This window comes from Peromyscus eremicus, chromosome 10 (assembly GCF_949786415.1).
Source record: "Peromyscus eremicus chromosome 10, PerEre_H2_v1, whole genome shotgun sequence".
Classification (NCBI taxonomy): Eukaryota; Metazoa; Chordata; class Mammalia; order Rodentia; family Cricetidae; genus Peromyscus; species Peromyscus eremicus.
In genome coordinates this window covers 94670578-94814756 of record NC_081426.1, presented here as the reverse complement: position 1 = coordinate 94814756, position 144179 = coordinate 94670578, and the positions used below count along the sequence as shown (strand labels likewise).

Here is a 144179-nt window from a genome sequence, read left to right as displayed (position 1 = left end):
AATCAGCAACACATGTGACATACAGAACATCCCACAGCCCTCCCCGTTCTGGATTGGACTGGAAGCTCCATGAAAAGCTGGACTATTGAAAGTTTTGTTCCATCTGGGAACATGACTCAGTGAGTGAGAGGGTTTGCTGTGCAAGCACGGAGACCTGAATTTAGATGCCCAATGACCAGGTAGAAAGCTGATTGTAGTGATACAGGCCTGTGACTTCTGTGGGTGGGGGAGCGTGGGGCTGTGGAGGTGATGGTGCAGGAAGTGGATCACTGTGGCTCACCAATGGCCAGCCCGGTCAAAACATGGCAAGCTCTAGGTTCAGTGAGAAACTCTGTGTCAAGGGAATTAGATGGACACCTGATGTCCTCTTCTGGCCTCCACACTGACAAGTACATTTGCACACACATATACAGTCAAACACATATACTATACACTAAAATACATAACATCATGGCACCCAAAATGACATCTGACACTTAGTAGGTGCTTAATAAAGAGCTATGTTTTTACTTGAACAAAAGGAAATCTGCCTGAAGCTAATGAAGCAGAGGGGATAGCTTTGGGGCCTGGATGTGAAGACTGAGTTCAGTCTGCTGCTGGGTTCTTACAGGTGGTTCTTCATCTTAGAACCAAGAGGGTGCATGAGCCACACTTCCTTCCCTCTAACTTCATGCATTTCCTTCCATTTTTGTGTTTCTGGAGAAAATTCTCTATTTTCTGTAGCCATAAGTTTCTCTGTTCCCATCCGGGCCCCACACAACACCGAGGTTCCACAGCCTCTTATCAAATAATCACTCAGAGGCTTAATATTAATTGCAAATTCTATGGCCTGTTGGCTCAGGCTTCTCATAGCTAGCTCCTACAATTTAACTCAGCCCATCTCTATTAATCTATGCCGTGTGGCTTCATCAGTACTTTCACATCTCGCTTCTTGTGGTGGTGGCTCGCAGTGTCTGTCCCACTCTCCTTTCTTCTCCTCTCTCCAGTTGGAATGTCCCACCTAACCTTCTTCTACCTCACCATTGGCCAAACAGCTTTATTTATCAACCAATCAGAGCAACACATATTCACAGCATACAGAAAGACATCCCACAACAATTTTCTTCTAGTTTTTTTTGTTTATCCTGTGTATACGTGTATGTGATGGGGTGGGGTGGGTGTGCCAGAGTGCACATTTGAAGGTCAGAGGGCAGCTTTGTGGAGTTAGTTCACTCCTACCTTTATGTGTGATACAGGAACTGAACTCAAGTCCCCAGACGTGTTTGCCAAACACTTTACATGCTGAGTCGTCTCACTGGCCCAACATTTTTATTTTTAAAAAAGGATTTATTTTCATTTATGGTTTTGTGTGAATGTATGCTACATACAAGGATATCTGCAGAGACCAGAAGAGGATGTCATTTCCCTTCAATCTGGAGTTACAGGCAGTTTTGAGCCACCCAATTACGGGTTTTGGGAACAGAACTCAGGTCCTCTGGAAGAGCAGCATTCACTCTTAACCACTGAGCCATCTCTCCAGCCCCCCCCCCTCTATTTTTAAAAACATTTGATTAAAATGTGTCCTCCGAAATAATTCAGGTAATATAAACCATTCAGAGGTTCCAGGAGTTAGTGTATTTGGGGTGTTGAAGCTGTTGTGCCTCCAAGATATTCTATGATCACATTTTCACTTTATTTAATGTATGTATCAAAGGAATGTGGTGTGTGTGTGTGTGTGTGTGTGTGTGTGTGTGTGTGTGTGTGTAGGCCAGAGGTTGATGTCAGATATTTTCCCCAATCACTCTTCACCTTGTAGACTCTCAGGGGCACTGGGGGTCCTCCTCTCCTTCCCTCTCCTCAGGGCGGGCTTACAGGCATGTGCTTTTTATGTGAGTGTTGGGATCAAAGTCAAGTCCTCATGCTTAGACAATAAGTACCTTACAATTGGACCACCCCCACCCAAGCCCTTTCCTTTCTTTTCTTCTTCAGTACTAGAATCAAATCTAGGACCATGCACATGCTAAGCATGTGGTAATATTTTGTTTGTGCTCTAACAAATAAGCTTGCCTGAAGATCAGAGTGCAGAGCTAAGCCATAGAGGCCAGGCAGTGGTGGCTCACACCTTTAATCCCAGCCCTCCCTCGGGAGGCAGAGGCAGACGGATCTCTGTGAGTTCAAGGCCACCCTGGGCTCCACAAGATTAATCCAGTCTAAAAGAGAAACAGAGCCAGGCAGTGGTGGCACTCACTTTTGATCCCAGTACTTGGGATCTCATTCCTTTAATCCCAGCACTAGGGAGGTAGAGACAGGAAGTGATACGAAGGTGAAAGGAATATAAGGCAGAGGAGACAGGAGTTCAGTTTCCTTTCGGCTGAGGAGTTGGTGAGGTGAGAGGTGGCTGTGGCTTGTTCTTTATCTCTCTGATCGTTCAGTATTGTAGCAGGAATCTTAAAAGCTCTTACTAATAAGAACAAACCTGAAGCTAGGTATGGGGTTGAAAGCTGGAAGATCAGAGTAGCAGAGCAAGCCACAGCTTCCTCACCTTGCCACTTCCTCATCCCAATGGATCTCAGCTGAATGGCTGCTCAAAGCCTAAAAGCTTAACCAGGCCTAGTTCCTGGTCTTCGTGCCTTATATACCTTTCTGCTTTCTACCCTCACTTCCTGGGATTAAAGGCTCACTTCTTGGGATTAAAGGTGCCTGGCTGGCTCTTTCCAGTGTGGCTTTAAACTCACAGAGATCCAGATGGATCTCTGCCTCCAAAGTGTTAGAATTAAAGGTGTGTGTGCCACCATTTTCTGGTCTCTATATCTAGTGGCTGTTCTGTTCTCTGACTCCAGATAAATTTATTAGGGTACACAATATTTTGGGGAACACAATACCACCACACAGTATTTACCTTGATATCTGGCTCTGGGTTTTTATTAAGACCAATTAGGATTCATGCTACATAAGCAAGCACTCTATCACTGAACTACATCCCCAGGCCTTGGTTTTTTTGTCTTGGGTCTCATCATCTATCTCAGACTGGCTTGAACTCACTGTGTAGCTCAAGCCGTCCTCAAACTCTGGGTCTTCCTGCCTCTATCTTCTGAGGGCTGTATGCCACCATGCCCAGTCTGTGATCACAGATTTCTCAGCAAACTCTTCGAGATCATCTATGTAGAATCAAAATGGATCAAGATATTAGGTGGCTGTTCCAAGTTTATTATGGTAAGGGACTGGGACTGAGAAACACCGGTGTTCTGGTCAGCAGGACTCAGGGAAGACCTAGGCAGTGTCGTTTGGTGGGAACACTATGATGACAGACCTTCTATTTACTTGAAGATGCTGAGACATTCACAATCTAAAAAATACTGAAGTAGTTACATTAATCATTTTTAATAATATATCCTTTTGAGGGACTTTACTGTATTAAGAATATAGTCCTTAAAAACTAAATTGCCCTATTCACATACTCCTTTCCAGGCTATAAAAAGCGTTCTGCTCTTTCCTTACACACAGCTGATGAGCCCTATGACGTCCTTCTGTCTCCATGCTTGTAAATGATCTTTACAGATGTTTATTTCTGTCGATGAGGACAAACAACTAAAGCCTGGGAAGTGACTAAAGGGCTCTCTAGATGCCTCAGGGAGAAAGACATGGCCCTTCGTGAACTTTATGTGGTATCAGTCTTTTAGGGGTGTTCCAGTACGGATATAAAATGTGCCCCTACCTAGGTTCATGTGTTTAAGGCTTGATCCTGAGGATGTTTAGATGTGGGATCCTTGGGAGGTGATTGGGTTACAAAGGTTCCCTCCTCATCTGCAGGTGGGCTAATAAAATGGATTAGTGGGATGTTGAATGGTGGGATCTGCTTAGAGAAAGTAGATCTCCGGGGACATATGTGTCTTTCAAGGTATTTCCCTCTTCCTCTCTCCTCTATCCTTTCTGGCCGTCACGAGCTGAGCAGAATGACCCCACTTCATGCCCTCTACCATGATGCTTTACTTTACCATAACCCCCGAGTGCAAATTCAGATAAACTATTGATGGAAACTGAACCAAAATAAATATTTTCTCCTTCAAGTTGGTTTTCTTATGTGTTTTTGTTGCGGAGACAAAAAGCTAAGACAAGGAAAATTTCATATAGGAAGTGATCAGCATACATTTAAAGCCAATCTGTGTATTTCAGCAGAAAGGCCTGTCAAATCCACCCAAATGCCCAGGACACAGGGTTACACCAGATGGTGGTGGCGCATACCTTTAATCCCAGCACTCGGGAGGCAGAGGCAGGTGGATCTCTGTGAGTTCAAGCCCAGCCTGGTCTACAGAGTGAGTTCCAGGATGGCTAAAGGTACACAGAGAAACCCTTTCTTGAAAAACTAATAAAAGACACATTTACAGCAGACTGCTTTGTTGGTTTAAGGACAGTGGTCCTGGCTGAGCATCTTGTTTTGTTTTTTAACTTTATCCTTACAATAAACCAGAGAAGAGGGGTTCACTACCCCTGTATTCCAGAAAAGGAAGCTTGGTCTAAGCAAGGTTACACAGCATGTCTAAATTCCACAATTAGTAAGAAGTAGAGACAGAATTGAAAGCTAGGACTGGTCCCAAACCCCATGCTCTTTACCATGAGGCTCCAAGGCCAGAATGAGAGCTGGGGCCTTCTCCTTAGGTGACTCTACCTTGAGGACTCATCCTTGACCCACTTGAGTACATCACTTTGTTTGACCTATGGAGCTCATTTGGGGACTTCCCCACAGTAGTGATGTTATGATATAATTGTGCAAGTCACATCTATCCCCTTACCAGGCTGAAATTCCACACCCTGAAGTTCCCGGTTCCCACAGGGCTTCCATATAGTAAGTGCTCAGAATTATTTGTCCAGAAGTGTGTGAGCACACATGAATGAGTATCATTTAACTTCCATGAACCTCCATTCTGCTATCAGCAAAGGGAAGAAAGGAAGACAGATTATGCAGTCCTGAGGGTGGACTTAGTGTCCCTCCCTATAGTTTATATTACCCAGAGTGGACCACAGGGTGACAATATCACATGGAAGGCTCCAGGAACAAAGAACTAAAAAGCGTGAGGTTGCGTGCTGTTGTGGGCAGCATGACAGAATCTCATGGTGCTCCGCTTCCCCTCTTCACCTCCTGTGTTGTGTGCATCATGGCCTGCTAGTGACTTGATGATTTTCTTGGTTATTCAGTTCACCAATCTGGTGTTACAAGTCACCCTTACTTTACTTAATAATGACCCCAAAGCAGAAGGGTAATGACGCTTGCAATTGGATGTAAGGAAGCAGCGCTGTAAAATGCTTCCTTCAAGTGCAAAGGGAAAGTTCATCATGGCTGTGTATTCATAGGATAAAACATAGAGTATGTGTGTTATTTTTGCATTGCTATGACAAAATACCCAACAAATGCAACAAGATAGGAAAGATGCATTGGCTCACAGTTTCAGAGGGTGCTGATGTCATGCTTAGGAAGACAGCAGGCCAGAAGCAGAGAAAGGGGAATGTTGGCATGCCTCTGGTTTTGTCATTTTCCTCCTTTATTCTCTCTTGGCCCCTAGACCATGGGATAGTGTCACCAAATCCAGGATAGACGTCTTGGTCAAGGTTTTATTGCTGTGATGAGACACCATAACCACAACAACTCTTATAAAGGAAAACATTTAATTGGCTGTGGCTTACAATTCAGAGGTTTAGTTCATTATTGCCATGGCATGAAGCATGGTGGCATGCAAGCAGACGTGGAGCTGGAGAGGTAGCTGAGAGTTCTACATCCAGATTGCCAGGCAGCAGGAAGAGGAAGAGCCACTGGGTCTGGCTTGAGCATTTGAAGTCTCAAAGCCTACCCCTAGTGACACACTTCTTTCTTTTTCTTTTTCTTTTTTTTCTTTCATTTTTCTTTATTAAGAAAATTTCTACTCACTCCACATACTATCCACAGATCCCCTCTTCTCCCTCCCCCCACCCCCAGCCCTCTTTCTCAAGCCACTCCACATCCCCACATCCCCCAAATCGAGGTCTCCCAAGGGGAGTCAGCAGAGCCCGGCACACTGAGCCTAGGCAGGTCCAAGCCCCTTCCCACCGCACCAAGGCTGTGCAAAGCGGTACACCACCATCACTGGGCTCCCAAAAGCCTGCCCATAGACCAGGGACAGATCCCAATCCCCCTGCCTGGGTGCCCCCCAAACAGTTCAAGCCAAACAACCATCTTCCGTGTCCAGAGGGCCTAGTCCAGTCCCATGGGGGCTCCACAGAAACCAGTCCACAGTTCATGGGCTTCCTCTAGTGTGGCTGGTCATCTCTGCATGTCCTCCCATCATGATCTCGATGTCCCTTGCCGGCAGTATCTCTCCTCTCTCTCATCATTTGGATTCCCGGAGCTCAGCCTGGTGCCTGGCCGTGGATCTCTGTATCTGCCTCCATCAGTCACTGGACAAAGGCTCTATGATGACAGCTAGGTTATTTGCTAGGCTGGTCACCAGACCCTAGGAGGGACACATGGATGACCCCGTGAAGGAGAAGTGGATGAGATCTACATGAGTGGACTGGGTGTGTGGGGGAGTGGTGGTGGCAGAGGGCGAGGAGTGGGGGATGAGAACATAGGGAAATGGGAGGGTCAAGCTGGAACAGGGACAGAGTGGGAGGGCAGGGAGGAAGATACCATGATAGATGAGGACATCATGGGAATAGGAAGAGGCAGGGTGCTGGGGAGGCTCTCAGGAATCCACAAGGTTGACCCCACCTTGGTCTGCTGGCAATGGTCCAGAGGGTGCCTGGACTGGTCTAGTGACCAGCCTAGCACACTTCTTTCAATAAGGCCAGGCCTACTCCAACATGACCATACCTCCTAATATTGCCACTCCGTAGGAGTCTATGGGGGCCATCATTCAAACCACTGTAGTAGGTCTACCCCCCTTCAGACAATCCACCCTCCTTCACACACACACCCAGTCAAGTTGGCCATGAAGATGAACTATCACAAAGGTTTCCAGGCATTTCCCAGGTGTTTTGGACCATACAAAACAGTTAAGTAGGGCACTGCGACTGATTGATACATTGTGTCCCCTGTCACTTCTGGTCTCTCTTTCTTCCTCTGTGCTTCCCACTATAACTCATTGATGAATTCAGAGACATCTTTATGTTACTAATGTATGATCTACAGTTAGTTCCCTTTAGACAACAATATGTAGCTGATCACAGAATAAGGTATGGAGCTGTCGGACCTTGTACCATATTTACACCCAACTGTTTCCAACCACCTAGTTATCTACCCATCTATCTCTTTTCTTCTTATAAAATTTCCGTTTCAGATACAATTATTAATAACCACTTGGTTATTAATAAAGCCTTTTCATGAAAATTATTAAATATAAGGAATATTTTTCCTTGTTTTTTTTCTGTTTATGTGGAAATATTTCAATCCTAATATGGCTCATTAGTAATGCTGCAGATGTACTGCCAGTAACGTTATCATAGCTTTTAAAAATGTGAGGAAATGTTTATACTATACAATCAACAAAAGATTAATATCCCTCAAATATATAAACCCCTTAAAAACAAATAGAATAACTGAAATATTTAAAAATTAGGTAAAAGGGGAACCTTCCTCCCTGCCGCTACAGCATGCCCTTCCATTCCCTCACAGACTTGCTTTAATGAATATTTTAACAGAGTTGAAATGATTTTTTTTTAAGCCAGATATGTTTTAGGGAGCTGGAGAATGTTTTGAATCATTTGATGAAGAGGTTCGTGAAATCAGATTTTTTAACTGCAACACCAAACAAAAACTCTAGCTTGAAGAATGGCTGAGGCTGCTTCTTCGATAAACAACATGCTTCGTCTCACCCCCACTCTCTTCTCTTAGAGTCTATAATTAGTACTAACCTGAAAAAACGCTGCCGGGCTTCTTTTTCTCAGGTCTCTTTGCAGTTCAGTTAGAGATGGAATCTCAAAAGAGGAGTCTCGGCTGAGATGCAGGTCAGTAGTGTGCTCAAGGCTTGGCTGCAAGGCAGGGTGTGAAGCAGTCATAGCCACACGTGCCTGTAACCCTAGCACGCAGGAGCTTGAGGCAAGAGGATCAGGAGCTCAGGACTATCCTCAGCTGCTGAATGAATTGGAAGCCAGCCTGAGACAGAGACCCTGTCCAAACAAACAAAGTTGAGTCTTTACTTTGTTTAAGAAATTGTGCTGCCAGGCAGTGGTGGTGCACGCCTTTCATCCCAGCACATGGGAAGCAGAGCCAGGCGGATCTCTGTGAGTTTGAGGCCAGCCTGGTCTACAGAGCGAGTTCCAGGACAGGCTCCAAAACTGTACAGAGAAACCCTGTCTCAAAACACACACACACACACACACACACACACACACAAAACAAAAACAACAACAACAACAACAACAACAAAAGAATTTCCCTAGTCACGATGTCTCTTCACAGCAATAGAAACTGTTGTGTGATATTTTGTTTATATTCTGACAAATAAAGTTTACCTGGAGAGCAGAGGGCAGAGCTAGCCACTAGTTAACCATAGAGGTCAGGCAGTGGTGACACAAACCTTTAATCCCAACACTTGGGAGGAGGAAGCAGGAAGATCAGGAGTTCAAGGCCACCCTGGGCTACACGAGATTGAACCAGTCTAAAAGAGAAACAGAGTCGGGCGGTGGTGGTACACAGCCTTTAATCCCAGCACTAACTAGGGAAGTGGAGACAGGAATATAAGGTGGGTGGAAACAGAATCTCACCCTTATTCAGTCTGAGGATTCATAGAGACAGGCTGCCCCACTTGTAGGATCCAGAGAGGTAAGAAGTCACTGGGTACTCCTTTGCTTCTCTGGTCTTTCAAATTATTACCCCAATATTTGATTCATGGTTTTTATTGTTAAGACTAATTAGGATCACACTTTAAGAAACCCTAACTATGGCAACTGAGATCAATATGCCAGATTTGCTATTGATGAAATCCAGGTCAAAGAATGTGAATGAGATGTGTAGGGAATATGAGTGTCTAAACGTTGAACCTCAGCATTTTGAAGGTTTACCTATCCAGGGTGGGGATGCAGCTCAGTCGGTAGAGTGTTTGCTTAGCAGGCACAAAGCCCCCAAAAGCTCAACCTTTCTAAGCACAGGCTATTCATTAAGAACTTGGCTCTTCAACAACAGGATATCCAAGAAGAGTCCTAGTGAGGGCTGAGCCCTCACTGGTGAAGTGGAAACCAGAGGCCTCCAACCAGACCACTGGCTCTTTGCAACGAGCACTTGCAAGTGAAGGTATACGGACAAAGGTGTTTGCTGTGTGACTCACTGTGTCACACTGCAGCTTCCACGAAAAGATTCTTTATTTTTCCCTTTTTTTTTTTTTCTTAAATTGTGTTTTATTTGGGGGTGCGGTTGCAGAGGCAGAGGGCAAATGTGAAGGGACAGAGAAATGAATGGGATCAAGATGCACGATGGGAAAGATGCGTTGAATAAATAAAAAAGTTAAAAAAAAAAGAACTTGGCCGTTTGTAGCCCAAGAATATGCCCTCCTTGCAGACAGGCCATTCTGAAGAGAAGGCAGGAAGGGTAAGCTTTCCAACTCCAGATCTCTCTCAAACTTATCAGTTATATGGGAAGAAGAGGAGATGAACAATGAAGCTAGGAACATTGGTTTGTTTTTCGAGACATAGTCTCACTCTACATCTTTGGCTAGCCTGGGACTCAGTTTGTAACTCAGGCTCACCTCCAACTCATAGTAATCATTCTGCCTCTGCCTCAAGTGCAAGGATTTCAGGCATGTGGTACCACGTCTGGTAAACCTAGAGAAATGTAAAGAAAAGTCCCTTTTAGGGAAACAAGAGAAGAGAATTTCTCACCTCTAAATACAGTGCCCTATCACAGACTGTTGATATTATGTCCAAAATCTCTTGGACAACATTGCCTGTGCCTCATTTGTGTACTACCTCCCTGGTACATGCTAACATCATCTCCCACTCACCTTCTCACTATTTCAGCTACTGGAAACACCCATTCTCACCTCCTTTAAGTCACCTGCCCACATCCATCCACAGGGGCGTTTTCATGGTGCAAAGCTGATGGCATATTTTCTTCTACCTTTCTCCTTCCTGGGTGGCCATGGCTTCTATACCTTTCTCCTTCCTGGCTAGCCATGGCTTCTATACCTTTCTCCTTCCTGGCTAGCCATGGCTTCTATACCTTTCTCCTTCCTGGCTAGCCATGGCTTTTGGGCTAGCGGCCCAGATTCCTTGTAAAGTTTAGTCATATCTGCTTCTGCAGAGCCTTATTTTAGTAGCTGCCCCTTGTTCTTGAGTTCCAGCTATACTGGGTCTTTCAGTTCTTGATCACATTGAAATCTTTTCTGTCAAAAGACCTATGACATGTGTCTTGACAGAAACTCATTTCCTACTTCCAACTCTTGAGACAGGGTCTCATGTAGCCCAGGTTGGCCTTAAACTCATTATATAACTGAATGTGACCTTAGATTCCTGTTCCTCTTCCTGCTTCCTCCTCCTAAGTGCAAGCCTTACAGGTACACACCAACACACTCAGTTTATATGTGTTGGGGATCAAACCAGGGTCAAGGCAAGCTTTGGGTCATATCCCCAACCTTCGCAACTCTTGTTATTGTTGTTATTTTGATTTTTCTAGACAAGGTCTCACTATGTAGCTCTAGCTGTCCTGAAACTCAGTATAAAGACCAGGCTGGCCCCTAAATCACAGACATCTGCCTGCCTCTGCTTCCGAAGGGTGGGAATTAAAGATGTGCACCACCCCACCCAGCTTACACTTCTTAAGGTTAGTTCCTGCTCAATCTCCAGGTCTAGGCTGATGGTCATTCCCCTTGGGGATGGCTTTCCTGTGTCACTCAAGCTCTTCGAAGCATCACGTGCCTCCATTTCATGGTAGTTTTCATGAGTAAAGTTCACATTTTAAAATAAGAAAACGTACGTATTTATGTGTGTGTGCACATGCAGAGGCCAGAGGACAACTTGTAAGAGTCTGCTTTCTCCTTCCACTGAATCCCAGGACTGGGTCTTGGGCTGTCACATCTGGCAGCTGATACCTTTATCTAGCATCTTATCAACACTAAAGTTCACCTTTGTGTATGATCATTTGACAACTTCTGTCTCTCTCTTAGGCTCTGAGCTGTGTGAGGAAGCATTTGTCCTTTGCCCCTAAGGAAGGCAGATGTTTCCAGATGTCACATCTGGCTGCAGGTTCCTGGTCTGTAACATGGAAATGCCAGGGACAGGTTGAGGAGCTGTTACTAGGCTGAGGAGAGTCTAGATTAGAGGTAGTTAGGTTAAGATGTGAGGAGAGCATTCACACAAGGAACAACAGACATAAGGGAGACTTAAAAGACGAGCACCTAGTCATACACTGTGCCTCAGGGAGCAGAGCATCAGAAGGGCCGCAGCTGGGAGAGTGATGGACTCACTTCCTAGAGAGTTTGGAATTTATCTTAAGGGCAATGATGGAAAGGCCTTTGAGGCTTTTGCTTGTCTTCTTTGTTTTTAATGTGGTATTAGAAATCACTCAGAGAGCTTCACTCATGTTAGACAAACCCTGTATCATTAATATACTCCCAGCACTCTTTGAAGGGTTTTTTAAAAGACATCAACTGGTCAGACTGACATTTCCTGGCTGCTGGGAGAGAAGGTTCAAATGTAGGAAGGCACCACAGTGGTCTAGGTAGAGCCTGGTGTTCGTAGCAAGGACAGAGAAAGGAACAGACTTTGGTTATCCGTAACTGGAGAGGTACAAGGGACGGTCTCAATGACTGGTTAAATGAGATCATTGAAGGAGGGGATGGAGTCAGGACATGTCAGCACTTGGGTGGATGGGGATGACTTTATTGAGACTGTGGGCACCAGAAGGGGTTTGTCAAGGGGAAATGTGGGATTTAAACATCCTAATTTTGAGATATTCATTAAGACAATCAGAGAGAAGTCTGCCCCCTAAACAACCGGAAATGTGAATCAACTGAAAATAGAGATAATTCATACAGGAGATCTGACAAGTAGATCAAAATTTTGGAATTATGTAAATGGCCCTTGTGGCCCCCAGGAAACTACAGGCATTGGATGACAGCCTAAAGGAGATCAGTGGGGTAAGGAAAGCCCTTTGGGTGGTTCTGAGAAATCCCACATGTACTGACAGATAAGGACTCACTGCCGAGTCCAGGAAAAACAGGACAGTGTGGTGCCATACAAGAGTTCAGGAGGCATGCCATGCATTCAGGAGGCTGCATCCTCATATGGTGGGCATCAGGTCCCCTAGAATGGGAGTTATAGATGGTTGTGAGCTGCCATGTGGGTGTTGGGAACTGAACCAGGTCCTCTGGACGAGCAGGCAGTGGTACAGACATCCACTGTATCTCAAACATACGTGTATATACACACCATACATGTGGAGGCCGAGGGCAACTTTCAGATGTTCTCTCCTACCGTGTAGCTACTGGGCTTGAACTGCAGCATCAGGCTTAGTAAGTAGCAAGTGCTCTTACCTGCTGAGCCATTTCACTGGTCTGGACACTTTATTTTTTGAGGCAAAATCTCCTCACTGGCCCTAGAGCTGATGGTTTTGGCTAGACTGGCCAAGGAACCCCAGAGATTGCCTGTCTCTGCTTCGCAGCCTTGGAATCACTGACGTGTATTGTTACCACCAAAGGCTTTCCCGTGAGAGCTGAGGACTAAACTCGGGTCCTCCTGCTCAAGCCGCAGACACTTTATCCACTGAGCCTTCTCCCTAGTCCCTGAGAGAAGTAGTCCTCCTCCTCTACCCTCCTCTCCCCCTCCTCCTCCTCCCCCTCCTCCTTCTCCCCCTCCTCCTCCCCCTCCTCCTCCTCCCCCTCCTCTTCCCCCTCCTCCTCTTCCCCCTCCTCCTCTTCCCCCTCCTCCCTCTCCCCCTCCTCCTCCTCCCCCTCTTCCTCTTCCCCCTCCTCATTTTTACTTTATGTGTACGGATGCTCTACCCACGTGTATATCCATACACCGTGTGTACACTTCCTGAGGAGGCCTGAAGAGGGCGCCACCATATGGGGGCTGGGAATTTAACCCTTGCCCTGTGTAAGGAACTGCTGAGCCATCTCTCCGGCCTCTGATAAAAATCTTTAAAACAAAAACAAAAACCAAGGGGCGTAATTACTCCCATGGACGATGAAACTGAAGCTAATAGAGCGAAGTCACTCTTCCAAAGAAAGACGCACAGTAAACTGCAGGGAAGTGATTGGCAGACAGGCCTGCCTGATCCCGGAGCCCAGGCCATCAACCGCCACTTTCTCCCCAAAGAAGTAAATGCTCACACTTTTCCAGACATCTGTGCAGACTTTTTTTTTTTTTTTTGAACTGGCAGCTTTCCCAACTTATCTCAAATTATAGCACTCATAGCTGCAGCCTGCTCTCATTCCAAGAATGTTTTGTTCTGAGCCCTGGCGGGGGCCCCTCCTGAGCTGCAGGCCCACCTTCCTCTTCATCTCCACACCTCATCCTGCCTGCCCCAGCAGATTCTGCCTCCTTAACTGAAGTCCCCACAGTGGCTTGTCCACACCCGGTGTGGTGTACACCGTCAGCATCTGGACTGCAGGTTCCATCAGGAATAGTGTGGATCTACTTTAGAACTCTGCTCAGCGTGCTGGACGGCACAGCTCCCCGGAGGCTGAGTAAGTAACCAGATCCATACCAAGACCTTGGAGCAGAGAAACTGGGTTTCCACGAAGGTGAGCCTGAAATACCTGGTAGGCCAGTCCTTGAAGACATCAGTCCATCCTCCGGGGAAGAGAGGGAGCCAGGTACTCCAGGGGGCAGGGAGAGGAGGTGGTACTCTTCACAGGTCGCCACAGATACACCACAAAACAAACGTCTTGAGGAATTTAGTCGTTTCTGTAAGTATGTATTCTACTATCTAAACAGAAAACCACTGAGAGTGCTTTGGATATGGCAACTATTTCCTATCTCAGTGGTTGCAGTCCCAGCTGGGTGGAGCGTAAGCCTGTAGTCCTAGCTACTCAGGAGGCAAAGGGCCTGGTCTACAAGGTGAGGCTCTCCCCTCCCCCTCCCTCCCTCCCTTCCCCCCACTTCTGTCCCTTTCTGCTGTGCTAGGGATGAACCCAGGCCCTCAAGGACGCTAGTGCAGGCTCTCTGACACTGAGCTACGGCCCCAGTCCTAGATCTCATCTCTAAGAAAAATAAGTTAACCTTCAAAATAGCTGAAGGAAAGCATAAATCCCAGCAGGCCTTGCTTCTCTTTCAAAGGGCCAATTCATACGCAGGTCCTTACTTATTTTCTGTCACCGGTTCAGCTATTTCTCCTGGCACACTTACCTGCCAGCTAGGCAGTGCTGTCTGGGTTAGATTTCACACTTACACTTAGTTCTGGATGGTGAGCAGCCTGGAAGTTCTGCCCAGATGACCCTTCAGGACAAAATGGAGAATCTGTGCACTGGCCTGCCTCGGGCAGCTATCTGTAACATGGTTACTTTCACTATTAAACAATAATCAGTGTTACCCCCAAGAGGGTTTGATACTCTTTCTGGGGAGGTTGAAAGACCCTTCCTCAGGGGGTCACCAAGACCATCGGGAAACACAGATATTTACATTACAATTCATAACAGTAGCAACATTACAGTCAAGAAGTAGCAACGGAAACAGTTTTATGGTTGGGGGTCAGCACAGCATGAGGAACCGTATTAAAGGATCGCCGCACTAGGAAGGCCAAGAACCACTGCTTTATCTCCTCTTAGACTTGTAGTGAGTGCTGTACTGCTCTACTCCTTCCTGGTAAAATCTGTCCCACAAGAGACTGCTTTACTGTCAAGCAATTCGAAAGCTGGGTTGCTTTCCTCGGTCCCTTGCAGGATTCTTCTCCTATTAGTCAGATTGGCCATTGCTGCTCGTTTCCAGAGCCTACTGCCAAACTCATCAATTTCTGTTCCCAACCCTCAGGGATCTGCTTCATTTTCCTCCTTACGAAAAGAATTATCCCTTCGGCGTTTGTGCATATTTTTAATATTTTTGGCTAACAACTGAAGAGGAAAGAATATTGTTTCTAGAATTTTTCTCTCAGAATGGGGTGGGGTAGGAAGAGAGACTGTCTTTCTTCTGTAAGAGCCTAACAACAAATCAATGTTTGATTCCACCCAGGTTCCCTGTTAGGGAACCAGGGGGCTGCTGGGCTGACTCTGCGTGGGTGAGGGAGGGCTCAGGACAGGAGGGCAGGCGGTACCCAAGCCCCTGCGCTGCCAAGTTCTCACCCAGCATGGACGATGGCTTTCCCACAGGGCAGAGCTGTGGCTCCCTTCAGCTGCTCCTCCCTACCCTCTTCACTCTAGCCCTTCCCTCAGATCCCTGCCACCCCGAAACTATGGCAGAATTACTGACACGTGGCTAGATACTCAGGTGAGGGTCCATGACCCTCCCTGGCCTGCTTCTGTGAGTGCACAGTCAACACGCCCAGCAGTGGTGACCGCTTGCTGCAGGCATGATGAACTCAGATGCGGCTGCCCTGCTGGAGGACAGGCCTGTCTAACAGACATGACCGTACATCTCTGCCTTTTTATGATTGCTTCTAATTCACTTCTGGTGTACCTTGGTAGGCAGTAAAGTGACAGCCGGCTAGATGACCACAGATACTAGATTCCCACCCAGAATCACCATCCCCCGTGGGATTTCCTACTGTGTTCCAAACCCACTTGTATTTATTCTCTGTCTTTGCCTCTATCACCGGGCTTGAACCCAGAAAGTTTAGTAGGCTGAGTCCATAAAGCAACTCTTTCAGCCCCTGACATCCCTCTTTTGAGAGGATAAAGGGATAATTTAACCTGCCACTTCCATTTGATGCATAATAACGAATTATGTAACATGAAAGGACTTTCTAACAATCTGTTACCCAAACTGTGGCTGAGATAAAAATTTAGCACTTAAAAAAATATTTGCATATGTGTTTGTCTGAGTGTGTGTTTGTACGTGTGAGTGTAGTGCCCACAGAAGCCAGAAGAGGGGTTTGGACCCCTGGTACTGGAGTTACAAGTAGTTGTGAGTCACCAACAAGGGTGCTGGGAATTGAACTCTGGTCCTTCACAAGAGTAGTGTGAGCTCCTAACCACTGAGCTGTCTGTCCAGCCCTAACATCCATTGTTAACCAAGGGTTAGGAACGTAGCTTGGTTGGTAGAATGCTTTTCCAGCATGCACAGAGCCCTGGATTCCACCCTCGGTACACCCAAATCAGGCATGCTAGCTTGGGAGTTCAAGGCCAGCCTGAGCAACATGAAAGTCTGTCTTAAAACAAACTTTTTTTTTCCTAAACAAAACAAAACAAAAACCCTTAAGCTTCACTTTAATTTGTGAAACCTGCTTTTAAGATTTTACAATTTCACATTTGTACCTCTTACATATTGACCGTTCTCACTTCCCACCTCCCTACCAACCATGTCAACCCCCTCCCTCCCCAAACTCTCCAGCACACTCACTTCTGTTTGTTTCATTCTGTGACTACCCCTCCCCCGCTCAAGACTAACCAGGCCCATTTGTGTAACTGTGGGTTTTGGAACCACTTGTTAGAGCCTAGTGGGCTCATCAGGGGGCACACAGCAAAGATATTGATTCTCCCTCTCCTAGAATCTATTGATTGCTAATAGTTCAGCTGTAAACGGGAGGGCTCTGTGTACCCCTCCTTGACTGTCTTGTGAGTGGGTGCAGGACAGATAACTGCAGCTGATGAGAATTAATGATTCCAGTGCTTGTTTGGAATTCAGACAACAGGATTCCAAACGCTTCGGCCTGTCTTCTGTCCCTTACATACTTCGTACCCTCTCTTCTACCATGTTCCCTGAGCGTTAGACAGGCTGGAGTGAGTGACTTTTGGGGGCCTACATCTATCACTTTCTGCGTCTTAGGCAACCTTGAGTCTCAGCATTCACCGCTGTCACTGTTAGAAGGGGCTTCTCTGACTGAGTTGGGAGCTGCTTTGGTCTGTGGGTATAAATGCAGCACTAGAAGACAGTTTGCTGCTATGCAGACTTAATCCAACCACTTCCTTAATCTCACAATAAAATGACTTTCTACTTTCTGAAATTGAATTCCCAGAGCCCATTTTTTAAAAGCTGTCTTTTTATTTATTCTTTGTGTCTTTCACATCATCCATCTGGATCCCATTCATTTCCCAACCCTGCATATCCGCCCTCTGCCCTTGCAGTGCCCCCCACCCCCCAGATAAAATTTAAGAGAAGAAAGAAAGAAGAAAAGAAAAATGGGGAGGGTGTGGATCTTGTTATGGAAGCTGTAGTGTGACACAGTGAGTCACGCAGTAAACCCTTTTGTCCATATATCTTTACTTGCAAGTGTTTATTGCAAAGAATCATTGGTTGGTTTGAGTGAGGCCTCTGGTTTCTGCTACACTATCGATGCTGGACCCTCACTGGGACTCCTTGGTTATCCTGCTGTTGCCCTGTGTTGTGGAAATCCTGCAGCTTTAGGTCTGCAGGACAGGTCCCTTCACATGCTCCCGCAGATCACAGATGGAGTGGATATTGGGGTGGACCAACCCACAACCCTGGTTCTGGGCCTGCGTAGTTGCAGGGTTGGTCAGCCCACCAGCTCTCCCCTGTCCTCACCACCAGGGTGAGCTCTCCAGCACTGCCCCCGGCTAGTTCACCCTTTACAGAGATGAGCAAGGGGCAGGAGCAATTCTCCTGCTTTCATGTCCTCAGGGTCAGATCCCCCACACCTACACCTTCAGGGCCAGCTCTACTGTGTTGCCCAGGCATGGGGTAGGGGCCACTCTCCCGAGCACTGCAGCAGATGAGGGGTGGACCTAGCTCTCCTGATCTTAGGATGCCACGGTCAGCTCTCTCATCTGCCTCAGGTGTTGAGGGGCAGTGGGGGGACGTCTCTCTCCTACCATGCCACCATGTGACAGGTGAGTAGTGGGGACAGCTATTCCACACTCACAGTATTGGGTCTGGCTCGCCCACACCTCCGCCAACAGCATGGCCTCTGCTGTGCTCCCAGGAGAGGTGCAGGGCCTGCTCTCCTGAGTGTTGCCGCTGGTGGAGGGCAGGGGCAGCTCTCCTGTCCTTCTGGCCTCAGGGCCAGCTCTCCCACTTGCCTCAGGTGTTGATGGGGCATCTCTCCTCCGCCCATGCCACATGACAGATGAGTAATGGGGACAGCTCTCTCATGCTCACAACTTTGGGGATGGCTCACCCACAGCTTTGCTAACGGGATTGGTTGGCTCTATTGTACTGCACTGTGGAGCCCATTTTTTATGGTGGGATTTAATGTCACACAACATAAGTAAATGTAACAGAAGCATAGAATGTATATGTGTGTATGAGGCAGAGGGAAAGCCTCTCTGAGGGAGGGATATTTAGTTTAAATGGTGGGCCCTAATACCTCATAGGAAAGTATTTATAGAATAATGTATGAGAAGAAATGCTCAGACCAGGGGTCTCAGCACTGCTTGTGAACATGTGTACTTCAGGTCATGGCTGGGGCTGTGCAGGTTCCTGGCATATGAAGGTATGTGTAGGAGAGAAGGAGAGCCAGCAGAAGGCTCACAGAGGCTACTGCATAGAGCCTGCCGAACTGGGGTTGGGGATGAGGAAACTAACAGGACCTGTTTCTGTCGTGACTCAAGAGACTCAGAGGGGTTTTGAGTGTCTGAAGTTAAAAAATGTAGAATACGGAGGCCAGGCATGGCAGTGCACGCTTTAATCCCAGCACTTGGAGGGGGAGACAGAGGTAGGTGGATCTCTTAAAACAAAACAAAACAAACAACAACAAAACCAGGCATGGCAGACCATGCTTTTGGTAGAAGAAGATGAGATGACCCAGCAATTCCAACACTAACTATGCAGTTCCCCTACTAAAACACCAATCCCTCACAAGAACTAGAAAAAGGTCTAACATGTATGTGGAAACAAAGAAACTTTCCAGTATATATTGCTCATATAGCCAAAGGAAATTGTTAGGTTCCTATTGTTGTGACAATACCTAAGGAAATTATCTCTAAAAGAGTAAGGACTGGCTGCTGGTGGTGTCCTAGTTACTGCCTAACCCACTGCCCTTTTACAGTGTATTCAGTAAACTGTAAACAAACCAACAACAAAGATTTGCGAAGAGGAGAAGGGAAGACATTTATTTTGGTTGATGGCTTCCAAGTTTTCCATCGTGGCTTGGCTCAGCTGCTGACAAAAGGTCACGATGGAGAGCAAAGGTATAGCCTGGGACCCCAAGATAGCCCTTACATGTGTACTCCAATAACGGGTTTCTTCTATAAAAGCCCCATCTCCTGAAGTCTCCATGATCTCTAGTAACACAAATTGCTAAATTGTCTTATTAATAGAAAACCTGGAGCCAGATATTGGGGTGAAAGCTGAAAGATCAGAGAAACAGAACAAGCCAGCCACGTTCTTACCTCTACGAAATCCTCAGCCTCAAGAGAGAGACTTCCTGTTTACTCACACCTTATATATCTTTCTGTGCCCTGCCATCTTCCTTCCTTTCTAGTGCTGGGATTAAAGGTGTGTGCCACCACACCTGGCTCTGCTCCCAGTGTGGCCTTGAACTCACAGAGATACGAGTGGATCTCTATCTCCCGAATGCTAGGATTAAAGGCATGTGCTACCATTGCCTGACCTCTATGTTTAATATAGTGGCTGGCTTTGTCCTCTGATTCTCAGGCCAGCTTTATTGGGGTACACAATATATGACCACAACCTCTCAAATCTGAACTATGACAAAAAAAAAGAATTCAAAATGTTGAAGAGACATCTGCACTTCCATGTTCCAGCCAGGCTCAGAAAGACAAATATTGTACATTCTTTCTGATATGGGGAATGTAAATGAGTTGGTGCCACAGAATGGTGGTCAAGGTGGTTTTCTGAGATGAAGAAGTGAAATAGGAAGCCCTGGGGGAAGGCTGGTGAATAGACACTGACTTAGGAGTAAGAAGTTCTGACGAGTTAGTCAGCAAGATGGCTATACATGGCAATGTGCAACGCGTCTCAAAAAGCTGTAAGAAAGAACGTTGTTTTCACCATAACAAAATGGTAAATGTTTAAGGAGATAGATATGGAATTTGCTGTGGGATGTTCTCTATGCTGTGAATATGTTGCTCTGATTGATTGATAAATAAAATGCTGATTGGCCAGTAGCCAGGCAGGAAGTATAGGATAGGCGGGACAAAGAGAGAGGAGAATGCTGGGGAGTGGAAGGCTGAGGCAGGGAGACGCTGATGAGAAGCAACATGTTAAGATACTGGTAAGCCACGAGCCACGTGGCAACTTACAGATTAATAGAAATGGGTTAATTTAAGATATAAGAACAGTTAGCAAGAAGCCTGAGCCATTAGGCCATATAGTTTGTAAATAATATAAGCGTCTGTGTGTTTGCTAGGGTCTGAGGGCCGTGGGAGCCAGGCAGGAACAGGATAACTTCAGCTACAGGAATTTACCTATTAATGAACATGTCTGTATATGTCTCTGTGTCACAATATGTACACACATGTGTGCCTATGCCCACATAGAAGCCTGAAGTAGATGTTAGGTATCCCCCTTGATCACACACCACTTAGTCCTTTGAGTCAGGGTCTCTTCCTAAACCTAGGGTTTACATTTTTCTCAGCTAGACTAGCAAGTCCCAGCAATTCTTCTGGAGTCACAGGAGCTGGGATTAAAGGCATGTGTTAGATGCCCAGCTTGTTACAAGGGTGCTGGTATCTCACCTCTGGTCCTCAAGATTGAGCAGCAAGTGCTCTTAACTGCTGAGCCATTTCACCAGCCCTGAGATGATTCCTTTGATTTAAGCATTACATGATGCATTCATATATCAAAACACCACATGACACTCTAATTATATGTATAGTTTTTAAGTTTTTCACATGTTGTTCAAAAATAAAGTTAAAGGATGGGATGATGTAACTTGGTGATGAAACACTTGCCTAATATGCATGAAGTCCTGAGCAGAGAAAGAAAAAGAAGAGAAGAGAAGAGAAGAGAAGAGAAGAGAAGAGAAGAGAAGAGAAGAGAAGAGAAGAGAAGAGAAGAGAGAGATGATAGATAGACAGATAGATAGATGGATGGATGGATGGACGGATGGATGGATAGATAGGTAGGTAGGTAGGTAGGTAGGTAGAGCGAGCAGCGAGCACACCAATAATACAGAGTGCTCCCAGCACCCACCCCATGTGGGTGCTTACACCAGCTGGTAATCAGGCTGCTTTCTCTAGCAATCCAGATGAGTCAAAGCCCGTGATTTGAGAAGCAGACAGGCTGCCCTCAGCACATTTTACCAATCATACCTGAGATGGAGGAGTTGGCCGGTATAATCATTCAGTCTGGTTATGTTACCAGCAGACAGCAGCAGAAAGGTACATGAGAGGGGTGAGGAATGTTTTGAGAATGGACAAGGCAGGAGTTTGGCCCCGTTAGCCTCTTCTTCCCTGGAGACAGTGTTGTTTACATCACCTTTGTGTGTTGTTGGGATATTGGTTTGTGATTGGATCTCCTCCTGGGCAGCTCATAAAGGACAGGGATTTACCTCTTTCTCTCACCACCCCTTTGGGGAGCATCTCCTTTCTCCCTTCTCTGAGGTCATGCTCAGACACACTGTTTCTGGTCCTCTGAAGCCTCAAGAGTCCCCAGATGAGGTCACCTGACCTACCTGCCTGGACTTCCTAGTCTGCTCATCCTTGGCCCCCATCATACCTCATTCCTCTAGTCTTGCCTTCAGGTTGATATAGGAAAGGAGTGATTTTACTTCACACTGTCTGCTTCTCACCACTTAAAGTTGTCTTTATGGATATTTATAAGTAGTCTTGAAGATAAAACGCCTTAAGAGAAATGGCCTGTTCTGTCAGAATCCCCCAGCTTGAGCCTACATCGTGAAATTCTAGGAAAGGTTCTTAACTAATGAGTCTTGGTTTATCAATTTGTCAGATGGAAGACTTATTTCTTAGGGCAAAGAACAAAATGTCCTGGGACTGAGGGTATTGCTCAGTTAGTGGAATGCTGCCTTGGCATGCGTGGAATCCTAGACGGGATCTTCAGCACTATATAGGTGTGGTGGTTCCTGCCTGTCATCTCAGAACAGACAGAGTTGGAAGCAGGAGGATAAGTTCAAGGTCACCCTCTGCTACACAGTGAGGAATTCATGAGATCCTATATCAAAATGGGGGAGGGACTGGAAAGATGACCCACCAGCTAAGAGCACTGGCTGCTCTTGCAGAGGACCTGGGTGTGGTTCCCAGCACCCACACTGTGGCTCGAAATAATCTCTAATTCCAGTTTCAGGGGATTCAGCACCCTCTTCTCACCTCCAAAGGTAACAGGCATGTGTATGGTATACAGACATATATGCAGACAAACATTTATACAAAAAAGATAAATCTGAGAGAAAGAATCGAGTGTCCTTATGGCTACATAAGAACCTCTAATAAACTATTTAGCATTGAAAAGAAAGCCCCACTTCAGCGGAGTCTGGGTTACTGTAAAGGCAAACACCCTGTGGCTGAAGTGTCCTTGGTGTCCTGCATCCCTTTGGGTCTTACTTCAGTTATGAATGCCTGATGAATTGAGCTTGACATAATCTTTGAACTGTGATGGTCTAAGTAATGATGTAGTCATACCATGGCAAAGTTCACAGAATTCAATTTACCAGAACACAGGGATCTCCGGTGAATGCCAAGCAGTTACCCTATTTGATTGATTCTAAGATATTGATGGTTGAAAGATGTGCCTTTTTTTTTTCTGAACTCTTTGGAAAGAGAAAAAAATGCCAGTTACAAACTATTTTTAAGGTAAATTGTAAAGATGTCACAATAGTGAACAAGTATTATAAAAATGATAAAATATAAATTTAAACCTCCATGGATCATGTTTCATTTCATTTTGCTTTATGATACATTGTTTATATTTTTTTTAAGATTTATTTATTTATTATGTATACAGAAGAGGGCACCAGATCTCATTACAGATGGTTGTAAGCCACCATGTGGGTGCTGGGAATTGAACTCAGGACCTCTGGAAGAGCAGTCGGTGCTCTTAACCTCTAAGGCATCTCTCCAGCCCACATTGTTTATATATTATTACAAACCTTTAAGGGAAATAAAAGTCCTTTTCCTTGTGAGAGTGTATTAGTGGATCAAGCTCATCAGAGCACAATTTGCAGTCAAAGTTTCAGAAACCACGAAGCTACTAGGAGGGCTCAGCAGTTAAGAACACTTGTTCTTGCAGAGGACCCTGGTTTGGTTCCCCATACCCACATGACCACTCACAATCATCCGCAACTCCCTCTTCCAGCTTCACTCTTCTGTCTTCCACAGGCACCAGGCACACGTGTGGTGTACATACACACAGGCAGGCAAAACATTCACACACATTAAATAAAAACATTTAAAAAATTCTTTTAAATTTGTTGAACCATCTGCTAAAATCATATTCATCTAGTTGTGTATGAAGCAAGTTTCTGGGTGTACAGGTTCATCTTGGATCTGGGATCAACTAGACGGGCTGCTGGGCACCCCTGTGAGGGATTTTCTCCATCAGGTTATTTGAAGTGAGAAGACCTACCTTAAACAGTACAGCCCAGATAAATGGGTGGCAGCCCAGACGAAGGAGGCGGACAGAGAAAGCTTTTTGCCTTTGCCTGCTTGTGTGGCTCTCCATGGCGAAGCTGCATTCCTCTGCTGGCTTCAGGTTTCCAGTGGGACTGAAGACCAGCGGCTCTACAGGACTCCTCCCAGCCTGCGGCACCAGACCAGCCAGCCTTGTGGAGATGGCTTCCTGGAATCCCCAGACTGTATCACATCAGCGTGTTACTTCTCTGGTTTGTCCCCCTAGAGAACCCTGAGTAGTACCCCAGGTGTTCCTGGTATAATACCCTTCTCTACAGGCAGGAAATATTTTGATCAGTTTGGCTGAGTATTTCATTGAGCTTGGCAGCAAAAAAAATTTCCATACATTCATATTATTTAGTATGTGATTTATGCATTTCTCTCTTATGGATCTATCTACCCAAACTTGGTAAATTCTGACTGTGAACTGATTCTCAGCTGCAGAGTCAGGTCCTGGAGGAAACTGGCTCTAGATGTCCTCACTAGATGTCAGCTGCTGAGGCTGCGATGTGACACACGATTCAATCAGCTCAGGAGAGGGAGAATTATTTATTTATTTAATTTTTTCCCTTTCTGCTCATAGTTTCATGGGTTGGTTCTGTTGCTGTGGGGCCTGTGGGAGCATGTCACAAGACAAAGAACTCACTCTATTGCAGACGGAAGTTTACAAATCTCTCCCACCTGAGGTCCTGCAGCCACTTATAAAATAATTACACAGAGGCTTGTATTAATTACAAACTGTATGGCCTATGGCTCCAGCTTCTTGCTAGCTAGCTCTTTCATCTTAAATTAACCCATCCCTATTAATCTGTATGTTGCCACGTGGCCATGGCGTTGCCAGTCTGCCGGCATCTTGTTGTTCCTTGGGCGGCAGGCTGGTATCTCTTCCGACTCCGCTTTTCTTCACTCTCTGTCTCTGCTTGGATTTCCTGCCTGGCTGTCAGCTTTCTTGTCATGGGCCAAAACAGCTTCATTTATTATCCAATGGGAGCCACACATATTCACAGTGTAGAGAAAGACATCCCACAGTACTTCCCCTTTTCTGTCTAATCAAAAAGGAAGGTTTTAATATAGTAAAATTATATATAACAAATCAGATATCAAGTAAGAATTACAGTTACAATATCTAGTCTAATTTGGCAAAATTAAAGAAAATACTCTCATCCATCTTATTTTTGTGAGTCTAAAGTTTTATATCTAATTTATCTTTTATCATGACTAAGGAAAATATAATTATAACTATCTAGTCTTCAACTCCATCAAAGACCCCAGAAGGATATAATATTACCTAAGTAAACAGGAAGTTCATTGTAAGCAACTTCCAAAAATCTAGAAATGACAGAGACAGCTGGCTGTCTGGACAGTCACCCAAAGTTCCTCTGCAATGTCTGGACACCCATCTTCAGTCTACAGGCCTAGAGTCTCTGGCAGACTTTTTAGTGAAGCAGGAAATTTGAAGAATTGTCTCACCCATTGGAAAAGTTCATCAGTCACTTTCCTCTGGTTCTGAAGAATGTCTGGAAGTTTCTTCTGTGAAAGAGGAACCTGAAGGACTATCTCACCTTGTTTTGACAAAGTTCAGTGGTCACCTTCCTATGGGTCCTGCATGTCCAGTTTATACAGCATACTGTCAACAGCCCAGGCAAGAGCAATTTTTTGCCCAAATGGTTAGCTTGTACCACAAAGAAAGCAAACTCCATATGGAGCTTCTTTGATGCCCATCATCTCTTCTGAAGTAGACTGGTGCTGCCAGGAGCAGACATGTCTCACTGTCCAGAAAAGTCTAAGTTCTTAAAACATTTTAAATGCCATATTCTGTAGGTCTTTGAAGTGTTTGAAGATTACCTACGTAATTGAAATATTCCTTTGTGCACATAAAAAACTTAACTAAATTTGTATCAATAAACTAAAATCTATAGCAGTATAAAACATTTCAAACAAGTTGTTGCTCTTTAAAAGTAGATTCAATAATCTACCCATTCATCCTATCTATATCCTCTTTTCTTCTTTAGAAAGAAATTGCATTTATAATCAACCCCCATTAAATAAAAATAAACACTTATAAACAATATTTTGGGAATTTGGGCATAGCTTTTCATACTACTGCCTGCTAATTGGGGGTGCTGGCAATCTTATGGGGGTCCTGAGAAAATTTGGGATAATGGTCTAGTCCTGGGAAGACCAGCTATAACCTTTGTTGATAGGTACCATCTGTCAAGGTTCAGGATGTCTAGCTTGATCAAATCTGATCCATCGTAACCTGGAACAAACCCACAACCTCTTGCTTCCTGTGGAAACAAAAGCAGAGCCTCCTTTCCAAAGCAACATATCCTTAGATCCAAATTTTGAAGTCAAGATACCTTTAAAATATATGTATTGGTTTAACTTAGCTGCCTTTACAATCAAATACCTTTCTGTAGTTAGCTCATTAACAGACAAAAAAATTAAAGAAAACACAATATACATAATCCAGACTCTCTGTGTAATTTCCATCTTTACGTGGCTATTTCTTTTATATTACTTTCATTGTCTCTTTAAAGGCTTTATTTTTTAAAACTATTTATTTCTTTATATAACTGCCTATACTCGTTTTCCTCTCTCTTTCAAGCCTACGTACATTTTTACACACACTGTAAACCGTTTAGAATTTTATTCCATCTGAATCTGTCTTATTGTGAATCTATAATCTTTCTCTGACCAGGAGAGATTTTAAACTGTTAAGCTGTACGGTGACTTTGGCTGTTGACTCCGCCCCCCCCCCCCCCAGCTTCCCAATATGGCTGAGGTACATTTACCGCCAGCTCTGGGAGCCATGCTCACCACCGACTCTGGGAAGCAGTAGGTCTATGCCTTCGTCCAGCAGCGTGTAGCCCAGAAACCATTTTTTTTTGTCTGTATTAGCAGAAGTTAAATCCACCATGCAGTGTGCTACACAGCTTGGAGATGCCTGTGTACCAAGGTGGGAATCAGCCATGCTATGCTCAAGCTTGAATGCTGCAGCATCTCTGTACTATGGCCCCCATGAGACATACAAACTAGGAAGCTGCTCTTAGCCGGGTTTTAGTCAGTTCTCTCAGGTTTTAGGTAGGAACTTTTGCCCCGTGTTGGAATCCCAGATGTAGATGTAGGTTTTTCTGTGTCCCTCCTGGCCCCGCCATCAGGACGAATCTCTCCCACCTGCTGTCCCGCAGCCCCTTATAAAATAATTACACAGAGGCTTATATTAATTACAAAGTGTATGGCCAATGGTTTCAGCTTCTTGCTAGCTAGCTCTTTCATCTTAAATTAACCCATTCCTATTAATCCATATGTTGCCACGTGGCTGTGGTGTTACCCATCTACTGGCACTCTATGACTGGAAAACCAAGAAAAGAAGAGGAGAATCTATGATCCCACTGTGACTTTTAAGGGCACAACCCTGATGATTGGGAAGAGTTCTCACTAGGTGTCATTGTTGCCATTTGGACCAGCTCTCAACAAACACATGAGGCTTTGGAAAACATTCCAGATCCAAACTGCTGTGTCAGGTGAGACACTAATTATATACAGCAAGTAGACCCATTACTGTTAAGATGCAGGTGGTGTTTTAAGCATGTGGCTTTTGATCTGTTCTTCCTTATAGTGTTGGGGTGCAGAGATGCATGCATCTTCATAGGCACCGAATATTAGAAGAAAGAATAGGGTGAAATAGAACCCATTCACCAGCTGCATGGAGACCATGCCATCAACAATATTCATGAAAGATGAATTAGGCAATCAGAAAGATATCTGATAGTTTGTAAGATAAATTTTAATATTCTGAAATAAAAAGAGACATGACTGTAAAAATTAATATCACAATATCATGTTAGACCTATTTTTTCTATTTCTGACTACATTTCCTAAAGCTACGTTTCATTGAAGTAAAACCTTTAAGTTACTGTGACGATAGATCCTCAGCTGGAGCTGAGACATGGATGGTGATTAAGAAGAGACCAGCATCACTGAGGTGAAATCTTCTGGGAAGTGTTTCCTTTGAGTCCACATACAGAAGCTGTGTTCTGGAGGTGGCAAGTGGCACCTGAACTTGGTAGTGTACGAGCCACCCAGGTGGTATCAGTTTTGAAGGCATGAAGGGGCCATGGAGAATAGCTGAAGCCTGGAGCTGTGTAGCAGGGCTGCAGTCCCTGAAGAAATCCCTGGAGATGCGTTTGGTGAAAATGCAGCCCAGTTGCAGCAAGGGACCCCAGCATTTTGGAGATAGCACTAAGACAGCAGCAGCTGTGGAGTGAAGCCCGCCTGAGCCGAGAAGACAAAGCTGTGTATAACTGCAGAGTGCAGAGCCAGAGATGTGACCCAAGCCCTTTGAGGGAGCCCCCCAAAATCATGAGTGGGTCCCAGACACTGGCCATTGTGTTATTTACACACTCGAGTTTGGGTTTGCTTTGGTCTGAGTGTGACTGTGCCCTGGTTCTTCCACCTTGAAGTAAGAAAATATTTAACTTATTTTTTATTTTGTAGGAACCTATATATTTGTTTTTGTTTTTTGTTTTTCGAGACAAGGTTTCTCTGTGTAGCTTTGCGCCTTTCCTGGAACTCACTTGGTAGCCCAGGCTGGCCTTGAACTCACAGAGATCCGCCTGGCTCTGCCTCCCGAGTGCTGGATTAAAGGCATGCGCCACCACCGCCCGGCTGAGACATTATATTTTAAAAGAGACTGAACTTTTAAGTGTTTGAATTTTTAAAGGCCATGGAGCTTTTTAAGTTTCTAAAATGTTTTATACTGTAATATCTTTATTAATGTGTGACTATTGGGCATGAACAAGAAAGGAAAGGTTGTGGCTTAACAGTGATGCGTTTGTGTGTCAAGTTGATAAGGGGTCAGTTGTGCTAGCTAGTTTCATGATAACTTGACACAAACTAAAGTCATCTGAGAGGAGGGAACCTCAATTAAGCAAATACCTTTGTAAGACTGAGTTGCGGGCAAGCCTGTAGGGCATTTTCTTAATTGGTGATTGATTGGGGAGGGCCCAGCCCATTGTGGGTGGTGCCATTCCAGGGCTGGGTGGGTTTTGGGTTCTATAGAAAGCAGGCTGAGCATGCCTGGGGGAGTAAGCCCATAAGCAGCACCCTCTGCATCAGCTCCTGCCTCTAGGTTCCTGCCCAGTTTGTGTTCCTGTCCTGATTCCCTTCAGTGTTGGACTGAGATGTGGAAGTGCAAGCCAAGTAAACCCTTTCCTTCCCAAGTAGCTTTTGGTCATGGTGTTTTATTATAGCAGTAAGTGACCCTAACTAGGACAAAAGGTCACAAATGTCACTCTCTTCTTTCTTTCAGCATGGTTATAGAATTCTAAGTAAATAGTATTTGGTAGAGGGCTGGAAATGTAGCTCAGCTGTTGAGTGCTAGCCTAGCATGCACAGAGCCTGGGTTCAATTCCCAGCACTGTATAAACAGAATATGGTGGTAAATGACATAATCCTAGCCCTTAGGAGGTTGAGGCAGGAGGGTCTGAAGTTAGAGGCCATCCTTGACTACAAAGGGATTTTGAGGCCAGTCTGAACTTATAAAGACCCTGTGTCCAAAAATAAACAAATAAATATAAAAATGGTTGTTAGAGAGTCCATGTCCTTTGGAAGTGATTTAATTTCATCTGTATTTAACCACCACACCTCAGGTATTGTTGTGTAGTTAAAGGAATGCATCTGCTCAACAGTATCTCCCCATTTTTGACTGCAGGAACAATTGTATATGTGACCTGTTCACTGGCTTACTTTTTTACACTCTTTCTTTAATAAAGCAGATGGAGCAGCTGAAATTACAGATGCCTTCTTTCTCTCAATGGATGTCAAGAAAATATTATAGAATATTTGGCATCTTTGACTGGAAAAAAATGAACAACAAAGGAGTATGCCAAGTTTTATATGTGCAGAAATTTGACGAAAGTGTAGTGGGTGTGGCTCTTTACCAGAAGGCTGGCTGGTTAGCTGTAGAGAATCTCTCTACTAGAGGGATTTACCTCTGAGTTTGTATTTGTCTCTCAGTTGTGTGAGTCAATTGCTTCACCTTATCAACTGTTTTAGTCAGGTTTCTATTGCTGTGAAGGGACACCATGATCATGGCAACTCTTACAAAGTAAGACATTTATTCGAGGCTGGCTTACAGTTTCAGAAGTTTAGTCCATTATCATCACGGTAGGAAGCAAGGCAGCATGCAGGCAGATGTGGTGCTGGAGAAGGAGCTGAGAGTCCTACATCCAGATTCACAGGCAGCAGGAGAAAGAGACACTGGGACTGGCTTTGGCTTTTGAAACCCCAAAGCTCATACCCAGTGAGACAACAAGGCCACACCTACTTCAACGAGGCCACACCCCCTAGTCCTTCTCAAGTACTACCACTTCCTGATGACCAAACATTTAAGTGCATGAGCTTATAGGTGCCATTTTTCAAACCACCGCATCAACCTCCTATAATTGACATCCCAGTTTCTCTCTCTTCCTCCCTTTTATTTCCTTATTACCAAAACTGCTGCACTGGAAGGAGTCAGTCAAATAGCACTTACTAGAGTCGCCAATGATCTTACACACACACACACACACACACACACACACACACACACACACAGGGACTCTACTTTTCCCCAGATACATTCTATAGTCTGTCTTTGCAGTAAGTGGGGCCCCTGCCTGGAGTGTTGGCTACTGGCAACTGAGAAGTGTTTTCTGCCAGTGTGTGATGGAGAAACATCAGTTCCCCAGATAATGACCCCAAGGCCTCCCCTCCCCTTCCAACTGACGGCAGTGGAGTATGACATGAATAAAAAGGGAGGCCTGCTGTTGTTCACGGATATTTGGGGCTATTGGTCACAACAATGCTGTTACCCGTACATCATTGCTCCTTTGGTGCTGCTCTCTTGCCTGAGCTCTGTCTTATTTCTACGTCCTTTTTGTTTATTTTCTTGTGCTTTGTTATTCTTTGAAACTGAACTGTCCCCTGACTGCTTCGTATTAGAGGCTTGCTCAACAGCTTATAGGCCTTTGGACATGATTGGATTATGAGAATTAACTTCACCAGTGGATCAACCCACCGATGGATTCACAATTTGAAGATGTTATTGATAGGTGATGGGGTCTAGTAGGAGGAAGCGGGTTGCTGAAGTGTGCCTTGGAGGAGTGTATTTTGACCCCTGACTCTGTTTTCTCATTCTGTCTGCTTTCTGGTTGGGATGTGGTAGGGTAGTTTTCCCTTGCAGCGACATTCCACCAGGCTTCTTTCTCTGATCCAGCAGGGAGCCAGATAACCATGGACCAAAATTGTGACTTTGATTTGTTTCTCTAGGGTATTTTGTGTGATACAAAACTAACATGCACTTCTCTACTCATTCCTTAAATATTTTACAGTAAGTTTCCATGACCCACTGTTTTCTTTCTCAGCAGGCTCCTACAATCTCATCTGGGTTTGACATGATAGAGTAGAACAGTAGATATATTTCTTTTTTCTGTGGTGTTTGAGTGAATGATTGCATGCATGTGAGGGGCGCATCTGCACACATGCATGCCTGTGGAGTCCTGACATGGATGCTGCTGTAACTTCCATTGCTTTCTACCCCATAGGTCCAGCAGTGCCTCATGCTGAGCCTGGAGCCTGAAGATTTGGCTGGTTTTGGTAGCCAGCTTCCTCTAGGGAACCCCTGCCTCTGCCTCTCATGGGCTGGGGTTATGGACCTGGTGCCATATCCATTCAGCTTTTACACATGTTCTGGGATCTAAACCATCCAGTCTTCACATTGCACAGTGTGTACTTTGCCACCTGGGCCATCTCCCTGACTCATGTTAAATTTTAGATAGAGGTTTTAGTAAGTAGCTGTATACTGAATCTATTTTCTACTGTGTTTCATGAGGTTATTCATTCATTCATTCACTTTTTCTTGACAGGGCTTCTTTGTGTAGTCCTGGCTGTCCTGGAACTTTCTTTATAGACCAGACTGGCCTTGAATTAAAGATCCGCCTGCCTCTGCCTCCTGGGTTAAAGGTATTCACCATCATTCCTGACTCTCATGAGGTTTTGTTTATAATTTTAAAATCTTTATCTTTTCATCCCCCACTCCCTACTAAACTGAGAGTTGATCTTTTAATAATTAATTTCTGTTGAACTATAGCAATTCATTTGTTCAATACCATTTATAGAATGTGAATGTTTATATAGGATTTTAAGATATACAGAATATATTCATAGCTCTCCCTATATGTTTACATATCTATATCTATATATTTATGTACATATCTATATCTGAAATGTGCTCCAAAGACTCAAGTGTAAAAGGCTTAGTTCCAGTTGATGGGCCTTTGAATTCTGCAGGTTAATGGATCTAATCTAAAGTGCATCCTTTGGGGCCAGGGACATGGTTCTTGGTGAAAAGCATTTGATGGTTATGTGGAGGACCCAGGTTCAGGTCCCACCTTTCACACGGCCACTTATACCCATCTATAACTCCAGTGCTAGTGGCTTCCCTATGCCCTCATCAGGTCTCCTGGGCACCAGACAGGAAACAAGGGTGCGCTGCCAGAGATTCAGATTCATGAGGTTAAAAATAAGTAGATCTTTAAAGCGCTTCTCTCCCACCCAGTTGGCTGAAAATATATACACTTTTTTTTTTTTTTTTTTTTAGGTTTTTCGAGACAGGGTTTCTCTGTGTAGCTTTGTGCCTTTCCTGGATCTCGCTCTGTAGACCAGGCTGGCCTCGAACTCACAGAGATCCGCCTGGCTCTGCCTCCAGAGTGCTGGGATTAAAGGGGTGGGCCACCACGTATTTTGTTTCTCCATTCATGTGTATGAAGGCAAGCTTACATTCTGAAACAGGCCAAAGCGTCGTGTGACTTTGAGAAACCAGTCTGATCTCTTTGCTATGTTAGGTTGCAGTTTGCTGGAACGGGTTAGGATAATGCCCGATGCACACCCGACAAGCCCCCAAGTGTCAGCAGTTGTTAGCTAGTGAACTAATTAGTGTGGATCGTAAAATATCTGTTATTTGAATACATTTGCTGCTGCTGAAGGCATCATTTTGGGGAAAGACTCATTCTTGCCAAATAAATGCAATTACAGCACATTCCTCTGAATGGCAGTGACATCTTGAAGGTGCACAGTTCATGACTTTGGCTTAACTAACGAAAACTTTGAAAGTTTTTCATGAGAAAAAAAGTTCAGGGAAACCAAAGAATTGAATAAGGCAGGCCTAATTGTTCCAGAACGTTTAGTTCGCCTTCAACAGGTTAGGAACTTGTTGGCTCAGTCCAAAAGCAAAGGGAATACCTCTAATTAGTGTTCTCCTCCCCTCAGAAGCCCATGGCTGAATGCTTGTTAAAAGGGAGATTTCGAAGACCCTCAGGGGAATCTACTGATTATCTGAAGAGTTAACCAGCTTATCAGGTGTTTCTTTGTGTGACTTCAATTGGGACAATCCAGGCATGTTCCACAAGGCAGGAAAGAACTCCGCAGAGTCCTCATAGCCCAAATCCTGGGTTTCTTTTAGGTTGTTTTGACTGAGCAAAATTGAGTCGCGACCCCTGACGCTTTGTCTGGCCACCAGGCATCTTCTAACTGGCACGTTTAACATCATAAAACCTCTCTTTGCCGGTACTCCACGGTCAGGACTGGCACGTGTTGCGTTCTTTAGCTGGTTCCTTCAACAGTTAGGAGAAGAATCGGAATTTTTGGCCAACTGGTGATTGCAGACACCCGAAGATGGGGCCTGTTCCACCTTAAAGGGCCTAGGCATGCCTAGTCCTTGGGTCTTGCAGAGTTTGGTCGCCACCATATTTGGAGCGTGCCTACTTTGGGGCGGGAACCTCCTTGGGAGTGCTTAGGTCACCGCTGGGGGGAGGTGACCTTGTTCGGGTTTTTGGCACCCGAGAACAGTGGGGCACTGTTCCTGCCGTCCCCCCGGAGGTCTCACTGGCCCGGGCGCTCCCGCACGCACGCAGCTCCACGGGCCCGGGCGCTGCGCTCCGCTCCGCTCGGCGCCGGCCTCCCCCGGCGGCCCGCGGCCAGGCAGAGGCGGGAAAGCCGCGCGCCTGCGCCCTGGGAACCGAGGCCGCCGGCGAAAAGCGGGGAGCGGAGGGGGCCGTTGGAGCCGAGGAGCGTACAGAGCGGCGTGTGACGCGGGGACGCCGCGCGCTCCCAACGTCGCCCCGGTTTGACGCACACGGCACCAAACTGTGAGTTTCGGGGGTCTTCTTTGGTCGGGTTGGCGGCGGCCCCGGCTGGGTTCCGGGCGTCCGGGCTCGGGCGGTGGCGGGACCGAGGGTGGCGGAAGAAGTTGTGGGGGGACGCGGCCCGCGGCGCCCGGGCCCGGGGAGCTACGCCCTAGGCTGGCTCCCGACCATCCAGAGGGACGCGTTTTGCCGCACAGGCTAAGATGGCGGCGGCGGCCGAGGAGGCGGAGTTGCGGCTGCACAAGGAGCCCGGGCCGCGGGGTCCGGGAGGCGGCGGCCGCGGGGGGCCGCGGAACCTTAGGTGAGCGGCGGCGGCCGCCGCGGGGCGGGACTCGGCGGCGGGCGGGGGGCCTTTCCGCTCGGGCGGCCGAGGATCCGGTGGCGGACACAAAGGGGCCGAGCCGGGCGGGCGCTTAGACTTGGGGGTGCTGGGGGTTTGTGTAGTCACTTGCAGCGGAGCAGCCAGTGAGCGGCAGCGGGAAGGGGGCCGAGATGGCGAGGCCGGGGGAGCCTGGCGGTCGCCATTGTAAATGCCCCGAGTAACGGGGCGGCCCGAGAGCAGTCCGCGGGCGCCCGGTGCGGGGCCGCTCCGTCCGGGCCTGGAGCTCCGGCTCTGGCGCTAACTGTCCACACACCCCTCCCCTGACTTTGGGACAAGACCTCATAGCCCTCCCCTTCTTCCCACTGGTCTGCAACATCTTGTGCCGCTAAGTGCCTGGGAAGTAACTCCACGAGGTAAAAAAGAAAAAAAAAAAAATCACTCGAAGTGTTTGGGTTGCCAGGAGATTGGTGGGTATCCAGCTAAAGCTTTTTGCCTCTCCAGGTCTGATTCCCTGGCCTTTGTGTCCCTGGGAGCTTAATCTCTGCCAGAGGAAAGCAGGTGTGCTCCATCCACCTCTCCCGAGAACATGAAGATGAGTTGTCCCAGACCCTTCCCCGTGATTGGAAACTTAGGTGGTTTCTTGTCTCGAGACTTCCACAGACGACTCTCGTGTTGGGATCCATCCATGGTTTAGCGACATTAGTGGAAAAGTTTTCTTCAACTGTTTAAGTAATATTGACTTAAATATTAGTTGTTATAAAACTTTTGATACTAGATTTCAAATTTTATGTGGTAAACTCAACGAGGGGATACTTACAGCTCGGGCCCCTGAAATGATGGTCTTGTTCTGTGTACAAGTTAACTTCCACAGAAATAACCAAGCACAGTCATCTGTTCTGGCCAGTCCTGATGGATGCCAAGCTTACTGCTTCTGGGGGGGATGTATTAGATTTGCTTTAATTGTGTCGTAGTTTAGTTAGTGTTTGGTCCCACAAAGCAAAGCATTTCGGAACCTAAACAATTACAGTTCCCCAAAGCAAGGAAACCTGCTTCAGGGCCATGTGTTGTCAGCTCTACTGTATTTCGGGTAGGTTTGTTAAGAGAGAAACTGAGATTCTATAGTGAAGTTATAACTCAGCATAGACATTCAGATTGGTGAAACGTGGGTGTCTGACTGGTTCTAATGCAGTGGTTTGTATATTGCTGTTAGAAAATATGGCTGTAAGTTTTACATCATGCATTGTATTGGAAGTAATGAATATTGAAGTGTGAATTTCAAAAGAGCTGGTTCCTTGTATATGCCATTAATGTAATTACTTGAAGGAATATTTAAACACATTTAGACCATTAGCTTAAATTTGAACTTTCCAACATTACTTAAAACTTTAGTTTTCCGTGTTTCTTTCCAGCTATGTGTTTTTGGGTTTTTGAGACAGGGTTTCCCTGTGTAGCTCTGGCTGTTCTGGGACACTCTCTGTAGGCCAGGCTGGCCTTGACTCACAGAGGTCCACCTGGCTCTGCCTCTCGAGTGCTGGGATTAAAGGCGTATTTTTCCTTTCTTAGCTTTCTTTCTCATACCGAACAGTTAACAGTCAGATGTATTCCTGGATCACACAGTTTTACCAAAGGAAGAACTCTAAAAGAGCTCCTGTTCTTACCCATTCTCTTAGCAGTATGCTGAGTGTGAGTAAGTGGTGTAATGGGGATGGTCTTTCAACTCCTGTCCTGTCCTAGTTTTGTTAGCATCTGGTAACAAAGGTTTTAAAATCAAAGTGTATTACTGAGTTAGTGTACTCGTTAGTGAGACCACCTGTGACAATAAATTTAATGTTACATAATTTTGCATCAGTGTTGCTTAAATATGATTTTTGAGATTTTCCAAAGCAAACATGACCCAGAAATGTGAAAATTAAAAACAAAACCCAAAAAATATGTGCTTGATAAATCTTAGAAAGTTCAGGATAACTGCCATTATTGCTGGAAATTGCTAAGAAATGAAATGGGTGCTGAAAACCGTGCCAGTACCTTTCATTTTGTAATGTTTGGTTAGATAAATAAACATGCCTCTTAGACTGCTATTCAGAATGACCTTTGAAGACCAACTACTATTAGTGTAGGTCTTAGGACATGCAACAAGTGTTAAGTCGCCTGTGGTGGAGCTCACACTCTACAAAAGCAGTTGAGATTGTAGGGCTTGTGTGGGTCATTTCAAGTGCTTTTTAAGTGACTGGTTTTGTTTGTTGTTTTTGTTTTTCCTAAGAGTTTAAAGGCTGGTTGATAATTTTCAACACTGAGTAGATTTAATTACACTTAGTCTTGTGGTAATTAGGGTTACTTGGCGGTTATTTGTAATTATAAAGTGAGTGTCACTTGCACGCCTTAAATGCTTTCTAGGTTTCTTAGTTTGTTCAAGTTCTAGGAGAGAGCTCGAGTTTAAGTGAGACTAATGGGTAGCCGAAGGACTAAAAACTCAATAGTGGAGTGTCTGTCAGGCCAGAGACACCCTTAGTTGTGTAGGATTAGTCACTTGGACTCTTCTTACAGTGTGGCTTGTCTTAGAGTACCATCTTAGGACTGCTTTTTCGTCACACAGGGCAGGAATTGGCGTGCAGTAAATGTAGAAGTTGGCTTGTTGAATTGTCAGTTTGAATCTGTAGAAAACAGTTTTTAGAAGACCTTATAGAAAAATTAAAAAGAAAAATTTAAAATTGGTGGCTTTGTAAAATCAAACGTTGGAGTGAATGGTGGATGTTGTTATTTGGATATTCATAGGTCTTCATGTTTTTCTGCATTTATCTGGTGTGGAGATGTGTTTTGTACATGGTAAATCTGTAAACATTGAACAGTGTCTGAGGTGTAGTCCTAAAAGTGCTGTTTGGGATTAGGGCTAAGTAAAAGGAGATAGCTACTTATAATGGTGCCACTTAGGCCTTTAGGTTTTGGGGGTTTTAAAATGACTTCTTCTAGCACTAGCTCACCCTGCTGGTTGGCTAAAGTATCTCTGCTCCTCTCAAAAACAAATGCCTCATGAGACCGGAGGGTGGAACACTACTGCGTTCAGTTGAATCTTCCATGAGGGCATGGAGTCCACCTAAAAGGATGTTCTCTTGGGTTTTTTTAAAGGCCTTGGTTTCTTTGCTCCTTAGTTTCTTCTCAGCTCTCCAAAGTTGACCTGTGAGGTTCCTTCTTGTTTGAACTCACCCTGATGTTAGGGGATTATGGGGTCGTATGCTCTCGTGTTCTCCAAGATTAGAGACTGGCTAGGCATGGACGACACTTGTCATCCTCTCACTGCTGTAGCTAAGGAAGGATTGTGAACTTGAGGCCTACGTGGGTTATAGATACAGCAAGACCCTCGGCCTCTCCACCTGCCAAAAGCCTCCTTTTCCAGTTGAGCAATATTAACAAGAAAAACAAAGAAGTCCTGTGAGGTAGCTGTGGCTCTCCAGGAGAAGAAATGCTGAGATTTCAAGAGGAAAAAGAAGGACTTATTGAGGTTGGGGGAGGGAGGCTGGATTAAGTCTACTTTGTGTTAAGAAATTGCCTCTGTGCTAATCTTTGACCTCGCTATCTGTAGTGGGGGATCATTTAGGGTTCTTGGGCCTGTGGTTTTGTGAGTAAAAATGCAGATAAGTGATTTATTCCCCTTGACTCAATTCTCTTGGCTTAGATTGTGGTAGAAGTGAAGTTGTTAGAGTGGTACATACAGATTTCATGTGTTACACTGTTCTCAGCATACACGTCATTCCTTTAATGTACAGTGTCAGAAAGACCAAGGTGGGTGAGTCTGGGGATTAAAGTACTGTTTACTAAACATGCTTATCTATATTCTGTCAGTTACTGAATTTTTAAGTTTTTGTGGGTTTTTTGTTTTTCTTGTCTCTCTACATAGCATCGGCTGTCCTGGAACTCACTATGTGGACTAGGCTGGCCTAGAACTCACAGAGATCCATATGCCTCCCAAGTGCTGGGATTAAAGGTGTACAATACCACTAGCTCAGTTATTTCATTTTTTTTAAAGGTTACTTTTTAAATCTTCTTCCAAAGTGTTTATCTGCAAGTGCACATACACATGCATTTTAATCAATTTCTTTACAGTGTTAGATATAATTGGTATTTTCAGACCACCATTAATTGGAGAGGGAGGGTGATTCTCAATTTGTTTGCAAATGGGTTTATGAAGGTAGAGGAAAGCCTTGCTGGAGTTGGATCTGATTTCGTTTGTTAATACTGACAGATAGAAAGTGTGTATGCAGCCGGGCGGTGGTGGCGCACGCCTTTAATCCCAGCACTCGGGAGGCAGAGCCAGGCGGATCTCTGTGAGTTCGAGGCCAGCCTGGGCTACCAAGTGAGTTCCAGGAAAAGGCGCAAAGCTACACAGAGAAACCCTGTCTCGAAAAACCAAAAAAAAAAAAAAGAAAGTGTGTATGCATACAGAGTTACAGTTGAAGCAGGGAGGGATAAAGGTTAGAAATGTGAGCCTTCAGGCGAAGCTGGCAATGTTTAGTTTTAGCAGTGTGAGCGCTAAGTAAGTGGTGTAACAGCAGTACCATCTTAGGAGTCTAGAATTCATATAAAGTTAGCTTTCTGGCCCATAATTCTGAGTAAATGTTGCCTAGTAAATAGTAGTTACTGTCATTGTTTAGTCTTCCTACAATAATTCAAACTTTTCACCTATGTGGTCTTAGAATTGTTTGCTTCTGTAAATGTCCCATTTTTAGGCAATATCTACAAAAATGAGAATGTTAACATGAATGTTAGAGCAGGCATAAAAATGTGCTTTCTCTGGTTTAGAATTAAACCTGTGACCGGGTTACAGTTCAGTGTGCTCCACTTGATGGATGAGCAGATGAACTTGGGAGTGAGTGGTTTAGTGTTGACGGTCCTTATTTGCAGCAGTCTGAAGTTCATGACTGCCCTTTACATTTTGACCACGTGGCAGTGACGGTTAGAGGAGAAAAGACGGTGAGTTGGTTATGTGGAAGTTGTGTATCTGTACATACACATACATGTACATCTGTCCTAGGGAGTAGTGAGGGGAGCTGGAGAGATGGCTCAGGTGGTGTCTGCTGTGCAAGCATGGGGACCCCAAGTTAGACTCTCAGGATGCATGCAAAAGCCAGCGAGGCATGTGCCTGTGAGTCAACCCCAGTGCTAGGCTGGAAAAGTTAGAACCCCTGAGCTTATGCATCTAGAGTTCCAGGTTCAGTGAGAGATACTGACCTCTGGCTCCGTATACATGTGCATGTGCACCCGGTCTAGTACCATTGCCCCTAAACAGAACAAAACAAGAGGCAGGAAATGTGATCTTTTCATTGGGATTTTTTAATTTCTCCTAATAGAGCATTTCCTTTGCCCATTTTCCTTTTCTCCTGTGTGCCTACATGCATTTGTTGATAAAGTGTTATCTTCCCCTTGTTAATGTTCGGTTCTTTTCCCCATCGCAAATTCTTAAGCTAAACAAAATTGTACAATCTAGTAAAATTTTTATTTCACACAAGGAGGTATGTAAACATGAAATACTGTTTCATTTATGTTTAAAAGTTGTTTTCAGCAATGTAAAAATTAAGGGAAAGTCCCCCATCTCTTTTTTTGAGAAGGGGTCTCGTGTAGTCTTTGCTAGCCCCCAATTCATTGTATAGCTGGGATGATCTTGATTTTCCTGCTGCCTCCCAAGTGCTGGGGGTACGGGCTGCATCATCATTCCTGGCTTGAAAGCTACTCCTGACCCTAGCACTATAATATAGTGATGGCATTAATATAAAGTTACATTGTCTGTTATGTGTTTTTATAATGCTAAAGAGGCATATGTTCCCATTTTACATGTAAGGAAGTACCTCAGACTTAGAGCATTATAGTTAACAGATGACCAGGTTTGAGCTCAGATGTATCTTGATCCAAGCTAGAGATGAGTAATGCAGAAAAGTTAAAGTTTGTAAGTAATTTATAGTAGATTGTGGAGGTCAGCACTGCACAATAGAAGTTTGAATTGAGCTACAAGACTCGATTTAAAATTATAGCCACACTCGAAGAAATAGGTCAAAAATCAAAATGTAGTTCGACCCAATATGTCCAAAATGCTATTTTAATATATGGATATAACTGAAAAATATATCAGTTGTCCATAACGAATCTTTAAAGTTCTGTGCTACTGTAGACATAAAGCACATTTAACTTCAGACTAGACATAGTTGCTATATGGGACAGTGCAAGTATAGAAAGTCCTTATTTTTGTTTGTTTGTTTTTGAGACAGGGTTTCTCTGTGTAGCCCAGGCTGCCCTGGAACTCGCTCTGTAGACCAGGTTAGCCTCTAACTCACAGAGATCCACCTGGCTCTGCCTCTGAGTGCTAGGATTAAAGGTGTGTGCCACCACCGTCCGGCTTAGAAAGTCCTTTTTAGGGTTCTGGATAAAGTATAAAGTTGAAATTCAATTAAAGGATGGTTGAGAAAAAGGAATGCCTGAGAAAAAATATTCCTTTAAACAATTGATGGAAATAAAAGCAACTATACATTGAACCCAACTGATAGATTAGAATTCTGAGTTGGGATGTGAGAGGTATAGAAACACAGACTAATAATTATATAGTGGAGTGTGTGTGTGCATAATCTATTAGTACTTTATGAATATTGAAATGATAATTTGGAAAAAGTAATACCATACAGAGTTAAGAAAAATGCTGGGAAAATACCAAAGACTTACGGCTCTTCTGAGATTTCCCATATGGGGATATTGTTGTTTGATTTGCTATATGATGGTGATTGATCAAGAAGACTGAAAACTGAGGAGTGGATTTTAGATTTAGTTAATAGTGACCTGTTTTTAAATGCTTTATTTAGGCAAAGCTTAAACACACGGAAATAACACTATTGAGTACCAAAGAATGTACACAGGTACTTTTTCCTAGAATCTAGATCATGATAACATTTTTTGGGGCTGGGGAGATGGCTTCATGGTTTAAGAGCACTTGTTGCTCTTCCAGAAGACCAAGGTTCAGTTCCCAGCACCCACATCAGGACATTCACAACTCAGGTGCCAGGGGATCCTATGCTCTCCTCTGATCTCTGTGGATACTGCACTCACATGGTGCTTGTACATACACTGAGGTATACATACACGCATAAATACAGTCTTTAAGTTCCTCCACCCCCAATTTCAGCACTTCTCTACAGGCGGGCAGATCTCTGTGGGTTCAAGGCCAGCCTAGGCTACACAATGAAACCTTGTATTTCAAAAAATAATAAAGAACATATTTTATACTGAAAAAGGTGTTTTGTAGTACATCCCTGTCAGATGTATCACACTAGATTAATTTTGTTTCTGAACTTGGTGCTGGCATACATGTTCTCCTTTCCAGGGGTGGGAAAAGTGAAGTCTTCTGTCCTTGTCTGCCCTTGCATGAGTTTGGAGGAGTCAGATGGTAGTTGGTATCACACTTTTCATTTTCCCTCTAGTGTGATTTATGCCGAGACTGGAGAGCAGCTCCTCAGTTTTTACTGACAAGAACCCAGTAGTGGTTAGAGTTAGGACCTGGAAGTCTGTTTAGAATGTAGAGATTTGAGTTGCCTCCACAGATAACAGTTGTCTGCTTGCTTTCCAGTGTAATATTCTTTATGCGTATAGCCAAGAAGTGTGTGGATTGCCTCCTTACATAGATGCCTTTGGGAGACTTTTTAATAGTAGCTTCTGGATTAACATACATGGTTTTCAGGCTGCTTAATAAGGTATTTGAGGATTTCTTACTTTAATTGTGGAGGTAGTAATAAATTGTACTTGTTTTTACAGTTAGGTATCTACCTCTTAAGTAAAAGGATTCTGGTATTTGTTAACCTATGAATAACTAGAGTGTTACCTTATAGGCTGTTGCACATGAGTCTGAATGGTTAAATAGAGGAGGCTTTACCAACTGATAATTGAGATGGGAATGCTGGCCAGCAGTGATACCAGCCTGTGATCCTAGCACTTGGGAGTTGAAGGTCATTTCTGGCTACAAGGTTAATGAGGCCAGCCTGGGCTATGTGAGAGCATGCCTTAACCCTCCTCCCCACCCCTCAGCTCCACAGAAAGAACAAACGGAAACATATAATTGTTGATCATGATTTTTACTTACAGTGTTTGAATTTTCCCCCTTCTGTTGGAATCAGTGATTACTCATTAATGCTAAGCAGTGGAAGCCTCATTGTATAATATTAAATTGGTGATTTGGAGAGAAAGAATTTCTTTTCCCCTGAAATCTGAAGGACTTAGAGTTGTAAAGGAATATAGTAAAGAAAATATGTAGCTTACATTTTATTATACCTAGTCTTGAAGAATGGATATGTTTTGTATATTCTGTAGAAATTGCCATGAAAAGATTTTATTAACATTTAATTATGAATGTGTTTAAGCTAATGAATAAAAATTTGTATTCCATGTGAAGAATTTTTGTTTTTTGTTTGTTTGGTTTTTTTGTTTGTTTGTTTTGTTTTTTTTTTGAATAAGTGTGTTTACTACGAGAATTTGCATAGTTTCCTTGAAGATGTGACAACTGTATCTTCAGGATTTTCTTAGGTTAGGACAAATGTACAATTGGGTGGATTAGACATTGAAAAAAGTACATGTTTAGACTTGAAAATGTTAAGATTTTATAAAAAAAAATACTGGATTTAGGAATTCACAAAACAATAGGATGTTATTGAAGTTTTTGGAACTGACTTCTGATTGTGTTTCATGGTGCTGTGTTTGATAATCATTTGTGAATTTGCTTTTGTTTTCAGAAACTTTGTTTGATAGCATGCCCCACTTTTCACGTCTTTTTATTTATTTTTATTTTTATTTATTTTTTAACCTTGTGAAACTTTTTACTGAAGTCACAAACAGACATTTTCACTGCAGTATGTGACATGTTACATCTTACAGTTTGGTCACTCCTTTAAAGCTCGAGTGTATCACACTTCGAACTGTCCATGAGCCTGAGCAGCCTGCCTTGACCAGCAGGCAGGAGACCCCACCAAAGATCAAATATTCAGGCAGACTAAATGCAGAGCATGTGTCTCTAAACATGATAGAGTTGAAAATGACAGTATCACTAAAAGTGATACAGTTCACAGGTAAAATCTGCCTACCACATGTTTTTGAACCTGGAGTGATACAATAAGTTATTTCACACACCCACACACCCACACACCCACCCACACCCACACACATGGTGTGTGGGTGTGGGTGTGTGTGTGTGTGTTTACATTAAGTGGAATTTGCAGTCTATGCCTGTACTCTTAAAAAATTTAAACAGGGTGGAAATTCAGACTAAAAAGTAATTTTCTTAGGGTAAATCCAACAACTTCTTTCATGAACTAATTGTTAAAAACCTGAAGTAGCTGGGCGGTGGTGGCGCACGCCTTTAATCCCAGCACTCGGGAGGCAGAGCCAGGCGGATCTCTGTGAGTTCGAGGCCAGCCTGGTCTCCAAAGCGAGTTCCAGGAAAGGCGCAAAGCTACACAGAGAAACCCTGTCTGAAAACCCCCCCCCCCAAAAAAAAAAAAAAAAAAACCTGAAGTAACTAACAAAACCAGAAAACACATCCATATCACAGTTGCTCTGCTTTATTTGGGTTGGTTATACAATTGGCTTAGTGTCTCCGTATTAGTAGGAATGCTCCAAAGAGCTGATGACTTGGAGGCCACTTACATATATACTGGGCTGGCATAAAATAAAATGAATGATGTGAGTGGATTAATCAGTAAAGCTGCTTTGTAAAAATAATGTTTTACCTAAATGTTGAAGAAGTGCTATGGATAAATAGATTTATCAGAGAGAAATGGATGTTAAAAGAAAATCACAGTGGTGGGAATTATTGGATGCAAACATTTTCCTTGATTAGTCAATTTTAAAATAAAGGTAACACAAACAAACTTGGTAAGATTATAACATGAGCTGGAGGGATCTGAAGTTTGTGTTGGAGATTTGGAGTAAAAGTTTGATCATTGACCAGAATTCCATGAAAAAGGTAGGAAAAATGTAACTAGAACATGCTTGGGGAAGTGACAGGAGTGGAGGGTCAGGCAGAGCTGATCTGCGTGGTGGGGACATTATGAGGAAGGTGGGTCATGGCTTTTGTTTTTGAGACAGGTTTTCAAAGTGTTGTCCTCATACTCACTCTGTAGACCAAGCTGACCTCACACTCACAGAGATCTGCCTGCCTCTGCTTCCTAAGGGCTGGGATTAAAGGCGTGCTTTGCCACATCCAGCAGAAGATGGATTTTTTTTTTTTTAAATGATGACATGAAATATTGTGGCTCCTAATTGTGTTGTACGGAGCTAAATAAAAATGAAACCACTTGGTGCTGGAGAAATGGCTTGGTGGGTGTACAAGTGTGGGGACTTGAATTTGATAAAAGTGGAGTACAGATCTGTGTATTTATAACCTCAGTTCTTCCTTTTATGGGGGTCGGGGTGGCGTGGGGAGGTTGAGGGGACAGGTTGATATATAGCTGAATTGGCCAGCTCCAGGACCTCCAGCATCCACAGGCAGGCACACCTGTGAATAAACACACATGAACACATGCACTCACATATACCACATGTCAAGTGGAACACTGTTACTGTTTTCTGCTATTCAACAGTTTAGTTGATGATAAAGTTTATATATGAGTTACAGATCTTATGATACATATGTCTTTTTCCATAAGAGACTCAGTGATTTGAGCTTTTGTTAAGTTTGACGTAAGAACACTGGAATCCAGCCTGGCCTACATAGTAAGTTCTGGGACAGTCAGGGCCACAGAGAGACCTTTCCAAAAATCCAAAACAAAAAAACCCCACTAAAATCCAAGAAAGCTAATAGAAATGGATGGATTTTGAATGAAATATTTGAGTTCAATGGAATATGGTGCTGAATTTTAATTAAAATAGTACATATTAGCCATAGTGTAAGAGATAATTGATAAAAGAGCTGATAGAAAAACAGGCAATAATTAAAGTTAATTATCTCAACCATCAGTTTCTGTTATTAAGTAGGTACTTGTTTTAAAAACTTGGAAACTTTGGAGACACTCCCCTGTATTAGAGGCAGAAAGAAAGCAAGTCCTCATGCTTGGCGGGCAAGTAAGTGCTCTCTCTGCCTTTGAGGTGTAACTTGTGCTCAGCATTAGGCTGAAATGCTTCAAGATTTAATTCCCTGCCTGGTATATGTTCTTATAGTTTATATGATGTATCTCTACTGGAATTTCTAAGGGCTCCTCAATTGAATGCATATTATATTTTATAATATCTAGAAGTATGTAATGTGTAGAAGATCATTCTTGAAATGGAATTAGGAAAAACATGAAAATTACAGCAATAATAAAATTTAATTTTTTTCCTGCTTTTTAAAGAATTTGGAGTAAATGGAGTTTTACAGTTCTAAGGTAGTAATGTGTTAGTTTTGAAATACATTTACACATTAGCCATTCTAACTTACAGTTAATAATTTTTGGAAACTAGGGTTGATAGTCACATTTGACTTTGTCCTGGTTACCTATCGTCCCCCAAATCAGCTAAAGCAAAAGATGTTTCCCTTGCTGTCAAATGGGAACTGGAAGTTTCATCTGTATTTCTCAGATTGGGAGTTGGTATAGATAGGATGGTGAGAAGAGGGGACAGAGAAAAGGACTCTGTGTGTGGGTGCAGGATGTGACGCTTCCCTGAAGCCCCCCTCTTCTTGCTTAGTTAGTCCAAAGTTTATGCCTCTGTGGCTCCTGAGCTGCGGGGTAGGGCACTGTGGTGTGCTTCCTCTGGCCGTGGGTTCCTGTAAGCTGAGTAGTAATGAAAAATGGCTACATGCGGGGACAGAGCCAGCAGTGTGCAAGGACACCAGGACACTACGCTGATTGTTCTACAGAAGTACTTACATAGGAGAGGTGGGGATGGAGAAGCAGTTTTCACAAGTCGAGGGTGATGCAGTGACTGTTAGAGTTACAGACACTCCAGATAGACACCCTGGTGGGGAATTGTCTGTCGCACTGCCTTTGTTGCCTTGCTTTCCAAGCCGGACTCACCAGTTTTCCTTTCAGATGTTACCTAAGACTTAACCACTATTGATTTCTGCTCCTCTTCATTAAAAATTTGCTGTGTTTTGTTTTGTTCTTTCAATTTGTTTTAAGACAAGATCTTACTCTGTAAACTAAGGTGGCCTGGCTACAAGCTCACAGAGATACACCTGCCTCCTAAGCTGGAATTAAAGGCTTGTGTCATTCTGCCTGGCTTTGCCGTGTTTTTAAAAAATGATAACAAATGATGAAAACAAAAAATGGTAATATATATACATACATATATTAAAACAAATGATACTTGTATGCCAAACAGTTGAATGAAGAAAGAATTGTTTCATTAAAAAGCTCGGTGTAGTAAATACAATATTAGGCTTAAGTTCATGTGATTAACAAATAAGAGACATAAACAAGAAACTTCCTCAAAAAATTGGTAACACTAGCCTTGGATCTTAGTTCACCTTTTAGAATTTTGTAAATCAAGTAAACAGTAACTAAAGACTGGTCAGATTTGAATAGCGATGTTTTATTTAATAAGCAATTCCTAACATTCCTAATAGAGTACATATTTTCTCAAATTCCTATGATTCTTTTTTATTAAAAAATGTTTTTATAAATTGTATATTGGTGGCCAGAGAGATGACTCATAGGTTAAGAGCACTTATTGCTCTTCCATATAAATCTTTTTAAGAAGGTTGTATATTGGCCTCAAAGAGAGTTTTCATTTTATACGAGAGAAGTTCTGTAGGTGGTGTTGTTTTACTGTGGTGTGCAGTAAAACTTGATGTTAAGTGGTAGCAGCCAGAATAGCTACTGAGACTGTGCTGCTGTGCTTTGCTTGAACTTGAACTTAAAAAAAAAAAAGATGCCTAACCTTTATTGGAGCATGGTAGGTTGGATAGCCATGTGTCATCAGCATCCCACTAGAATTGTAATAGAAGGTTAAGAGAGTGATCCCCGAAGTAAAACCTGGCAACTAGTAGTGACTAACTGTAGAAAAACCCAACAAATACTCAGGGAAAGGGGCCTACGCCTGGTCATGAGTTGGTGGCTGCAGGAGCCTGTAACGCAAGCAGCACTTGTGGGATCTTTTACCTCCAATTTTCTTTCCTTACACTGAACTGGAAGATCTGTGTAGATGAGAATAACAGAGCTCAGGTTAAGGGTATGTACCTAAACTCAAGGAGGATAACTACATGTTGAACTAGAAATCAACACCAGCCTGTTTTCTCCTCTCAGTTCTGTCTGTCAGGATCCTATTCCCAGATGCCGGATCGGTTAATTCAATCTTTTACAGCAAACTGGTGTGAGAAAGGAAAAACAAAAACTCAGATGATAATAGAGGACAATCCAGGTAAACGACTCAGATTGATGGTATTGTAGTGATACCTGCCCACAGACAGTTCCTAAGCGACTTTTAAGTACTTAATCCTAGGACTGAGGATCACCAAGCACTTGAGAATAAGCCGAAGATGATAGCAGAAGAAGTAGAAGTACTGCAAGAGAACCGTAGATGTTAACGGTATCTTTGGAAAGCTATAAAAAGGCAGGTGTTTGGAAAATAAGGAAGAGCTCTTAGAAGTTTAGACTAGGAAATATGGTGGGAAGTTCAGAGCACTAAACATTTAATAGAAGAGTTAGGAGTTCAGAATCCTAATAGAAGGTTGGATGACAAATCTTCCACAAAGGATAAAAAGGGATGTAAAGTGGAGAAAGTAAAATCAGAACACACTTGGAGGTTCAGCATGGGAAAAACAATTACAGACTAGAAAATGAATGAAAGAAGTTAGTGGTTGAGCAAGAATTGAGTTTTATATAACAAGGGAAGCCTGGTGGGGGTGCACACCTGTGGCTTAGGGTTGGCTGAAGCAGGATTGCGAGTTTGAAGCTTACGTGGGCTGTGGATCTAGCTCAAGTTCAACCTGGATGGTGTAGCAAGACAGTGTCTCAAAAATTGAAAAAGAAGGGGCGATGGGGGTCAGGGGCTTGGCGTAGCTTGATGATAGCAGACTTGCCTAGCATGCCCAGGCTCTGGGTTCAGTCCCCAGGAAAAACACAGAGTGTGCAGCGCAGTGTTTGAAAACATGTCCACGTTGAAGTTTAGGAATAAAGGGAAGGTCATAAATGAGGATTATGAATCAGCATTGGAAAATAATAATGAATGCTTTCCAAATTCTGAAGGAAAGCTATTCTTGTATGTTACTCATTTGCACTCTACTACCTTGTCACGTGTGGGAGCAGCTATAAAATCCCAAAACTGGTAGCCGGGCGGTGGTGGCGCACGCCTTTAATCCCAGCACTCGGGAGGCAGAGCCAGGCGGATCTCTGTGAGTTCAAGGCTATCCTGGTCTACAGACCAAGTTCCAGGGCAGCCAGGACTACACAGAGAAACCTTGTCTTGAAAAACAAAAAACAACAATGATAACAAAAGGAACAGTGCCGGGCGGTGGTGGCACACGCCTTTAATCCCAGCACTTGGGAGGCAGAGCCAGGCGGATCTCTGTGAGTTCGAGGCCAGCCTGGGCTACCAAGTGAGTTCCAGGAAAGGTGCAAAGCTACACAGAGAAACCCTGTCTCGAAAAACCAAAAAAAAAAAAAAAAAAAAAAAAAAAATCCCAAAACTGTTTAGAACCTTCACTTCAGATGCAGTGTGTTTTAGGAAGTTACTGAAAGGTACTTGCTACATAAAGAATGATGGGGTAAACTGCAAAGAGGAATGATCCCATACTAGACACAGGTGACTAGAATTCCTGGAATGGTGTGTGTGTGGGGGAACCAAGGATGCGGGGTTTGAAGAGTGAATGGTTTAAATTGGGACAGGACAGTGAACAGCTCTGTGTGTGTGTGTGTGTGTGTGTGTGTGTGTGTGTGTGCACGCACCTTCGAGTTCAGAGCCTGTAGATGCTCCTAGAGCTGAAATTAGAGATGTTTGTGAGCCACACAGTGTAGATATTGGGAATTGAACTTGGATTTTCTGGAAGAGCAGCAAGTGTTCTCGGCTGCTGAGCCCTCCGTCCAGCTCCTGGACCTGGAACTTTTGCAGATTTCAGAGGTTTTTTATTTTGAATATTTAAGTGGAGTTTACCAACAGAGCATCCATCAGAAGCCCTAAAGTTTTGGATTTAGGAGCTCTAGATTGCAGACTTTTGGATTAGGGGTGTTTGTAGAGCTTTTGTGACTTAGATTTGTAAGAGGTATTTGAATTTCTTTTAATGGCGGTCTGCTCTTGGTATGTGACTAATAATTGTCCTGACAGAGTTAAGTGCTCTAGGCTTTGGAAGTTTGAGGAGTGATGCTAACTTTTCAGACATTTGGAATAGATGTAGACTTCACCAGAGAAGGCAGCTGAACCTCTCTGGTAGATCTGTTCAGATTTCTTATATCTTGAGTCGGTTTTGGCAGTTTGTTTATTTTTAACAGGAAAGTTTCACAAATTTGCATGCCATTCTTATACAGAAGTCATGTTAATGTGAAGAGGCTTAGATAAGTATTACTGTAAAGTAGCTTGGTGGCTAAGAAAATGGAATTGGGTGCTGTTAGGATGAGTGTATGACTCAGCCAGGCAGTGTTTGTGACTTTGGCGGAGGTTTGTTCATGAGTTCATTTAGCAGCAGGAAGGTGACTGGCTCTCTAGCGCCTGACTTTCCTGTTATTCAGGGAGATCCTCAGCTACAGCTGTTCTAGGATTGGGTGAGACAGCTGAGAGACAGCTGAGGTAGCCTGTCAGACTTCCATTTGGAGTGTTTCAGTGGTAGCAGCAGGATTCTGAGAAAGAGTAGAGGTCTATGCATCCTGTGACACTCTGCTGCCATTCCTTACAAGGTCAGTTGAAGAACTGTTGGGGTTGGAGAGAAGACCATCTCTTGGTGGGTTTCACTGGCAGTGTTTTGATGGGTGCTTATGTGATACAGAATACAGGCTGTTTATTTGCAATTGTGTTTTTTATTTTATTTGTATTTGTGTATGGGTGCTTTGCCTCCATGTATGTCTGTGTACCATGTCCATACTTACCCTTGGAGGCCAGAAGAGAGCATTGGATCCCCTGGACTGGATTAGAGGTGGGTGTGAGTCACCCTGTAGGTGGGGAATGGGAATAGAACCCTGGTCCTCCTGAAGAACATCCAGTCCTCTTTTTTTTTTTTTATCATATTTTTGAGGTTATAATTTAATTATATTTCTCCTTTTCCTTTCTTCCCATCAAATCCTCTAGTATACCTCTCCCCACTCTTCTAATTCATGACTTTAATTGATGAGCTGTTTCTCCAGCTCCTGAATTGTGATTTGATTCAGCCTGTGAAAGTAGGTTAATTTTTTTTTTTTTGTACTTTAACAAATTGTGTTGTCCATTTAATAGTAGAGCTGATTCTACTATGTTTGTTTCATAAAGTATGTTACAGTGTTTGGAAGCATTGTTTATATATTGAATTACCAGTTGTAGAGATGTTGGTAACTCATTTATACTTCACTCTTTTGATTGCCAATTACATTATTTTTGAGAATTTATTACCATTCTAACTTTTGTAATTTGAAATTGGGATTTTTCCTAAATTCAAACCTGGCATGTTGTGAATGTTTTAAGTTATGGACAATTAGCTGTCAAGTCACATGTTTAAACTTATCATTTGGACAGACTTGGTAGCTATAGACACCCATGAAATTATCACTGTGTCATGCTGGTGAACATGCTCATTACTTTCAGAATCCTTTTTACATCCTGTGGTAGTGATCCTTTCCTATTGTACTTCCCTTGTGTCCAGGAAGTGACTGACTCTATTATCATTATGGGATGGTTTGTGTATCCTACAATTTTATGAAATGAAATCAGAATTTTTTTCATGGAGTTTTCCACACAGCATTGTGAGATACATACAGCATTTCACCAACACTCAGTGTGAGTGTTGTACAGTGGTATAGTGTATCTTCTTCTAGCTAGTGACAGGATACCATGTATCTTTTCATGTGCTTCATCATCCAGGAATGAGGTCAAAGTCCGTTTTGTTTACAGTGTACTAACAGTTGATGAAGCACACCCTTATCTGTGGAGGGTTGGTTACAAGACCTTGCAAGTCTCCAAAATATATGATGTTCAAGTGTCTTACACGAAATGGCACAGTATTAGCATTTAACTTGTGCACATCCTCCTGTAAAGTTTAATCTCTTGATGACTTAGTCCCTAGTGCCAACAAGGTTGTGCCCTGTAATCCTCTGAAATTCTTCCCTTCTCTATCACACCCCCCTTTCCTCTTTCGTAAACAGCCTGTCATTCACTATGACTTTCTTTTTCTACTGAGTCAAGATCCCCTTTTGTACTGATGGTTAACTAACCAGTGATATTGTCTATCCTGTCTGAAAGGCATAGGCATGATTTCTGGTTCTTTTTGAGTCAAGGGTAATCTTTATTTTGGGGGATGACTTTTAGTTTTGACTAGTTTCTGTGTAGGGTTGCATAACTGTGTCATGGCCAGACACTTACAGGCATTCTGTCTCTATTTAGTTCTTCCATACTTTGTCCTGATGTTGCTGCTTGTATGTTTTTGGACTTGCAGCTCAGTCTTTTGCCAGAGTCCACTATATTCTCCCTGGGTATGTGTTGCGTGAATGAGGGTATGTACTTCCTTCAGGCATCAGTTTGCTGCTTCATTTATTGACCTTTTAGATTCAACCTGAAGACTGTTAATACATTTATATATATTTGGTTTCTTAGGCTATTCTAGCAAAAGGGTAAAGCTAATTTCTGTTACTCCACCTAGGCCATTGTATGTGTTCTTTCCCCTTTATATTTTTATTGTATTAAGGAACATGTACCATTTAAAATGGATTTTTAAAAAAAGACTTATTTATTCTGTGTGTATGAGTGTTTTACCTGCGTGTCTGTAAGTTTTCAAAGGCCCACCCACTTCATGTGACCTCCTCCTTTCAGCTAGGCTCCACATAAAGTAGTACCACTAGCTGGGGACCAAGTCTTCAAACATTTGGAAGACATTTCAGATTCAAACCATTTTAGCACCTAATCTCCTTTATTAGTTAGGAATTATTCAGACATTTTACTTGTCAAGTTTTGGTACACACACACACACACACACACACACACACAAAGATTTACTTTTTTTTTTTTTGGTTTTTCGAGACAGGGTTTCTCTGTGTAGTTTTGGTGCCTGTCCTGGATCTCGCTCTGTAGACCAGGCTGGCCTCGAACTCACAGAGATCCACCTAGCTCTGCCTCCCGAGTGCTGGGATTAAAGGCGTGCGCCACCACCGCCCAGGCTTTGCTTTTTTTTTTTTTTTTTTTAAGATTTATTTATTTATTATGTATACAGTGTTCTGCCTGCATGTATGTCTGCAGGCCAGAAGAGGGCACCAGATCTCATTACAGATGGTTGTGAGCCACCATGTGGCTGCTAGGAATTGAACTCAGGACCTCTGGAAGGGCAGTCAATGCTCTTAACCTCTGAGCTATCTCTCCAGCCCAAGATGTACTTTTAATTAGGCATATATATTGTGTGTGGAAGGGGGTGGATGTGCATTTGTGAGTATAGGTGTAGCCAGAAGTTTCCTCTGGTCCTGCCTGGCCCTGCGGTCCTACAGCCACTTATATGATAATCAGTCAGAAGCTTATATTAATTATAACTGCTTGGCCATTAGCTCAGGCTTATTACTGACTGGCTCTTACACCTAAATTAACCCATAATTCTTACCTATATTTAGCCACATGGCTTGGTACCTTTTCTGAGTTCTACCTTATCATCTTGCTTCCTCTGTGTCTGGCTGGTGACTCCTCACTCTACCCTTCCTCTTCCCAGAATTCTCCTCATCTGCTTGTCCCACCTATACTTCCTGCCTGGCTACTGGCCAGTCAGCATTTTATTAAACCAGTGTACAAGAGCACTATCGCACAGCATGTAGGTGCCTGCAGAGTCCAGAAGAGGCCGTTGTTTCCCTGGAGCTGGGGTTACAGGTGGTTGTGTCACCCATACTGGGTGCCAGGAACTGAACTCTAGTTCTCTGGAAAAGCAGCAAGTGTTGTTAACTGCTGTCTTTCATCCAAAGTAATTATGTTTTTAAGTATATATTCACTTGCAGGTTTTCTAATTTGTTGGCCATTGTGGTTCCCAGTGTCCCTTCAGATTCTCTGACATCACTTCCTTTGCAATATCCTCTTTATTTCTGTTTCTAGGGGTCTTCTTTTGGGTCTGTGTCTTAATATTTATCATGCCCTTCTTTCTGACTTGCTTTAGCTTAGTTCTTTTTCTAGTTCATTTAGGCATAGTTTCTAAATTCCCTGGTGACATCTGTTTTGATGCATTGATTGATTAAGAGTGAGTTTTTGGTTCCATGTACAACAGATGCCTGTAATTCTAGGACTTGAGATAGCCTGGACTACATATCAAGGTCTTGTCCCAAAAGTACCCTTCAGAGAACTTCCTAAGAGAACAAGGTACCTACTTCCCGCTGGTGTGTGAATTCACTGCTTCCCTTCTGCTGTCAGACAGATGAGTTTATGCTCTGAAATTCTTGACACTGTAACTATGTGTATCTGAATGTCTGATTACTTTTCTGAAATATGTCATTTTCCAAAATACATTTGTCTCTTCAGCATATTTTCCCTTTTAATACCAGATGTTATTGTGGTACTTTTATAATTACTAAGACAATAATGTCACATGGTCTTAATAAAGATACCCCCTCTGTAGCTGGAGTTTTCCTGTGTCCACCCAGCTCCTGCAGCCGTTCAGACCCAAGTAAACACATAGAGACTTGTATTACTTATAAACTGTATGGCCGTGTCAGGCTTCTTGCTAGCTAGACCTTACATCTTAAATTAACCCATTTTTATAAATCTATACCTTGCCACGTGGCTCGTGGCTTACAGGTCTCTGTACATCTTGCTTCTTATGGCGGTGGCTGGCAGCATCTCCTGACTCAGCCTTCCTGTTCCCAGAATTTTCTACTTGGGTCTGAATGGCTGTGAGCCCTGGCAGGACTGGAAAAATCTCCAGCTACACCCCTCCCCTCATTTCTTCAGTTCTTTTTTTCTAATATTCCTTTGACAGGAATGCATTTGACAGGTTCCATGCAGCACCTAACATTTGGTTGTCGTTTTCTGTAGATGCCTCAAGACATATTTTTCATGACTTTAACATTTTGAGGAGTATTGTTCGGCTTCATTAGAAGATCTTTGTTGGAATGTGTTTTCTCAGGGTTAGGATGTAGTGGGCATCAGGATGTGGAGATTAGGATGCAGTAGGGCATCAGGGTGTAGTGGGCATCAGGATATAGAGGGGCATCAGGATGTAGAGGGGCGTCAGGATGTAGCGTGGCATCAGGATGTAGAGGGGCGTCAGGATGTAGCGTGGCATCAGGCTGTAGAGGGGCGTCAGGATGTAGAGGGGCATCAGGATGTAGCATGGCATCAGGCTGTAGAGGGGCGTCAGGATGTAGAGGGGCGTCAGGATGTAGAGGGGCGTCAGGATGTAGCATGGCATCAGGCTGTAGAGGGGCGTCAGGATGTAGAGGGGCGTCAGGATGTAGAGGGGCGTCAGGATGTAGCGTGGCATCAGGCTGTAGAGGGGCGTCAGGATGTAGAGGGGCATCAGGATGTAGCATGGCATCAGGCTGTAGAGGGGCGTCAGGATGTAGAGGGGCGTCAGGATGTAGAGGGGCGTCAGGATGTAGAGGGGCGTCAGGATGTAGAGGGGCGTCAGGATGTAGAGGGGCGTCAGGATGTAGAGGGGCGTCAGGATGTAGAGGGGCGTCAGGATGTAGGGGCGTCAGGATGTAGAGGGGCGTCAGGATGTAGCATGGCATCAGGCTGTAGAGGGGCATCATGATGTAGAGGGGATGTAGGGGGCGTCAGGATGTAGAGGTCAGGATGTAGAGGGGCATCATGATGTAGAGGGGATGTAGGGGCGTCAGGATGTAGAAATCAGGATGTAGAGGGGATGTAGGGGGCGTCAGGATGTAGAGGTCAGGATGTAGAGGGGCATCATGATGTAGAGGGGATGTAGGGGCGTCAGGATGTAGAAATCAGGATGTAGAGGGGCATCAGGATGTAGTGGGCATTAGGGAGATGCATTTGACAGTGTAGTCTCCTCCCAGACCTGCTGAGGAACGGAGTTGTGCTTCCTGCTCTTGCTTTCCTCCTCTCCTGTCTCTCCTTCCCTAGTGCTTATCTAGAATTCTTTTATTCCAGTTAGGTGTGGCCTTGGAAGTACTGTCTGTCAAACTTCCTTACATGATCTTTCAAAACAGGAAAAGTGGAAGGTAGCTGCTGTTGGTTTTGGAGAGGGTGCAGAGAAAAGTGGACGCTTGTGGACTGTGGTGGGATTGTAATTTAGTAGAGCCTTTGTGGAGAAGAGTACAGAGTAGAGGAACAAGAAGAGAATTATCAATGCAGTCCAGTGGCCCCACCTCTGGGTGTATGTCCGCAGGAATGAAAGCAGTGTGCAGAGAGCTGTCTGTGCTCCTAAGCTTCCTGTAGTACTGATCACCAAAGTTAAAATGTATGGATGAAGCTAGTTGTCTACCATCAGATAGGTGAATTAGTAAGGAAATACGTACATACAGAGTGAGCTGCTATTCAGCATTGAGCTAGAAAAAGTTATGTCACCTGGGACAGTGCAGATGAATGTGGAGGGCTTTATGTTAAGTGAAATGAGCCAATGAGAAGATGGCATCATGTGACCTCACAGAATGAGGAATCTTGGGAAGTTGAACCACAGAACAGGGCTTAACTTGGGCTAGATATGGGTGAGGTGGCGAAAGCATTGAATATTGATCATTTTATTAGAATAAAAAATATAACGTATTACACAGAATGGTGAATAATAGCAATGCCTTGTGTATTTCAAAAGTTCTAAGAGTAGATTGAATGTTTCATCACTAAAACCTGAGTTTGTGCTGATTTATTATTATAGCTTAATCATCTGACAGTGTAAACCCTGATTAAAACGTGACATTTACCCTGTCAATAACATGTACGGGCCATTTCCAAGCGCCCTCTTTCAAAATGGCAGCTAGAGGAAGTTTGCAGTGAGGACGAATGCGAAGTTATAACTTTGAGGACGTCAGCGCAACTTCCGGTCTACTGACAGGATGGCTGCGCCCAGGGGTTGCCACCTTGTGAACGGCGAAACAGGACTGGGATAACGCCGCCTAAGAGGCCCCTGCTTGGGGCGGGAAGCAAGAGCGGAGGCCTAGGCTCCTTGTGGTGCTGGAAGGGGCCAGCCTGGAGACAGTCAAGGTAGGGAAAACATCTGGGCTGCTCAGCAGTGACGGCACGAGTCCATGTTGTTGAAGAGTGGATGGGACCGGGGGAGTCAGACCAGACACCGCCCACAGAGCTTACTGATGCTGATGGACAGCCCCCTGAACCGGTACACACAGAGAAAGAATGTACTGATCGAGGTAAACCCCCAGACTCGGATTCCTAGCACCTTTGGCCGCTCTTGTGGCCTCATGGTTCAGCTTACACAGCGCAGTGTCCAGCAGCTGATGGCCCTCGGAAGCTTTTGAAGGTAATTAGGAATCCAGTGTGTGACCACTTCCCAGTCGGCTGTATGAAAATTGGCTTTTCCGTCGCAGACGTCAGTGATGAGTGAGAGCTGGTGCCCAGGAGTGACCCAGTTGTTTTCGTGGTGGGGGCCTTTGCCCATATCAAGGCCAGTGTGGAGTACACCGAAAGATGGTGCCCGTCAGCAGCTGCCCACGTTCTGCTGCCCTTACCTGTGCCAAACTTAGCACAGCCTTTGAAGAAGTATGGGGCATCATTTGAGAGCAGCGGAGCCTAGTCCTCAGACAGGACTCTTGGCATTGTATCTGTTGACTCCTAAGGTGTCTGTCTGTTGGAAGATAATCTTTGTACCAAGACGGCAGAGTGGGGAGCCAAGACTGTATATGTTTTCTGTTTTTCCTATAAAGATTGTGCTTTTTTCTTTTTTGCAAAAACCAAAACCAAAACCAAAACCAAAACAAAACAAAAACATGTACGATTTTTTTTTGTTTGGTTTTGTTTTTTGTTTTTTTGTTTTTTTTTTTTTGAGACAGGGTTTCTCTGTGTAGCCCTAAATGTCTTAGAACTCACTCTGTAGACCAGGCTGGCCTCAAACTCAGATCCACAGGCCTCTGCCAGGGAGTAAAGGCATGAGCCACCACTGCCTGGCAGTAATATGCACAATTATTATTTGTTAATTAAAAAAAATTAAAAAAAATATTTCTAAGATACACTGGTGTGATTTTGGGTGAATAGATACATTTGAAAAGTTGTTTTTTTTTTGAGCAGAACAAGATTTTTAAAAATACAAGGAGTTATTTCATTTGTATTGCGGCATTTGAATCCTGGAGCCTGGAAGTTCATGATGAGTGTGCAGGGTTTTTTTCCTACTGAACCTTTCCTGTCGTATGCACAACCAGCCTCTCTTACTGTGACTAGATTATGGGTTCATCCTCAGCACTCCATATCATTTATTTACCTCCCAAAATGCTCTTCTTTCACATATAGTCACATTTGGGGTCAAGGCTTCCACATAGGAAATTTGGGGAGAAGAATAGATGGCCAGCTCTGAAGGCTGGGAGTCTGAATGTCAGCTTTTCAGGAGGCTGGGGCCAAGATGGCAAGTTAAGGCCTGGCTGAGCCACAGAGTGAGTCTAACACCAGCTGGAGGAACTTAGTGAGGTTCTTGTTTGAAAAGCTGGAGTTAAAAAAACAAACAAAAAAACTAAACTCAAATCAGCTAGGGATATAGCTCAGAACACTAGCTATATGTGTGAGGTGGTGAGGTCTGCAGTCACTGTTACAGGTCCAGTGGTGGTGACTGGCAGCTCTTGTCGTTGTAGAGGTTCTCAGTGAGTATTCGTTCTTCTTTATGAGGCTGCTGGTGATGTCCCTGCCTGTGGCTGTGCTTCTCCCCAGTTGTCAAGGCCAGCATTTTCAAATTTCTATGCCGTATATTCTCATTGTCGTCTGTGTGTTTTCTGATTTTTCTCCTGCCTTCTAAACAGTTACATGTACTTTCACTTAGGACCTACTCAGATGATCCAGGATAATCGATCCACCTCCCCCCCACAACACACACACAAAGTTGAATGGCTATAAAAATGCACCACATTGTATAGAAATCATTCCCATAATTTTTGGTGTCTGGAACCTTAGAAGTGTCACTATTTCTGCCCCACATCTTCAAATCAGCATTCTCAGGTCACAACAGTTGGTCTCCAGTCTTTCCTGCTTAATACTAATATTAGTTTAAGATTTCTGGTCACAGAAGTTCCATAGGGATAGAACCCCTTAACACCCAAAGCCTGGTCCTGATAATGAACTCACTCAGTGAAGAAAGCCCTGGGGTGATGCTGTCAGCTGTCATTTTGAGTAGTTTGGGTTATTTCTTAGTGTTAATGTGTCTAGAAATGCAAGTCATTTTTTCTTTAGTTATTAAAATTATGAACTAAATTCTGAGTTTTACTTGGTTATTTTATTTCAAATACATGTTGGGTGTAATCAGGCTTTTCTTTGGGCCGCCAGTTCACAAACAAAACAAAACAAAAAAAAAACACAGAGACTTATTAATTATGGAAGCTCAGCCTATAGCTTAGGCTTGTCCCACTAGCTCTTACAACTTAATTAACCCATTTCTATTCATCTGCATGTTGCCATGTGACTTCGTGGCTTTTATCTCTCCTGCATGTCTCTTCCCGCTGCATTGGGCTGGAAACTCCACCTTCTTCTTCCTAGCATTCTCTCTCTATCCTGAAGTCCCACCTGTCTCTCCTGCTGTTGGTCACTCAGCCTTGTATCACACCAGTCACAGCAACACATCTTCACAGTGTACAAATATCCCACGACAGTTGGGATTCCAAAATTTTAATCTCTTATTCAGTCTGCATTGCTATGGTTTTAAAAACTGCCAGTCGGGCGGTGGTGCCCCAGCACTTGGGAGGCAGAGGCAGGCGGATCTCTGTGAGTTCGAGGCCAACCTAGTCTATAGAGTGAGTTCTAGGACAGCCAGGGCTACACAGAGAAACCGTGTCTCCAAAAATGAAACCAAACAAAAACAAAAAACCAAAAACTTCCAGCCAGCTGAAGTACTAAACTGAAGTGAGTTTTTGTCCCTAATTTGTACATACTGTAGGTCAGAAAATATACAAGCAAACAGAAAGCATTCACTATTTTAGAATTATACACAATTCAATGAAATAATTGATACAACCCTATTTAGCACAGCTGATTGGATTAAAAACCAGTCTGCCAACATATGACTGCCATGTAAGAAGGCATTTCCTAAGTTAAATGTGGTAGAAGGTTGGTGAAGGGGATCACTTTAGATCAACATGTGGAAAAGCTTGAAAGCTGAGAGCTTGGGTGCTATCCTGGGAACTGGAAAGGTTTAAATTGGTGTATATGTGGAACAATTGAGAAAGTGATGTATGTGTTTAGGATAACCATTATAAAGTGATTACTCAGTTCTGGGAAGGGCAGAATTAGAAACTAGTAAGTCTGAAAGTGGAACAGTTGGAGTAGTCTAGGTTGAGAATTGGAGTAAATATGGCGCCTCCACCTTGAGAATATTAAAAGTAATAGATCACCTTTGGTAGGGGATGAGATTATTGATTTTGGGTAAGGTAATACTGAGTTTCAGAATTGGTAGAAATGGGTTTTTGGTGAGTCAGTCCATTTTTAGTGGTTAATTAGTAATAAAAGTGTTATATATTAAATTGAGGCAGAGTATTGATTCTTAAGAGTCTCTAATGGTGCTTAACATACTCTTATACTTAGTTTCTGTTAACATTTATCATTGATATATTCTATGTCATTTTATTACCATATTCTTTATTTTTTTATGGACACAATGTTAGATAAACACTGACCTGACCTAGAAGTATGTTGTATTAATAAATATTCAACCTTCCTTGTACCTGGGTTAAACCTTGTATTAAAAATATTTGGGGGAAATTGTGTTTGTACAAGCTTGTCCAGATTTGTCTTTGTCTACCTGTCAATTTCTCAATAATGTAACACCTATGTCCATAGCATTTACATTGTAATCATTTTTAGAAGTACTGTAATAGTGATTTAGAGTACATGGAAGAATGTACATAGGTTCCACACAAAGATTATGCTGTTTTATATAAGGGATCTGACCAGCTGCAGATTTTAATATCTTGAAGGGTTTCAGAACTAATTGCCCATAGTGTGAATTACCATTGCTCTGTTATTAAAATTAATGAAAGTAAGTTACATAAAAAAATTCTACAAATTATGTTTCTTTAAAAAAATTTCTTTTAGATGTATCAGTGTTTTTCCTGAATATATGTATGTGTACCATGTGGGCAGTGCCCACAGATGGCAGGTGAGAGCAGAGACAGTTGTTGCTGCCCTGTGGGTGCTGGAAACCAAACCTTGGTCCTCCCTCTGAAAGAGCAGCCAGTGCCTAGAAGCACCGGGCATTTCTCTAGCCACCGCATTGTTAAGTTCTTGCTGGGATAGATTATTGCTCCCCTTGAAAAGGCACTTAATAGTTTATTGACCATTAAAGTAGTTTAGTTGTTGAACACTTTGAGATGTTTTATGAAGAAAATAAATTCAAGTTTCTAATTTAAAATATTGTATTGTGGATAGTTTTTCCTGTCTGAAAATGAAACAAAAAACTAAGTGATGGTTTTCCATGTATTCTTTTAGGCTTGCTTTAATTTTGGATGAAATTATTCTTGCATCGAGATGTTAATAAGCCAAAATTTAGGTAAGTAGACCACTTTATTAAATGCCACATCATTAGAAATAATAAAAAATAGTTTATATTTTGAAAGCATGCTGATGGAGTCTAGAATTAAGAAGTTTTGATAAAATTTTGCAATATGCTGTATTAACTTTTTTGACCAACTTGTTTCAGTTGATATAATAGGAGTAAAAAGCAGCCATAAAGTGGTGTAGCTGTGTGTCTTATTTTTTATTTTTTGGGGGCCCATCACCCACCTCCCAAATAAATACATGGAGACTTATTCTAGTGAATACCTGGCCTTAGCTTAGCTTGTTTCTAGCCAGCTTTTCTAACTTATCCTGTTTCTCTTTAACTACATTTTGTCTCTGGCTTTTTACCTTTATTTATTCTACATATCTTTGTTTTCTTCTGACTCTGTAGCTGGCTGGGTGGCTGGGTGGCTGGGTGGCTGGGTGGCTGGGTGGCTGACCCTTGGTGGCCTCCTCTCCTTTTCTCACTCCTTGCTTTCTTTCTAGATTTCTCCTATTTATTTTCTCTCTTTTCTCCTGCCTAGCTATTGGCCATTGAGCTCTTTATTAGACCATCAGATGTTTTAGGCAGACAAAGTAACACAGTTTCACAGGTCAAACAAATGCAACATAGAAGAATGGGACACACGTCCTTGCATCATTAAACAAATGTTCCACAGCATAAACAAATGTAACACATCTTCAACTCATATTCCACAACATGGAGCAGTCTTAAGTTTTCTCTCTTTAGTACTGAGGCTAAAGCTTACAGGGTCTTCGTACTATTGTAACATGTTAGGAAGCCTGATTGGTGCTGCTTTAGCCACTGTTACTGACCTCTCACTAACTAGTGCAAATGTGTTGGCTGCTTTATTTTCTCTGTAGTGGAATAAAGTCTGTGATTTTACTTAATTTCCTTTAACAAAGTGTGTAAGCCATGACTTCTCTGTTACTGTGATGTTCAGAGCCTGTATGGCTAGTTACACATGTGCGTGTGTGTGGAGGCCAGAGGCTGACATCAGGTGTCCTCTCCTTTATTTCCCGAGGAAAGGCTCTCCCTGAGCTTTGTCTAGCTAGCCAGCTTGCCTTTTGAGCACTGGAGTTAGAGCTTTCACGTGGGTGCTGGAGTTCTGACCCCAGTCTTCGTACGTGCGCAGCAAGGACTTCGTCTACTGAGCTGTCTCCCCAGTCCATGAACGACTTTTCTGATTCTAAAGATGTTGACTTTTAAAAAACTTAATTTTGATGTTATTTGTGTCTGATATCTGAAAGAATGCTTTTCAAATTGTAAGCTTTAGAAATGATAAAAACACATTGGAGCAAGTAAACATGGCCTTAAAATACAGAGTGAAAGAGAACAACACATTGGTCAAGTTGCGGAGTGTGTTGAAGTAGAGAAGAAGCTTACACTGTGCTTTAAGGTCCTGTCAGTATTTCAGTTTCCAGGCCAGTTAGAACCCTCTTTTCTTAATTTTGGTTACATGTGTGGAATGACACAGGTTTGGCCTATTTGAAATCTGCAGGACTTGGAGAGGTACTTCTCTTTTGTTATAATGAACTTCTAGTGATATGTGAACTTTAAAGTACAGAATTGAATAACTATATTGTAATTTACATTGAACCACTCATCTAGAAAAAGACATAGAACATTTCATTATCTCGAAAAGTTCCTTAACTCTTTTCAGTCTACTAGCCTTCCGCTCAGGTAAGCCTTGTTAAATTTCATTAGCCTGGGTTAGTTTTAATTTTTGAACTTCATGTACGTAGGATTATATAGTTTGTATCTTTTTAAAAAAGTCTTATTTTGGTGTTTTTGTTTCATTTGTATTGTGAGAATATCATTATTTTATTATTGAGTAATATTCTCTTGTGTGAATATAATACGTTATGTGTTCTGTTTGTAAGCTTTTTTCTCAGTTGCCAATTCTTACCCCTCTACTTATGTTCCTTTTACTGTTCCCTACCACTAGCAGAAGAAAATGTAAGCTCTTTGTATCATGGTATATAATTACTTAACTGTGACCACATCCCACAGTTAAGAGGCATTGCCAGTATTCTTTCCACTAGTTACAGCCTTTCTTCTGAAATAGTTATTATTTCTTGGGTTATCTAAACTTGGAGCCAGGCCTGGCCTTATGTAGTAGGTTGTCTGAGTTATTGTCTATTGCTGTGAAGTGACACCTTGATTAAGGCAACTTATAAAAGAAAGCATTTAATTTGGATCCCACAGTTCCAGAGGGTTAGTCCATGACCACCATGGTGGGGAGCATGGCAGGAGGCAGGCAGGCGGGCATGGTGCTGGAGCAGTGACTGAGAGCGCACATGTTGAGATAGTGAGGCAGAGAAAGAGCTAATAGGGAATGGTGTGGGCTTTTAAAACCTCAAAGCCTGACCTCACAGTGACTCAGCTCCTCCTACAAGGCCACAGCCTGCCTATTCCTTATGGTAGAACTGCATTCAAATAGATGAGCCTGTGGGGGCCCTTCTCATTCAGACACCACGGTTGTCCTCTTACCTAACTGTGACCCTGTAGAAGGTAGATTCCATCCATGTCTCATTTATCTTACATGACCTTGGAATACTCCGTGTACTCAGTGAATGTTTGTTCACCATAGGTTAGTAACAGTTTTTTTCTCAAATAGGATCTCCGAGTTGTCTTAGAATAGGGTGGCCCTTGGCCTTCCAGCTGTTGTCTGGCTGTAACAGCCGGTGGGCATAGATGCCGTTATAGGCAATTCGGAATGAGAATATATCTTCACTCTTTTGATCCATTTGAAATAAAGTAGCTAATAATCTTACTTTTAGACTTTAAACTTGAGTATCATTGAGTTGATTACTGTTTCCATGCAAAGGTATTAAATCTGTTTTGTAGGAATTGAAGTATTTTCTAGCAGAGTATTCTCTTTGGTTTTATTATTAGTTATTTCTTTAATCTGAAGATTTAAAAAGATGTGTTGCTAATGTAAGTTTTTAAAAAGTAGGAAGATTGGTAACATCTGTAAGAGGTAAAGAAAGCGCCCACATTTCCCTGAGGGTGAAAATGGAAAAGAGACTGAAGCACCATAATCTAGAACTGTAGATGTTTTTGATTACTGTAGCTTACTCAGCTTGCCATCAACATTTTTGTTTTATCGTTACAAATGTGTGTGTATACACACACACACACACACAATGCACATGCAATATATATATGCACACGATGATTTATTTAAAAAATATAAAGCATTTTGACAGGTTTTTTTCTCCTTAATATCTGAAATTTGGCTACTTGAAACTAGATTGCCTTCTAGCAAGTCCAAAGCAAGAAGAGGTTCTTCCCCACTGGGATCAATTTGTTTCTTTTCTCATTGCAGCTTCTGCAATGAAGGCTGAATGCAGAGTAGGGTACTGACTCCCTTTCTCGCTGCTCTTTCTTCTAGGAAGATTTTTGTTGTAACTGTTGAACATATAACCTCGATTAACTTGTGTTTCCTTCTGGATGCAAAATGTGTGGTCTTTGTTGACACTATTGATTTGCCTGTCTACAGAATTTAGACTAGATTTTCTCTTCAGCAGTCTCTAGATGTCCCTCACTTTCAGATTCTTCCTCTCTGAGTGCAGCCCTGGGGAAAAGAACTGTTTTTGTTGGTTGGAGATGTAAAATTATGGGCTGAGGGGGGCTTTCAAATTTCAGAAGTTATTTTGTAAAAATTTCATTTAACTGGATATTCATGTTGCCAAATTTATTGGCATCTTATTTCTTTGTGTTTTTTTTGGTTTTTCGAGACAGGGTTTCTCTGTGTAGCTTTGTGCCTTTCCTGGAACTCACTTGGTAGCCCAGGCCGGCCTCGAACTCACAGAGATCCACCTGGCTCTGCCTCCCGAGTGCTGGGATTAAAGGTGTGTGCCACCACCGCCCGGCTCTTTGTGGTTTTAAGACAAGGTCTTACTGTGTAGCCTAGGATGGCCTCAGACTTGTTGCAGTCTTCCTGCCTCAGCTGCCTGAGTGCTGGAATTACAGGCATGTACTACCATACCTAGCTTGCTAAACATTCTTAGGTATGTTTATATTGTACTGAAGCATAGGAATTCATTATCTGAATTAACTGTTTTTTTTTTTTTTCAAATTGTTTAAACAAGTCTGATTTTGAACTCATTAAAAATAATGTGGTAAAAGTCTTCATTCTAAATGTAATTATTTCAGTTTTATAGATAATGTCATGAGGTTCAGAAATAGTAAACAACTAGTTTAAGGCCAGGTGGATAATTGTAAAGCTAGACCCTGGGTCTTCTGACCTCTTCATAGTATTCTTTTGAGAAGACTAGTAAGCCAATATTTGACATCTAGTAGGGCTTCTAGTTAGTCTTGAGGATTGTGGGCCTCCCTTCCAATTTACTATTGATCTGTAAAATGTTTTTAAATGTCAATTGATTAATTTAATGTTATCTGAATTTTTTTATTATAGTTAAATTGTTTTTAGTCTATCCTTGGTACTAGATATTAGACTTAGGGAGAAAGATGACAAGGTATGTAATTATTGTGTGTTGTGATACAGTCTTGAGTTCCTGAAAGGCAGAGGCAGTGTGCTTTATGCACTTTAATCTATATTCAAGCATCTAATATAACATTGTACTCATAGTAGACATTTGTTTATGTTTTTGAGATGGTCTTGCCCCATAATCTAGACAGGCCTAGAACTCAAGATTCTCCTGTCTCAGCCTTGTAAGTGCTGGAATTAGTGTGAATTCCACTCACACTAAGTAGAAATACCGCAGGGCCTCCTGCTGAAGTGACAGTTGATGTGTGGAGAAGCTGTTGTGTTTATCTGAATCAGCGTTGGAGGACCTGTGGCAGAAGACACGGCGTCAGGAGTGAGGGCAGAAAAGATCGGTGGAGCCAAGCACGCCGCTGTAGGTGGACACTTACCATGAATTGTGAGAGCTTGGCCTTAGCTTAGGCTTGTTCCCAACCAGCTCTTAGAACTTAAATTAACCTGTTTCTGTTAATCTGTCTTCTGCCATGTGGCCTTTGACCTCTTTTCCATTTTGTATGTCCAACTCCCTCCGTGTCTCACTAGCATCTCTCATATGCCTAGATTTATCCTGAGTTCCTCTCTTTTCCCGGAAGTCCCACCTATTCTCTCTTGCCTAGCTATTGGCCATTCAGCTTTTTATTAAACTAATCACAGTGACACATCTTTACAGTGTAAACAAATATCCCGCAGCATCTATCTCTTTCAGTGTGGAGCTCATTGTGAGATATGAATGGGGTAGTGCTTGGTGCCACGGAATAGAGGATGGCTGAGGGCCATTGATGGTCACACAAACCACTTAAAGAGTTTAGATCAACAGAATCATAAGAAGTAGTTGAAGGAGCCTAAGTGTGAAAAGTGATATGATTACATCTGAAGTGGTTGGTTTTTTTTTTTTTTGTTTTTTTTGTTTTTTTTGTTTTGATCCCAAGGCCTTAGGCTATATATAGTCTACCCTAAACATCTCTAGCAAAAGAACCTAGTGAAAAAGCATAGAAGAGATCACAGGGTTGTTAGATTGTATTCAGGATGAGCTGTTATAAGAGGGTACCTAGACTGACCTTACAGTGCTAATATTGGGGTTACAAAAATGTGGTTGGGTTTGGGAGAGATTTTGACAGCAAAATAGATCAGCTTTGGTATTTACTTATAATAGAGTTGGGGCTAGTAAAGATAAGGAATTAAGAATATTTATGTTTCTAGTTTAGGCAGTGGTACTGCTTTCACAGATTGAAACTGTGGATAAGATGAGTATTTGGAACAAATAAGAAATAAGTTTTAGTTCTATTGAGCTGAAATGCTAGGTGTCATTGAGCTATAAAGGAGCTGTTGTAGATGTAATTCTGAACGGTCTTATTAAATAAGAAACACAGAACCAAATGCAGAGTTAAAAGCCCAAGAGGTCAGAGAACTAGCAAATAGCCTTTAGCTTACCAGCCGCTGCTGTCCTTCCCTTGAAAAAGAGACCTACCTCCTGTGTGTCTGTCTTTTTATTGACTTTCTGTTCTGCCTTCTCATTGGTTGTAAACCCAACCACATGAACTCCTCGTCACTGACTGTCTATACAGACCTCCAGTCTGTGGTTGGTATTGAGATTAAAGGCGTGTGTCTCCAAGCTGGCTATGTTCTTGAACACACAGACTTTGCCTGCCATGTGATCGTGATTAAGGGCGTGTGCTAACACTGCCAGACTTGTGCTAAGTGGCTTGCTATTAGCTCCGATCCCCAGGCAACTTTATTTATCTTCCTGCTGCCTGCTGATCCGGGTGTAGAACTCTCAGCTCCTTCTCCAGCACTAACTCTGCCTGTGTGCTGCCATAATGATAATGGACTAAACTTCTGATACTGTAAGTAAGCCCCAATTCAATGCTTCCTTTTATAAGAGTTGCTGTGGTTGTGGTGTCTCTTCACAGCAATAAAACTGATCAAGACACGTGGCAAGAAAAAATATACAAAATATTGATACCTCATATAACACCCTCTGCAGCTTCACAAGTTTTTATAGTTTGGATGCTCTGATTAAAAAGTAAGACTATGGTAAGCTTAGATTTACTAATTTATAAAAAATTTTATTTTATGTATATGAGTATTTTGCCTGTGTGTGTGTGTGTGTGTGTGTATATATATATATATATATATATACACACACATATGTGTGTGTGTGTGTGTGTGTGTGTGTGTGTCTGCACACCACATGTATGCCTGGTACCCACAAAAGAGGGCATGGGGTCCCCTGGAGCAAGAGTTCTGGATGGTTGTGAGCTACTATGTGGGTGCTAAGAAATAAACCTTTGTCCTCTGCAAGAGCAGCCAGGGCTCTTAACTGCTTAGATAGATTTTTAATTTTTATTTTATATTTTTGAGACAGCATCTCACTAAATAACCCCGGATGGCCTGAAACTTGGTACATAGACCAGATAGGCTATTAACTTACAAATCTACCTGTCTCTGACTCCCAAATAAAGGGTGTATGCCACTGTGCTCCCAGACTGACTTCTTTACCAGAAGTTATGTAGTATTAGTTCTTTTTATACTTGATAAGCTTTTAGATATTTTTTGCCTGGTTTTATCAAAACCATGATAACCGGGCTTACGTTATTTAACATTTATTCAGTTCTAGGCATTGTTACTAATATTTTATAAATACTAATCCAATCTTTGTTTTTGTGGGAGCCCGTTCTCGGGTTCCTCGTGGCTTTACCCAGCAGGTCCACATAGAGGATGATTAGACCACGGGCCTGAGTGCAGGTGTCTGAGATGGTCTGCACTTGGCTGTGCTGGGGGAGGAGGTCTTTTGCTCCACCCCTTGGCGTCTCTATAAAAACCCTGGGGCAGAGACAGTCGGGGCCCGTTGGAATAGGTTCCAGGCCCTCTCGAGGCTATCCTTTATTTTCTATCTGTTTATCTCCGCGATAAATCCTTCTATCTAATATTTCCTGCTGCTCGCACTCAAGAAAACTCTGGGGAACTGTGGGGGTGGTTGGGTAAACGCCCCACATGTTTTGTAGCTAATGAGATGGAAATTGTTATACCACTCTTATAGCAGTAAAATAGATGTGAAATAAAATTTTTAAAATGGGGTGGGTTTGGTGGTGCACACCTTTAATACCAGCACTGGAGAGGCAGAGGCGGATGGATCTCTGAGTTCAAGGAAAGCCAGGGCTACATAATGAGACCTTATCTCAACACAAAAAACTTACACAAATAAAATCTTCTGCTAATCCCATTTAAATACTTATGCACTTCCCCCAGGTTATTTTGGAAAACACAGATATGTTATTGGTTTCTATACACATAAACTGGTGATTTTTTTAATGATTTTAATTATTTAAATAGAATCATTAAATATTTGCCTATTTATAACTGATTTATTTCACTTTGTACTTAAGGTTTATCCATATTGTGGTGTTTTACCAAACTTCTTTTTAAGGGTATTGTATATATGTGCGACATTTTATTAGCTTACCCATCGATTGACATATGGATTTCTAACTTAGTCTGTAGCTTGTGAATAATGTTCCAGTGAACACGTTATAATTTCATATGAGACCCTGCTTTATGTTCTTCGGGAATATCCCTAGATACTTTTGGATCACATGGCAAATGTAGTTTCAGTGTTCTGAAGACCCACCATGTTGTTTTCTGTAGTGGCCGCACCGTGTGACATTGCCTCTAGCTCATTCTTTCTGTTGTCCGACGGGCGTCTGTGTGTGGTAGTGTGCATTGTTAGGTTTGGATAGTGACTGTTCTGATGGTGGTGAGGTGATGTCTCATTGCAGTTGTGTTTGTCTAGGATGCAGTCTTGCTGTGATTTCAGGTGACTCTTCTGTTGTGGCCTCTGTAGTGTTGGGCGGCCATGCCTGGACCTTGCCGGTTTCATTGATGATCATGATGTTAAGCATCCTTCCATGTACTTGTTGGCATTTATAGATATGTGTTGGAGAAATGTCCCTTGTTCATTAAAAAAACGGATTATTGGGGTGAATGTTGTTTCTGGGTTGTGAAAGTTCTTTATATATTCTGGATATGAACCTCTTGTCACATAAATGATTTGAAAATGTTTTCTTTCATTGCAAAGGTCACCTCACTGTTGACTGTTCCTGCTGCTGAAGAAAAGTTCAGTGGTTTGATGTAATCTCTCCATTTTTACGTGTCTGCTTTTGGAGTCGTAGTTTTCACTTAGGCCAGTCTTGAACTTGCTGTATAGCTGAAGTTCACCTTGACTTGTGATCAATCCTCCTGCCTCTCACCTGGTATTCCGTGCTTGGTTTATGTGATATTTGGAATTGAATCAGGGCTTTGATCCTGCTGGGTAGGCATTCCCACCTGATCTGTGTCCTCATCTCCATTTTTAGTTTTGTATATTTGACTTTACTCATTTTAAGGTTGTTTCAGTTGTTTGGTGCCTATTGAGATTTTTATATGTATTTTAGGATGAGTTTTTCTATTCTGACAAAATGCCGTTGTGATTCTGATGGGGGAATTGCATTGAATCTGTAGATTTCTTTGTATAATGTTGACTTCTGTGATGATTATTCTTGGCTGTCAACTTGACTACATCTGGAATTAACTAAACCCCAAGTAGCTAGGTAAACCTATGAGGGAATTTTCTTAATCAAATTATTTGAAGTGGGAAGACTCACCTTTAATCAGGGCTACACCTCCTCCTGGCGGGTTATATAAGGACATGGAAGGCAGAAGCGCTTGCCTTTTGCTGCTTGTCCTGCTCACGGGCATTGGAGCCTCCTTCTGTGGGATCCCAGGACGTGCTGGAGACCAGCTTAGACGTCCAGCCTTATGGACTGAACAACTACTGCGTTCTTGGACTTCAGGTTGGTAGACAGCCATTGTTAGGTTAGTTGGACCGCAGCCTGTAAGCACTGTAATAAAATCACATATATATGTTCATTTTATCAGTTCTGTTCCTCTAGAGAACCCTGACTAACACACCTTCTTAATAATATGTCTTACAGTCACTGTTTTCATTTATTTGTCTTTAATTTCTTTTAGCACTGTTTTACAGTTTTCAGCCTGCAAGCTGGTTAAGTTTATTCCTGAGTGTTTTTGTCTCTGGACTACTACAGGAAGTAGAATTGTTTTGTTAATTTCCTTTTTGGTTTGCTCATGGTTAGTTTCTAATAGAAACAGCTTGTCTTTGTATATTGATTTTTGTGTAGTAGAGCTTTGCTTAAATTCTTTTATTTTAACAAGTTTTGGATCTGTTTTAGAGTTTTCTGCAGGAAAGATCATATCGCATATTAGCATAATTGTACTTATGACTTTGCCTTTCCTTTTGGTGTGCCTGCCCCTGCCTGCTCTCCCTAGGCTACTCCTTTTGTCTCTAGCTGAAATTAAAGTGGCAAAGGGCATGTTTGGTCTGTTCCTGATCTTTGGGAAAAGCTTAGTTATTGTTGAGTATGAAGTTAGCTGCGGTCTTTTCATAAATTACTTTCGCTTCTGGTTTGTTGAGTGTGTTTATCATGAAAAAGAACGTTGACTATTGCATATACTCTTTTTAAGTTGATATGACGTATTACATTAATTTTTATGTTAAACTATCCTTAAATTTCAGCAATTAATTTCAGTTGGTTAAGATGTGCAGTCATTTTAATCTGCTGCTAAATTCTCATTGCAGGTCTAGTCTCCTGAGTAAGTGAAGGCTCACAGATGACCTTGGTAATGAAGCCAGGGTGGGCGTAGACTGTCTTTTACTCTAGTCTTTACTGTTAGGGGAAATACATTGGACAGAATGTAAATGATAAGATATTTTCCGGTGTACACCTTTGATCCCAGCACTCGGAGGTGGAGGCGGGCAGATTTCTTGTGAGTTTGAGGGCAGCTTGATCTACAGAGTGAGTTCTAGGATAGCCAGGGCTACTTAGAGAAACCTTGTCTTGAAAAACCAAAAAAAAAAAAAAAAAAAAAAAAAGATATTTTCTAATAAATACTTCCTTATAGCCCCTCCCCTGCTTGTGCTTCACACTAATCACAGTTACATGATACCTAGATTTTAGATGTCATGGCTGCTTATTACAGGAGATCACACACAAACACTTGCATGCATATGTAGGACTAAGTATCAGTACTTTAAAAAGATTTTCAAGCACAAATATCCTTGAGAATGTTGACCTAGCTGATCCTGGCTATAGACTTAGAAAGCAGAACTGGGCATGGTGGTGTGGACCTGTAACCTCAGCATTGGGACGTGGAAGCCAGAGGAGCAAGAGTTTGAGGCCAGTGTGGGCTACCTGGGGCCTTAATGGTGTAGAATCTAATTCCTAGGCGGGGAACTGTGTAGTCTATCATTTGCAGATGTTTAAAATTCTTTTCTGAAGCACATCTGGGATTTTTAATACTGATATAGAATTGTCTCAAGTACAGAAAAGGTCCTTTAGTGTTGGATCTAGATCTAAGTTTTCTGTAATATGGGTCAAGTGGATGTTAATTATGTTTTTATGTCAGATATTTAAAAGGTAAGCTATTCTCTTAAGATTAAGGAAATTGACATGGATGCCTATACAAGTTGGGATCTGTTTTATTGCTGTTTTAGTTTATACGGATACATGTAGCAGGGACCGCCACTTTCCTTGGACAAATCAGTTCTTGATTTTTTTTGTTTTTCGAGACAGGGTTTCTCTGTGTAGCTTTGCTCCTTTCCTGGAACTCACTTGGTAGCCCAGGCTGGCCTCGAACTCACAGAGATCCGCCTGGCTCTGCCTCCCGAGTGCTGGGATTAAAGGCGTGCGCCACCACCGCCCGGCCAGTTCATATATTTTAATAGGTACTCTGTTTATATCAACATTTGTGGGAGTAGAGGTGACTTTAATGTTTTCAGAGGGTAGAAATCACTAATGTATTGGCCCTGGCGTGGTGGCATTTGTCTTTGATCCCAGCATTCAAGAAGCAGAGGCAGGGGGATCTGTGAGTTCAAGACTGCCTGGCCTATATAGTGAGTTCTAGGACAGCCAGGGCTACACAGAGAAACCCTGCCTGGAGGAGGGTGGGGAGAAAGAACAGAAATCACTGATATATTTACATTACAATTGAACATACATATGAAGTTTGATTGAAAACACGTTTAAGTGTGCTTGTGTAGTTGAACTGCCATAAGAACATGCCACAGACATGATAGCCCCAGCAATAGAAATCTGCTTTCTCACATTTCTGGAGACATGCAATCTGAGGTCAAGATATTTGCTTGTGTAGTTTTTCCTGAGTTCTGTTGCCTTGATTTGAAGATAGTCACTATCTAGGTCTGTTTTTGGACTTTTTCTGTGTTTTCCCATCCTTGGTATCCTTTTATATGTATTAGTCTGTTCTTAAAGAGATGTATCAGACTGAATTAGGGCCTGCCCTCCAATTTATTTTAACTTCAGTTGTTCAAGGCCTTTTCCAGATACTGTCTCATTGAGGTATTGGAGGTCTGAGTTTCAACATGTAAATTTGGAGTGGGCACAGATTTGTAAGAATAAGTATGTTCAGAATATTCTGTGTAACTGAATGATTGTATGTGCTGAAGTAACTATTTGGAATTGCTTATTAGATATTGCTTACTAAAAAAATGTCTGCCAAAGAGGATAACTTTGATTTTTGTAATGAATATGTGTTTAACCATACCATCTATGATAGTTTTTTGGAGGAGTTGTTACGGGGATTGTACTCAGGGTCCTGAGTAAGCTGAGCATGTCCTCTGGGCACTGAGCTACATTCCTAGCCCCGCACATCCATCCTGAGCCTCTTTAGTTATTATGATACTGACATAAAGAAAAAACTTACACTATTTGTCAGAATTATAAGATTTGAACTGGAGACAGTCGTAGGCTATTGATAGATTATTTTATAATGCTATTGATAGAACACGAGTACTACAAAGATTTAAATTTCTCAAGAAATAGTAATGGTTAATAGAACCATTGTCTAAAGTCCATTTGTTTCTCATAAACTATATTAAAATGAGGGACTCATCCCCCAAACTGAAATACATTAGAGAACATTCTCATTTAAAGAGAAACTAGACAGTTAATATATTTTTAATTTGGAAGCTTAGAGTAAATTACTTTTTTTCCTCAACACAATCTTTTGTCTTTATTTTATACTGTTATAAATTATATTACATACATAGCCTTCAAAGTTTTAGTGCATATCAGATTCATTTCATACATATTTGTATGGATTTGGTCCATTATATATTGATAAGCTGAAGATTGATTATGACACATGAGGAAGGCCCTGACTTTGTACATTGTGTGAAGGTATGCAGTGGCACATCATGTTTTCATGTTGTTTTAAGTTGATTGCATAACTGTCAGATAAGCTTGGGCTTGTGAGCACACTGGTAGCTAGAGAGTTCTTAGAAACCTCAACGTATATGACATTAATAAAGAAAACTTTAATTCCTGACAGATTACAGGCCCCCACTGTTTATTTATACTTCACTACTTTATTTTGTGTGTCCACTTGTGCTGTCTAACACACCATCTGATGGCCCAAATGCAGTGAGTACAACGGGCCATGGTTTGTGTCCTTCTGAGAGAAGCTTTTTCCTGGATTTTATAGATAAGTTAGAAGAGAGTAATCGGTAGCCATCAGTTGGACATTTGGAAGACTGCTGTAAGAGACACTGTTCTGCATGAACATGTTACAAAGGAGCTCCACAGTAAGAAGGCTCTGTGGCAACCAGCCTAGGGCTGATAATCTGAGGGACATTTGTGTGAGTGAGAGCCAGTGAACTGCGTGGGAATGTGAGAGGGGACCAGGGGCTGTGGGAGGGGAGTGGAGACTGTGGTTGAGATGAACACGGCCTGCCTAACACAGCTAGTGCAGATGTTGATGATGCCTTGAGAGAGGGAAGGAGATGTGAAGAATGAAAAAGGTTGATTCTGCTTACCAAGTGGAGAATGGTTGGAAAAGAGCTGAGTTTGGTGGTTCGTGCCTGCCATCTCAGCACTCGGGAGGCAGAGGCAGACGCTGCAGGAGACCTTGTCTCTCAAAGAAAAAGAAAGACTAGTGGGTTCCATTTAAAGTTTGAGTGCCTGTTCAGATTTCTTTCTTTTCCATTAAAGGTAGCCATATGCTAGGTAATACTTTAAATATAAGGGACATACCTGTCAGTGAACTAAACCTGTCTGTCCTCCAGAAGCGTGCTTGGTAATCAGCAGAAAAAAACCTAAATGATGAAGGAAGCACATGCTCTGTCCAGTGAGAGCGCTGTGTGTTAGCAGAGAGAGTAGTTCCTGAGAGTGCTGTTACTCTCAGTGCAGGCTGCGCTGGGGAAGCTAAAGAGACAGTTGGCACAAGGGGGTCCATAGGTGTGTTTGGGGCAGGACATCAAGGGTCAAACGGTTAAAGAACAGCAAAGAGGCTGAATAAAGTGAGAACAATGAGAAAAGTGGAGGACAGTGAAGTTGGTTACTGCGTGTGTTAGATTAACTGAATGTGAGCTTTATGGTAGTGACTGCTTTGGTATTTCATGTGGTTTTATGCTAAAATTTTAGTTGTTTTAAAATTTTAAATTCAATGAATAATTTAAATTAATAAATAAGTTGGTAAAACTTAGTAATTTAAAATAGCATTCTGCGATTTAAATTATTTTTTGTTCATTTAAGTAAGAAAATATACTAAAAAAAAGTCAAATACAGAGGTTTTGTGTTTTGGATTGAATTGCGGTTTTGCTCTAAAGGCTACATATTAAACTCCTAATCCCCTGTACCCCACAGTATGGCCTCATTTAAAGATAAGGCCTCTACAACAGATTTAATCAAATTAGATTGTTAAGAGTAGATCCTGATTCAGTTTTGGCTGATGAGTTACAAAGTGAGGAAATCAGGGGACTAAGACTCAGAGAAGGAAAAGGGTGGGCATTTACAAGCCAGGGAGATTGGTCCTCTAACCCCTCTTAGCACCTTATTCTGCGTTTCTAGGGTCCAGTTCTCTAACGCAGTCTGTCTGTCTGTAGGACTTGGTTGCAGCAGCCCTTCCTTTGCCCCTCAGCCAGGGCGTCAGGCTGCTAGGAAAGCTTTCCTTGTTGATTGTGGGTTTTGTTAGTTTCTAAAGTGAATTATGGAAACTCGGGCGGAAAGCATAATCAGCTTTGGTCAGTATTGCAGCATGAAGTAGTACTGTCTTCCACGAAAGTTGTAACTTTATAACTCTTAGAAGGTACCATATACAAACAAAAGTCATTGTTTGATTTCTAAACTTTGACTAAAATTATAAGATTGATTCTCTCTCTCATTTTGATAAAATATTACAGTCTAACTTTCAATTACTTGGGGTATTTTAGAAAACATAATTGTTGCCACTTGGTGGCACTACATGGCTTAAAAATGATTAGATTGTTATGTTAACTGTACACTGTTATACATGATTACGTTCAGGGAAGAAAGTATTTAAGATGAGAAATTTGATGTTGTTTTTGGTTCTTGTTTATAAATAAGATAACTTCTGGTACTCCAAAATAGGGTTTTATTAAAATTCCATAAAACAGAAAATCTAAACCAAGGCTTAGTTTAGTGGGTAGGGAAATATTCAAATTTTTTTTTTTGTAAGAAACCTCAATTAGTTCAAATACTAAATACTATTTGTCACTCAACCTTAATCCTCTTCTTAGTCTAAATGTGGAAAAGTAATTTTTGTATTAGAAAATATACTTTCAAGTGTTTTTTTTTATTAATAGTATTTTTCTTTTTCTTTTCTTTTTTTTTTTTTTTTTTTTTTTTTGTTTTTTTCAAGACAGGGTTTCTCTGTGTAGCTTTGTGCCTTTCCTGGATCTCGCTCTGTAGACCAGGCTGGCCTTGAACTTACAAATATCCGCCTGCCTCTGCCTCCCAGTGCTGGGATTAAAGGTGTGCGCCACCACCGCCCTGCTATTAATAGTATTTTTTAAAGTGAGCATTTTTTCTTACAGAGCTAAGAAACTTATTTTTAGGTGATCAAGGTAAACATTTGGAAAACAAAAAAGATTAAATATTCTTAATTAAGTCTTCCTACAGCATATTGAAGGCTCAGCAATTACCTCTAAAATCTTTGATTTATTTTACGTATTTAGACAAAGTGTAGTTGAAGTGTGAGAAGTGAATTATGTTTCCAGACATACTTTTACTCCCAACAGAAGACATCTACAGCTGTAATAAAGTATCTGTAGTGTACTGTTTTCTGGATCCCACAACCAGCAGTGTATACAGTACACAAAGTGTGACATACACAGGTCATGGCACAGAACACCACAGCCTGGAACACTCCGTGTTTCTCTTCCCAACCCTGGGCCTTTCTTTCAGAGTAGCCTACCCTGGCTTCAAAGAACACACCTCTTTAGGCCTGTCTTACAGCTTTCCTAGACAGAATTACACAGGATTTTATCTGGATTCTTCTAATCAACAGTGTGGTTGGAGGTCTGAATTTTGTCAGGTGTAGCTGTGGTTCACTTGTAGTTCTTATTATAATGGTTTGTGTGACACGAATTTCTAAATGGTCTTTTAATAAAAAACCTGGAACCAGATATTGGGGTAGTTGCTGAAAGATCAGAGAGACAAAGGAACAAGCCACTGCCACATCTTACCTCTAGGACTCCTCAGCCGGATAGGCCTCTAGCTTGAGCTTCCTCAACCGAAAAGGTTTCTAGTTCCTGTCTCTTCACTCACTCCTTATATACCCTTCTCCGCCCAGCCATCACTTCCTGGCATTAAAGGAGTATATACTTCCCAAGCAAAAGCATGTGATTCCCAAGTGCTAGGATTAAAGGTGTGTGCCACCACTGCCTGGCCTCTATGTTTAATCTAGTGGCTTATTCTGTTCTCTGATCTTCAGGCAAATTTTATTAGGGTACACAATATATCACCACAGGTTGTCTTTTACTACAGGACTTTTGGGTTAAGTAATCCTATTGTGAAAAAGCTCCACACGGGTATTGTTTTTGTTGGTGTGTATAGGCTGGAATTAGAAGCTAATACCTGAAGCGCGATCCTAATTAGTCTTGTTAAATAAAAACCCAGAGTCAGATATTAGAGTGAAAGCTGAAAGATCAGAGAAGCAGAACAGCCAGCCACCAGAGAGTTCATACCTTTATGAATCCTCAGACTTGGAATGGGGGTCATCCTGTCTCTACAAATCGTCAGACTGAAAGGGACTGAGATCCTGTCTCCATCCGCCTTATATTCCTGTCTCTACCTCCCTAGTGCTGGGCTAAAGGCGTGAGTCTCCCAAGTGCTGGAATTAAAGGTGTGAGCCACCACTACCCTGATGTTTCTCTTTTAGACTGGTTCAGTCCAATGTAGCCCAGGGTGGCCTTGAACTCCTGATCTTCCTGCTTCCTCCTCCCAAGTGCTGGAATTTAAAAGTGTGTGCCACCACTGCCTGGCCTCTATGGTTAACTAGTGGCTAGCCCCACCCTCTGATCTCCAGGCAAGCTTTATTTGTCAGAACACAACCATCATCCAGCAAGCCCCAGAATTGTTTGCAAGTGTGTGTTTCACTAGCTGTCTGTGGTGGTTCCTGTTTCCTCACAGTGCTTAGCGTCCTGACCTCTTTAATTCTGGCTTTCCTGGAGTGTGTTGCTCGTTCAGTTAGCTATCCTCTCTTGTGAGACCTTTTGGTGTGTGTATTTTAAAAATTAATGTGTTTATGTGTGTGTGCACGTGTGTACTGCACAAGTGTCCAGGGAAACCAGAAGAGGTGATTGAATCCCTTGGAGTGGAGTTAGTTAACAGACAGTTGTAAGCTGTCCTGTGTGGATACTGGGAACTAAGCTCAGACTAGGCAAGAACACTGTGTGCTCATACCTGTAGAACCGTTTCTCTGGCCCCTCTTGGCTTGTGTTTTAGTTACAGTTAATCTTCCTTTTTCTTCATCTGGATCCTCCACCTCTTTTATAAGTTTATTTACTTCTGCGTAGAAACTGCTCTTACATTTCTTACAAAAACATAGCCATGGCCTACTCTCATCTTCTTATCCTTTGTGAAATAGAGGCCTTAATCTTAGTGTAGTTCAGTAGGTCTTCATTTGGCTTTCTAGCCAGGCTTCTTGTGTTGTGTTTTGTTTTTCCTGTTCTAAGGATGTGAATAGACGCTCTCAGGTCTGGAGCAGTGACCTCACCTGCAGGCGGTTCTCCGTCTCTGATCCTGCATGTCTGATTTGCAGTGCTGGGGGACATGTTTTGTTCCCACAAGTGAATGGCTAGAGTACTTTGGCATCCATGGCACTGGATTAGGGATGCCACCCAACAGACACAGTCTGCCAAATGCTAAGCACCTACAGCACATGGAGCCGTCATCTAGCCAGTGCTGGTAGCAGTCGGTTGGGAAACTGGCGTAGCAGCTTTGTTTGGCCAGAACTGATTTTTACATCCTGTGTTATCTTTCATAGGAATATGCATTTTTATGTGTAGAAAGACTGCCCCTGATAATGTGTCACTTTGTCATAAATAAGGTGACCATCCATACACACATGGACCTGTTCTCTGTTTTTATCTTTGGTCAGCTTACCCTGGTACCAGTGCCACAGTGCTTTAATTCATGTGACACATCATGTGAGTCTTTATAGACATGAAATGTAATTCCTCTTCCTTTGTTCTTTGCACTTCCATAAATGTTTGGTTACATTGTCAGTTTTATAAAAATTCAGTGTATTCGTTACTGTGAGGTAGAATCAATATCTTCATGATATGGTATTAAGTTTTTCAATTTTTATGAATGCTATTTTTATTTGTCAGTGAGTCTCAGATCATTTGTTCTCAGGACCCTTTACACTCTGATTTGTTTATGTGATTTTGTCAGGTTTGTCCACCTCTGTGCAGTTGACATTTCAGGCCAGGTATCATATGGAATTTGTGCCTGAAAAATGCTCATAGCTGCCCCCACCGCTCCCCCAGTGTGACAGCCCAGGTGTCTCCGGGCAGTTGAGAATGGTGGTTGTTATGGTTGAATGTGAGCAGAAGCTACGTAAATACTTCTTCCTTTAAAGGCAGTATTTCTAAACATGTTAGCATAAATGGAGCAGTTTTATAAAATATACTTCTGGATGGTAATTTAGTAAGAAGAGTAGCATTATTTTACATTTTGAAAAATCTTTTAAATGTCTTCATTGAAGACCTATGTATTCTCATATCTGATTTTTTTTTTAAAATATGCTGGGATATCACAAGTCATACAGCCTTTGGAAAATTCCATTATACACTTAGGAGAGAATGAGAGTGAAAAAGGCAAGGAAGGTGTTAGTATGAAAATTGCTTTAATTTTGAGGACTCTGCAGAGCCTCAGGGATCCCCAGTGGTCCTCAGAGCTCACTTTTGAAACTTACCCTTGAGGATTACAACTGCATTCTTGGCTGTAAGGTTTTAATTTAATTAAGTTATTTTAATCTTTTTAGAGAATGTAAGAGATCTGAAATACTTTAATACCATTTATATCCCCCTCCCCTTCACTCAATTTATTTGCATGGCAGTCCTTTTTTAACTCCATGTGTTTTAGTTAGCAGTGAAACAGTATTATTTGTGTCTAGTCAGTTTGTGATGCTACAGCAGTGTCCCAGGTTGGTTCATTTATAATGAGACTAGGAATGCCAAAGCACAGGTTGCTTGCTTCTGTTGAGTGCCTTCTGTAGGTGTGACTGGAGTGTCACATGGGCAGTAGGGAGAACAATGTCCTGACCTCCCTCCCAGGATAACTGGGTGATTGCATTCCTTGTTCACTGCTTCCTCCTCTCCCTCCTGCCTCCCTCCCAGTGCTGTTGTAAGAGGGATAGATTCTGACACATGAGCTAAGGGGAAACACTCAAGCCACCTACATATTCAGCGATTTCAAATCACTTTTTTATTTAGTCCCACACCTTCAGTTCTGTGTGTACAGTCATTTCCTGTTTTGAAGAACACTCTTTAGTGTGGAACTGAGAAATAATTACACTTTGTTTTCTGGTGGTATTCCTCTTCTCTCCCACCCCAACTCCATGTGTCTTTTTCTTTTCTTAGTGCTGGAGATTGGACCCTAGGGTCTCATGCACACCGGGCAGAGACTTTGCCACTGAGCTCTACCTCCTTGTCAAACTGTTCCTGGTATTTAACTGGGATGTTGCTTCGTCCTGGCTTCTGTTGTTTCTGTTGAATGTTTTTCAGCCAGAAAGAGAGGTGAAGGACAATTGAAAATGTTTTTTTGCTTGTCTCAGTGAGAAAGACCATGCACTATGGGGAATCTTGGGTCACCTTGTTAATTTGACATTACAAAGAACCCATTATGTGACTTGGAGTTAGCTGGGTGGTTTTGTAGAGATCTAGGAAGTAAAAATTTCTTCTACTTTGGATATTGACAGAGTGAGTCATATTTTATGATTGCTCCTTTCTTTAAAAATTGAAATGAAGATCATATAACGTATAATTAACCATTTTTAGTGTATGGTTCTTTGATGTGTGATGTATTCACATTGTTGGGCAATCATCAGCTTGTAGTGTCTAAATTGTTTGGTCATCCCGTAAAATAGATACCTATTATATGATTGTTTCTTATTCTTCCCTTCCATTATCATCTGATATGTTTACTTCTGTGTCTGGATAAATTTACCTATTCTGAATATTTTATAAAGTCAGAGTTAATGACCTTTTGTGATTGGTTACTTTTCTTCGTTGGCATATTGATTCAAATTGTAGCTTGTATTTGTTTTTCTTTGGCGTGGAATAACATTCTATTGTATGGATATGGCACATTATCCATTTATCACTTGCTGGCCAGTTGTTTTTTTTTCCACCTTTTGGCTTTTGTAAATACAAGCTGTAAATGGTAGTTTCTCTGTGAGGCAGGTCTGGTGGTACAGGCCTGTAATACAGGCTACTGTGGAAGCTAAAGCAGGAGGCTTGTAAATTAAAGGCCTGCCTGGACTGCCAAGTGAGTTGAGGGCCAGCGCAGGCAACTCTGTGGGAGGGACACTCCCTCAAAGAGTAAAGACAGGAGGACTGTACATATTAGATAGTTCAGTGGTGTAGTATTTGCCTAATGTGTATTAAGCTCTAGGTTCAGTTGCCAGTATTGAAAAACATAATCACTTTGAACATAAGTTTTTGTTTGCTCAATGCGTTATCTAGGTGTTGAACAGCAGGGTCACATGGTTCCATTTCGCCCTTTCTGAATTGCCTGACTTTCTTCCTGCAGATGGGCATTTCGCTTTCTTGTCGTCAGTGTTGAAAGCCTCTGATCCACATTTGTCTCTGTCCTGGTTGTTTTCTAGTGTGTTGTTTGTTAAAGCTAAGGATCTTATGGGTATGAAGAATTATCTTTTTGAGGCTTTGATTTTTATTTCCTTGGTGACCATAAAGTGAAACATTTTTTCATTGAGTTGGCTATTGGTAGATATTCTTTAAAGAGATAATTTAATTAAGTCTGTTGGTAGTCTTTCTTTTTGACCTGTTTATATGTTTTGAATATTTAACATTTATCTAATACACTTAAATGATGCCCTTTGATACACAGGTCATTCATTCATTCATTTATTCATTTTCAAGACAGGGTTTCTCTCTGCAGCCTTAGCTGTTTTGGAGCTGTAGACCAGGCTGGCATCAGATCTTAGGTCTGCCTCTTTGCCTCCCAAGTGCTGGGATTAAAGGTAGTCACCACAATGCGCTGCATAGATATTTCACTCTGATAAAGTCCATGCTGTGACCTCCCGCCCCTGTGCTTTTGATGCTGAGAGTCCATATTTCATGCTGTCTTCTGGGAGCTTTACAAATTGGACTTTTTTTTTCTTGTTTTTTGTTTTTGTTTTTAGAGACAGGGTCTCACCAGATAGCCCTGTTGGCTTGAAACTCACTCTGTAGACCAGTCTGGCCTTGGACTCATAGAGATCCACCTGCCTCTACCTTCTGAGTGACAGATATTTAGATTGTTGATTATTTTTTGTTTTAATTTCTGACCTGGTTCAAAAGACAGTTCTTTCACAATGGAATAACCTTAATACCTTGTTGAAAATTGATTTGCAATAGATGATTGATTGATCTATTGATTTCTGGACTCTGAAATATATTCCATCTGTCTAGACACCTGCCTTTCTACCACATACTACTGTAGTTTTATAGTTACTTGAAATCAGGAAGTACTTCACTTGTCTTTTTTAATATTAGTTTTGTTATTCAGGGCACTTTGAAATTTTATGACTTGAAGACCAGTTGAAGTGAGAACATTTGTACCAAGGAATCTCATAAATGTACAAAATGTATTTTGATCATAATACTTACCTCCTCCTCCTCCTCCTCCTCCTCCTAACTCCTGGATCTACCTCCACTGAGTCTGGTCTGTGGTGCCCATATATTCAAGAGTGTAAGGCCATCCGTTTATCATGATCAACCTACCAGGGATCATCTGCTTAAAGGAAATTGACTCTCCTTCTCACAGAAGCCATTGTCTGTGAAGACCCCTTAGCTTCAGTGCTGACCAGCTTGTCCTATAGAGGTCTTGTGTAGGCAACCCCAGCTGCTGAGATTCATGAGTGCAGCGTTCCTGTCTAGAAGACACTGCTTTGCTCTGGTCCTCCCAGACTCTCAGCATCTTCCTGTCTCTCTGACTCGTGGCAGGATTGGATGGTGGTGATGACACAGGCGTTCTGTTTGTGGCTGGTTACTCACAGACACTTACTCTCACACTTTGTCCAGTTGTGAGTTTCTGTGTCAATCCCCATCTACTCAAAGAGCTGCTGTAATCTATGGGTATAAAGATAAATTTTAGAGGAGAGTCTGATAACTATGTCTATTTAGCAAAATAATAATAGTAGGTTCACTCTTAGGGCCTATGAGCCCCCTAACTGGTTCTTGGTCAGATCTTTGCAGAACCAGATGAACATTTCCTCAGATATTAACATATAGTACTAATGTTGAATTTCTCATTTCTGAGTTTTAATTCTAAGACCAGGAAATAGTAGGGGTAGAGGATGTCAAATAAATGTCTAGAAAAGGAGAGCTGGTGAGATGTCTCAGAGTAAAGGTGTTTGCTATCAGCTTGAAGACCTGAGTTCCTTCCCCCAGGCCCACGTGGTGGAAAGAGAGAAATAACTCTTGTGAGTCATCTTTTGACCTGCACATCTGTGCCATGCACAGCACAGCACAGCACACACAGAGACACCACTGAAATCGTGCCTGGAGCTGTTTTTAATAAAACCAAGACTATAGAATTACCTTTCTACATTATTTGCTTTTGTTCCATGCCTGTACCCCATCATACCTCGCGTTTTTGTAGTTATCTACGTGTGTTTGCCTTAGGATCCTTGAAAGTTTTCATGGTAAGAGAGAGCTCTGTAGTTTCAGTGTGGTGTTAGTCACTTGGTACCCACGGTCATTGTGTCAACACGTTACAAGTGATTATTAAAAGATTGTTCCAAGTGATTGTGAAATTAGAAAGTGTTGAGAGTCCAGTAGTTAAATTTTCATCCTAGTTTCAAATAGTGTTGCAGGTTGGTGATGTAATTAAATTAAGTTAATATGTATCGTACAGGTAAGAAAGGACCTTAGAAATGATCTTACTTGATCTTCAACCTTGGGTTCTGTTCTTCAGTGTTCCTGGCTGAGCCATTTTAGTTGGCTTTTGTGTGAGACAACCATCTTCAAGGTCAAGAAGTTCCTGTTCCTGGCTTTTCTTAATTTTAAGGTGAAATTCCATCCTTATAGTCTGAAGATATTGACTATGTGTTCTGTTCCCATGACAAGCTTTGAATAACTTGTGGATTGTAAACTGTATGGGTTGTGAGACTAAGCATACTGAGTTGCCTGTTTTATTATATGACATTGTGGTTGGTTTTAGCTCGATTTTTGTGTGTTTATTTTTTTATAGCATTTCCATTCTTTGTGACACCCTCATTAAGGTACTACCCGGATGATGTGTAATATGCTTTGTCTATGTAATATATGTCTTTATATTATACTTTGTCTTCTAGTAGAATCTGGGTGAGAATTAGGTTTGTATGTTGTTACATTGTGTATAGCACTTATAGACTTAAATACTATAGTGATTTAAATATAGTTAATTGGGATTTATTTTGCAGTTAAGATGACAGTTTGTGAGTGGTTTTCTCTCCTTGACCCAGTCTCTCATATTACTAGCTGAAGTTGTCATGTATTCTAAGGCTAATGTAAATGAACATAGGGTTTGTGAAAACCTGACTAGAACTCAGCTAGTGGGCAACATTATAATTTATTTATAGCTGTGTAATACAATTACTAATGAACTAACTTAGAATGGGGCAAAATTATGCTACATTTTATGTGAAATTATACTATATGACAAAGGTTGGCATTATGTAATAAGTACCCACAAAATGTTAACCTACTTGCAATAAATACAATTAATAATGTACATAAAAGAATGAAATTAAGCTAATTTTTATCAAAAAAAGAATTATTCATGAACAGAAAGTGGACAACATAGATTTGATGACAGGGAGGTTGTATCTAATCTGAATTACTGAGTGACCTAGGAAGCTTGCTCAGAGGGATTACAGAATAATTATGTTAATATGCAATTATCACCTCATTTCTTCTGTAGTAACCTCAAGATGTAGTGTAGTGAGGGTGTTATAGCAAGTGCTGATAGTTTGCAAAAATACTGATGTTTGAGGTTTCTGAGACAATAAGACTAGCTGGAGGCATAGAAGTGATGATCTGTCATCTTGAAGACAGATCTGACCTCTGTACTTTTTAGTGCTCACAGTATAACTAGAGGCAGTTACAGCTGGAGAACTCATTATGCTTCTCTAGAAACTGAAATACGTTTCATGTAGATTTTAAACCCCCATTTGTAGCTTTAAAAAAAAGTGTATGAATTGTTTAAAGAACATATTTAGATTCAGTTAAGAGGAAGATTCTGTGATTCAATGATTATAGAAGGATTTTAGTAGTGCCATCTAAACATTATTTAAAGAGTCCTAAGGAGTACTTTGAATTCATCAAATTCAAGTTCTCTTAAACACTGAAATCTTTTCAACATTATACCATTAGAGTATGTTTTAAATGTTAGCTTCCTTTATTTTTATTTTTTAAACATTTTTAACGATACATTTATTTTTATTTTATGCACATTGGTTTTTGCGTGCATGTTTCTCTGTGTAAGGGAGTCAGATCCCCTGGAACTGGAGTAACAGACAGTTGTGAGCTGCCATGTGGGTGCTGGGACTTGAACCCAGATCCTCTGGAAGAATAGTCAGTGCTCTTGTCCACTGAGCCACCTAGCACCAATTAGCTTTCTTAAATTTAATAAATAATGCTTATCTCTAGATATGTTTCTTCTTTGTTACAGTAATATACTGGTACGGTGGCTCAGCTGTATGTATTTGTCCATATAAAGGTAGTGGAAAAGTGTTTGACCTATAAACTAATTTGACACTTTTTCAAATGCCTTCTACCTGGATGAACACACTCCTCTGTGAATTCAAGGGAATAGATGTCAAGATTACAGATTCTTCCTTCAGTGCCACAGAATGTAATGATGATTTCAGGGCCCATGTGTCACTGGGTCCTGAAAATTGTATAAAATACTTGAAGCATTTTATAGTCAGAATATATTATGAAGATTAACCCCCCCCCCCCCAGAAATGTTAGTTGTTCATAAATACTGCTATCTGTAGCTAATTAAGCCACATTTCATTATGTAGACATAAAGAAAAACTGACTGGTAAAGACCTGAATTTATGTTTTAGCAGTGTTATTCAGTTTTCCTTTCTTTACTAGAAATGTCTTGTGGATCAGTTATGTTTTACGCATGTACTCTTCCTACGTCTTTGAGCAAAATGGTTTGGCGTCGTCCAAATGTGAAGTTAGAAGATCTTATTAAGCCATTCTGGTAACAGGGATGCAGCCTCCAAAACGACGTGATATTCTCATGGTTTGTCACCCTGCTGTTCAGGGGGTACCAATGAAGTTGCTTTAAATGGAAAGCGTCTGTTCCATCCTTGAACCTCTAACACCAGAACAGATGGGTGGCACACAGAACATGGAAGGCTTTACCTCTGAGGTGGTAACAGTGAAGCCACTCATTAACACTGAATTTACCACTTCGTTAGCAACGCTGCTTCCTGTTGAGAAAAGCTAATACAGGCTTCAAATTGACTGAGCATATATTTGTCTACTTCTGAGATTATAATAAATAGAAACAGAAAGTGTCTTCCAGGCAGTTAAAAAACTGTCATTTATCACAGATTTATGAGGTGGTTGTTAATATTGCGGCATTTTACTCTTCTCCTGGACTCAGTGAGAAAGAAATACCGAGACCGGGTGACAGGACAGCACCAGCCTCCCTTTTCTTTTGACATTTGTACACTCTTTGCTCACACATGTTTATGTGCTGCCTGTGTTTAACTTCTGTGTTTGTGATGTAGACTCCTGCTGGGTGCTGCATTAGCACCATTTTGGGGTGATATCATTGAATATGATCTTACTGGAAGTCTATTTTTATTACTGTGGAAGTTTGCCAGTTTCAAAGCAGAATTCTAAAATGTGTGAGAGAAGGAATAATGATTGTTGGTATAAACAATGCCAAAGAAAGATCTTTTATGATATTTGTTTGTAATCTTTGATGCATTTATTAAGCATTTTGTTGAAAGAATAATGTGTTTTGTAAGTTATGAAATGAGACAGTTATTACAAACCCTTTATTCTTGTGCTAGAGTTAATGTTTTATAAAACATGAAATTTATACTCCAACTGAAAATCACTCCAAACATCTTAATTTCTGGATTGAATTTTAGAGCCCTGCTGTCTTAAAATAGTATTGTTCACTATAAGTTTTAAAATACTGCAAAGATAATGTGAAGGGTTTATTTTTATCTGCAAATAAGAAACCAAGGCTGCCTTGTTTACTGTGTTTTCATAGCACAGCTGTGCCTGGCACATAGCAAGTGCTTAGGAAGGGTGCAGCATCAGTGGGCTGTGCTTCCTTCATCTCTTGCGGCTGCTTCCATACTGGAGTTATTTTTTAGGCCTTGTCACAGTTGCTGACTCAAGTCCAGAACCATGGTAGGTGTTCGAGTTATATGTCTAGATTTCATAGAAAGAAAGCAAATTTTCTTTGGGTTTTGATTTTGCAGTTGCATTTTTACTTATTCAACACTTAGTCCTTTATTTAGCAAACACTGCCTAGCGCCTTTGCCATGTGGTTCTGTGAAACATGATGGTGACCAGGTTGTGTCCCTGCCCTTAGGAGTTAAAGACAAGCAATTCTGGTACTTTGTGTCCACTTCTCAAAAAGCTGTGTGGAAGAGTGCCCAGTGATGTGGGGGAGTAATCACAGCCACTTGTGACTGACTCTCAGCCATGCTCCTTTCTCTTAAAGTTCTATTCTGTCTTCTTATAACAATTCAATATATGATCAAAAGCACTTTGCCATGTTCATCTACATTATGTGTGAAATAAACTAAGTATTTGTGACATTTCATTGTAAAAAAGTTTTAGGCCTCTGCACTTCTGTCAGATTATAAGTGGTATAATTGCTTTTAGGGAATGCCTAGAATTTGAAATCTCAGTGTATGAAATTTTAGCATAAAACTTGATTGATTTTAACATTAGTAACTTATAATTAATGATAACTTGAATAAAGAATGACTAGAGCCTTACAAAGAAAACAGTTTTGTAGTTGGTAGAATTTTGATAGAACACTGTCTTGAGAACAAAACAGTTTTAAAATACTTTAGAAGTAAAAAATACTATTTTATACATAGGTAAGCCATTTATGTTGATTGCGAATAGTCTATTTGACCCAAATTAAATGATTTACTCTGTAATATTTGTTACTTTCCTCCAGGAAAGAGCTTTCAGGTGAAAAAACAGTTCTTTACATACAATAGTTGACAGTTCCAGTTCTGCTGTGTAGAGTAACTATCCTTAGGAAGTCTGTTCAAGCCAGAGAGTTATTTTTATCATAAATTTCTGCATGATACTTTAAATTTTCTTTCAATGTGTAATGCATTCATTTATATTGTGTTTGAGTGCATGCTCCATTTCCCTGGCTAGTTTGTGTAGAATACAGAATTTCTAGAAAGCTCAAACAGCAATATTTGCTTTGAAAAATTTTTTTTGTTGTTGTTGAAAAATTTTTTAAAGTGGTTCAGTTTTCTTTGAAATGTTTTCTAATTCCTAAAAAATTATTAGTTATCATCAATATAAAGATAAGCCAAAGTATACTTCCAACTCTCCCTACATTCCAATAGCATGTCTTTCATGCAAATCTAAATTTTTGTTTTCCATTTTCTAGACTAAATGTGTTAAATGATCTTGCCATCAATATGGATGATTTGAAGATAAACACCGATATTACTGGTGCTAAAGAAGAACTCCAAGATGACAGCAATTTTATCTCAGAGAAAGACAGTGGAGTTCATAAACCAAAAGATTGTCAGACATCATTTCAGAAAAACAATTCATTGACTCTGTCTGAAGAATTGTCAGAGGATAAATCAGAAAAAGCCTTAAGTGGAGGCCAGTCTACTTTGTTTATACCTGCCGGCGCTCCTGCTGTTTCTAGTGAAAACTTTACCTTGCCTACAGGAGCTGTCGTTAATGGACCAGTTTCACGCTCCTCCTTAACAAAGACTTCCAATATGAATGAAGGTAGTGTTTCATTAACCACTGGACAGCCTGTGGATCAGCCAGCAACAGAATCTTGTTCAACGTTGAAGGCAGCAGCTGATCTTCAGCTGTCTGCACCACAAAAAGCAAGTCAACACCAAGTTCTGTTTTTGTTATCAGATGTAGCACATACTAAGAATACAGCCCATTCCATTAAAAAACTACCTACCTCTGCTTTAGTTGGTTGTGATGTTCCGAATTCAGTAGGGAGTAGTATGAAGTCAGAAAGCACTTTACTAAATCAAGTAGAGGTGGGTGAGGGTAATGAAGATGTATTGGTAAAAGATGATTGTGTCAATACATTAGCAGGAATTTCCTCAGGTACAGATGAATTTAGGCCAGAAAATGATACAAACTGGGATCCCCAAAAAGAGTTCATTCAGTTTCTTATGACTAATGAAGAAACGGTGGATAAACCTCCAGTTCTTCCTAAAGTAGTAGGTCTAGAAAAAAAGAGAAAGCGAAAAATGGATGTAAGCAAAATAACTCGTTACACAGAGGGTTGTTTTAGTGATTCTAATCGTGTATCCAATAAATCAAAAGTGATAGAAGTCGACTTTCTGGGGCAGAATGAGGAGGGACAAGCAATAGATTCACAGAAATACACTTTGTCAAAAGTGAAACCGGAATCTGCTGACGAAGACTTGGAGTCTGTGGATACTTTCCAGCATCTGGTTTATAACTCCGATAAATGTGGAGAAGATGACTCACCTGCTCAGACTCGCACTTTCATTTCAAATACCTTAAAAAAGAAATGTGAAGAGAGTGATTGTGAGTCCTCCGCTCCTTTCAGTACCGAAGAGCCGTCCTTCTACCCCTGCACGAAGTGCAACGTGAACTTCAGGGAGAAGAAGCACTTGCACAGGCACATGATGTACCACTTGGACGGGAACAGCCACTTCCGCCACCTTAACGTCCCCAGGCCGTATGCCTGCAGAGAGTGCGGACGGACATTCCGAGATCGCAATTCACTGCTGAAGCACATGATCATTCACCAAGAAAGAAGACAGAAGCTGATGGAAGAAATTCGTGAATTGAAAGAACTCCAAGATGAAGGAAGAAGTGCGCGATTACAATGCCCTCAGTGTGTGTTTGGTACCAATTGCCCTAAGACGTTTGTGCAACATGCTAAAACGCATGAGAAAGACAAAAGGTACTATTGCTGTGAAGAGTGTAACTTCATGGCAGTGACAGAAAATGAATTGGAATGCCACCGAGGCATTGCCCATGGAGCAGCAGTGAAATGTCCTATCGTCAGTTCCGATGTAACTCAGAGGAAAACACAAAAAAAGACTTTGATGAAAGACTCTGTTACAGGATCGTCCAAAAAGTCAGCTACATACCTATGTAAAATGTGTCCCTTTACCACTTCAGCCAGAAGTATTTTGAAAAAGCACATGGAGTATTTGCATTCCCCATCATGTGTTGATTCATTGAATCCTCTTGGACTTGACAAAAGAAAAAGTGACATCCTGGAGGAATCTGTAGATGTCGATTGCACTAAGCCATTAGTTAAACAACAGTCAGCCACATTTCCAAAGAACTCTGCTTTAAAACAAGATGTTAAACGAACATTTGCATCAAGCTCACAATCGAGTAATTTATCAAAATTTCATAAGCGGCCACATAGAATACAAAAAGCCCGGAAAAGTATTGCCCAGTCTGGTGTAAATGCATGCAATCAAAACAGCTCTCCTCATAAGAATGTTACGGTTAAAAGCAGCACTGACCAAAAGCCAAAGTATTTCCATCAAGCAGCAAAAGAAAAATCTAATGCCAGGGCAAATAGCAGTTATTTATATAGACACAAGTATGAAAACTACAGGATGATCAAAAAATCAGGTGATTCATACCCAGTTCCTTTCAAAAAAGAGGTTAATTCATTAAACTCTTTACATCTGTTTTCATCATCAAGTAATTCTCATAATAATTTTATTTCAGACCCTCATAACCCAGACACCAAAAGGCCAGATCACAAGCGTGTAGCCGTAAAAAGAGTAGTTAAGGCTTCCAAGAAGGAAAGTTCTGGTGGAGAAGACTTGGATAGCTATCCTGATTTTCTGCATAAAATGACTGTTGTTGTTTTGCAAAAGCTTAATTCTGCTGAGAAGAAGGACAGTTATGAAACAGAAGATGACAGCTCCTGGGACAATGTGGAGCTAGGTGATTACACGACACAGGCCATGGAAAGGGACGCCTACGGAGGCCTCAGTCAGGAGCATGTGAACTTGTTGCCCCTATTTAAAAGCAAGATGGAAAGCCAAGGTCCTGGAGACAGTGCTGCCCTTAGTTACAATCAGAACGATGGCTTTTATTTTGAGTACTATGAAGACGGTGGCACCAATAGCTTTTTACACGAGATACACGATCCTCAGCATTTGGAAAACGCAGAAACGCCTTTGTCAAAGCATAACTCTGTTTTTCATTGGACTGATTTGTCCCTTGAGAAGAAGTCTTGTCCTTATTGCCCAGCAACATTTGAAACAGGTGTTGGGCTGTCCAACCACGTCCGAGGACACCTTCATAGAGCGGGATTAAGCTATGAAGCCCGTCACGTTGTGTCACCAGAACAAATAGCCACAAGTGACAAAATGCAGCATTTCAAAAGGACTGGCGCAGCGACGCCTGTGAAGCGAGTTAGAAAAGGTAAGTTCACCTGTGGAGATAGTTGGGGCCTAATAAATTTGTTGAGATTCAGAGGAGTTGAAAATGGTGTTTGAATTTGGTCCTTCTTAGCATCACAGAATTCATATTTCAGAGTTAATTCATTGATGGGGATTTGTCAAAGAGTCTGACGCTGCTCTCAACAATCTCTTTTAGCTGTAGAGAAGGCTGAGACTACTTCTGAACACACTTGTCAGCTCTGTGGTGGTTGGTTTGACACAAAGATTGGGTTATCAAATCATGTCAGAGGCCATCTGAAAAGACTTGGGAAAACTAAGTGGGATGCTCACAAATCTCCAATCTGTGTTCTGAATGAGATGATGCAGAATGAAGAGAAGTATGAAAAGATTTTAAAGGCACTGAACAGTCGTCGCATTATTCCCAGACCGTTTGTAGCTCAGAAACTCACATCAGGTGATGACTTCCTGTCTCAGAATGTTTTACCTCTTGATGAATACCGTAATGGCCTAAAGACAGAGGCTCTGTCAGTGTCTGCATCAGAGGAAGAAGGCCTGAGTTTCCTAAATGAATGTGACGAAACAAAACCTGAACTGCCCAGTGGAAAAAAGAACCAGTCTCTTACACTGATAGAACTTCTTAGAAACAAAAGAATGGGTGAAGAAAGGAATTCTGCTCTTTCTCCTCAGAAGATCCATAACCAGACAGCAAGAAAGAGATTTGTCCAGAAATGTGTTCTTCCATTACATGAAGACAGTCCCTTGATGTATCAACCACAAAAAATGGACTTGACTATGCACTCAGGTAAGAGGACGCTTGTGACTTAGTTAAACACAGTTGAGTTGCGCTTTGTGAGGTGGAACGTCTGGGCAGTGCTTTCTGAGCATCTTCCTGTTTGAGCTGCTGCATTTGCAGAGCCTATTGGTTATTCTGCTATGGCCAATCGGTGGATGCCCAGCAGCACTGAGTCTCTGCCTCATTTCTTGGTCTGAACGTAAGTTGAGAACCAAAGCAAAACGCACACGCACACACACCCCTACACCAAGCCAACTGGCCTGTGAAAATCGGCGCTGCTATAGTATGAGAGGCTGATGTTTAACAGCACTGCACTGTGGAAAGGGACCACCTCTGGCACGTCTCTGCCAGTGCTGCAGAGTGGTGTTTTCAGAACTGGGCTGCTGGTGTCCTGCTGCTTAGGCAAGACAGTACAGAACAGCTTCTTTAGACCAAAGGACTGGTACCTGTTTTGTGATGCCATTAACCCCACAAGCGTCTCCTCTCTGAAGCTCATTGTATTATGGGATGGTGTGCCTTGAGAGAACTGTGGTGAATATGAAGAAATGTTTGCTCGGCCTTTGGATTTTACAGTTGCGTTCTACTACAGCAGAGCAGGTGCTTCTCTTAGTGCTGGTATGCCAAGTTTCTTTCTGTTGAAGGAATATTTTGAATGTGTTGGGAAGGATGTGGCAGGTAAATAACCCAACTGTATTTTGGTATTCTTAGGTCTGGTTTATACTCAAACACTAGAAGGGTCTTTTGGGTTTATTTGTTTTGAGGTGAAGAGTGTTGAAGGTTGTGTATGTGAGCCTATGTTGACTGTGTCTTAGCTAATAGAAATTGGCCAGTGGATTAGTAAAGAATCAAATTACTGTAATTCTGATTTGCTTCTTGACAAGCACTAAATATCTCAAATATTTGTACTGTAATTTTGATTTAGGGAAGTATTAGAAAAAATGCTTTCTCTGATGTAGGATTCTGGATAGTAGGGTGCTTTCTTCCATAGAAACGATCTTTCAAAGTTAGTAGTGTTCTCCTTTAAAGAAGGATGAGGTTCAGAGAGCATATTAGTGTGTTAACCATGAGACAGTATTGTGACCATCATAATAGTGTTGATGACACCTGTTGAAATGTTTTGGGGGAGTGACGGTTGTCTGAAAAGTTTATATAGAGTTTATTTTCAACATGTTTTCTTTCCCGTGGTAGTATTGGCTTGTTGATCACTTGTTTAGCACAAAGATTTTAGCAAGAAAACGTCAAATCATTAACTTGCATTATTGATTGCGCATTCAGAGTAATAAACATAAAATGCCCTGAATAAAATGTTGTGTCTAACAGCTGTTCAGTGGTGTGTTTTACCACCTCTTCTCCCAGCCTTCATCACAAAGCGTAATTTAGAGTCAGGCCTTTTACGGTTTTGTGGGTAAAACACTTTCATTACCACTTTGTCAACTAGACTTTTTAATTCTTTATTGGTATGTTGTAAGCTTTGAGCCTTCGCAGCAGAACTGTGCTATACAAATCACAAAGTTGAGTTATCATAGGCTTAAGAAATGATCTGCGTAACACAGAAATCTGCAAGAGAGTAACAGTGGGAGTTAGCTGAGGGGTTTGGGGGTCAGGCCGCCTTCCACCTTTCCAAGGAGCAAGGGCCAGCTCTGAATACTAACCGCCACTGCTAACAGTTAACTCCTTCCTTAATCCACACTAAGCCAACTCAACGAGCGTTTCAAAGACCATCTTCTGTGGTACTTTTCTACACAGGTTAAGCTAAGAAAATTACCCTTTTTGAAGTGAGAACTGGATTATAGTTTTCTTTTGAATGATAGGTGTGCCTGTGAAGCTTAGAACGTGTGTGCATTGCACTACGACGTTTACAAGTGCTGTTAGCCTGTCCAACCACTTCCGCGCTTGTGCACGAAGGAAGAGTGCTGGACTTGTGCCTGGTCCAGGTAGGTGTGAACAGATGTCACAACAAGTCTGTTGGATAGAGTACTCATTTTCTACTCACCAGACTGGTGCCAATAAGTTAGATGATCTCTATAGCTCTTTTTGATAAGCAACAATTGAATACACGTTAAAGTTCAGCAACTCGTAAACTGTTAGATAGAATTTTAATAAATGATTATTTTTCACCTGGCTCATACTGATTTGATTTGGGGAAAATAGCCCATTTGAGGTGCACTTTTGAGTCTATATTAATTCCATTCTTTTAAAAATTATACTATATTTGATTTTCAAGTTTATTTTTCTTTTAGTAGATTCTAATGATAAAAACCATGAAAAAGATTATAGTAGTGCTACTTTGGAATAAGGTGCTTTATTAGAAAAGGAAATCAGTGAAATTTCAAATATATAGAATAATTCATTAGTCTATAGATTGAATCTTCAAGGGGGAAAGTCTTAATAATGGACCTTTTTGACAGTTGTATAGATTTTTCTTTTAATGCCCCTAACCTACATTTAGGATTAATGAACCTAGATGTACATGTAAGTGTTGACATACACAGTTCTGTGTTATTTTTGGTTAGCTAGTCCAGCTTTGCAGATAATCTCTTGTTTGTGAGCGTTTGTCAGCTTACTCATAACACGCTTCTTCCACCTTGCAAAGTGCTTTGCTCTTGGCCTTGGACCCTCCAGCTGCCTGCTTTAGTGAGTCTCGTGTCTCAGTCCTAAAATACACCTTTCTTCCTCAATAGAGCTGCACAAATCTTTTTCCTGTTAAAATCCTCTTTCTAATCTTTTCACTTCCCTTGTTCTTTTGAGGTCATTGCCTTCTGCTTTCTTGGGTAGTTGTTTGCCCAGCCTTTTGTTCTTCCTCACGTTCTACGGCTTCCATCCACTGTGTCTGTGCTGCTCAGGAGATTCTTGGTCTATGCTGGTGTTCTTCTGCTTCTTCACAAATGACAGGACCACTGTTCCTGTGAAAAGGAGAAAAACAGTCTGTTTTAGTTTACTGATTCAGAGCTCTGACTACGAGGTGTGATTTTCATGTACCTGTCCTTTGATCAGCATGCAGTTGTAGACATTAAAGATGGGAGGCAGTGGAAGGCAGACACTGCGGAAGTGCGGGTCACTGTGCCATGTGATTGACAAGCACGATGCTTAGGGACAGCCTTGTGAAATGTGGGTCTAGGCTTCTCTTCCCATTGTAGAAGGACTTGGTCATCTGTCTACACTTGGAAAGTTATTGCATAGCTAAGCTGGAGTTCTAACCAAGACCGTCTTGTCTTGGCTTTTCTCCTATTCACTGCTCTCTACTGTATGGAAGAAGTCTTTTTCTTGGATTTCTGTTTGGTAATTCTAAAATGAAAGTGGGTTTAAAGTGGGGAACATTTTGGTGAAGGCCAAATAAATGAGTCTAATTAGAAACAAGGACCCCAATATATTGATTAGGCCTACTTTAGGTTTTTGGAGGGCTTACAAAGATGTTTCACTGAGTACTTAGTGACTTATTCTGATATTTAATCGGTGAAGTGTTTCTCCACTTGACTGTTGGTCCATTAAATACTTTCATCTGAAAACTTTTCAAAACACACTAGTTTAAGGCACTGGTAACTGATTTTACCTTTCATTAAAACAACAACAAAAACAAACCCCAAACCCTTCACTATTAGAGAGAAAAAGAATATAAAATGAACTGGATAGTCTAGGCCATCAAGGGAAAAGAGAACATTGCAGTTAAATACTAACCAACATGTCAGAAATGCTAGACAATCAAGTAATTACTTGGCATTTCTAGGTATAAAGAAGGAAAAACACAAGTGTTGAAGAAAGTCTATAGTGGTGATTTCCACTTCCCTTCCTTCGGCATTCTGAAATCATTTGTCTCAATCTAAAGTTTCTTTGATCCATAAGGCTGCGCGCGCGTGCACACACACAACACACACTCCCCTTCCCTGCTTTTTCATGCCAGCTAAGTTTTTTTTCAGCTTTATTAATGTTTTTGTTTCCTAGATAGAGAATCTAGTTAATATCTCTAAGTGCCACATGCTTATTCCTTTCCCAATACTTATATCACAGGCTTAGGGAGTTCTTGATTATCATAAGGGGTCGTATGAATGAGAAGCTTAGCTTTGTAAAAGATAGATAGATAGATATTCGTTTATAAACCATACCTTCATACAAGTACATCACAAAACTGGAACAGTGAAAAAGAGAAAATAGTAGGAATGAAGCTTATATAAGAGTCAAGTATGTGTGCTCTTCGTTCAGTTTTTGTTCGTGTAGATTTTTATTTGTATGATCCAGTTTTGAAGAAAAAGCTTAAATAGGGGCTGGGAAGGTGGCTTAGTGGTTAAAGTACTTTCTGAAATATGCAAGGACCAGAGATTGGATTCTGGGCATCCGTGTAAATAAGCTGGGTGTGGCAGCACTCATCTGCAGCCCCAGGGATGGGAAGTAGAGAAACACTGGCCATCCTGTCCAGTTGGCACTGCAGACCTCAGGTTCAGTGAGAGACTGTCCAGACAAGTAAACAAAATGAAGGAGCACTTTAGAAAAACATCCCAGTATCAGCCACAGGCCTCCACGTGTGCATGAACAGGCAAGTGCACATACATGTGCACACAACACAGACACACAGCTTACACATTCTCAAGGCTGAGTATGATAACCTGTGGTAAGGTGAGATCCTAAGCTTTTTTAGAAGCATTAGCTCCTGGTATCCTCTGTGCAGTCCGGTGGAATTTCAGAGATAGAAATATTCCTTCTAACGTCTTTCCAGCTAGCCTTAGACTGAAAACTCTACTTCCTAAAGTATCAGTTTGCTGACTATTCAAATACTTGGAATGTGATGGTTCTTCATTTTAACATCTTGACTCCCACATATAAATTACCTGCATGCTATCCCTGTTCATTTATTTATCTGATAACACTCTAGTATTTTTGTTTTATTTTTTTTCTCATTAAAAACTAATACTTGCTATGCTGCAGTAAGTTGGTTTACTCCCCACGGGAGACCTGCTTCCCACGTACTGAATACCCTGCCCTAAGTTCCTGTCTGTGTGGCAGTGGTGCGGACTAGAACCAACAATGGTAGTATCTTAGAAAGCTTAACACTTCTGCGGCGGCAACAGAATTTTTTTTCTCAACCTACTCGTTTTTGTCTACCAACTATTTTTTAAAGTTAGATAATGACCTTTGGAATTTCAAGTAAAGTGGAAATTTATAGGGGAACATATTTTTTATTTCAAAAGTACATTGAGGAATGATCTTATTTGTCTTATCTGAAGAGCACATTTTTCACAACACTTTAGAAGTAATACATACTAGTTATCTAAAGTGACCAGCCCACCATAATGAAAAATGAGGAAAAGGTTTTAAATGTTAGTCCACTTGACAGTACCGCTAGTACATTATTCTTGTTTAAAAAAAAAAGTTTATTTTTCAAATCATCAATTTTTTTTTTTTTTTTTTGGTTTTTCGAGACAGGGTTTCTCTGTGTAGCCTTGTGCCTTTCCTGGAACTCACTTGGTAGTCCAGGCTGGCCTTGAACTCACAGAGATCCGCCTGGCTGTGCCTCCCGAGTGCTGGGATTAAAGGCATGCGCCACCACTGCCCGGCTCAAATCATCAATTTTTAAAGTGTAATTGTAGGTTGGATCTTACTAATGGGTATTTTGCCTGTTTTCAGCTTTACTGATAGAATACCCCTACAAGTACTAATGAGCTCAGCCAGGTGCTGAGTGGGTTCATAGAGCATTAGGAAAGCCCTCCTGTGCTGTGAAAATGCTGTAGGAGTGCCTTCTACTGTGACATTGTACAAGCTCCCCATTAGATGTCAAGTGGCGTTTTGTACCCTCATAGTGTCCTCTGTTACTGCAGTGTGAAGGCTTGTGATTCGGTCCCATAAAGTATAAGCAGAATATTGATCTTAAAACTATTCAAAGAAACTTTAACTCAAAGCCAGATACCTTGATAATTCTCTCACCTGGATTGGCTTTGAAAAGAACAAGACATATCTGCTATCAGAGTTTAAGGAAGGGTCATTGGCAACAGTAACCCTCAATTAGAGCTGTTCAAGAGTAGTGCACAGTTTAGTGCCGTGTGGGCTGTAAGGGTCCAGCATTCAGGCAGTTGCTTAGCTTAGGTCCCTTTGGTGCAGACCTGGGCATGGAGAGGACTGACTGTCCCCGATTCCCTTGCAAGCGCACACAAATGGACACGCATATATACCCACATACACAAAAAAGAACGCATGGTGTATTCTGCCTTGTATTTTAAAAGCTGTCTGTGAGACAGTGTCCATATTTTCTTAGCTGTGGCTTATCTCAGTACTACCAGGTATAAGGAACAAGAACATGCATCTGTGCTTATGTGGCAGTAATGTGTAATATTCAAACTTGGCGAGAAAGTAAGGTGTTCTGGTTGAGTACATTTTCTAAGATTGGTTCTTTAGTGCCAAACTTGACTTTTTCCCATAAGCATTGTGGACGTTATTTTTGCCTTGTGAAACAGATATGTAAATGTAACCTTGTACTCATTTAGAATAACCTATAAAGGGACTGAGTAACTGTTTTGGTATACAAGAGAAGGTGTAGGCTTTTTGCCCAACACACCCAAGAAGATTGGCTGATTATCACTAATTCGGCAAGCATTCCTTCAACTCCTGCTGTGGTCCAAGCCATGTGCTAAGTACTACAGAGAGAGATTGGGTTTTACTTAGAGTAGAAACACATATAAGCATAACTGTGATATTACAGCAGATGAACACGTGCCATGAACGAGCTGTGTGAAACACTGTGCAGTTGTAAAGCACTGGAAGCATAGACCAGGACCAGCGAGGCTCTTACAGAGTGTGTGAGGTTCTGGTGTTGTCATTGGCTCATTAGATGCTGGACTTTGAATCCAGTGGTTTTTGCATGCTGAAATCATGTACCTAAAAGGAGCTGCACCCCATCCCAGCATGTGTCATTTGATTTGAGCCTCAGAGATAACTGGTTGAAAAGGAAAGTTAGGGTTTGGAGAGGAAAGGAACCATACTTGGAAAAAGAGGGAGGAATGTGGGGAAATCTAAAAAGTTTATTAAAAATACTGGGAGGCAAGAGGCGGGGAATTAAGTTAGATGGTTGAGATACGTCAAGTAGATGACATAGGGAGCTAATTAATGCTGGAATTGACTTTGTAATGAAGCAGAACCCTTTTTTCTGTGTGTTTTGAGATGGTCTCTATTATGTAGCTCTTAGTGTCCTGGGACACACTTTGTAGACCAGAAATCCACTGTAAGAGTCACATACTACAGTAATGCCACTGGGCCGAGAAGGGGGCACAGATGGACGGCTGGTGTGGTGGAGGTCAAGCAACAGCGCGTGGTGGCGGAGTTGTTAGAACAAGAGGTAGGAGACAGGTGGCTGGAGGGCAGGGCATCTATAAATAACCACTGGAGTGCTGCCCTCGGTGACTTCTCCGTATCCAGCAATTCCTCCTCACCTGGCTGTCCAGCTAACGCCACTGCAGACCAAATACTTCATTTTATTATGCCTGTTTTGGCTTGTCATTGGTTACAAAGTTTAATTCTACTTGATTGTGTCCCCCACCTCTGCCTGGCTCCAATCTTGTCCGTTTCACTAGTATCCCCACTAGTTTTATTACTTGTTAATTTTCTAGGATTTGCTTTTTAGGTTAATAATTTTTAATGTGTCCAAATAACTTCAGTTATGTTCTCTGAGTTCACTGTGATTTCTTTCTCATCTAACATCAATTCTTGAGTATTGTTTATGATCTGGATTATGGTACAGTTACAAAATACGTTGTTAGCCAGAACTAAATGTGGGTGTTTTGCTATAGTTGACTTTATGGGGATTATCCTGGTTAGTTTTTTGTCAGCCTGATACAAGCTACAGCCATCTGAGAAGAGGGAACCTCAGCTGAGACAATGCCCTCTCTAGATTGCCCCTGGGGTATTTGTTTGATTAGTGATTGATGGAGGAGGGGCTCAGCCCATCGTGGGCAGTGCTACCCTTGGGCCCATGGTCGTGGGTGGTATGAGAAAGCAGTGCTCCTGTGGCTTCTGCCTCACTTCCTGCCTCCAGGTTCCCACTCCGAGTTCCTGCCCCAGATTCCTTCAGTGATGACCTAAGAGGTGCAAGATTAAATCAAAGCCTCTCCTCCCCACGTTGCTTTTGGTCATGGTGTTTTATCACATCGACAGAAACCCTGAAACAGGTATCATGCAGATGTACTCGAACTGCCTCTTGTGAGGTTAGGCCAAGAAGATGGCTTGTTGGAGATTACATTTCTCGCTTATTCAGAGGTGCAAAAGTAGAGTTTACTATTTCTTTGTTTTATGTAGAGTTTGAAGAATAATGTTAATTCTTGTCATCCAGTGTCATATATGTGTATGTAACACACACACACACACACACACACACACACACACACACACACACAGAGTGCCTTAGGTAGAAGATGCTCCCAAAAGAAAATAACCCGATAAACACCATATCTGCTTTTAGTTTTGAACTTTGTTGGAATATGTAAAGTCTTAAAAATGATTAAAAGCCATATCAAATTCATTGAGACCATAGAGTTGTGACATTTAGATTTGTCTGTCTTACTGAAGTTGAGTGTGATTGTCTTGCTGTACATTTGTTTAATTATTCTTTAATTATTCCTAAGATGATGTCAGCTTATAGAGGGCAGGAGTTTGATTAAAATGCTTAAGTAATTCTTTTTTTTTAAAGGTGACTCACAGATTCATATTGTGTATTTTAATGTTTGTTCTGTGTTCTATGTGTGTCTTAGTCTAAGAGAAGTAATTGCTCCTCTTGGCAAACACTTGTTTTGCTGAATAAAACAGCATGGAGCGCAAATTCACCTTGGAAAGACGATTTTAACTTTTTTTCCTTGCTGACACGAAGTAATATTTGCTGTCCTGTTACCATTTGTGTCTAGTTATTCTTCCTATGTCTGGGTATATTTAGATATCGAAACAGTGGGGCGTCTACAAATTGTTTTTTTTTTTTTTCTCCTTCATAGACTTCAAGTATAAATAAAAGGCTAATTTCCAAATTGTTTTCATATCATCCTCTTCCAGGTGAAATATCAAATGTTTCTAGGTACATTTGCCCCTCCCTGGCTGTTGATTTTGATTTGGGGTCAATTACTATTTCACGGTCACTGTACTATTATGGTACCAGGTACTCAGGACACAACACTGGATACGTTTGTACAGTCTCATGAAAAATGAATATGTGGTAGCCTTTGTTTGAAAATTATTTAAAAAAAAATACCCCCCAAACTAGTTCTTTTTTCGTTGAAACTGAGAAAGGTAAAATACTTATTTGAGTCTTTTCTATGCTTGAGTCTCCCGAACCTCCGAGGATTGCAGTAGCAATTAGAATGAGTTTCTCAGACTCACACTTGAGTGTACCTTGGGACATGCATCCTTTCCCCTCACAGCTGCCACAGCCACCTTCTTCACCAGCCTTTAATGGTGCTGGGACGGTGGTTTACCTGCTGTGATCATTCATTTCCTGCTGTTTTTTCCAAACAAACCTGTAGTTGCTTTGCTTTCCCAAATTTCTGTGCTAACCACACAGAAAAGGCGTTTTCTTCCTTCTAGTGGGGCTATAACATGCTTCTGTTTGGTGTCTGTATCATGTGGCCACTGTGCTTCAGTGCATCCCAGGGCTGTATGGTTTGAAGAATCCTCTCTAAAACTTGGGCTGAAATTGAATTACTATTGTAACCATATTAAGAGGTGGAACTTTAAGAGGTCTTTAAGATGGCCTAAGCAGGCCATCAAGGCTGTACCGTCATGCAGGCCTCTATTAATGGAGGGAGGAGGTTTGCTTCTGAAGGGCAGGGTTTCTCTAGGAAGAATGGCTTATCCAGTTTTCTCTGACCCCCCACCCCCGACTCACACACAATGTGCTCACTTGTTCTGGTACCATGGTGCAGTCTAAAACAAAGGTCCTCACCAGGCGTGAGCGGACTTCCACCTCCAGAATTACAGTGTGTTTATTTGGACAGTTAAGTTGTTGCCAAGAAGTGGGACTGTTGTTAGGAATACCTGAAAATGTGGAAACCCCTCTGAAGCTCCATGATGGGCAGAGGCTGGGAGAGTTAGGTGAGCGTACTACAAAAAAAAAAAAAAAGCTTGCGTTACTAAGTATGGAACATTGAGTGATTCTGGTGTGGGGTTAGAAGAAAGCTGTAGATTCCTTAAGTGTTGTGACTGGAATATTGGTAGAAATATGGACAGAAAAGGCCATTCTGTTGAACTCTCAGACAAAAATGAGGAACAAGGTATTGGAAACTGAAGTGTAAAGGTCATCCTTGTTATAGTGTTGTGAAGAATTGGGCAGAATCATGTGGAACACAGAGAAGGAGTAGGCTATCTGGTGCCTAACATTTCCTGACAGCAAAGCATCAGGCTGCTGAGTGTCCACCTTAGCCGCCGTCTAAAGCTACAGTATATTATAAGCAGAGTGCAGCAGGGTAGCAAGATAGTGAATCACAGCCTGGGCATGCACAGAGCAAGGAAGTGTGTTTGGGAGAGTCCTAAATGTGTCAAGAGACCCTTTGCTAGAAAGAGTGTTAGCTGTGAGAAGCTTGATGCTGTTTTACAGGATGGCTAAAGACTGAGGGCTTGTGGGCCTGTGGCAGCTTTGGCTTCAGTGGTCTAATAGACCCACCACTTCAGAAGATACACGTGGGAAGCCTTTGCTGTCTCTAAGTGACATGAAATCTTCAAGCCTCCAGAACGTAAGAACTGCAGGAGCATGGCTTCCATGGGGCTGACCAGTGAGTCCCCACTGGGGCAGCACCCAGGAGCAAGGGGGGTCAGGAGCCAAACTGTTGCAGAGCGCCTACACCAGGCAGGTGTAGGGTAGGTGTTACAGTCGGAACCCTCTAAGGCCCCGGGTCTGTGGGAGCACCAGCATGTGACGTGAGCCTGGGACAACTACAGAGCAGAAGTCTGCCTGGAGTCAAGCAGAACTGTAGGACTTGGCTGTCCATACTCTGCAGTGTGTCCAGGAGGCATGTGGGGCTGTAAGGCTTACTGTTTTTCTTACTAGCTTTTGGACTTACGTAGGACAAGTTTCTTCTCTTTTGAAATGAGAATGTCTGTCTTAGGCGATGACTGGAAGCTGCAAGGCTCTGTCCTCAAGAGAGGATGGGTTAGTTAGCACAGGTGCGAATGCCCGTCTCCCTGCCGTGTTACTGCTGAGCATGGAGGCCTCACCAGGAATGGGTGCCACACTCAGGCCTCAGGACTGTGAACTATACACTTGTGTTATTTCCATTCACCCAGTCCTGGTTTTCTGTTACAGCAGCAGACAGCACACTAAGAAACATAGATGTACACCAGCAGTCAGCTAAAGAAGAAGCAGATGAAGTAGAGCGCTTAAGTCACTGGGCAGGGATGATTGAGAGCAATTCAAAATGTTAGTGGTGAATATTAATTTAGTCACAGTGTACTTCTTGGTCACAGAAGCTTCAGGTAACACCAAATAAATCCTCTTCTTCTGAAGTCATTTGTATAATGAAGAAAAAAAAGAAAATTTCTTAGAAACAATTATTGTATACAATGAGGAGGACAATAGAAAGAGCAGAAGATTTTATATAATCACATTAGTGCCGAAAGTAACTTCTTTTTTTTTCTTTCTGTGTATAAAATGAAATGATTGTTGAGAAAACAGACTTGTCTTTGGATGTGTGTGTCATCTAATGCCGTGCTTGTTGTTACCTGTTGTTACCAGGTTACCTGTTACCTGACTGTTTCATAGCATAACACTATGGGGGCTTTTGAGTTTTTCCCATATTTAGTAAAACACGGATGTTTTACTAAAAGTTAGATTGTCAAACCTCTATGTATGTATGACCTTGCAGCTCAGTCCATTGTCTTTGTGAGTAATTTTGCAGTAGCAGATGAAGTCTTCCATAAACTCAGGTAACTTGAGTTAAAAAGATTTCTAACCAATCTTTTGGAAGACTCTGGTTCCCTCCACATTTTCTGCATTCTGAGCAGCATGTGAGGGCCTGAGTCCCCAGGCCTACTTCTGTCCTACAGCAGCAGTATAGCTAGAGACAGAAACGGGGGACCAAGATACAGTGTTAGACCTGAAATACTGAAAATGGTTGGTCTGGAATGCTTCTGGGACAGACATGTTTGTACAGTGCCCTTTGCAGTGCATGGAACATTTTATGTTGTCTTTGATGTAGCAAGGGCCATGAGAATGTCTTCTTTGTACATGTTTTTATGTTACTCAGTTTTTATAGATTTTTCTAGATGTGTTGACTGCATTACAGGGGTGGGTTGGATGCTAGTATTAAAAACAAAAAACTTGTTACTCAGTGTATTCATTTCACCTACTAAACAGTGTGTTGGGAACCAAGGCATTTTAAAATAATGAAGATGTTAAGACATGTAGACGTTCAGGTTTTATTAAACAATGATGGTGGCCCTATTTTCTGATGTCTTGCCACCTCCAAATATTAATGCTGAAATTTTGATGGCTTCATTTACAATTTTAGATGTTATATCATTCATAGAACACAGCATCAAAATTCAGAAAATACTGTTCTTCTTCATTCAGGTAAACTCTTCTGATCTTACAAATGCTGGCTGTTGCGTTGCCTTCTCCAGACCCCACAACACGTCTGCATAACTGAGTTTGGTAGTTTATGACACTCCGTGACTAACTAACAGTAGCACTCTAAAGATGGTTTGTAAGGGTCATTATAATGCATTCTGTTTGTATCCTACAGTAATTTATTTGTATTCTACAAGGATTTTTGAATATAGTGTGGCAAGTTTGACAACTAGCAAGCCCTTCAAAGAAAGATTGTAACTGTAACTTAATGTTAAACCTTGCTGTGTCCTGTATCACAGAGGCAGACATCATGTGTCTCAGAGGTGGAGTGACTGATGGCTAGTAGTTCTCTGAATTCTATTTCCAGAGTGCAGATCACTTAAAAGTGACTTAAACTTTAAATTGCTCACTGCAGCAGCTGTGGAAAAGAAGTATACTAGGTGTGAAGAACCTCGTTTCTACGTTGTTAGACTGCTCTGTTGTACGTACCAAAGATAATCAGAACGTGTGTTTGCAGCAGTCTTTAAACACATGGTACGGTGTATTAGAAAGGAGTGTTACCCACAAATGGTGCAATGTATTAGAAAGGAGTATTACCCACAAATGGTACGATGTATTAGAAAGGAGTGTTACCCACAAACGGTATGGTGGTGTTAGAAAGGAATGTTTCCCGTATTGCATTGTGCTAGAACAGATTTCCATTCACACGGCATCTGAATGCCGATGGTTAAATTTTGAGTTTTGCCTTATTTCTGCTCCAGAAGCATTTGTTGAGTCCCTGCTGTGTACTAGGCTCTTGATTGAAATACCAGTGAGAACCTTAAAAGAATTTTGTAGAGCTGGGTTATTTAGCTGTTCTTCAGACTTCTAATAGTTCTTTTCTTATTGGTCTCTTGTTTTAATAAATAATAATAATAAAAAAAACCTTTGAGTCTTAGATTTGACCTTTCAATAGACAAGTGACAAAAAGCTGGGAGTGGTGACTGAGCCTTAGGTTGACTGTGTACACTTCCGCTTCTGGGAGAGCCGGGACCTCTGTCCTGAGATGGACACCTGCTCTCGTCCTTGGAAGAGTGAAGGCCAGATGGTGGTTCTTGGGTTACACTCGGACCCTGTGATGAGCTCTTCTCTTCCTGCTGCTTCATACGCAGCACCCACACTTGCTGTCCTCCCTTTGTCCACAGGAGTGCTGTAGCTCTGTCCAAGGACTCTAGAGCATTGTCTCCTGTCTAGTTCAACCATAAAAATCTTTTCTTTCATTGACTCATACTTTTGAAATAAATAATTAAAGGGAAAGGTTAAGTAATGGGGAAAAAAATGCCAAAACCAGCACTAAAATATGTTTTTTAAATCACATTTTAAAAATAAACTACTGGAGAAAATGTAAAACTGTAAAGAATAGTTGGCATCAAACACTGGATCCAGTTGTGAACTTAGATAATATAGTTTATAGTTTTTTCTAATAAACTCACATGTTTGCATGATTGTACATGTAATATAGGTTGAGTTTAAAAGTGAAAACTGAGCTATGCTTGCTCTTGAATATCAGCGGAAATTGACTTTTCATTGAGCTTTGTATTACATTGTTGATATTCCATTGCTAAGTTTGCTAGATTTATTTAATAGAGCAGTAATCAAATACAAATTTAATTGAATACAATTTAAAAGTTGCTGTTTTCCTGGAAATAGGATGTTTAAAATTATGTGTGATCAAAAGTAAAGATTCCCATTATTGTAATTATTGATCAGCTAAGCTCCTGGTTCCTTAGCCATGGTTCCTCCATTCTGCATGAGTGGAGGAGACCTGCATGGGAAAACAGCGGCACAGGACGCATGCGCAGATGAGATGCCGCCACAGGAGTGGGTCCCTGCAAGTTAGTGCATGCCCTGTAAACAGGGATCTGAACACAGACTTCTCTGATGTGATGTTGATCACGTGACCTCTGTTAGGTGGGTATGCTTTAAATATATGAGGAATGTTAAGTCTTTCTCTTCCTTTTTTTTTAAGCTTTAGATTGTAAGCAAAAGAAATCAAGGTCAAGATCTGGAAGCAAGAAGAAAATGCTAACATTACCTCATGGTGCTGACGAGGTTTACATTCTCCGATGCAGGTAGATGCCTCTGTTGCCAGACATCATCCCTGTTTTAGGTTTCCTTTGAGACACAGTAGCTATTTTAGTTGGCATTTTTATTTTGTGGCATACTCAACAATAAAGTTGTAAATGAGTTTGCAGAGACAGACTTAGAATCTTAATTCATCATATACTTATGTTTGCTTCAACAATTAGTAAGGCAGGGTTTGTTTGTTAGTGAAATGCCTGTATTATACTGTAACTGATAGAAGTGGAGTATTAATTGTGCTTTATATATTTGATCAATTTAGTTTGGATTGTTTCTACAGTCTTTAAGTTCCTGCTTATTAACAACATGTAGCTGGAGTTTTCCAGCCTGGCCCATGGTCAGGACAAATCTCTCTCACCCGCCAGTCCCACAGCTGCTCAGACCCAACCAAGTAAACACAGAGACTTATATTGGTTATAAACTGTATGGCCGTGGCAGGCTTCTTGCTAACTGTTCTTCTATCTTAAATTAACCCATTTCTATTAAACTATAGCTTGCCACGCGGCTTGTGGCTTACCAGTATCTTACATCTCGCTTTTCATGGCGGCGGCTGGCAGTGTCTCTCTGACTCAGCCTTCCACTTCCCAGAATTCTCCTCTCCTTGTCCCACCTATACTTTCTGCCAGGCTACTGGCCAATCAGTGTTTTATTTATTAATCATTCACAGCAACAACACATTTTCTTTTCCTCCATAACACACCTCCCTCCATGCCCCCTCACAGATACATGCATAGACACAGTGTACTTCTGAACTGGAGAAGGGTCTTTGACGAGATACACACTTTGGAATAATTCTTGTGAATGAATTTAGATGTTATCAAAGTATTTAGTGAGACAGAAGTGGCTCAGCAGCTAAGAGCACTGCCTGCTCTTCCAGAGGACCCAGGCTCGATTCCTGGCACCCATTAAGATGGCTTGCAGCTCCAGTCTCGGCACCCTACAACCCTTTTCTGGCCTCCAGAGATACCAGGCAGATGCACATGGTGCACAGATGGAGAGGCAGGCAAAATATCCAGGCACATAGATTTTATTTTTAAAAGAAGCCTATTTAGTTAATTTTAAATCAAATAATATTACAACCCTTACTAAATCCATTAATAAAGGTGTAAATTTATTCAACTTAATTTAAACCAGTGGCTTCTCAACCTTCCTAATTCTGCAACCCTCTAATATCAGTTCCTTATGTTGTGGTGACCCCCAACCATAGAATTATTTTCATTGCTGCTTCATAACTGTAATTTTGCTACTTTTATGAATTGTAATGTAAACAACTGATGTGCAGGATGGTCTTAGGTACTCCTGTGAAAGGGTTGTTCGACCCTCAACTAGTTGTGACCCACAGGTTGAGAACCACTGATTTATTAGACAAGTGCTCTGTGTAGTGTAGAATGAGATTTATTTCTTACATTATTGGCTTTATGTGAATTAGTTTTCAACAGAATTAGTTATATTAAGAGAAGCACTATTAATGACTTCTTCTCTTGCAGGTTTTGTGGCCTTGTCTTTCGGGGACCACTGTCTGTTCAGGAAGACTGGATTAAGCATTTACAACGACACATTGTGAACGCTAATCTCCCACGGACTGGAGCCGGCATGGTGGAAGTCACGTCACTACTTAAAAAGCCTGCCTCAATTACAGAAACTTCATTTTCTTTACTAATGGCAGAAGCAGCTTCATAGAACCAGGAATCCTTTTAAATAGCAAATTTAATTGGATGTAAATTTAAAATTCTTTGTCTTTTTTTTTTTTTGTAAGCTACATCCATTTATAAATACTAAAGTAGGAAAAATGGGGGAATGTGAATTACATCAGAGCAAACTGAATACTTAAGACAGTAAGTAGTCTATATTTTATATAGGGTGGAAATGTGTTCTTAAGGTTTACTGAATTTTGTTGGCTGAGTTTACTCAATTAAAGGTCTTACATCTGAGAGCCATTTGTAAAATGTTGCACATGAATTTACAGACAGACTTACTGAAAGATTATGTTTTCTGCAGTGTTATCAGAATCAAGACTCTGTTTCTTCCCCACACTTACATAGAAAACTAAGATATTATATTTTGTTGGTATGTATTTAGTGTTTTGTATAATACCAGGAACTGCTAACTAAATTCACTCAACTTAGGGCATTAAATATCATGTACTTCATAGTTTGAGACTGTTCACCCAAATAGGGCAGAGTACTATCTATCTAGTAGATGTGTAAGTGTTTTTTTAAAATCACATGGAACGGTTTTTTTTTATACTAAAAAGTCGGAGGGAGATTTGTTTAAACAAGTATTTCTAAAAGAAATATGTACATAGTCCTGGAAATTATCTGTGGTAAGGAAGTGTTCTTTACCCCAGTTGCGTTTCTCAGACAATGAAGTGGTGCATCCATGCTACCTCCTACTTTGTCAACAAAGATGCTATTTACCCTTTCCATTTTTGTATCATAATAGATTTTAAAAATCTAATGTTCTTTATTGCAAGACATACTTTTGTTAACAGATTTGTTTCTTTGTAATGTTTTACGTACAGTTTGACATGCTTACAGGACAGGGTTGTCTTTATTTAACATTGTAGAAATGTAATTAATAAACCAGGCTCACTACACGATTTAGATAGGCTTTCTCATTTATATTCACTTCCAAATTTGATCAGTTAGCAAAACTATTAATACACAAAATATTTCTACATATGATGAGAATGTTTACAATTTCAATCTTAGAGCTTGTTTTGGATGTGATTATATGTATGAAAATTGTGTAACACTATGCTCATGCTAAGGACCGACATAATGGAATTACTGAAATAAATGTGCTGTGAGGAATGGAAAATAATGGTGCAGGTGTCTTGGTCATGATAAGTTGTGATGACTTTCTTAAACTCTTCCCAAAAACAACTTAGTTCCTTTAATCCAAAATTAGCATCCTTTACAAACAAGAGTTTGTATGCAAGCACCCATTCCATGTCATTTCATGTAGTTGCTAATATAGGTGAACCAAGGATATGCATTGATACTTTTCTTCATTTGTAAATAAAGTTAAAAAACAGTTAAAACGAAGGAGTATTTTGGTAGAGTATATACATACCTCACTGCCAGTGAAATGACTTTCCTATGGTATATCTCCTTACCAGAAATCACTAAATAAAAAAACTTCAAGAATTATAATGCCTCTAATGTGAAGCATCTCTTCTTTTTTGTCATGGGAAATAGTTCATGAAGTTGTTTCACTTATTTGGATTGTTTACATTTACTTTGGTTTTCTAAAAACACTACATTGGTCAATATGTTATATGTGAAAAAATAATTTTCCCTGTTATTAATCTCTTAGATTAATAACATTTAATGTGTAGAATCACAACATGTTTAATTACTTTTGACTGAAAATATACCAAATCTGTGTTAATATTGATTACCTCTTACTAAAGATGTTCTATTGAATTTCCATAAGGAGATTTCAATCTGTGTATGTCCTCTTGTCTGCTCTCTGATTTCCCTGGGCTGGCCTTGAACTCAGAACCCTCCCATCTCAGCCTCTGGCCTCGCTGGGACTACACCAGTATGGCACTGTGCCTGGCCCACTATAACTTCTGAAATTGAAATTGAGCCATATGCTAACAAAGCAGGTGGAATTCACACCTTTAGTTTTTTGGTTTTTGTTTGTTGTTTTTAAATCATGGCAGCTACCAAAATGTAGTAGAGTGCATTAGAATTAGTGTAACCACATATTTCAGAATTAAACCAAAGACCTTCCCAAATAAGGATGCTTGGATGATCTTTCCCTTTAGTTGCTCATTTTATTTATTTATTTTTCTTTATTTACTTTTTAAAAAACCCCATTTATTCACTTACCTTGTGAGGAGGGCACAACACACTTGAGGAGAGTCAGAGGATGCTTGCTAGAGTTGATTTTCTCCTTCCACCATGTGGGTTCAGGGTCAGATTCAGGTGGCCTGCCTTGTAACAAGACAAGCATCCTCTGCTGCTCCACCTCACAGCCTCCCTCCCCCTTTCTTGAGATCTTGTTTTATTGCTCTAGCCAAGATTTTCAACATTATATTGAGTAAGTGTGATAAGAATGGGCACATTTGCCTTGCTCCTGATTCAAAAGGAAATACTTTCAGTTTTTCAATATTTACTTATAATGTTGGGTATAGATTTGTATAAACACCCTTTGTTATTTATGTTCCTTCTGTCCTGGTTTATTTATCAGAAAAGAAGAGTCTTGAAATTTGTCAAAGGCCATTTCTCCAGTTGTGTGATGTCTGCCTTTAAGTATATATGTTGTATTTAACATGTATTGATCTGCGTATGTTGCACTAATCTTGATGCATACCTGAGATGTCAGATTGGTAGGGCGTTGTCCTTGATGTGTTTTTAAATACCAGGTGGTTTGCACGGGTTTTATTGAGGATGTCCACACTGTGGTGGCTATCTTGGTTGTCAGCTTGACACACCTGTAAAGAGGGAACTTTAGTTGAGGAATTGCCTCCATCAGATTGGCCGATGGACTTGACTAGGGGGTATTTTCTTGGTTGCTGATTAATATCCAAGAGCCCAGCCCACTATGGGTGGTACCATCCCTAAACAGGTACACCTCGGCTGTACACACAAGCCAGGGAAGCGGGCCAGGAAGCAGAGTGTTCCCTCCGTGGTCTCTGTCTCTGCTCTAATTGCCTCCTGGTTGAGCTGGTGTGGTTTCCCTCAGTGATAAAGGCTGTAGCCTGAGAGCCGGAAGATGAAATAAGCCCTTTCTTTGCCAGCTGCTTTTGGTCATGGTGTTAACATATCGCAGGAACAGAGAGGAAACTAATGTTTACCTGTGTTCATCAGGGAAACTGATTTACATTTCTCTTTTTTTGTTGGGTCCTTATCTGGCTTTTGGTGTCAGGGTACTGCTAGCTTCATAAAATGAGTTTGGGAGTGTTTTTCCTTTTCCTTTGTGTAGGCTAGCCTGAGAAGTGCAACGTGAGTTCTGTAGAGTTCAACAGTGCATCATCTGCTTGGGGCTTTTCTTTGGGGAGACTTTATAACTGCTTCGATTTGATGCTTGTTATGGACTTACACTGCTTATATTGTCTTGATTTGTATGTCTTAGTGTGTTTGGGTATGTCTTAGTGTGTTTGAGAGTCGATCCTTTTTTTTTTTAACTATATTTTTCCAGGCTTTTGCAGTTTTAAGTTTTCAAAGTCTTTCTATAATCTTCTCTCTGGATTTCATTGGCATTTGCTATAAAAGTCCATTTTTTTTTTTTTTTAATCTCTTTTAGTATTTTGGGTCTCTTCTCTCTTCCTTAGTTCAGGTAGGGATTTGTCTTGTCTTTTCAATGAATGAACTTTTGTTTGATGGTGTGTATTACTATTTCTGGCCTGATCTTTATTATTTCTGGCCACCTGCTTCTCTGGGTTTGGCTTATTTTCTAGGACCTTGACTGAACTTCATCCTTAGGCTACTTTTTAAATGTAAGCACTTAGTTATAATTTTTTTCTTAGAGTTGACCTAACTGTGTCCTAAAAGTTGTAGCAGAATGTGCTTTCATTTTCATTTGATTCTAGGAATTTTTAAACAATTTCCCTGACTGCTTCGTTGACCCACTGATCAGTCGGGAGGGTGTCTTTCCAAGGGCCTAAGAGACGGCTTGGTAAGATCCTGTAGAAGGCCTGGGTTGGGTTCCTAGCACCCACACTGGGTGGCTCATAGCCATCCTTACCTCCAGCTGCAGAAGGATCAAATGCATCTGGCCTTCAGAGGCACCCATACTCGTGTGCACATCCACACACAAAGATAGACATATATACACATACACATAATTTTTTAAATAAAATATTTTTTAAAAGGAGTATATTGAGTTTCTCAGGTGTTTGTGTGGTTTCACTTGTCAGTGATTTCTGCTTTACACCACTATGGTCTGCTGGGAAAATAGAAATAATTTGTTTTTTGTATTTTTAAGTTGCTATTTTGTGGCCTATAATGTGGTTCTATAGGCACTCCGTGTCTGTAGATACGTGAGGACCATTGAGTCCATTGTGAGTTTGGACCCTGAGGTTTCTCTGTTGTCTAAAGAGGAGCACAGGGCACTAATCACCCACTGTCTTAGTGACCTTGCTGCTGTGCAGGGAGCACCAGGACCAAGGCGACCTGAAGACAGCATCTAATCGGATTTGCTTGTAGGTTTTGTTAGTCTATGGTTATTATGGTGGGAAGCAGGCAGGCATGGTGTTGGAGCATTACATTCTGTGGGGGTAGGACGGGAGAATTGAGAGAGGGAGGAGAGAGGGACAGAGACAGAGAGATGATTCACCTGGCACTTCAACTACCTTACTGAGTGTGTGCCTCTTGCCTCCAGATCTGGAGACGGACTCTGGAGTCACTCCCAGGAATTGGGGCATCACAGAGGTGCCCGCCCAGTCGAGCTTCACAGTAAGCCAGCCATGCAGACTGCACACCAGAGGTGCCTGGATGAAGTGTTTCGAGTCTGCACTAGTGTCTACTGATGAGACGGTCTAACAACATGGAGAGGGGGAGGAGAGACTTCGCATGACTGTTTAAACCTCAAAACCCAGTGCCACACCACGTCCAACAAAACCATACCTCTTAATCCTTCCCAAGCAGTGGATGCCGTTTTCATTTAAACCACCATACCCACTTACTATTGTTTCAGGACCTATCAGACCCTTCGTGTCCATTAACATAAGCCTCAGCGTTTGGTGCGTGTGTGTTCATATGTATGGACCTTTATTCATATGTATTGACCTTTTCTCCTGATTTTTTTAAAGTCTTCATTAGCTATAAATAGCTACATTGACTTATTTTCAGTTTCTGTTTCCTTCATCTACTTCCACTCTCTGATTATCAGGCTGGGTATCTGTCCGATGTGTTTTCTTAGAGACAACAGATTTCACTTTCTTAGATACATTTTTCTAATTATTGTTGCGGGGGCAATGTGTACCGTGGCATATATGGTGAGAGGAGAGCTTACATAAGCCAGGGCTTCCTCCATGTGGGCTCCACGGTTCTAACTACTAGGCCCACTTGGCAGCCAGTACCCTGGCTCATAGAGCCATCTCGTTGGCCACTGGCTTCACTTCAATCCAGTCAACTCATCTGCATCCCTTTATAAATTTTGGTTTTTACATTTTAAATTATTGCTGAGAGATGCTTGCTAGTTTTTATGATTTTACTGGTTGTTTTTTCTGGGTGGCTGGATTGTTTCTTTTCTTTTCCACGTGTTAGTATGGGAGTGTGCTGGTTTGCTATCCTGGAAATGATAGGTTTCTTCCTGCGCCCCTTGGTGCAAACACTCCTCCCATGATCTCTCCCGTGTGATTGCAGCTGTCTTCTGCGCACGCAGTTCCCCAGGACTGTCACCTGCAGGGCTGGCTTAGTGGCTGCCGCCTGCCTTAGTGTGTGCTTGTCTTCCACTGACTTTCTCTGTCCATTTCAAAAGATAGCTTTGCTGGAGATGGCAGTCTTGGTTGGTAGTTATTTCCTTTCAGGGCCTGGAATACGCCATTCCAAATTTCCCTGACTTTTAGGGTTGCCAGTAAGAGATTGATGTTATCTGAGGTGTTTGCCTTTTAGGTTGACATCTTGACATAGTGTACCACCGACTCTTCTCTGGCCACGTCTGCGTTCCGAATGCCTCTTGGGTCTGAATATGTATTTCTCTCTCTCTCTCTCTATATATATATATATAGAGAGAGAGAGAGAGAGAGAGTGTGTGTGTGTGTGTGTGTGTATCCATATATATATATATGGGGGGGTTTCTGCTATAGTTTCATTAGATAGATTTTCTGTCATTTGATTTTAAATAGATTTTTTATTGATTCTTTGGCAATTTCATACATGTAAACAATGCGTCTTGATCATAACGGCCCCAGCTCCCTGCCTCCCATTCTCACCGGGCAACCCCAGCACACATCTCTCCCTTTGTGTCCTTCCCTTTTTTCTCTCTGTAACCCTTTGATCTGGGTCCTAGAAAATTAGAGCCTGCTGGTTTCCAGTGAACTTGTAGATTCTTGCCCTCCCTAAATGCTGATCTGAGCCCATAATCTGGCAGGTTGATGTCTGCCAGATCTGTCTGTGCCTGAGTAGTTGTGTGAGGTTTCCCCTCTGCGACATTGAGCTTGGCAGTCTGTGAGCTGAGCAGGTCCTCAGTGTTTACACCCTGCTCTGGCTATTGCTGGAGTGAAGCTTGAATCTGATTGGGAGAGTAAGCAGCAGCCACAGCATTGGAATCTGTACAGATAGAAGGCTTCTGCACTCGCTTATATACTTAATTTACAAGACAAGACCTCTGCACTCACTTGTTTATGAGACAGCTCTCTGTGTAGCCTGGCTGTTCTGGAACTTGTTCTGTAGACCAGGCTGTCCTTGAATATGAAGCCACCTACCTCTGCCAGTACTGGGATTAAAGGCCTGTGGCAGATTGAATTCAGACTTTTAGTCTTCTGGTTGTCTCTTCGAAGGCTACCAGGATAGCTCAGTTTTAAACAGTAGGCCCTTTCTCTCAAGATGGCAGCTAGCCCTGCTTGCCCTTTGAGTCATACAAAGTAAGAGAACCTAGACCCCAGCTGGTTTGGGGGCTTGTGAGGGCTGTGACCCCCAGTTGCCGTTCAGTGAGGCCTTGGTGTGCTTTGTGAGTTTTTAGCCCCCCTACCCTCACATGGGTCTGCACCCCCTACCCTCACATGGGTCTGCACAGCTTCGCATCTGTGTCCACGTGGCCTCTTTCCCTTGAGTCCCTTAGGGCCTTTCGGCACTTTCCGGGTGTTGTGTCTGTACTCCTGTGAATTTCTGATACTCTTCCTCTTCTTTTTAGAGCTTATTTTCTTGTTCTGACTCTTCTTACACAGGCATCATTCTTTTCTGAATAATAACCATTGGTTATTTGCTGACTGCTACCACAAAACTGGTTACATTACCAACAGAGTGCTGTCTCGGTTGCTGTCATAGACAGGTACTTCCCCAAATGGTCCTAACGTTTCTGTATACTTTTAATTGCTACAGTGTTCCATTCTGTCACACTTGGTTGGTTATATGTTGACCCTTTATATTGTCTCAGGCTTTAACTTTATCAAACACTTTAGATAAATGTATATATGTGGGGTTGAGAATTTTATATATGCATATGATGTATGCTGAGCATATCCACCTCACTCCCTTCCCCCAACTTCTCCCAGATCCCCCCAACATGTTTCCCTCCCAAATTCATGTCTCCATTTTATTTTTATAACCCATTGAGTTTAGTTAGTGTTGCCCATATACGTACATGTGTGGGTTGTCCACTGCATCATGGACAGGTAAATAAGCTGTGGCCAGCCAGGGTTGCTTTCTTAGGGATATTTTCTAGTACTATAATTCGTGCATTATAGAGTTGGGTGTGCTCACATAGCGGAGGCTTTACGGGGATTCCAATTGCTAAGAAAGCTCACCTCAACTCATTTCTGCAGTGTTGGAGAACGAACGTTACTCTGCTGTCCTTGCCAGTTACTGATCAGCTTCAATTATTGCTGATTTGTCCAGTTTTGAGTGATGGGTGAAATATAATGTGTGCACTTTGGATGTCAAAGGCACTTGCTTTCTGGTTTAAGATAAACACCCTTACATTTTTCTAGAAGAAATGAAGTAACATACTTTCAGAGTTAGCCTCTCCAAGACACTTAACCTGGGGCTTTTTCAAGTATATTCTGACTCTTGGACTGATGGAAGTTGGTGTGTGCTATCTGTGTGAGGTTTCCTGGGAGTTCCACAGTGCTTGTCACATGCTCAAGTTAACCAGTGACCCGTGTCATCCCCAGAAGTGAAGAATAACCGTTTGAAAGTAACACACATTGCCCCATATGTTTGAAAACTTTTGTGTAGTTTTATTTTTTAGTATAATTTTAGGCAAATTATTATTAAACCAAGGTCTAGCATAAAGTTTTATTAATTTATTAATTATGAACTGTTTGTATATTCTGATCACATGAGTTCTCAGTGGCACAAACCTGTAGGCCCAGCTACTCAGGAGCTCAGGCCTGCCTGAGCAACCTAGGAAGACCTTGTCTCAAAACAGTAACACCTTTCCCCCATTTTTTTTTTTTTTTTGCTTTTATAAATGGTTTAAAATATAAATTTTTAAGTCCTTTCTTATGCTTTTAAGGTCACACTTTGCAATTTTTTTCTGTTAATGAATTTAACAAATTTTAGCCAATACCTTGAGCTTGGGGTAATATTTACTCTCATTTACAATTTAATAGTTTACAAATAATTTAAGCTATGTTTATTAATGCATTAGGTTCCTTTTTCAAGAACTTCAGCTCCCTGATTTAAAGACATCTCAAGTACATAAATCTTTCCTCTCTCCCACCCCCGCCCCTCTCTCTCCCTCCCTCCATCCCTCCTTCCTTCTTTTCTTTTTCTTTTGGGGGTGGTGTTTTGAGACAGGGTTTCTCTGTGTAACAGTTCTGGCTGTCCTAGAAATTGCTCTGTAGATCAGGCTATTCTCAAACTCTCAGAGATCCGCCCACCTCTGCCTCCCAGGTGCTGGGATTAAAGGCGTACACCACCACGCCCATCAGGATTTTTTTTTTTTTTTTTTGAGTTCTGGAAATTTCCTATCTCTAAACTATTTTCTGTCTCTTGTTCTTTTGAGATTCCAGGTAAATATGTGCTAAGTCCTTCTCATTGTGTCCTGTGGGATTTTTTAACCTCATTTTTAATATTTCTATATGCATTACTTGTGTGGTGCCCTCAGACCACAGAGGACAAGGTGTTTTCTCCTACGACGTGGGATCGGCCCCCGTTCCCCAGGCAGCAGTTTGTCTTTTCTGTCTCTTGACTTCCCTCCCGTTTCACTCATTCTCCGCCACCCACTGCTATCCTGGTTTTGTAATGATACTCGGGTCTAGAAGAGTTGGTTCTCTCTTCAGATACACTTTATTGTTTAAGCTCGCGCGCACATGCACACCTCTCCCTTTGGGTAGGTTGTATTCTGCCACTGAGAAGTCGGGAATCTGAAATGGTTGTGGACCAGATTCTATTGCTAGCTGCCTTTTCTGTGCCTTGTCCCAAGCTGTGCGGTGTGCTGTGGTCTTGTCTTGCTCTGTGCTGAGTGCTTGCCTATTTGCTGAACATTATATTTGAAAACTAACCATCTTGCAGCCTAAGATAGCATCTTTTTAAGATAAACCTTTTCAAGAAAGATTTGTTTGTATGTTTGTGTGTATGTATACCAGTGGAGGTTAATAGAGGGTGGCAGACCCCTGAAACTGGAGCTACAGATGGTTGTGAACAACCATGTGGGTACTGGGGATCAAACCTGAGTGTTCTATAAGAACAGCATGAGCACTATACCACTGAGCCTTCTTTCTGCCCCCAAGAGCATCTTAACTTCATTAATATTTTTATTCACTTTACTGAGTGTTCAGGATGTGCTGCTTTACAGTACTTTAATCAAGTTAAGTTCTGAGTTTATTTGGCATAATCAGATGACTCAAAGTTAGGCACGGAGGTCGCTGTTATAGCAAGACTAGTTTACGCCTGGCTTGTTTCTGTTCTGTATAGTTTTGTCTTGATTGGTCCCCTGCGACCATGAGAACAGTTCCAGAGCTTTCTTCCACCCAGGAAAGAAGCGAAGGTTTCCCTACAGTGTGGTGATAGATTGTGAACCCTAATAAAATTTGCCTGAAGATCAGAGAACAGAACAAGCCACTAGATTAAACGTAGAGGTCAGACAGTGGTGGCACATACCTTTAATCCCAGCACTCTGGAGGCAGAGACGTCTGGATCTCTGAGTTCAAAGCCACCCTGGACTACATGAGATTGACTCAGTCTAGGAGAGAAACAGAGCCAGGCAATGGTGGCACACACCTTTAATCCCAGCAGTTGAGATCTCATGCCTTTGCTTGGGAAGCACACAAGCCTTTAGTCCCAGGAAGTGATGGCCGGGCAGAGAAAGGTATATAAGGTGTGAGGAGACAGGAACCAGAGGCCTTTCGGCTGGAGAGCTTTCAGCTAAGGACTCATATTCAGTCAGAGGATTCGTGGAGTTGGCGAGGTGAGACGTGGCAGTGGCTTGTTCCTTTGTCTCTCTGATCTTTCAGCGTTGACCCCAATATCTGGCTCCGGGTTTTTTTATTTAAAGCTCTTTAACATTCGAGCAACACTACAAGTGGCTGAACTGGCATCTCTTTTCTAGATTTTAGCTCAATTATTTCTTTACTGCCTTGTTTTTAATGCTGTGTAAAGTTTTGTTTACTAATTCAGCATTTTTTAAAGCTCTATTTTTGTTTATGTGAATTTAGTGTGTGTGCCCTTAGAGACCAGAAGTGCACTTGTTCTTCCATGAGACCTGACAGGTTCCCAGAACCTAAAACAACTCGGAACTCCAGTTCTTGGGGACCTGACATAGCCCCAGGTATTCCAGGTTTTCAGAAATCTTAATATAAGTTTTCCGAGTGGTATAGCAGGAATCTTAAATGGTCTTATTAATAAGATCAAACCTGAGGCCTTGTATTGGGGTGAATGCTGGAAGATCAGAGAAGCAGAACAAGCCACAGCTAACCTCACCTTGCCCGTTCCTCAGCTGATCCTGTTTCCTCAGACTGGAAGGTTCTGTACCCTCATCCAAAATGGATCTCAGCTGAACTGCTGCTCGAAAGCCTAAAAGCTTAACCAGCCAAATGCTTCTAGTTTCTGGACTTCATGCTTTACATACCTTTCTGTTATCTGCCATCACTTCCTTGGGATTAAAGGCTCGCTTTCTGGGATTAAAGGCGTGAGTCATCATGCTTGGCTGTATCCTTGAACACACAGAGATCCAGATGGATTTCTGACTCTGGAATGCTAGGATTAAAGGCGTGTGCTACCACTGCCTATCCTCTATGTTTAATATTGTGGCTGTTCTGTCTCTGACCCCAGATAAGTTTATTAGGGTGCACAATATTTTAGGGAACACAATACCGCCATAGAGTGGGATTTTGTATTTTTTTTTTTTTCACTTCCATTCTCTTTGAAGATCTTTGGGCTATAGTTTACACCTTGTAAAACACAAAACAATCATAAAGCAAATGAGAACTTAAAGGCAGATTTAAAGAGCTATAAAATCCATTTCTCGGGCTGGAGAGATGGCTCAGAGGTTAAGAGCACTGATTGCTCTTCCAGAGGTCCTGAGTTCAATTCCCAGCAACCACATGGTGGCTCACAACCATCTGTAACAAGATCTGGTGCCCTCTTCTGGCCTGCAGGCACACATGCTGTATACATAATAAATAAATAAATCTTTAAAAAAAAAAAAAAATCCATTTCTCCTTGTTCTGTCCTTGACAAATGGCTATGGAGCACCCTGAGGAGACTCTTGGAAGGATGCTGTAACCCGGGGATGGTGAGGTCACAGTCTTGCACCATAGGAGCCTGGGAGGATTTTGCCTTATGTTTTATGTGTGACAAGGAAGTCTTGTGTTTTCTTTATTAAGAATGCCATATCTTCTTCTCAGTTCTCTTTATGGTTTCCTCCCCAAGTTCTCTCATTCTGTTAGGATCTAAGACTGTGACTCTCCTGGGGGCCAGTTTTCGTCTGTCAGTTTCTGTCTGTCTGTCTTGTTGAACTCTTGTAGTTTTTCACTTAATTCCCTTGAAATTTGCTGTCAGTCATATCATCTGGAAAACTGGTATGTGCCTCTTGGTTTACAGTTGACGTCATCAAGGAGACACCTGCTGTTGCTCTCCTGGCTCTGCCTGTAATAGGCAGACTTGTGTGCCACCATCCAAGTTCTTAGTGGGTAAGAGTTTGCTCTCTGGTGAAGACAGCAGTCAGCTTCAGCAGCTGCTTCTCCACTTCTTCAGATTGTCACGTCAGTTTTCTTTAACTTGATGATGTTTATAAAATACAGTAATTGGCTGTCTTTAAATTTCTCCCTACATTAATACTATGGACTTGATTTACATCTGTTTCCTTGAAACTTTTCCTGTGTGTGACTGGTAATTTTGATCTGTACTTCAGTTTCACTTGTCTGGGTTTTGTGTTAAAAACTGAGTTGTGCTAGCCTCAGAAAATGCTGTGATGCTTGACTTTATGCACACTTTGGAAAGTCTTCACTGTGTGAAGCGTACTGCCTCCCTACCTCACCAGTGAGTGGTTTCTCCTACAATCATGGGTCATTAGACTTGTTTCTTTAAAATCTACTTCTGTTACTTTCCCAGGGAAAACCCACTGTTGGTATTTTATTCATCAGCTCAACTTTGATCCTTTCCAGCCTTTTTTGATTCCTAGTAAATACCCAGGAGGTTGTTTCCGTGTGTATCCATTTGATATCGCAGGTGTAGATGCATTAGAGATATCACTATTTACTCATTACAAGGCACTTCAGAATTGATTCCTTTTTAACCAGTTTCTGCATGAGGGCTATCAATAGGGTTTCTATGGCTCTGATGAAACACCATGACCAAAAGCAAGCTGTGGAGGAAAGGGTTTATTTAGCTTACACTTCCACCTTGTAGTCCATCACTGAAGGACAGGACTCAAGAGGGCAGGAACCTGAAGGCATAAAACACAGGACCACCAGCCCAGAGGTAGCACCACAGTGGACTGGGCTCTTCCCCGTCAATCACTAATTAAGAAAATGCCCCACAGCTGGATCTTACTGAGGCATTTTCTCAATTGAGGCTCTCCCCTCTCAGATAACTATAGCCTGAGTCAAGTTGACATAAAACTAGCCAACACAGGAGAATTTATAAAAATTTTCTCTGGGTTTAAGATACAAATTTATATGTTGGTAATATATTTGAAAACAATGTAATCTCTGGGTTTTAGATTACTGAATTTTGTATGCATTGTAAATGGTTTATATACATATGCTTTATTTGTGATTTATATCATGCATCTTCAGGATTTAAGTGAAGCCATTAAAATGGTCTCTATTATGTCCTACAGTTTCTGCTTTACCGTTAGATTCTGGAAGGTGAGTTAGGGTCACAGTACTGGTGCAGTTTGGTCAGTTCATCACCACCCTCCACTTTGCTTTCTATATTCCCAAACACCGTTTTTAAGTATAAAGAAATTCATAACTAATTGTTCTATTCTAATTGTTCGGTATTTCAGATACCAAAAGAAAAGACGTCTTTTTCTCCTTCTTGTCTGATGTCTTCTAGCCTTGCCTTACTCATTTTGAGACTTCCCTTTGAGACAAATGAAATACCCGTTCATGGCCGGACGTAGGGGCATTTGCACTGGTTCCCGCCATACGGTTTAGAAACGCCCTCTTCCTCAGGTGCCACACGCCCTTCCTGAAGTTCCTTCGTCTGTAGTGACCTTCAGTCCATTCCTTACACCACAGCATAGGAGTCCACTGTGTCTCCTTCCAGTGGACAGTCATCAGTGTCACCACCATTTACTTTGTCCTGTAGCAAGTTCTCCAGTACCTGGGGTCTGCCTCTGTAGGGGCTCTGTTGACCTTTTTCTTTCTTTTCTCTTCTCTAAATCAGAACAGCATTTACTTCATAACTGGCACAACAGACTCTGATTTTTTTTTTTTATGTGCTCATGACTTTACTAACCTCTGTCTGAAATACTATCACCCTTCAGTACCTGCTCACAATGTGATCTCGACAGTGACTATACTACCCTCTGTCTTAAAAATCCTAAGACCCTTTTTCATAATCCTGAGAAATCATTTGTTTATTTACTTACTTACTTTTGAGATGGGTTCTCACTCTGTTCCTGCCTGCCTGGGGTTTGCTGCTTAGACCAGGCTCTGCTTCCGCATCCTCCAGAGTGCTGGGACTGAAGGTGTGTGCGACCATGCCTGGCTGAATCTATGTCTTAATTTAAGTGTGTCCGATTCTCCAATATTTTTGTCTCATTCTATATGAGGAGTCGTTTCTAGTTTCTGTTTTCCTTTTGCTTCAGTTGGACTTACTTCCTTAGGTAATTCTGTCTGCCTGGGTGTCTGAAAGCTTCCTGTTCATCCCTAGCATTCAGGAGCTTTACTAAGCATAGCACACAAGTGCGGAAATGTGCATGCATGCTTGCGTGCGTATCAGCCTGAAATTGATTCCAGGCTTTCCTTAACTCAGATACAATTTTCTGCCTTTACCTAGTGACTAACGTTTCCCCTCATCTGTTCCCTTTTCTCCTTCCGAGAAGCCCCACTATCTGTTAATCAGTCTTCCCTTCTTGGTTCTGCTTTGTATTTGAGATGTACAAATACTGGACTTATGGGAACCATCCGCTTTCAAAGCCATCATTTGAGACTGACTGTACACCAGGGGCTGGAAAGAGGGCTCAACAGTTTGAGCACTTGTTGCTCTTGTAGAGGACCAGACTTGATTCCTATCACCCATGTGGTGGTTCACGGTGATCTGTAACTCCACTTGTAGGGCTCTGATCCCCTCTGGTCTCAAGTGCCCCTGCACATGCATGGTAAAGTCATGCACACACACACACACACACACACACACACACACACACAGAGAGTCTCAATTTTTGTAACAAAATCCTATTTTAGGACTAGCATTACTAAGAAGTAGTTGTAAGTGTGTGTGTGTGCACACATGTGGGTTTTAAACCTCTGAAATACTCTCATTTTTGTGTTTTTCTTTTCTAGCATTTTATTAAGGACATTTAAAAATTTTGTGTGTATGTTGTGTGCCACCGTATATATGTGAATGAGTGTAGGTGCCCATGGAGGCAGGAAGAGAGGATCCGGAACTGGAGTTGTAGGCAGTTGTGAGCCACTGTGTGGTCCTGGGAACCGAAGCCAGGCCCTCTGTCAGAGCAGCAATGATCTTAACTGCGGAGCCTTCTCTCTAGCCCTTAAGGGCATTTTCTATTGATTTCCTTTCTCTGGCTCTAGGCTGCTTCAAATCGGTTATTTTTCCTTGTAGTTTATTGGACTGTCCTACATGCTAATAATTATCCTCTAAATGTGAAAATTGAAGTAGCTGACCAGAGCGTGGTCTTATAGACATGTGATCCCAGCACTCCTGAGGCTGAAGGATTACAAGTTTAAGGCCAGCCTTGGGACCCTGGTCTCTCTTGCCCTTTGTGTAAGTTCATTGGTACGGAGGTCAAGGCTGGTTCTGTCTTTTGTGTGGAGGAGGTTATGAAGTGAGTAGCATCACAGGGGGGAGCTGTTAATACATGTAACCGGTCTGCCGATGGCACAGAGTCGGCATGATAGTGACTACAGTGGCGTATCAGAAGTCTGTAGATGGGAGAAAGCTTCGAGGAGGGGCATTGCTAAAGCAGGTGTCTGCTTGTGCTGTTCCTGTGTTAGCCAAACACAGAGTTCACACTGCCATTGCCTTCTCTCACCCTGGGGAGCTTACAGCATGTCCTTTTGTCCTTCCCCCTTTAAAGGTAGGCCATTGCAAAAGCGGCGGGAGTATTTAAAGTGGCTTATGAAAAGTATCTTTTCATTAAACTTAGGTCTAATTGTAATTGTTTATGTTTAATTATAATTGGTTTATGTAACATTTTTTGGACACAGTACTTCTGAAAGAGGTGCAGAGTTCATTTTGGCAAAAATAAAAAGCCTCCCTGGTAGCATGTCATAATCGCCACATGGAGGCTGGCAGATATTTTTTTAAAAGCCAGGCAAAATCACAAGGCAAGCCGTAAACAAAAGAGTCTTAATGTGATTTAAATACCGTGACTGAGTTGCAGTCAGCGTCAGCCTGGACACCGAGTTGAATGCGACATCATCCTCTATGGAAATGTATTCTAGCAAAAAACTACTGTGGCCACCATCTGTCCCTGGATTCAAGGAACACATCCTACCGAGTGGGCCGTACCCCAGTGGGATGCACCGAATATGCTTAGGCATAAGCGCATCTTCCTCTCACTGCTAAGTGTGAGCATCACCCCGATTTTCTGAAAATTTTGTTGTGGGAATTAAGACAACACTGACAAAGACTTCTGGGAGACCTCTGGACATTCATTGATCTTTCGTGTGCTTTAAAATTTGTCCTCTACAAGATATAATATAGAAGAAAACTTTATTTAGCGAAACCATTTCAGTCTTTAGTTCACCACGGCAACTTCCTGAGAACCCCGGTTGTTGACAGACACCTTCATTTGAGCTTTTGTTACATGCCTTGAACTGCTCTCAGATGTCGCACCCAGTCTCTCAGTCCCTGAGATGGAGCCTTCTGGCTTCCTTCAGATGGTTTTGGAAGTCCTACGTTTCAGAAGCAGCCGTATGATTTGCTGCACGGAAAGTATTCTTCCTTCAGCTCTGTTTCTCTCCTCTGTCAGACTGCTGGAAGGACTGAAACTCTATTATCTATCTGTTATTTAGGAAGCATCTCCTAGTCCACAGACCCCAGTTAGTCCTGAAGAAGCCCTTTAATGGTCTGACAAGATGGATGCCACAGAAATAGTAGTATGTGCACATTGTATTTTATTGTATGAAACTGACCCTTTTTTGGAATAAAATGAAGCCTTATTTGGGAGCTGAGCTGCAATTGATAGAAACAAAGGAAAATATAAACCACATTTTGTAAGTACAGCAGACTCAAAGATTCTTATGAGAGGAAAAAAAAACTCAGAAAACAAGTTCTGAGGTTACTGCCACTTACTTTATATGAGTCGTTGGTTAGGAAACAGCAATGGAACTTATGACTAATGAAGTAAATAGAACAGTATCCTGAAGAAAGCCTTCATACACGGGGCCACGTTGGATCTGCAGGCATGGATAACTTGCCTCATCTATTGTGTTGACAGAATTAACCCAAATAACTGGAGTCAAAAGACAACAAAGCTGATGAGGTGAATGGAGATGTCCAAAGAGTGTCTTCATGCAATGTCTCTGGCCACAGGAACCACTGACGCTGGTGTAGGGGGCATTTGAAATTGAAGAGCAGTGGACTGGGTAATAGCAGTTTTGAATAAAGCCTGGGCCAGCTGAATGCTAGCCCCTAGGCTTCTGCCATGAGTGTAAACCCCACTCAGCTCCAAATGCAAAGGGCATTATGCAGAAGATGATGACCAGCTGTTCTCTATCTCCCCTGAGTTCCAAACAATAAGAACTGAATGTGTGCTTTGTATCAGGGATTTGGGCCAAGAATTGGAAGAATATTAGTGCCTGAAGTAAGTTTCTGTGAAATCTTTTAAAAAACATTCTATCCCTTAAAACATTATCTTGACATGGGGAACCCTATAGGAGGGGTGGTAAGTTACACAGGACTGAGACTCTGTGGTGTGGGTCATCAGTACAGACACCAAATAAGAGCAAAGAGAGGGAAGCGTGGATTGTTAGCCTGAGACCAGCATTTAGCTAATTAGCTTCTCAGGAAGCTGCTTTTGGAGAGTGTCAGAGTCTTCGTTTTTTGGCTCTCTTGGTTGACACAATTTTGCATTAAATTTAGTTGTCACTGGCATCTATCGGAACAGTTTTTGAGCATCTGCCTCCTGCAGTGTATTTCTAGACAAACAGGCATCAATAGGATTTGTTTTTGAGAATTTTTCCCCTTCACTTCCAGCTCTGCTGTGTCCCCCCCTTAACTGTAATAATTGTTACTTAGACCCACACATACAGATGTATAGATACAACCTGCTGAGTCTGCTCTTGTGCTCACTTGTGTCTGTGTTTGGGATGACCACTTGGTACTGGATAACTGAGTGGGCTCGTCGCTGAGGAAAGGGGCTTCTCCTTCTCTCAGCAGTCATTAACGGCCCTAGCTCTTCCCTTAAAGGCAGGGCCTTGTGAGATTTCCTCCATCCACGTTGGCATGTCAACGGATGGTGTTACTGTCCGGGTCTTGTTTAGGACACCCAGACTCCACGGGTGCAGAGGACTCCCTGACCCTCTGGCTCTTACCATCTTTCCACCTCCTTTTCCCCAATGTTCCCTGAGCCTTGGGTTTGTGTTGTAGATGTGTGCCCTGGTCAGCTCTGACTTCCTGTAATGGTCTGCACCTACTGCACAAAAAGCTGCTTTGATGAAGTGTGAGAACTGCACTTTCCTACAAATTTCACTTTTCTTTACTGGATTCCCTCCTAGGCTGTATCCTTTTCATAGAATGCCCACTGACTCTATAAGAACCACGGTCTTCAGGACCAAGAGCTGCAAGAATAAGAGCCAGTGCCAGGGGTGTGTGGCTTTGAGGGCTTGGGTCCTCAGGATGTTGGATCAGAGAGAAAGAATACCCAACAGGGGAAGTTTCTGCTGCTGTGGATCCAGGGATATATTTGTGGTGCATTAGATTAGAATTTTTAGGTGTCAAGCAAGCAATCTATTGCCCTCTTCTACCTTAAGAATCACTAATTCAGTCAGGTGGTGGTGGTGCATGCTTTAATCCCAGCACTCAGGCAGGTGGATATCTGTGAGTTCAAGACCAGCCTGGTCTACAGTGAGAGTTCCAGGACAGCCAGGGCTACACAGAGAAACCCTGTTTAAAGAATCACTAATTCGAGACTAATAATAACAGGAGACTTCAGTCCTGTGCAATTACTGTATTAAATAGTTGATATTTAATGTGTGGTTTCCCAGCCGATGCTCCGATGTGGTTACAGGTACCTGGTTTGTTGCCTTGTGCATTTTACTAGTGTAAGTTCTCTCACTGTGGTTTCACTGGGGGTTGGGAAGTTGTGCAGGTTCACCTCTCACTGCTGCAGTTCACCAGCGTCCTTTGTCACACACACAGAGCAGCAGACGTGAGGAGCATCAACATCAGCAGCTGCTGTTGTCCGTACCAAGAGCAACTTCATGCCGTGTGGCAGAACCGCAGATGCAGGTCAGGTGAATGGCTCCTCTGAGATCCGCTCTTGAAATCCTAAAAGCTCTACTGGGGCGATGATCCTTCACGCTGCTTTTTGTCATAATATCAGCCAAGCCCTTATCGTGTCTGACTGAGGAAAAGTGAAAGCATTTGACTTCGCAAATCAAAAGATCTGATGCTCAGGAGCAGTAAGTATGACCTACTTAGGCTGAGGCAGGCAGATCGCTTGAATCCACGGCATGAGGCCAACTGAAACAGCACAGGGAGACCCCATCTTAGAAACAAGAAGCTTGGAAGCATGTTTTATTTTTATTTAATGCTGGTGTTTATGAGTCATAACATACTGGTTAACATCGCCCTGAATAAAACCCTGCCTGGAAATATGTATAGTGGCCGGTTTTTGGGATATGAGAAACTGAATTACATACCAAGAGCAACTTCATGCCGTGTTTCTCTATTTCTAGCTGGTTGTTGGTTTACAGTGTACTCACTGTATCTTCATTCTTAAACCTGCACATAGCTTTGGGATTGCAGAGGTATAGCTTACAACTTCGCTCATGCTGGGATGCCCGATGGCTTGAGCTCCTACCTATAAACCATTATGTAAGAACTGGAATTTCCGGTTATCTTTTCCATTGCTTTCCTCCCCAAAAGTAGCTTGGGGGAAAGGGTTTGTTTCATCTCACAGGAACTCAAGGCAACAACTGATGCTGAGGCCGTGGCAGAACACTGCTCCATCAACTATTTTCTTATACTATCGAGGACCATGGGCCCAGGGGTGGCCCCACCCCATGTGGGGCAGACCCACTCACATTATCAGTCAAGAAAATTCACTACAGGCTTGCCCACAAGCTGGTCTGGTAGGAGACTTTTCTCTCTCTCTCTCTCTCTCTCTCTCTCTCTCTCTCTCTCTCTCTCCTTCCTTCCTTCCTTTCTTCCTTCCTTCCTTCCTTCTTTCTTCCTCCCCCACCTCCCCAAGACAGGGTTTCTCTGTGTAGCTTTGGAGCCTGTCCTGGAACTTACTCTGTAGCCCAGGTTGGCCTTGAACTCACAGAGATCCACCTACCTCTGCCTCCTGAGTGCTGGGATTAAAGGCGTGCACCACCACTGCCTGGCTTGAGACCTTAATCAAGGTTCATTCTGAAATGACTATCCTGTGTCAAGTTACATAAAACTAGCAGGCACGTGCATCTGCTTTTGAACTCTTGCTGTCTCTAGTTTGAAAAAACCACTCAGTGGCTGCAAAAATGTCCCCCTGCACTTCAGAGGAGAAAGCAATGGATTTTGAGAACATAATCACCATGATATCTACACTGATAAGAAATTACTGATAATGTTGATGGTAACACATTGCCACGTCTGTGCACTGATTTTGATAACAATCCTCAGGTGACATTTTAAGACCAGGAGAAAGGCATAGGAGAACAAAGGTCCAAGCGAGTGCCAACTCATACTGGATTTTCATCTGCGTTCTCTGACTCCTCAAAATACACCTTCCCGCTGCACAGTGCTGAACAGCAACAATGTCGCTGAGAGAGACTACCAGTTGAGACGTTTTCATGTAGTAAGTAAATGACTAGCACTTCCTGTTGGGGAGGTGTATTTGACTTAGGCTGGGCAGGAGTTAGTCACACATTAGACCACATGAAATTCTCTCTTTCCCACTAACAAAGGACTTATGCCCAAATAAAATCATCAACAAGGTCCACATAAAATTTTGGTGTTAGGTTTGGGTGATTTTAGTCTTTTTTTGGTGCTCTTTGGTGTCAAGGGTTGTACTGACGACCTCAGAGTCTTCAATGCTTGTCCTTTGATTCTTAATGGACATCGTTTGTTAAGAGTTCTGTCCAGTCCTGGGCTGGAGAGAAGGCTCCACAGTTAAGAGCTTGCTGCTTTTGCAGGGCACTGGTGATCAGTTCTTACACACACAGTACCTCACAACCACCTGTAACTCTTTCTAGTGCCCTAGGACCCAGTGCCCTGTTCTGGTCTCCAAGGGTTCCTGATTGCGTGTGGTGCACATGAAATCACATAGGCAAACACAAAGGCATTGCCTCCCTGGAGGTCTTCTGCAACAAGCAATTTCCCCCATTCTAGAATGCATGGTCAGGTGGGCCACTGCCAGGGTGAGTAGTTGTAGGTGTATAATTTCCAAACACAGTACAGCCAAATAGAAGCTGTAATTCTGTTTCTCATATCCCAAGTTTTACAAATGGAGGCCAGAGGAAAAGGCATGTTTGGGTGTAGAGCCACCAGATGGCGCTATGTGTGGACTAAAGCCTGTCTACCCTACCCTCTGCAAGGTGGGAGTTCCTGTGTGTGTGTGTGTGTGTGTGTGTGTGTGTCTCAAAGTTGATGTAAGATGTCTTTTCCAGTCTCCACTTTATTGAGGCAGTGTCTCTCACTGAACCTGGTGCTTGCCAATGTCGGCTAGTCTAGCCAGCCAGCTTGCCCTGGGAATGCTGTCTGTGCCTCCTGAGTTTCCAGGTGGCCACCACCCTACTTTTTTGTGGGTTCTGGGGGGTCCATATTCTTCACATTGCAGGCAAGCACTAGAGCTATCTTGCAAGCCCAAATAGAATACTTCCTTAAACAGCTTGAGGTTGAATGATGGATAAAGTCATTGGAGGCTTGGCAAGTGTGATCAGGAACGTGGCTTCCAGAAACTAAGATATAGTAAGTGATTTCCAAGAGAGATTGAAATAATCATTAGGCTGTTGTGGGGAAAGAGGCTAGGGAAAATCTTAATGAGAAATATTAAACTAGTCTATTAATTACCATTTCCTTGTTTTGACAAAATCCCTACTAAAAAGCAACTTCAAGGAGGATTTATTCTGCCTCAGTTTGAGGATGCAGCTCAGCATGGTGGGGCAGGATGGCAGCAGGAATCTGAGGGAGGCTGATCACCTGATGCTCGCAGTGGGAAAGCAGTGGGAAATGAGCTAAGCTGAGCTTGCTTTCTTCTTTCCATTCAGAACCAGACCCCACCCTCATGCGCACATCCAGAGGTGAGTTCTCATGCTCACTCTAAACCCAGGCTAGCTGGTAATGACGATTAGCCTCCCAGGATGAGAAGCCCACAGAAAATGCATCTAAAGGTATGTAGAAATAGAAGGGTAAATTGTGTGCTTCCACCAAATCAAGTGAGTGAAGAGATGGGCATGCTCAAAAGATGAAGTACATGGAGCCAGTCAAGCTCCTGAAAAAAGCAGGGTGTGGTGGAGTACACCTTTAATGCCAGAACTCAGGAGGCAGAGGCAGGTGGATCTCTGTAAATCTAAGGCCAGCCAGCATTATAGAGACAGTAAGACCCTGTCTCTCAAAAAAAACCCCACAAAAACCAAAACACCAGCACCAGAGGCTGGGGATGTGGCTACACAGTTGAGAGCCTGTTGCTCCTACAGAGGACCCAGGTTTTAGTTCCTAGCTCTCATTGGTGACTCACAACCATCCATAGCTCCAGTTTCAGGGGACCTGATGCCCTCTTCTGATTTCTGTGGGCACCAGGCACATACATAGTGCCCATATATAAAACACTTCTCCCTCTCTCTCTCTCTCTCTCTCTCTCTCTCTCTCTCTCTCTCTCTCTCTCTCTCTCTCTCTCTGTGGTGTGTGTGTGTGTGTGACTCCAACTTCGTTAGCCATTAGGGAAATGCAAATCAAAACTACTTTGAGATTCTGTCTTGCCCTAGAGAGGATGACTATCATTAAGAAAATAAACAGTAACCAATACTGGCGATAATGTGGGGAAGAGGACCTTCACTAACTGCCAGTGAGGTTACTTCGGCAAGTGTAGAAATTCAAAAAACAAAACACAACAAAACTCCTGTCTTAGGATTTCTATTGCTGTGAAGAGACATCATGACCATGGCAACTCTTATAAAGGGAAACATTTAATTGGGGCTGGCCTAAAGATTCAGAGGTTTAGTCCATTGTTGTCATGGTGGGAAGCATGGTGGCATGCAGGCAGACACGGTGCTGGAGAAGGAGCTGAGAGTTCTACTGCTTGATCCACAGGCAACAGGAAGTGAACCATGTAGCAGGAATCTTAAAAGTTCTTATTAATAAAAACAAACTTGGAGCCAGGTATTGGGGTGAATGCTGGAAGATCAGAGAAGCAGAACAAACCACAGATAACCTCGCCTCACCAGTTCCTCAGCTGATCCTGATTTCTCAGACTGGAAGCCTCTGTGCCCTCATCCAGCATGAATCTCAGCTGAACTGCTGCTCAGAAGACTAAAAGCTTAACCAGCCTTAGTTCCTTGTCCTCACGCCTTATATACCTTTCTGCTTCCTGCCATCTTTTCCTGGGATTAAAGGCTCACTTCTTGGGATTAAAGGCGTGAGTCACCATGCCTAACTGTTTCCACTGTGGCTTTAAACTCACAGAGATCTGGATGGATCTCTGCCTCCAAAGTGATGGGATTAAAGGTGTGAATGCTATTTTCTGGTCTCTATATCTAGTGGCTGTTCTGTTCTCTGACCCCAGATAAGTTTATTAGAGTACACAATATTTTGGGGAACACAATACCACCACAGAACTGTGTCCCACACGAGCCATAGCTCAGGCATATATGAGACCTCAAATCCTGCCCCCACAGTGGCACACTTCCTCCAACAAGGCCGCACCTCCTAGTAGTGCCATTCCCATTCAAACATATGAGTCTGTAGGAGCCAGCTACCACACCCCCTAAAGATAGAAAACCATGCCAACCTTATCACTTCTGGTATATTGTCTAAGTAATCTGAGACCCCACAGAGACTCTTGCACATTCCTGCTTACAGCAGCACTAATTCACAGCAGACAACGTACCAAAGCTTAGGTATCCATCCTCAACAGATGAACAGGGTAAGAAAATATGGTGTGTGTGTGTGTGTGTGTGTGTGTGTGTGTGTGTGTGTGTGTGTTGGAAAAAAGAAATGATGTCATTAGTTAGGAGATGTTATGTGAAATAAGACAGAGACCAGGCATCCCTTCAGGTTGAATCTAGGTGTGTGTATATACACACATGGAGTGTGTGTGTTGAAAGAAACTCAAGGAAAGAGAGACAATTGGGAGTGAATATGGTCAAAGTGCATGATAGACTGGAATTAAAATGTCATTATGAAACCCATTTTACAATGAATACACACTAATTTTTTAATCTAAAAAAAGTAGAAACTTGGAATGTATGAATGAAAAAAAAAAAAGAAGAAGGAAAGCTAAGGACATAAATGCTCCTAGGTGGAGGAGACAGTTTATAGTGGATAAAAGGGAGAACAGAGCCAGAGGCAGAGGCATCTGGGGAAGTCCAGAGTGGCCACCTGAGCTTGTGGGGAAACGGGGAGGGGGAGAGGGGGACCAGGTGGAGCAGCCAGGAGGCCAAGGGGCAGATAACCAAAACAGCTGGATTATGTAGGAAAGAGCCTCTGGGGTCAGGGCAGCCCAACCCCTGGCCTGGAGAGTTCATTGTAGGGACCAGTATGCCAGCCACACCCCGTATCAGGTAGGGACTGGGAAGTGCTGGGAGAGCCTGTAGGCCAGGTCTGGGTTTGAAACTTAACAATGTAAAATCACAGACAGTTATCCTTTGACTTAATAGTAGTAGAATGGTGGGGGAAAAATAAAAATTTAAAAACAATAAAAAATTCTAGATTCCAGGTGGCTGTGAAATGGCTCAGCAGTTAAGAGTATTTGCTACTCTTACAGAGGACCCATGTTTGATTCCCAACGCCCACATAGCAGCTTACAATGGACAGTAACCCCAGTTCTAAGAGCTCTGACTCATTTTACTCCCCTTCCAAACCAATGAAGTGCTGACATAATGGCTGTGGTGGTTTGAAAGGAAATGGCCCCCATAAGGAGTGGCACTGTTGGGAGGTGTGGCCTTTCAGAGGAAGTATGTCACCGTGGGGGTGGGCTTTGAGGTCTCATATGCTCAAGCCACACCCAGTGTCTCAGGCCACTTCCTGTTGCCTCAGGAAGATGTAGAACTCTCAGCTCCTTCTCCAGCACCATGTCTGTCTGCGTGCTGCCTTGCTTCCCATCATGGCGATAATGGACTGAGCCTCTGAAACCGTAAGCCAGCCCCAATTAAATGTTTTCCTGTACAAGAGTTGCTGTGGTCGCGGTGTCTCTTCACAGCAATAGAAACCCTAACTAAGACAACGGCTTAGTGGGTAAACATGCTTGCCCCACAGAGCATGGCAACCTGAATTGGATTCTTGAACCCTTGTCCTCTGACCCCCACACTTGCACTGTGGCATGAGTACCCACACATACATGATAAGTATACACAATGATAATAATTTTAGAGAAAAGAAATCAAACCTATTTAGTGAACTCATTAACCTCCAGTGCCTCTGATCTTTAATTCAAATGACTATCCATACACCCAGGAATGATGTGAGAAAGAATGTTTGGAAAGAAAACCAGTTTCCTACTAACCAAAAAGGAATCTGGGGGCTGGAGAGATGGCTCAGAGGTTAAGAGCACTGGCTGCTCTTCCAGAGGTCCTGAGTTCAATTCCCAGCAACCACATGGTGGCTCACAACCACCTGTAATGAGATCTGGTGCCCTCTTCTGGCCTGCAGTCATACATGCTGTATAAATAATAAATAAATAAATCTTTAAAAAAAAAAAAAAAAAAAAAAAAAGGAATCTGTCCCACACGGTGTTGCCGACTTGAGGATCTGGAGAAAGCTGACTACAGAAAGGATCAGAGGCTGGTGTCAGTCTTACTGAACCGATGGTTCAGACCCTTAACTTGGCAGTCTCCTGCCACAGTGTCACTTGGCACAGGGTGGGATCCATACTCCTCCAGCACCTCACAGCTGTGACCTCTGCCTGAGCGGGTCATTGGCACATCACTCCTACCAGGGTTTATCCCACATTGCTAGGTCATGTGAGACTGTGGGGAGCAGAAGAGGTCCTGAATGAATGTGCATTGTTGACACAGGCCCAGCCATGTCAAGGACCCTAATGCCTCAGACCCGTGGAAATGGTAAGGCGTCCTCCCAGACTGCTGCAGCCTGACACTGCTCCCCCAGAGAGACCTCCTGAGATCAGCTAACCGGCCTGTGGCTCTTCAGCTCTGCGGTAAACCTGCCTCCGTGATTCATAAAACAAACGTGCCGAGTGTCTGCATTGCCGCTGGTGCTGGTGCGTCTGCACCAGAGCACACAGCCCTCCAGATTCCAGCTTGTACGTGTGAGTGTTGTATCATCATTCTCTGCCACCCCAGTTAGGTCAACTCTACCCACGCATGTGACCAGTTTTCTGTATTTACCAACAGATATTAAAAGGCCACAGAAAATAACAAAGAGATTTTGGATTATGAACATCCAAGGGAAGTAGGCTTTGTATTTGAAAAGAATGTTGGATACAATTATACCATCTCTGGGCTGGGGAGAGAGGCCGGTGGGAAAGAGTGCTTGCAAGTGTGAGGACCTGAGTTCAAATCCCAAGAACCCGTGTAAAAAGCTGCACACGTTTGTTCTCCTGCTGCAGCTTAGGTCCGTGCTTAGTCAGGAGAGCTAGAGGTCAAAGGTTGAGTCACTTCTCCAGAGTCATCATTAATTAGACAAGGAGTCAAGGTTCAAATACAGGTTCTGTTGAAGTTTATTATGTGGTAAAAGAAGATCTGTGCCCTGGCATCATGCGTGCCTGGATTGATGCCCAGTGCTGTTTGTTATACTCGTACTTCAGTTCTTAACACTCACCCAGTTTAATCCCTCTCAATTTCGGTGTCATTTTCTATACAATAGCCACAAATAACCTTTCATTTAGAAAACTTCTGTGAATACAGAAGGAAGTGCACGGGGCATTGGGAGTGCTCAAAACTGGTGAGTTTTACTTTATAAAAACATTAAGACTTCTGCCTTTCTAACATCAACATTAAGAAAATGCACTGAAAAACAACAACTTTTTCAACTTACTGAAAAAGGCATTTTCAGTAAGTACTACTGACAAAACTGGGTATCCTCCTGCAGAAGGGCGGAGTTCCATCCACATCCTCACCCTGGACAAACATGGACTCACAATGAGCCAGATACTCAGGGCATAAGAATAGGTGAATTTCTGAATCAAACCCCAGCACAGGAAACAGCCCCAAGTGGAGTAAATGAAATTTAAAAACCTCTGCTCAGAAGCAGATAAGTGGGCAGCATGCAGGTGGGTCGGTATCCATAATACATAAAGAGCTGCAGAAATTCAACAATAAAGAAACGAGGCTTCCAGTCAACAGGTGGGTTGGAGATCTAAACAGTTTTCAGAAGAAGGAATACAAGGGGCCAATACATGTTTTTTAAAGTCTTCAACATCTTTACTCATCAGAGAAATGCAAATTAAAACTGCTTTGAGATTCCATCTCATCCCAGCAAGAATGGCCACTAAGGAAACAAATGACAACAGATGCTGGCAAGGATGTGGGGAAAGTGTGTGTGTGTGTGTGTGTGTGTGTGTGTGTGTGTGTGTGTGTACTAGTGCTTCGGAGGTTTCTCAAAAAAAAAAACCATAAAAAAACCAACAAATCAAATTGCCATGTAACTCATCTATATGACTCCTGGGCATATGTCGGAAGGATTCTACATTCTACTATGGAGACAGTTGCATGTCCATGTTTATCTATGCGTATCTTAATTTCATTTCCTGTTGCTATGATCCAGCTATTCTGACAAAAAGCAACTTAAGCAGGAAAGTGTCTGTTTTAGCTCTCAATTCCAGGTCACAGTTTGTCATAGTAGAGAACTCACACCCAAAGCCACAAAGAGGAACAAGTGGATGCTTGGATGCTTGTGATCAGCATGCTTTCCCCACTCTTACCACAATACAGGATCCTCTGCCTAGGGAATGGAGCCACTCACAATGGGCAGGTTTTCCTACTTTGATTAACATGATTGATGTAATCCTCCACAGGCCAACTTAATCTAGACAGTTCCTTTTGAGATTCTCTTCCTAAGTGATTTTACGTGGTTTCGCCTTCAAAACTAAACATCACATGGTTCTTTTCATAATAGCAAGGAAATGAAATCAGCCTGATATCCATCAAGAGATGAATAGATAATGAAAATATGGTACATACATACAATGGAACTGTATTCAGCTGTAAAGAAAATGAAATTATTAAAATTTGATGTTAATATATGGAACTGGAAAACCTTATTTTAAGCAAGGTAATAAATATGTGCTCAGAAATACAAACACTATATGTTCTCACGTATGTGGATCCCAGCCTCTGACTGTTAAATACCCAGGGTTTGGAAAACACGGATAGAGGCCGGGAAATTAGAAGGGGCCTTGTGATTGGATGAGGGGGACTGTAAAGGAGTGGGTAAGAAGACAGTAGGGCAAAGGAGAAAGGGGACTTGGGGGAAAGAATAAAGCAAGGAAGGGGGAGGGGAAGGAGAGAAGAATCAACTAAAATGAAATATGTACAAAACACTATTAAAATCTGTTATTTTTGTAAGATAATGTTAGATAGATACATAGATAGGTACATAGATACATAGATAGATAGATAGATACATAGATACATACATAGATACATAGATATATAGATAGATACATAGATATATAGATAGATACATAGATGACACATATATACATAGATAGGTAATAAATAAATAAAAATTCTAAGCATAGTTTGGTAACACACTCTTGTAATCACAGCACAGTGCAGGTGGAGTCAGGAGGCCTGGGAATCGGAAGCCAGCATAGGTGACATAATGACACCTTGTCTCAGAAGAAGAGGAGGCAGGAAGGAAAAGAAAAGAAAAAGGGCAGGTAGGAAGGAACGAAATCAGAGCATCTGAGAGGCAGTCACATATTTTTAAATGACTTGAATCCAGAATAATAAAGAACTCTTACAACTAACTGAAAAATAAAGTGTTTAATTAAAATGTGCAAAAATGTGAATAGCTACTTTACCAGAAAAGAATTTAAGGGCCAGTTGGCATGTGAAAAAGTAACAGTATCATCAGTCATCAGGGAAATGCAAATTAAAACCACCATCTTATTCCAATTATCTAGTGTTATATGACAAAGCAGCCTAAAAAAGTGGCATCTTAAAATGACAATATGTTTTCTACATGCATCTCTGCCAACTGGGATGGCCTTAGGAACAGCTCACCTCTGCTTGGCTCCGATCTCTTGGACTCAGGGCTGAGACTGTCTGCAGGCCCATTTGCTCTATTTGGCAGTTGGTGGTAGCTGTTAGCTGGGACAATAGCTAAAACTGTTTGAACATTTTCATATCACCTCTCCAAAACCCAAATTCCCCTCAACACTGCTAGGTTCCAAAAGTCAAGTACCCCAAGAGTCAGAACTAGTTAGAAAATGTTCCTTTGGGCACCTTTAATCCCAGCACTCAGGAGGCAGAGGCAGGTGGATCTTTGTGAGTTCAAGGCCAGCCTGCTCTACAGAGAGAGTTCCAGGCAGCCAGGGCTACAGAGAAACTCTGTCTCAAAAAACAAAAACAAAGAAGAAATGGAGGGAGGGAGAGAGGAGAGAGAGAGAGAGAGAGAGAGAGAGAGAGAGAGAGAGAGAGAGAGAGAGAGATACACTTCTGCTCTAGTGTCAGAACCAGAAGTAATGCATCCGCATTCTGTCCTATTCTTCATTTGAAGTGAGTTGCTAAGATTGATCTGTATTCAAAGGAAGGGAGCATATCAAAGTCTTGAAAGCAACCGCTCGTCAGTTACTTACATTACTAAATACACACACTGTTCCCCACACCTCCTCTAAACCCCTATAGATTTCTGCGTTGGGGTCAGGCTCAATGTCAAGAATTCACCATCTGAATCCAATGCCAAGGCAGAGCCCTCCAAACAGCTCCCCAGAAACAAGTCACCTGAAGACGTGAACTAAAACTGCTTTTCTCTCCCCTCACCATCATACAGTTGTAGGACAGGATGACACTCCAGAACATGACATTCAGGAAGGGAAAACTATGTGAAAGTTAAAACCTCCCTTTTTGAAAAAAGAAAAAAGAAAAGGGGAAGTGCTGTGGGATGTTCTGTATGTTAAATGTATTGCTCTGATTGGTTAATAAATAAAACACCGATTGGCCAGTAGCCAGGCAGGAAGTATAGGCAGGACAAGGAGAGAGGAGAATTCTGGGAAGTGGAAGGCTGAGGCAGAGAGATGCTGCCAGCCGCTGCCATGAGAAGATGTTAAGATACTGGTAAGCCACGAGCCACGTGGCAACTTATAGATTAATAGAAACGGATTAATTTAAGATATAAGAACAGTTAACAAGAAGCCTGCCATGGCCATACAGTTTGTAACCAATATAAGTCTCTGTGTTTACTTGGTCGGGTCTGAGTGGCTGCGGGACTGGCAGGTGAGAGAGATTTGTCCTGACCGTGGGCCAGGCAGGAAAACTCTAGCTACACCACATCCTCACACAAAAAAATTATTCCACAACTGCTGACCACTAAACTGAGAAAAGATTACAGTCATTTCCAACAACAGAGATGCAGCTTCATGGCTTAGTTCAGAAAGCCTAAGCACCAGCCACCATGATCAGCAGACTAGAAAAGGGACTAGATTCTCAGAATTACATTATCCAGCTTGTCCAGTCTCCAGCAACGAATTTCCGAAGCATGCAAGGAAACAAGGACGAAATGACTCATGCTTAAATCAACAACAGGAAATGTCCACAAGAAGCCGAAACATGGAACTTTCTAGACAGAAGTTTCATATCGAGTTACTTTATGTTCACAGGTGACCATTTCCAAAGACTGTTGTAAAGGTGTAAGAATGATGTCTTAGAAACAGAGTGTATCACTGAAGAGAATAAAAGTAAATGCATAGAAAGTCTATACTTGAAAAGAACAGTAACCAAAACAAAAAAATTCACTGAAAGAGCTAAGATAAAATTGAGGCAGAAGAAGAACCAGCGAATAGATCTTGAGGAAGCTGAGGAAGAAAATTTGTTTTAAAAATGAAGAAAATGAAAAGATCCTCAGAGACATACGAGGCACTGTCGAACATCCCACTGAAATCATGGACTGTTGAACATCCCGCTGAAACCTTCATGGACTGTCGAACATCCCACTGGTACATCATGAACACACACATCATGGACACACACATCACGGACACACATCACTATCCACATGGCAAAGGTCGAAGAGAAATTCTTAAAGCTGTAAAGTCAAAGCAACTGGTCACTAAAAAGCGGCAGGATAAAGGTGACCCATTCATACGAGGGATCCCCCAACACGCTAACGTCTGATATTTCCTCAGAAACAGTGGAGGTCAGGAACAGTGCGGCGACTTAGCCCAAGTGCCAAACCCAAGAATTCTGTATCTGGTAAAATGGGTTAGTGCTGTGGGATGTCTTTCTGTACGCTGTAAATGTGTGTTGCTCTCACTGGCTAATAAATATGCTACTTTGGCCTATGGTGAGCCAAGCAGGAAATCCAAACAGAAACACAGAGAGAAGAAGGTCAGAGTCAGGGGAGATGCTGAGAGACACCCAGGGAAGCAAGATGTAATGCAACCCAGGTAAACCATAGATTAATAGGAATGGGTTGAGTTAAGTTATAAGAGCTAGCTAGCAAAAAGCCTGAGCCACAGACCAAACAGTTTGTAATTAATATTAAGCCTCGGAGTAATTGTTTTATAAGCGGCTGCAGGACCACAGGTGGGAGAGATTTGTTCGGACCTCGGGGACAGGCAGGACAGGAGAAACTTCTGGCTACTGGTTAGGTTCCACCTCTTACAGCAGGTGGCTCACAATAGCCTATAACTACATTCCAGGGGATCCAACTCCCTCTTCTGGCTCCCTTGGGCACCAGAGATGCACCTGGTACACATACATACAGCCAGACACTCACACATATACAATAAATAAATATGAGGCTGGAGAGAGGGCTCAGTGGTTAAGAGCATGTTCTACTCTTGCAGAGGACCCAGGTTCAGTTCCCAGCACCCACATGGTGGCTTGCAAATACCTTAAACTCCAGTGTGTATATGTGATATACATATACTAACAACACAGGCTTACACACACACACACACACACACACACACACACACACACACACACAAATAAGTAATAAATGAAAGGGCAAATCAGGACAAACTTGGATAAACAAAACGGATTACCTTGTTTTCAGACTCTGGGAAGTGCTACGGGAAGAACTTTAGCAGAACAGATAAAAAGACACGATCCAGCTGTGTACTGTCCACGGTATACTCATAAACTGTTTCTACAATTGTTTAGTTATTGTGGAAACAATAACTAAAATATATCTGGGGAGCATAAACTAGTGTCAGATGCTAAACTTGAAGACAAAAAACTCGTTAACGGAGGCAAAGCAAGATAAGAGGTCAGAGGTCAAGCCAACAAGAATAAATAACAGTTATGAACATAAACAACATATGGTCATATGTAACAGGATCTCAAAATTCATGAAGCAGAAACTGAACAGAGTAGAAGGGAGAAATAAACAATTCAAAGTAATAATTGTAAACTTTTAGTACTTCACATTCCAAAATAAATAAAACAGCAAGATAGAACATCCACAAGGAGGTGGGCGATTTGAGCAACGCCGAGTAGGCCTTTAATCCCAGGACTCAGGAGGCAGTGGCAAGTGGATCTCTGTGACTTGGAAGCCAGCGTGGTCTACAGTGAGTTCTAGACCAGCCAGAGTTACGCAGTGAGACCTGCTCTCAAACGAAAACAAGCAGACAAAAGGCCACTTTGATCAACAATGGAACGCACGTTATTCTTTAGTGCTCATAGACCCTCCTCCAGGATAGATAGACCATGTGTTAGGTCAGGAAACAGATCTCAGCAAATATACACACCAAAATCATACAAAGCATATTCTCCAACAACAAAGGAGTAAAATTAGAAAGCAGTAACAGGAGAGAATTGGGAAATTCACAAATATGTGAAAATTAATACAACTCTAATAACTCATGGCTCAAAGCATATCAACATGCCTAAAATTAAATGTAAAAAATTGTCAGAACTGTAAGTAAAGGACAGTAAAGAAGGCTCAGTTGATACAATCAGACAGGAGGGAAGATCATTGCTGCCGATCCTGTAGAAGCAGAGGATCTGGTGATAACAGTCACGAGATGGACACAGCCTTGCACAATAGTTGCCTCAGTGAGGACGTCTGCCTGGAGACTGTCTGTCAGTCCTTGAGTGATGTCCGTGGTGCCTGTCCTTCTGGATGGATCACTGCTCCAAACAGCTTCTGCCACCTCCTTCATTTTACCCAAACAACTCTCATCTCCCTTTGGGAACTTGAAAACAATTCACCGTGACACAGTGCTGTTTCTAGTTGCCCTTCTGAATAAATTAACTGTATTTGTTTATGTGAACAACTAGTAATCAAAACGATTTTCAACCGAGGGAAGTCTGGGACCAGATGGCTTCACTGGTGAATTCTTCCAAACATTTAAGGAGTAATTGATGGTGGTCCCCAATCTTAATAAGGAGAAGGAAGAGGAGGAGAAATACTTCATAACTCATTCTAAAGACATTATAAGAATTACCCACAAATATCTCTTGTGCACACTTGAAAATCTCAGCAAATTACTTGCAAAAATTGAGCTATATACAAGAAAGATTATACACCACGATGGAAAGTGGATTAAAACTATTTAAAAAATCAGTGTGAGGTGGCTCAGGGGGTAAAGGCACTTGCTGCAGACCTGACCATCTGAGTTTGATGCCAAGGACCAAGTGGTAGAAGGAGAGAACCGACCCCTACCCCACCCGCCAAACTGCCCCCTGTAGGCAAGTTCTATTTGTGCAGTGAGGTATTTGCTCACAGGCCCACATAACAATTAAAAAACATTAAACAAAATTAAAGATAATAAAAGTGCTGGCAAGGATGTGGGAAAACTGGAAACCTCACACATTGCTGGTGGGAATAAAAAAATTCTCTTCAGGGACTATTTTGTTAGTTCCTTGAAAAGAAAGAACGGGAAACATAAACTCACATAAAACTTTGTAGATGAATTTTTCATAATAACATTTCTTATAATAGCCCCAAACTAGGTGCAACCTAATAGACACCAATGGGGCATCTGGACAGAATTTGTTCCATCTCTACACCAAAGTAATATCCAATAGCAGTCCTGGGTGGGTGAGAGATTGCAGAGATGGAAGTTAAAAGTGAGTCTACATATCCAGGAATTAGGAGAATAGATTTATTAGAGAATGTCCTGGGCATGGATTTCCAAACCACACACATCAGAATGGTAGAAATAAATAAGACAAGGAACAGCTGAGCTCCTGTTGCTGATGAGAATGTTAAATAACACAGAATGTTAAATAACTTTGTAAAAACATTCCATCGGGTTAATTTAAACATCTTACCATGGCTCATGACATCCCATAATAGTCACATTCATAGGCCTTAGAGAGAAACAAAACATGTCTGCACAAATATCTGTGCACACGTGCACAGTTGGTTTATTCTTCACAATTGAAAGCTGAAAATCACCTGGATATCCACTAACAGTAACAAATGAACAAATCGTGGCTCACACAAACAGTGGAATAGTATTTGGAACAAGTAAAATGCTAATATATGTGAAAACAGGGAAATTTCCAACAAGCTGAGTACAAGAACACACACACACACACACAAACACACACACACACACACACACACACACAGAGAGAGAGAGAGAGAGAGAGAGAGAGAGAGAGAGAGAGAGAGAGCCCGTAAGCTGTAGTCCCAGCTTATTTTAGAGTACAGAAAAGAGAAACCTAAGGACATAAAGCATGTCAGTGATTGCCTGGGGTGGAGTGGAGTTCATTGACTGCAAAAGGATGTGAGGAAGTTTTCGGGTGGCTGATCATTCTGTACCTTGAGTGTGGAAGCAGGACACAACTTCATCCAAAAACTCATATATGTGGTTAACTGGATATGCTTTGTGTATAAATTACGTCTCAATGAAGTCAAGGGGGAAAGGCCTCGAGAACACAGGTCTTCCTTTCTGTCTTCGCTCTTAACCTCCTGTGAGAATCACTGCCGTGCATCACCTGGCCAGTCAGGTCAGGTCACTCTGTTAAAACACGGTATAGGGGCTGGAGAGCTGACTCAGCAGTTCAGAGTCCCACTGCTCTTCCAGGGAATCTGAGTTCAGTCAGCATCATATCAGGCAACTCACAACTACCTGTGTCTCCAGCTGCAGGAGATCCCGTGCCCTCTTATGGCCTCTAAAGGTACTGAACTCCTGTGGCATAATACAAAAATACACATAAATAAAACTAAAAATAAACCTAAGAAAAGGAAGCCATATTACATCATTTATTTGCTCAAAATATAGAATGCTGTAGTATTTGTATGCACATCCATATACTTTCCTTTTTTTGAGACTGGGTCTCTGGTAACTGGGTCTCTGGTCTCTGGCCTCAAACTCTCTGGATTTCCAGGTGCTGGTGCTGTAGACACGGGCCATGCCGCCATACCCCGTCTATGGAGTGCTAAGGAAGAACCCACGGCTTCCTGGATGCTAGGCAAGCTCTCTGCAACTGAGCTACGCCCCAGCCCCCCCCCATGTATGTGCTG

The 144179-nt window shown here is 42.1% G+C and overlaps 1 protein-coding gene and 1 pseudogene across 7 annotated transcripts; both read left to right on the top strand.

Annotated features, from left to right (window-relative positions):
• The first annotated feature begins 33655 nt into the window (after nucleotides 1-33655).
• Znf644 (zinc finger protein 644) lies at nucleotides 33656-110117 on the top strand. 7 transcript variants are annotated; one of them, XM_059274890.1, is made up of 8 exons: nucleotides 33657-33769; nucleotides 60765-60825; nucleotides 88528-90743; nucleotides 90843-91547; nucleotides 91722-92327; nucleotides 94130-94252; nucleotides 106850-106952; nucleotides 108450-110117. In XM_059274890.1, the coding sequence occupies exons 2-8, from the start codon at nucleotides 60782-60784 to the stop codon at nucleotides 108640-108642; spliced, it is 3990 nt and encodes a 1329-aa protein (XP_059130873.1). In that variant the 5' UTR covers nucleotides 33657-33769; nucleotides 60765-60781; the 3' UTR covers nucleotides 108643-110117. The 7 variants fall into 7 exon arrangements, with proteins under 7 accessions (XP_059130876.1, XP_059130873.1, XP_059130869.1 ...); XM_059274889.1 differs by adding an exon at nucleotides 34590-34817 and having other exon boundaries at nucleotides 33667-33769; nucleotides 88528-91547; XM_059274886.1 differs by having other exon boundaries at nucleotides 33658-33769; nucleotides 88528-91547.
• LOC131920506 (ribosomal RNA small subunit methyltransferase NEP1-like) lies at nucleotides 55151-56864 on the top strand (annotated as a pseudogene).
• Nucleotides 110118-144179: the final 34062 nt, after the last annotated feature.

What these genes read in the sequence shown, in the direction of transcription:
- Znf644 (XM_059274886.1), top strand. Translation starts at nt 60,782, where the DNA reads ATGAAATTATTCTTGCATCGAGATGTTAATAAGCCAAAATTTAG. An exon ending in TGTGAAGCGAGTTAGAAAAG is followed by an intron (nt 91,548 to 91,721) that starts GTAAGTTCACCT and finishes AATCTCTTTTAG; the next exon opens with CTGTAGAGAAGGCTGAGACT. An exon ending in GGACTTGACTATGCACTCAG is followed by an intron (nt 92,328 to 94,129) that starts GTAAGAGGACGC and finishes TTTGAATGATAG; the next exon opens with GTGTGCCTGTGAAGCTTAGA.